A 137482-nucleotide genomic window follows, 5' to 3' on the forward strand; every position below is an offset into this window, starting at 1 on the left:
GAGGGGGGGGGGAGGGCTTAAGGGCGAGAAGAGGATGACGATGGATGCACTTCTCAACCGGATGTCGTCGTGAGATTGCCATTGAAGATTTCTCCCATCCCAGCCATATATCCCAGATGTAGGTAGATGGTGCTTACATGGGGTATGAGCACAGCCTGCACCGCTATTACAGACAAAGGGGTTAATGGTCAACCCGGATTCAAGTTCGACACCTTGAAAACAGTTTTCGAGAAGGCATCACGAAAAATCCGGAAGTTCAAGAAGCCTTATAAACTGCAAGGATGGAACAACGAAAAAGATTACGACCAAGTCCTCGAACGAATCGATGACATTGAGGCTCTGAGAATCTAGATACAACCTCTGACGACGAGGATGTAGAGATTATCACGTCGTCACCCCAACAACATTCCAAGCTGTCACTTCGGGACGCCCTGTCAGTTCCAGAGCTTCTATCTATACTTTATGTGGCTGTTCGACTCTACTCTCTATTCTTTTGAGGTTATATCCTACTGCTTAGTAGTAGAAAGGCGATTGCTATTACTCTTAGCATCTGCTCTGTTGACTGGCCCTGTCGACCTCACAACATGTCTTCTGATCTAGTCCCCACCGGAATGTCAGACATAGATGTCTATCTTATAGGTAGATATACCCATGGGGATGATGCCACGCCTGAGGGTGCGGCTAACATCCGCCGCAAATGCCCTTATCCCCGCACAAAATGGTACTTCCGCGGCTACTCCATTTCCATCATATATTCTATCATGGCTGTCTGAGAAACAATAAGTCTTCTTTTAGACCTTATTGCCTCCGATTGTGAGACGGGGAGCGGATTGGAGTCGAATGTGGCCAAAAACTCACAAGCATCGACTCAAACACAACAAGGCGGCCAGGCTCGCGCTCTACAGCCACACATTAATCACCCGAACGCTCAAGAGCCTTGACTTCTCCGCCGTCCTGGCAACAGTCTGCAACATCTGCTCAACAGCTTCAAAAGACTTGTCGTTCGTGCAGAAGACACAATCCCAGCTACTGCGTTAATGAATTCATTAACAATGCCGGCCCCCTCACCAGATTCACCATGCCACAGTACGGTTGCTGGAAGTACCAGCATTTCAACGGACGCCCGAATGGGTCGAAACAGATTTCCGCCATATCGACAACTCGAAACTCCAAAGATCTGAGTCTGTTGACTATATTCGGAGCGAACTGCTACAGTTCTCAGCGGGCAGAAATATTGGCTGCCGTACCTGGGCCCTGCAAATTCCCTCAAGCCAAGCGTGCTGGCAAGATCGTTGGGAGATGTATTGCCTATGTTTGTCCTTCCCTCGGGTATTCCCCTTTCGAAGTATTCATGGCAACACTGAGAGTCGGCAAGCTCGACTAGGGTCGTGCTCCAACTGCGAGGGAAATGGTATCAGCTTAGGCTGGGTATTCACATCCTATACGACACAAATTCAGCTCACGCCGCTACAAAGTACGCCCTCACGCCTTACAGCACCTACAGCACTACAACTACAGGGTCTCGGTGTCGCATTTTAACCGTACATGTAACAGCTACCAACAGACCAAGTTCAATGGAAAGCTCCTCTCAGAGCTGGCCGCTGAGACATCACGGCGACAAATTGATTTTTATCAGGATCGGGTAGCAATGAAGCAATGTCTTCACGTGTCTTGCGTGCCTGCGCCACCTCCCAGTCAGTCCTCACCTTATTTCCAAGGCGAAATGGGCCAAGTCCATCGAAACATTCCCTTTGATCTACGAGGCTCTGACCTGAACCTACCACCAGTTGAAAACTTCAATGTCGGATGACTCGTCGTATCAGGACTGGCAAAACTTCAAGCCCACTCCCCAAGTGTTCGAGATTTCAGAAATACGCCCTAGTGTCTGCTATCACTCTAGCCCGAACCACAACTCGCAGGGCGCCACTCAAACTTAAGAGGTCCTTACACGCAAGACTTGAGAGAAGAACTTCCTGATGATTTAGGAGAGACTCAAGGAGCTCCTATTCAAGACGGGGGAGATAGGTGGCTAGTCCCCTTAAATCCACATGCAGTCAGCAGCAATTGGTGGGAACTTGAATCACAAGTATCATTCAGCAGTAGCTAACTGGCTCTGCTATTAGATGGATATAATAGTCCAAGTTGCAACTCTTGGGGCGCCACCCAAGCTCAAGGGATACGACATCGTTGACGGCTTCTAGTACACAAGGACTCTGGAACGCGATGGTGGCTCACTGCAAAAGCGACGAGAGATCCCACTATGTTTGTCCAACATGTCGTACATGTCTGCATTGTGAGGACTGCCCAGCCCCCTCCAAGAAGGGCAGTTTGATTCATATGGATATGCTTGAACCCAATCGTACCTTGTACGAAGACGAGCGAAACTGGTCGGAAAGTTGGTCTCGAAAACGAGCGCGATCTCACCAATGACGAGTTCAAGTGACATGAGGATTTGCTGTTGGTTCGAAGCATCTGATTAGTCTGGCGAGAACCGCAATCCTCTGGTCGTCAAGACTCCAGCAATCTGAGCGATTTAATTCCATGTTATCCCATGTACTCACGATCCTTGAGCCGCTGAGTAGGATTTCCCAAATCCAACGGAAACAACCTTCGACTCTCACGAGATGATGAGCAATCTGAAGACTCGCTGCGGCGTGCCAGGGAGCGATGCTGCTTTTCTAGAGCTTCCAGCTCAGGTTCTTCGACAACCTTGTCGATGTGATTCGAGCTTCTCATAGCGCTGGAACTTCCTCAGAGTACGATGTGCGATTCCTGGATTTTGGTTCCTTCACTCCCTCAAGCATCCTTGTGCTTGGGATCCGTGAGGCGTCAGTCAACATCCAGAAATTCGTCAAAGACTTTACAGTCATATTTCTACAGACTCCTTTCGCGGATTCTCTCCCACCTCTTGGCGACTACGCTGAGGTCATGAAGGTCGACCACCTTGGCCCTCATAAACGCCCCTATAGAACCCGCTCATACTGGTCTCCCTGTATGGAGAGATATGGCAGAAACAGTGGAAGGAGTGACGACATTTGGGCGCTGGGCATCTCACTTCTCGGGATGATGGGAGAGGTTGCCTAACGTCGTAATCAAAAGGCAGCAGAAAAGGAGATTAAAGCCATCCCGGCGGCTTTCGTTGAGATCTATGAGATACAAGCCCGCCGAAGTACTTCTGCGTTGGGTTGGTTAGTCCAGACTCGCAGAGTTCTGGCGACGAGGACGCTCTGGAGTCTCAGCCTGTTACACCCACCAGTGTCAAGAACCATATCAATATGGCTGCCCCAGGATATGCCCAATTCATCAAGAAGACGATGGATGCTGATCCGGATATAGTGACCAAGGCTGTAGCGAGACAATTTGCTGAGCTTATTGAAGCTCCACTGGGAGAACTGGCGAAGACACCGCTAGTAATTGTCATCGATGCCTTGGATGAATGTGAAGGTCGCAGATGTTAAGAATGAGACTGGAGACCCCGAAGACGAACAATTCAACCCAGAAAGCATCACACAGCGAAGCTTCACCATCGACAAGACGAGAGACAGACCGCAAGTACGACTTCGAAAGGATCACCTCGAAAGCTATTCCTTCGTCAATCTACCTCAATATGACCCGACTGATGGGCCAGGACTTGCAGCACGCTTGCAATGCAGCGATAAAGGAAGTTGAGGACAAGGTCGAAAGAGACAGCTCGGCTGTATTCTGTTAACGGCACTGAGGAGGCTTGGGCGGAGATCGATAAACCGCTGTGGATCGCAAATTGTATGGAGTTGGAGGGTTTCCGGCGTGCGCTTCGACCACTGCCCGATTTCCCACTTTATGCCATCGCGGAATAGGTTGTTCAAAGACAAGGTAAGTAATGGCATAGGCCTCAAACTCTCACTGTGGCCATGGTGTGGTTTGTCTGTTCATCTCTGGGGGCCCTGACCCATCCCCTCGTCTTGAAAATCCCTGCCTCGAAAGCATAGGGCAACCATCTGGAGTTGACTTCGACAACACAAGTCAAGACCTCTTGAAAAGAAACCAGACATGATCCCATACTCCTCAACCAAGGCCATCTTAAGCATTTCCGCCAGCGTTACCAGCGGAATCGACCTGTGCATTCGAGTATACATCTGAAGTAACGTACTCGACTTCCCTGAGGTACATCAGGTCGCACATCTCATGTGTGACAACACGACTGCTAGTAAATACTACAGTTATAACTGGAAAGGCTAGTTGATGGATGGGACAGCGCCCTCGGTGGGCAAGGAGACCCACGGCACTATCGAGTCTCAACAACCGGTACTTGATGCCGAATGGATCATCACCTGGCTTAAGATACAGTGTCATATGCTCGAGTGGGCACAAGATGCGGAACCTTCACAGCTGATGCGTGGGAAGCAGCTCAGAAAACCTCAACCAATACCATCCAGGTACCAGTGACGTTCTTCGACACGATTGACCGAGTCATCGACGGGAGATTGTCATTCAGAGATCAAATGGTAGAGCATGGTGAGCACCTTCAGAAGGCTTTCGATGTGAAATGGCGGGCCACGAGTCAGAGACAAGGCCAGCACCAGCACCCTACACGGTGATTAATGTTCATAGGTGCAGAGACACGCCTGGCGGTCAAAGTGTCTATACCGAAGCATTTCAGTCCATTACACTTCAACTTCAAAAGAACAGAAAGTTGCAGCACTCGAGGTCCGCGAAGCCGGTCGCCGACCTCAGCGGGAACGGAAGGCTCATACTAGCGGCAAGAATGAATCAAACCAGAGATGAGTGGGATACGAGGGAGTTCGCTGCCATTGTTACAAACTAGGTAACACTGGTCAAGACCACCGCACTATGAGGGGAAACCCCGAAATTTTCGAATGGCCTGGCTCCAGCAAGGCCATCACCAAAGTCCCTAGTATAGCGGAGGCCTCCTGGATGAGTGATTGGCCCTGTTCAACCACAGATGCTCAAGGCACACCTGAACATCTCCACCTCCCTACTCTTTTCTGCTCGTGAGATTGGAAGTATATTTCCACTGCACCTAAAGCTCCTATGCTGTTGGTTGGCGTTGATGCGGACAACACGATCTCCGGAGACCGGGTCAGGGGTTCCGGAACAAGCTTAGCTTTTACGAAACCTGGGCCGCGAGCTCCAGCATTGCTGTATTCATTCACGTCCGTCGTTGCACATAGAAAGCCAACCATCGAAGTATCAATGACGTTCTTCGATATCATCCGAGACCTTTGTTTCACCGGGAGTTGAGAGCACCAGAAAGAATCCACCAACTGGCCACAGCTATCTTCAAAACCATCTTCTCTCATTCTCGTCGTTTGGATATTTGAGTATTCCCTGATTTGGTAGCTCTCCCTGTCATCGGGATAGCTGTCGCGCCATCAGCCTCCTGACATCGTTGTATCCCCAGAACAACAGATCCAAGCCTGAACTCCAGGTATTCATCAACAGGCCCGGGAGAACATATTGAACGAGCATTCAAGATGAACAAACCGCAAATAATCGATGCCTACGAGATACCAAGCAACAGCGACACAGAACACCGGCTCAGACATCATGCATAAATGCCAGGCAACCCAGGAGCGTCTCGATGCCGAGGGCATTACACAGACGTCAAGATTGGATCCCCAGTGGTCTTGTTTTCTTGTGAAGCAGGCGAAAGAACTTCCAGCCAATATGAGATGTCATTCGACCAGCCTTCCTTCCAGAACATGTTGTGCGGAGAGCAGCTATCGACAACTGAAAAGGACGGACCCAAAGTTCCTACAATCTCAGGGCCACAGGCTAGGCGACAGCCCAGTCGGAGCTCAAGCAAGGGCTCTCGATATGTCCCTCTTGGTCGAGCTCACTGAAGGAGAAGTTGCTGAAAGCATTGGCGTGGACCAAGCCACAGAAAAGGACATGGAAGGGGAGGACGATCTCCTCTGCGAGTATTTGGGGTCAAGAGACTCCCAGGGAGGTAAGCTTCGAGCCCAAAGACCCGGTCTCATCCGTCAGGGGGCCATTGTACCTGGCACTTCAACTGCCCTCCTCGTCGAAGCTGCCATACGAAGGAGACTTTCGAAAATCGACAGACTTACGTCTATCGTGAGTTCACATGAGGAAGCAAGAATCAGAGCCTCGCGCCAGGTCGGGCGGAAACCGACAAACTCATCAATGAGGTGAAAAAAAAAAAATCAGAGATTGGATTGTCCAGACAGGTGACATATTCGTTACGAAGGATGATGATATCTCGGTTCCCTGGTGCCTCTGCTCAGCTTCTTGCAGATAGCCATCCCCGAGAATAACAGAGTCCCTTTCTCAGTATCGATCTCAAGTGAATACCTCTTCACTTAGAAAGTTAGCACGCGAAGATGTGTGCTGATAACTCACCAACAAAGATATACGGGGCAGCACATCAATAGCTACATGCAGGGGCAGATACAGCTCACAAGCTGGTTTTCGACAATGTAGGAAAACGAAAGCCAGCCTTCTCTGGGCAGTGACTATGGCCACCAGCCAGATAATCGACAGTGTCGAGAACCTACATCTATTGCTTCTCGCTCCTCAGATATCCATGCTTCTCATTCAACAATTTGAGTATGCTGTCAGCGATTTCCTGGCCTTGGCATCATTGTCAAGATCTTTCTCACCCTAAATCAACAGCCGGCACTGGTACCGTATTGGTCATTCGGACTGCGACTGCTTTAGAGAATGAGAACCCCGGCGTCTACTGAACGTGGGAGGATATTCTGATACAACCGCATGATCGTGGACTTATTCGAAAGCTCAGCTCAGCACAGGACTGAGACTATGCGCGAACAACTTATGATGATCTCAAAGAGTTCATAGAACAGCATCGCGAAGCACATGACAGGGACCTACCTGGCGAGCGGGAAGGAGTTGATCATTCGATAAACATAGCCCAGGTTGTGTAACGATTCATTTCGACGGCACAATCGACAGAACAAGAAGGCTTAAGGACAAGCTGATGGTAACAATGTTTCGTACGTCCCCCGTCCTCCAGTGGTACCGACATCGACTCTGTCGAATTATCTCGTTCCCTCCCAACTACTGAATGCTACGAACCTGAGGGAGACAAGGCGACTGCGGAAGAGAAAGCCGAGACACTTGGTGGAGGCATGTCTACGTTGGTGTTAAATCAGGCATGACCATCCTTCTCGCCCAAGAGATCGTTATCCTTCTCAAGACCACTCTTCTGCTCCATCTTGTCACGCCCCCACGCTGGGAGGGCGCCTTTTCCATACCAATCTGCGAAAACTCATCTCTAGCAATAGCTGGGATAGACCGCGGCCATGCTAGAGCTTCTGATAAAGGTCTCCATGAGGCAGCCCATCTGCAACACTGCTCAACACAATACCTAGGACTGCCCCGAGTTCCCAAAGAACGATATACACGAGATGATCAATATCATGGTCTTCAACAGGGCTAATATGCCACCTTTGGTGGGAAAGTTTTGGTACCCGATACTGTTTGACTACATGAAGGCAGCCCATCATAGCCGCCGATATACGGAACCCAGACCTCATAAGCCAGGCAGTTATACTGTGTCCTATGGCCAAGGCGATGGATAGATTTCGCCAGGGCCCCATTCCTGCATTTCAGTTGGAGTGTTGGGAGTAAGAAGGTCGTATTGAACTACACCAAAAAGACAGGTTCACATCGCACTGATAGACATATCTATTTGTGTTTCGCTATTTCTCAAGCTCGGGGTCGACGAACCCTGCAACATAGTCGCGCGACTAATTGCCTGCGCAGGGCTGACCTCGCCCTAGAATCCCAAAGCCTAGACGAGGCATCTAATTAATACTTGAGAAGGATCAATCCTTTCATCCTACAACAAGATGAACAGCCAGACCCGCCTCAGCACATGGAAAGCCTCAATGCCTTGAAGAAGTCCGGTAACCCCAGCAAGCTCCGATGTGCGCCCCCTTTCTCCGGAGGACAAACCGAATCAGTCGGGCAACTCCAGGTTAGAGACCGATCGGGCGCGTCCAAACCAACGACGTCCGTGTCCACAAAAACACCGTGAAGCTCACGGTCGACCAAGCCTATGGCATAGCCCCGGAACTAATTGCCTGCACAGCATGCCGACATAGTGGCGACCAAGTTGGTAGCCAGCCTCCGAACATACCTCACACTACAGTCACAACAAGACCTGTCTGATGACAGGCACTATGCACTGGTACTCGGGCCACCTACTCGATATCGTCAAGGCTACCTGTGTAATAAATGAGGGCGCCAAGATTACGAACGAAGATATCCCGTTCCCAAACGGCTCCGATGATCTCCTGGTGGCTTCCACACTCGACGACGCGACGCATCGAGGCTTTCATCTGCAGTCGCTACCGTTGGCTTTACCCCAATCAATCGGCGATGCCACTCTCAAATTCATCACTCGTCCACTGGCGTAAAACTACAGCACCATGAATGGTTCTCAGAGCCTCCCTTACTCATAATTGCTATAAAAACTGGAGACACCGGAAGCTATGGCTGTTGGCCATTTCGCGTCCGTCGAAAAGATCGACAACACCACCAGAATCAAATTGTCTCTATGACTTACACCAAACCGCAACAGCCAGTAGCGGAATGGTGATATCCACAGGGCCTCTAACCTCTCACAAGTGCGGGGTTTGTAAGGAATATGGACCGCTCATATTCCTAAAATATGCACTCGGACCTGTCATGAGTGCCCCTGTTCATCGTTGTGAATTGCGCTGATTGGGATGGAGAGGATGCCCACTATTAGCAGCGTCAGAGTTCCCATGATGGTACGAAAGCGAGATAGAATGTGAGGCTAGTCCTCGACACGTCCATCCTTGGCATTTTTGAAGTCATCGATCCAGGGGGCTTTATCAGCATATGAAATCATTGGAGACGCTGCGTATAATTCACAGTCAAGGTAATGCTCGAAAGACCTGAAGACTGCAACAAAGATAAGATCGCGCCGTCTCTTGCTAAGCTGATCAAGGTACGTTCATCCTCTTCACGGTGCGTTATATACCTATAAGCTAATATCAAGTACAGGAGGCCTGGTTTCCGATCGAAAAGTCTGGCCCACAGTGGCTACAAACAATCTCATGTCACTACTCCCTCATGGCGGAGAGGAATAGGGCCTTCCAACCGCTTGATGTTCCTGTGAAATGCTCAGAGTTTGATTGAAGGTCGTCATCACCAACCATCTCTCGTTCTAGCTTACGCGTATCAACGTCAACTGGCCTGGCTTCAACTCTTCATCTGTGCCTTCTCGCGCATACTTGATACAGATCTCAAAAGCGGCCCATACTTACGATGTTCAAGTTTTAGCTCTCTGCGGAGCCAACAACTGGTGCCGCTCAGATTCTTCGACGTGATGAACTTGGCAGTTCTGCTGTGTCAAATACTGAAGTATACCAAATTCTGGCTGCACTGTTCTTCAACCGGTACTTCCTTCAAGAAGAGACTTTGCAGGAAGAACCATGTCTTGTTTTAGTCTAAGACACGCCGGAAGCCACAGTTCTAGTGGACCGACGATCTATCGGCGAGTTCATCAGTGAGTATCTTCAGATGACTCGGAATCTTAGGCGTCTTAGCCGTGTGATGAGACTGGCTTCGAAGTGGACGCCTAACGCCACCAACTTCAAGATCAAGAGGCCATGTCTGAAGCTCAAATAAAAAATACTCGGGAAGCAAAGAAGCCAAAGAATCGAGCACATCTGCTAAGTTTCGCTTCCGCCCCAAAGTCTGCTACCGTCAATCCCCGGAATGCACCATGTGAGATTACCAGGGCGGTATTATCGTCCAGGGTTCGTCGAGCACAGGGCCCGGTGATATTTTGAACATCACAGCCGTCAATGCAACAGGCCCCCAAAGCTAGCCACTAAAATACTACAGCAGACCCAGGCGTCGAGGGACAATCGAAGGCTCTATGCTAATACTTCATGGTATGGTAAAGTCTTAACAACCAAAGACGAAGCCAGAGCGGTCTAAGACATCAAATACGTCAAACATAGACGCGGTGAACTTACCAGAGACGCCAAGGTTGACGGACCGCTTACTATCACCGCCGACCACAATTTCTGACAACAACGAGCCTTATCTACCCGATATCGATTCCTTATCTGAACTGCAGCCGCAGCTGCAATCGCTCGACCACTCCGACCTTGTTGCACGATACAAGATGGAAGCTACCAAGGTGCTACCAAATCACAGCTTCGACGTCATTGACGTGCGAATTCAGCAATGTCCCAAAAAGTGACTCTTTCGAATTAGGAAGTTGATTTCAGCTTGTTGGTATGGGAAGATGGGACTTCCAGCGAGTAATGCTTTGCTCCGACAGAACATTCTCGGGGTAGTCTAAACAGCCCCGCAACCACTCAACCAAGCTCGAACAAGATGGCCGATGTTGCGCTTGCTGTCTCCATGTCACTCTAACCTGAGCTAGAGGAAGACTGTACGACTCAGTCTAGGTTCTCCCAGCTCCAGTGTTGATTTTTAACTTACACGAAATCCTTTCATCAGTCTATCACCATGAGTGACAGCAAGAAGAGCGCATACGGAAACACAGTATACTCCCTGCTTTATACCGAAGTCTATCGACTAAACTACCAAAGCGTGGAACAAATCACCTAAAGCACCCCGATACTATGCTCAACATCCTAGCAGCGTCGCAAGTCTGGCAATTTCATTTGGCACCCGACTATCGCCTCTCCGGCGCTTGGACACAGATTATTACCAGCAACATATCCTTGATCTGCTTGATGTCTGCGTATATCCCCTTATGAGACGATTCTTGCAGTTCAATAGGATCTGGCACGAATCCTTCTTACGCGGCGTGACCCAAACAACTGCATAAGACAAGAAGGCGGGGCCAGCTCGATCTCAGTGTCGCCATGTTTCATGGGCAGATCAATATGTCTCCCCAATCGTGAAAACCCGTCCTTCTCCCATCGTAGATGCCCGTCCCAGATTCCCTGGTGTCAGATCTGAAGTACCTGCGCCTCGTTGTATACCTACTCTACGCTCTATCCTAGTGTAGCTATCGCTAGAATCACTGTGGATGCCACAGCCATGGCCTCGACCGCAAACTCATACTTTCACTTGAGGATCAACAACATATGTCTCACTTGCTAGAAATACCTCACTCAAAGACTATCTTACCACGTGTGCCACTCCAATCAGGGAGGACTGCCAATGCCAACCCATGTGCCAGTATGGCATGGATCCCAAAGACTATCAAAGAGGGCAGCAAAGTGCAGGCTGCAGACGAAGCAAGGCTCTGATAGATGTCCATGATCAGATGGAGATAGAGAGCATGGTTTCATTATAGGGAAAAGACACCACATCGAGCAGATTATACAACCGGCTTCCTCTCTACAGTATCACGAATATCACCCGAAAATACACGAGGACACTCAAAAAGCGCCCCTCAATCAACTCTTACACTGCTAGTGCCTCTGGCAAGTAAGCTCGTCTTCATAGCTTCGGTTCATCACTAACGCTTCACTTGCAGGTCCGACTGAGCTGAAGTCTTTGCCCTCTCCACTCATCGATTCCGGTGCGCTCAATTCTGTGCTTGCAAGAAAAAGGCGACATTATGAGAGACGCAGAGATCGAAGATCTGACTGTGCAGAGCGTGAGGATGGTGAGAAATGGCACGGCAAGTAAGGATACAAAAGCCAAGACAAGCTAACTAGTAATAGTGAGCCATGGCAAGTATCTCTCAGAAGGACTCCCACAAACTCCTTCATGAGCTTGTCATCGACTCAAGTTGATGGATCCAGTTTGGTCGACGAATTGTCGAGAACCTGGAACAAGCATATCCGTAAGAAAGAGTGTATTGGCTGGAGAGGAAAGAGTGTCCGCAAGCGATGTAGGACAGCATATACCTTGCCAAGAAGATGGTGATGATATCGCTGTTGGCCCGAGAAAGGAAGAGACCTATGGACTCTCACAACACAGTTCCCAAAGTGGTCTTCAACCAGGAAACCGCAGAGAATGCTGTGCCGGGCGCCGAGGCTTGAGAGACGTTGAGGCCAAGATGTTTTTGGCATTGGACCAACTCGATGTTGAGATGGCATCACGCGCCTCACGCGACGTTGAGATGGGCAAGTTGGGTCTGGAGCAGCAGGGGTCAAATGGCTCAAGCCAGCTTCGAGCCAAATGACCCGGCCTGATTCGGCAAGGCGCTATCGTACCAGGCATCTCGACTTCAGATGTTGCTTTTTGCATGCAGTCAAGAAATCAATCTCAGAACACATCATTCCACCATGCGTCCCAGAAGACGAGGCCCTGGCAGAAAGCGACAGCGATCGCCAGGTGCCAGGCGTGTCCCGCGAACAACGCAGGCAGCACGCCTCAACAACGAGGACCGAATCGCTGGCCATGTCCCTGAAGACAGAACGAGTAACACTGCCAAGAGATCCAATAGTGGTTCAGACTGAACACATGCTTCTGCATGGAAACTTATCATTTAGGACACGATTCGACAATAGTTCTTCCTTCTTCGAGATATGCATGCCTATCTATCTTGAGTGTGCTAAAACAGGAGCACTCAGTCCTCATCTCTTGTTTTGAGCATACCACTCTCAACCATCGAGACCTTTTCCTATCAAATCCTATCGATAGTCCCAGTCACCAGCCGCTGATCCGGCTCCTACATCCTAGACACCGAGCATCCATCCGCCAATTCCCAACCAAGAGGAACTGAGCGATAGCCAAATCATCAGACTTCCTAACCAGCCTCAATCTCATCATGACTCAAGTCAGGGGCTGACGTTGGCATCATCAAGGTAGTGCAACAACTCCAGCACGTTACACATTCGCTCTCTCAAGTCGCCCCAATTCCAGGCCTTAGCTCATCAGTCATACTTGGCTCTCATTAGGACCTGGTATGATGCCTCGCAAAGGGGGGCCTTTGTCTTGTTTAGCCTGCAGTACAAGAAGGGGGATAATCAAGCTCAACACCCGTAATGGTGCAGCTTACCGAAATACTCAAGCTTCAGTCCAGAACCAGCCTGAAAGCTTGAGCTCCGAACGAACACCGTCATCATCTGCAGCGGGCCCTTCTGGTCAGGGCCAACATCTCAGCGCAAGCCCATGAAAGACTCCCCTGACCCCGGTGACCAACTCAACACAGGACGATAGGCCATGTACGCGAATGCCTACTGGGCCAAAGCAGATTTGATTGTCAGGGTTCCTTCAGAAGATGATCGCCGAGCGGCCTGCATATAACGATCCATCCCCCTACCGTCGACTTGAAATCGAGCAAAGCAAGGCTGCGGCTTGGATTATGGGCTGTCTAGCCGATACCCGAACCTGATCCTCGCAAGATCAGTATCAATATGCTGATCGGTGAAACTGTAGACAATGTTTCCAGCAGCCACGAATACAGTTATCGCGATCCGACTCTGATAGGGCCTCAGGCAACAAGAATCAAGGGGGCAACAAGAATCAAGGGTGCGAAAGCCAAAGGGACATGGCTCGATTGCACGACCCTCGGGTCAACCCGACCCATCTAGCTCAACGACAGAAGAATGAATACGCTGAGAAAGCGAAACAGGCGGCGGAGAACAAGATTCGTGGAGGGCAAATCACGTTGGATTGGATCCAAGAGGAGAGAGAAAAAAGCTGAGTTCGATGCTTCGTCACTTTTGGCGTGACGTTTCATGATGGGCATGAGATCAACTTCCCTCCTCAGAATGGCTGTGCCTACTATCACAGTCTCCTCTCCCAAAACCACCCCCGAATCTCCTATGACCCGGGCTGTCACGTCCCCCATCGAGCACAACACCCAGAAACTCATAGTTTCTGGTTCGCGCCTAAATATCACGACCCGTTCGTCGCCGAAGCGACCTGCTCCTAATCAACACCGGCGATGACTTCGAGGTCTAAAAACCCCGTTCCGACTGTCGTCGGTCAGATTGGCCCTCTCAAACCAATGGAGATGTGTAATGAGAATATTTTTCGTTCACGAAAGTACCAAACCAAAGTTTCCCAGAACGAAAGAGATCCAAGAAGATACGAAGAAGAGTTGGTATGTGTGACGGACGTATTTGAACTGGACCCAGTTGTCACCCGCGCGTAAACTCTTGCGCATGGGGAGACATTGTTCACCCATATGAAATGCTGCGCAACTTACTGGCATAGTATTCACAGCAAAGATGAATCCAGAGATGCATCTTTCGACAGATGGCTCATGCCGGTGTCGTTTAATTCTGCTACACACTAGCTGATGGAGAGGCGCCTGACGGCAAAAAGGATATGCCGACTTTGGAACAGTGGCAGTTGAAGTTGGATAATCAGTCACTTAACATCGGCGGAAACGGATCGAAGAGACCATGGTTTGGCAAGACTTGATCGGCGGTCAGGATCTGATCGAGCATATCTCCTACCGCCATCGAGAATATGCCGATGAATGAATCTCAACCATTCACCCGAGCCAGTCAATAGCATCGACTATTCCCGTGTCTCAAAAGTTCCATACACGCTGGGCCCTCCCCTTTCTCAGGGACAGTATAAGATACACGATCCTCGCTGATCTCGGAACACACGAAATAGTCCGAGAAGAGCTGACAGTACACTATTGTATTAAGCGATCCTACACTGTTTCTCCTCTAATAGAGGGTGAAAGGAATGCTCCTTACGTGGAGATACCATCCCATGATGACTGCAATAAACGACATCTGCGACGCGGAACAGGCATATCATGTGGTACGCAGCAAGACTTTGTCGACATGGCCTAAATAATATTTCGGCGGCGTATCGGCGCGTATACCAAGATGCTCGATGGGGGGTATAAAAGGCAGTACTCTGTCTTCGCCAATATCATCTCAGGTTTTCAACAGCGGATCTTTAAATTCCATTCAGGAAATCCTGATGCCGACCAACGGGAGGATGAACATACCCACAAACGTCTAGATTGTGTTCGCGAATATCAGATTCATGTTCAAAAGGAAGTCCTGATAGTTCCTAAAGAAAATATTCGTGAAAAGGGGGGAAGGGAGAACCAAAACGAAAGAAAATAGGGGGTGATGCTAGGACAAGGACAAAGTTGTCTTTGCTGGGAGCTGCCCACACAAGCCGTTCCTTATCTAGAAACCGGGGGATCTGGCGCTGAACATGGCTGGCTACTTACGTGGGAGCCTTCACCAGGGGCTTTCAGCAGATCGAGCGACACGACCGCCACAAACTCGGATGGCTGTGACTTCCTTTGCCGTATCTACGAAGAGCCCAACTGCATTTATTTTTCAAGGGCGTGGGCCATCCAATGTCATTCCATCCTCGAGCACTGGCCCAGGCTCAAACTCGGACACGGAATTCTCTTCGCCGAATTCACCTACTCCGAAGACGATTCCCGAAGTATTTTGGAGACTCCAGGAGGCTCAGACACGATACGGCTTTAGCGCCATAGCAAGATACGAGCTACACCTAATGTCACCACAGCCAAGACCTCAAACTCTGAACCTCGCTGGGAGGTCAATAAAATCATCAACCAGGTCGTTAACAGACAAAGTCTCACTTGCAATCCTCTGGGAAACTGGAGAATATACCAGTGAGGCCGAAGAGCAGATGCAGCTGAGCAGAGATATCTGGGGGTTCAGCGAGAGACGTTGTTTTGACTATCAAGCTACAGGGGCACCTGGCCGGGCCTGATCCCATAAACAACACCACGAACCGCACACAGAGTCAGGTAATAACTGGATCATTAGTAATCCGAAGCAGGATGCCTCGCTGAAAGCACAGCAGAAATTCTATCGCAGCCTAAACGGGCTAATGCGATCAAAATATAGGCTCGAGATCCACAGACTCGAGAAGGAGCTTGTCGAAATCCAGGCCATTGGAGGGTGCCGGTCGTCTTTCTGAACAACAGTTCCAATGAGGACTTTAATAACTCATGGTAGAAGTCCTTGAAGGGGTACTTCAAAATGCACAGGCTCTGAGCTCATCCCGGCTAACACTCTTCTCAGACTCCCTGAAGAGCTCCAGGCACTCATCGCTAAAGAAATCAGCGAAGATACAGACGTTAACGTCGACGTGCTGTGTAAGCTGATGCTGGCCTGCTCGAAAATGTGCCGGATCGTCCGTCCGATGGGGGCCATTAAAGTCGCCATGTCTGTAGTGAAGGACTTTGACATCACGATGCTGAACAAGCCACATGGGAGCAACTATTCTACCTGGATGCCTCGAACTGGACATCCTGGTGCGCGATATCTATCCTGAGCCGCGGCATTCACTTTGCGCTTCCCCTAGCCGCGGTGCGACAGAAGAGATGGAGTTGATCGAGGGGCTAATTTACGAGATTTAAGAGAATTGCCTTCTCCTGAATGGGAATCGCCATTACCGCAAGATTCTTTTTACAATGGCATTCGCAACTCAGATGCAGCTAGACATCTTTCATTTGCTGCAAGGCGATCTATTTCGAAGCTCCTTACAAGTTCAGAGGAAGTCCTTAGCCATAACATCACGCCTTGTGCTCAACGCAGCCTGAGCGGCCTGGTGGGTCTCCAACTACCTCGCCATCATCATCTGAGCCCAAACGTCCTCATCACCATCAGGACTACGAGATGATTGATGTACTTGAGCATGGTCTTCTCAAGAGTATTAGAACCAAGAGTCCTGGCGCACCTGGAGCAACAACCAAGGATAGATCTACAGCTGCCTTTTGTAGTTCGAACGCAACTCTGCAATCTACGACACGCCTACAACCTTCTCTGTCTTCCGCAGAAGCCGTTTGCAGCAAACAAGTCTGTGCTTCGACCGTGTGAGCTTCTGGTATCACTTCCAGAACGTTGAGGGAGACTGGGTCACAGACATCACCTCTCACGCCGCGAGGTCTTCCATCATTTGACAGGAGCTATCACAACCATGTCCTCTCAAGACAAACTTTCCTCATTTTATAGGCTACGATCGGCCACGGGAACTCAATCCAACATTTCGAACTGGTCCTTGAAAGAGCTCCGCCACCAGGCCAGTCGAGAAGAGTTGCGGATACAGAACCAGCGCAAGAAGTTCTTGTTTACATGGAGATCGACAATAAACGCGTCAAAGTCGTCTGGAAGCAAACAGCAAAGGCCTTGATCTCAGCAGAACTTCTATCAAAAGGGGACTCGCAGTTCTTGATCTTCGATTGGGAGTAGTAATATAGAGATACTCGGGCTTGTTTACGAGAATACTTCGAATACAGTCCACCAGATTCGGGTCTTTTCATAAATGAGCAACAAGCCTACCATCACAAGTCTTGTTATCGAAGACCACCTGACAAACAGCAATATTACGGAGTCACATACATGAAGGGAAGCAGGCAGCTCCCGAATGGTGTTGTCCCTCTTCACACAAACACCACCTGTCCCTACGACAGGCCTTTTGCCTTCCCGCTGGCGCCCACGCCGAGGACAGCTCCTCCCCACAACCTGACGTTACGAACATATAAGTGAGCCAGCATGGGCGGTATGCTACCCCAAACAAATGACAATGCAATGATCTCATTACCTACACACATCGAAAATAAGAAAGATATGGATTTCATCTTTGGTGAATCATGTTTTGATCTTACATCTGACGCAACGTTAGTTCCAAGCGGAGAAGGAAACCCAGCAACAACAGCAAAACTATTCATTTGGTGCTGCAGTTCGTGATACTGTCTACTCACACGAAGGGTTCGAGCAGCACCTCGAGATTTTTAAGCATGCACAGCGAGTCTGGAAGAGCCGCTCGATGCCTGGTCGGCAACTATATCACTATTCTCATGTTGCCCAGGATGCTCTCGAGCTTGTGCTCACAGATAATAGCGTGGACATTCGAGCTTGGAAAAATGAGTCTGTCAGCGGATCAGTGTCTAAGACTGATTTTTGATTCATTCTGGAGCGTTGCATCATCAGAGACTGTATCAGTCAGTCCGGAATGACACCTTCAAACAAGTGCGACTGGTATGGAACTGAACTTAGTAGCCCCATCCTCATTTGTCCTGAAGAGCCCAAGGAAGACATCGAAAGGAGAGGTTCCAAGAAGAATTCTGAGCTAATCCGGCCTTGAAGTGGAGTGTAAAACTTTAAAGGGGAGTCTGGCAGAGACTCGAGGCTACATGCAGAAGCTAGAGGCTCAGATGGCTGAAATGACTGCGGAACATGAAGGGCTTATGAGGATCCTGGGGAAGTCTCTCACGTCCGCGGTTACGATTCGACAGCTTTACTCCAATCAATCAGCGACACTGCGAGCGACAGAGAATGTGAATCTGGCACCTAAAGCAGATCGCGATGGGATGCCACCTTCCATTCCTCAAAGCAGGGAGACCAGAGGCCCGAAGTACCTGCCTGAACTTTTGTTGCTCTGGCACAAATCATGGTACTTGGGAGAAGCCTTGTCGACACGTCCTTTTCATCTACCAGGTTATCTACTTTTAAGAAAGTGATCAACAAGAAGGTGCTCTCGAGACCATGGCTTCCCAACCGAGCCCTTCGGATCGGGTATATGCCAGTCCCCGGGGTGCATACGCACCGAACTACTCTCCGGCACCAAGACAAGGTGCAAGACAGGGAGCTTAGTCGCCTCGGGGAATAGAGCTGACGAATCTGCAGCCACGAAGAGGATGACAATGGCTCGCTGCTTGTTAGCAGCCGCAGATTTAAAACAACAACTCCAGAGGCCTTAATGGTCCAGACACACTACAAGTCATGCTCCAGATTAGGCTGGTCGCCGAGTATCTCCATAGACAAGGGCTTTTTCACACAGACATCAAGCCACGAAATATTATGATTCGATCCTGGTCACCAATCAATGTTGTCCTCGGGAAATGCGCTGAAGACGGAAATGCCATAACAAGACGAAACCTTCTTCCCCGCCATTGGTGACGAACCCTGCGCACAACGCATTTCCATCAACCTCTTCTGCAGCAGTAAGTTACGCACGCTCAGCTACCGGAGCCTTTGTCTTTTTACTAACTGCGTCCCAGAATAATGGAAACGAACTTCCCACCCTCTATCAGCTTCCTGGAGCTACCCGAAAACGATGCCGTCTAAATATATAACGAGCCCAGAAATTGGTTTCATACGTCTTTCCACATTGCGTCCGCTGGTGTCCGACGAAGAGACAACCAATGCGCAACGGTCATATGAGGAAGAACGAATTATCATGACAATAAGATCCCAATTGAGTGAAAGCATCCAACTTCCAGCTCACCCAAAGGCTCGCCTCTGAGGATGAGAGGACACTCGCCAAGCAAGATGTAGTTCGACAGGAGAAAGTCAGAGAACCAGCTGCTCGAACCCTAGTTGTCGACATTTATCTACATGTCAGCGCATGGCACTCAACAATGATTAAAGGTAACAAGTCTGCGACAGTACAAGGCCTGCCTCTGCCGGTCCTGGTATGACTTTACGTACCCTTACGGCCCGGACGCATGATGAAGGGCATCCGAGCTGTCACAATAGACGACTTCTCCTGTTGCTCCGAGGAAACTGGGGGTCGAAACTAAGGATGCGATGCGATTCCTTTTCGACAACGAACGGCTGCAGTACCGGACAGCCGCCACCCTCCACTTCACCTCACCTCACCTCACGGTAAGGGAAAACAGCGCAATGGCTTACACCAAAAACTCGCTAATCTCCCGCCATCATCTGTCTAATGTTTTCCCTTAACCCCTACATAACCAAAAGTTGGTGCTGCATCCTACCTCGCTTATTTTTTCACAACTTCTATATCTCATCTACCCTTTTAACTTTTCATTCTGTTTCTTTCAACTGTTATACTCGCATACCGCTACATAATACTTGGAATCTTAAATAAATAGCGAGCATAGACTTTCTCCACGGCCTTTCAGGCACTTTCCTCTCGATCATTTGCCAAGAGCATAAGCCTCAGCGGTGTTATGATTCTACAATACTATGAACACCGTCGTACGTCTTACATATATCTGTTTTCAAACAACAGCAAGATGCGCTTCGAGGACGCTCAACAGTGGGCCAAGAAGCGAGGCGACAAAACGTCGACTCAAGATCGACCATCATCTCCTACCTACAAGGCTGATCCACCACCCTCGCATTGGGTTCCACTGGGGTCTCTCTCTACCATCAATCTCTGAACGTCTGGACGCGTTACCAGACCCCTAAAGGATTCTTTTACTGCCAACCCCCTTTTATGACTTGCTTTTACTATTACCATGGCTGCTTCATTTCTCCTTGGGCCGAATATAATCCCTTATGTGCCCTGGTCGCCAAAAGCCTCCATCAGAACTCCTTCTTCTGGCCAACGCGAGGCCGAGCTTCCAGGAGGGGGGGGAGTTCGAAGACTCTCCTAACGAGGCCAATACCGAGCATCACGTCTCACACTTACCAAACACTCAAAACAGATCAATATTCGATATCATTCAGTTCTCCCATGATGCCGGCACTAGTGAGAGGCTTACCTATACTGTGCCATCATCTTTTCAGTATCCCAGCCACACAGACATACCACAGTCGAAATTTATGAAGTTTCTTTCTCGTTGGGCCTTGCTCGGATCTCCTGTAACTTCCTATGCTTGTTTCTTCTCACTCCAGGACTCAAATCGATCTTGAAACATCACCTCTACTGCGGGTTCAGATCGATAAGATGGCGCGTTATCTGAACTTGAAGATACTAATACTCCTGGGTATCACATGCCTGGGCGCGACGAGATTAAGCGTGAGATTGTTGTACTTCGAGAGAAAGCACAGCAAAAGTTCTATCAGGGGATAAAGGGGATCATGCGATCAGACTATGGATACAGGGTCAGCAGATTGGAGAAATGGATGCTCAACAGAGGACCTGGGTAGCAGGAAGAAACACAAACAACTCAACCAAGGGAAATGCAAGGGTATTTTGGTGAAGAGACTATTGGAAAACTACGGACAGTTGTTCTTGATTAAGATCAGCTGGATTGATGTTGGTCACGGCACTTGGATACAAAACCTGAGGACGAACTTATCATCCTCCCTTTTGAAGCAAAGGATCTTGCCCCACAGCCTTCAGAAGTTGCGAGACCAAGGCCCAGCGAAAGAGCCGGCCTCTCACACACGATCGAGCTCTTACGCCTCAAGGTGAACGATCTCTTTCACGAGATATATACATCTCCCCAGCATGTCAGTAACGAAGCACTGCCGCCAGGGAGCTGGATGAGAAGGCATCGACGATCATGACGAACTGTTCCCACGACGTTTCAACCTGGTATACAAAGCGACTCGTCAACAGCTTTCGCTCAGGGGTGCGAGCCGACTTCAAGTCCACCTAGCCGGGCCCTCGATCTTTTTTATCGGTCTCAAACGATTTGTACCCATGCCAGGCTCAATGATGACACGAATGTGGCACGTTTCTCGTTTCCAAACAGCAAGCTCGGCTCTACGCCCCAACAGTGTCTCCTGGGGCCTCAACCGCGTTGGATCTTATAACTCCTAATGAGCTGCCAAAGGATTCTCATGGCTTCAAAAGTATTCCCTTACTGGAACGCAAATAACACAGTCAACCATAGGCCCTTCGTTTGCCAGGAAGAAATATGGGTATATTTCTCCTCTGTCTTTGCTTCTGAACGAGGCAGCGCGGTTGTACACAAACGATTCCCATCAACTTCCGAATAACTTACGCTCAGCTGACTTCCATTATCGGCCTGGATGACCTCTACTGTGCTATACGTCCAGGACTGTCATTTATACAGTGATGCTCTCGGATCTGCGCCACCGCCTTTCAGTCGTACCAAGCTTCACGCATGGATCCCGTTGTTGAAGCTTGTCGTGGTTCGAGCCAAGCGACTTACAGCGCCACTTGGCAGACTGGCGTGTTCAGGTTCATCCACATGATAGATCTGTGAAACTGGGCTTGGAAAATGAATCACTCATGTGATTTTAACATCCAGTTTGTCTCGATGAGGGTGTCGCAGAACTGGACATTCTATACAGGCTGTAAGAAATATCGCGCCAGAAAAACTTGGTCTAAAAGCATATTTTGCCTCCTGATAGACCCCAAGTAACACGAAGCTATGATCTCAACGCTAGACTCCAGATTCGGTCAAGTCATAGGATCTCCTGTAGGCGACAAAGCCTTCTCAGGCTTTCCTCCGCATGGTGTTATGCTCTTAACGGCAACATCCCCTCCAACTTTACCCTTCGTCACCTGAACGCCGCCACATGCGGAGGACAAGCGTATAATCCATTTTCGGCTCGCTCTTGTAGGACGAGACTTGGACACAATCTGTGTTCTTGAGGACCTTCCTAACAACGAAGAGTAGTGCAGCATCCCCAACGATGTCCCAAACATCACAGAGGACTCGGAGAATAGCTCAAGCTCGAGTTCAGGACCCTCATCACCATCTACTTCGCCTTAAGTGGGAACTCAAGCCCCTGGAACCCTAATGCCTTCGGCAGCTACTGGCCTAACCTAGAAGGCAGTATCAACAACAAGATCCCTTCCAAGAACCTCTCCATCGAGTGTGTCGTCTGCCGTACCGACGTGACGAGGTTCCCCAAGATCACATCGTCTCATGGCCAGTCTCTTGACCTTATGACTCCTCTGTGTCGACCAGAAGATATAGCGCCGATCGAAGAATCTCTTAAGAAATCAGGCTTCAAGATGACATCATAGTTTGCACATAGTTGAGAGCTTGTGCGAGATGCCCAAATCCATCAAATTGTGAACTTAGAAGTCACGTCAATAATAACGGTCGATTCAACCAGTGCCAGGTCATCACCAACAGTTTACCAAGGTTTCGACCTGTGATTACGAGTCGTCTTTACTATAGGCTTGTATCTATAAACAATTAGATACTTCAAGACAGATATAAACTAGGAAGATTCCAACAGAATACTAAGTAGTTAATAAGCCATAGCCCCAAAGCAATTTAATATTTGTATCTCCTATAGTGATTGTTGTGAATGAAGCATCCGAGACTCGTCTCATTCCAGCGGGCACGGACTACTTGTACTACCCTGCACACTTAGAGTTCATCCCAATCAGCTAAGGCGCAGTGGCAGAGTGGTCTAATGCGATAGACTAGAAATCTATTCTCCTCGGAGGCGTCTGTTCGAATCAGGCCTGCGTCGATTGGTTTTTTTGTCGATTGCATATTGTTTTGTTCATCTTTCTCTTTTACTAGGTCATCTTGATGATGTTGCTTTAAATGGAGGTTCGGATGATCATGGATGGACAACTTTTAATAGCCGGTAATTGTCCCAAGTTTACATACTCAGTATTCTAACTAATCCTCACCTAACGGTAGGTTGCCATTCCCGAATAGCCAAAATTCATATCCTGCCCTCAGGGAGCAAGAAAACACCAAACCTTGATATAAGGTATTAAAATAAACTAAGTAAAGAACCGCCTAAGCTTAGGCTAAATTTACCTAAATATTTTTATTGCTTAGGGTAAAGGTCTTAAGTTTTCTTTCCTCCCCTAGCCTGCGTAGACTTCTGGTAAGACGGAGTGAAACATTCGCCGCGCCTCATAGGACGGAGGCTAACTCCTGTTGAAAGCATCCGAACGTAAGCCCAACTCCAACAATAGGATACCAGGCAAGTTACCGTTTGTAATTTAGCTTAGTTAACAAATCCCATTCTACGGAGCATTTTAAAAACAGTGTCAGCAATTAGCCTCCCGTAGGAGTCGGAGTTCGATTTATAAAGCCTCCGTTTTCCCTACCTGTTACTTCGTGGCTTCATGAATTTGCCTTATAAATTGACATTCTTCCTCTGAAGATGTGACGATACTATCAAGGCAAACAGACTCGCTCTGCAGTGATCATCATGGCTTCTGCAACGAAAGATACTGCTTCACCTTACAAGGTCGAGGCATCTAACCAGACACTCTCATCGCCACCCTCCGTCAACTCGTCAGACCAGACGAAAATAGCCCGAGAAGATGAAGAAGCTCAAACGCCAGTGACTTCAAAGACAAATCCAGCTTTCAATAGAGATTATCGCTTTTGGATGATCATGGTTACTTTAGTCCTGGCAACACTCCTCGCATCTCTCGAAGCAACAGTCGTCATCACTTCTCTCCCAACGATTGTCGAGAGTCTTAATCTTGGAAGTAGTTACATCTGGGTTACCAACGTCTTCTTCCTCACCACGTAAGTTTCCCCTCTGATTTCAGCACATGGCTGACAAGGTTTAGAGCTTGTGTTCAACCCCTGTTCGGCCAACTCTGTAACCTCTGGGGCCGCAAGAAAGTCATGATGTTCATCTTTGCTACATACACGCTTGGAAGTGGCATTGCAGGCGGTGCTAACGGTGGTGCAATGCTAATCGCTGGGCGTGCTATTCAAGGTATCGGTAGTGGCGGAGTCACTATGGTCAACGATGTGATCATTTCTGATCTGGTGCCACTTCGATATAGAGGAAACTACATCGCTATACTTCTGTTAGTAGCGACTATTGGGTTCGCTGTTGGGCCTTTTCTTGGTGGTGTCATTGTTGAGAACACGACTTGGAGATGGGTAAGTATATCCACCGTATGTGCCGACTTACACTGACTTTTGGTTCAGGTATTCTACCTCAATCTGCCCATCGGAGGCGTTGCTATCGTCGTTACGTACTTCTTCCTCAACCTCCAATACGATCGAACTCAATCGACCATGGATAAACTCCGTCGTATTGACTATATCGGCAACGCTATCCTCATCGCATCAAGCGTCTCAATTCTCATCGCCCTCACTTGGGCAGGTCCCGTTCATCCTTGGTCCGATGCTCGGATCCTAGCTCCCCTGATAATCGGTCTCCTCGGCCTTGTCGGTTTCGTTATATACGAAGCCTCAGGAATTCCCTCGGAACCTGTCATGCCTATTCGCCTATTCCCAGGTCGCACATCATACATCGTCTACATCAACACGTTCCTTAACATGCTGCTGATTCAATGGTGTTACTTCTTCCTACCGTTATACTTCCAAGCCGTCAAGTTGTCAACACCTTCACGGTCAGGAGTGCAGATGCTCCCCGTCGCTCTCATCGCCATCCCAGGCGCAGCACTCTCTGCGGTCGTCCTCTCAAAATGGGGCAAGTATAAGATACTTCACGTATCAGGCTTCTTCTTCATGACTCTCGGTGTCGGCCTCCTCGGTCTTCTTCACCAAGATAGTCCTCCTGCAGCTTGGATTCTGCTGCAGTTCATTCCAGCTATCGGCTCCGGCTTTCTTCTGAATACCCTCTTACCTGCTTTCCAGGCAGCGACAGATGAAGAAGATCAAGCTGCTGCAACGGGGAACTGGACTTTCATGCGTTCTTTCGGCGCTGTTTGGGGCGTAGCAATCGCTGGATCTATTTTCAACACGTATACGAAGCAGTATTCGCACATGATCGATAACGAGTTGGCGCGGGAAATGCTCAGCTCAGGAGACTCTTACCAGAGCGCGACACGAGCTTTCGTTCTGCAATTTGACGAGGCTGTTCAGACTCAAATTCGACATGTTTTCATGCTGTCTTTGAGTAAAGTCTATGTTATCTCTGTAGCGTTTGGCGGACTTGCTTGGGTACTCTCTCTGTTTGAGAAAGATGTTCCTCTGCGAAAAGAATTGGATACACAGTACGGTTTGGATGAGAAGGCACCTGTTGAGCAGAAGACAGAGGAGGCCTAGTAATAATATCTAATTTTTGCTCATTGTCAAACATACATATCTAAGTCACTGTTTAGTATATATACTATATATATCTGCGTATCTCTATTGAAAATAGCTATAGTTGAGATAGAAGGTTAGGGTTAGTCTCTAGGGTTAGATTAGGTTTAGAATAGGGTTAGGTAAGCTTAGGATTAAGGATAGGGTTTTAGGTTATGGTCAGAGTTTGGGTTATCTAGGATATATCTTTTGTATTTGGAGGTACCTTTAGCCTTAGTCTGTTACTACAACTAAGGTAGGCAAAGCTGTTACTACAAATAACACTACTTATTCTAATTTGTCATCTCCTCTCAAGATTACAAGAAGTCTTTAACAGCCTCCCAGAAAGCCTGAGGATTCTCAGCCATAGGAAGATGTCCTGCTTGAGGCACAATCTTCAACTCGGCACCCTTATCACCGAGTAGCCCCTTGCATGCATCCATAGCCTTGACAAGAGCACCCTTGGCATCTTCCTCTCCAACGACAAACAGGCCAGATACCTTGCAGCCACCCATCTTAGGCTTCAGGTCGTAATCCCAGAGTGCTGTGTTGCTGTACTTGAAGCCCTCAACATCATTAGCAACGACAATCTCCGTCATCCACCTGACGGTCTCAGCGTTGGTGGAGGGATGGAACCACCGCTGGACAGTCTGTCCAGCGAGCTTCTCGATACCCTTGCCGTTATCCTCCTCAGCTAGAGCGGTGCGATCCTTCCACGCTTGTGTGTTGGCAGCGCTGGATGTAGGGTTGAAGTCACAAGCGATGAACTGCTGAAGACGCTCAGGGTACTTGATGGCAAAGTTCAGGGTAGTAACACCGCCCATTGAAACACCAATAAGAGTGTGCAGCTTGGTGACGCGGAGAGCATCAAGCACTTCTCGAATGTCGTCAGCCAAACGATCCACGGTGGCAGCTACTGGGGGCTGAGGCACGGCATGTCGGCCACGGGTATCATATCGGAGAATTCGGAACTCAGGGCGTTCGCGCTTGAGGATTTCTACGAGAGGATCCCACATGTGCAGCGAAGTCAACAGTGAATTGCTGAAAGCGATTGTAGGAGCCTTGGGGTCTGGGTTACCCTCCAATCGGTAGGGGACGACCAGAGAATCTGAAGTTGTAATGTAAGAGTTGATAGCCGCGTTGGGGCCAGGTGTGGTAGATTGCTTGGAGTCGGGGGAAGTGAAAGCAGCTGTCGACGGCAGCTTTGATAGCGCTTCCAGCTCTCGAGGAGCAGGTCCAAAGACATAGAAGAGAGAATATGTTCTTCGACCCTTTGAAGCAACAAAGTTGTCAAAGACTTTGGTGCGCCATGGAGTGTCCATCGAGGCCTTGTGCTCCGGTCCACCCTGACCATTCTCCTTAGCATAGTCATGCAGCGCAAGGAACGTCGTCTTGCTCTGCCCCTCAAGATACGAAGTCTTGAAGGCGCGCGAGCGCAACCAACCAGGAACCTTGGCCAACATGGGGATATGCTCCTCAACCAGCCACTTCTGATATTCCTCCGCAGCACCCTCAACGTCCTTGAGCTCAATTGTGACCGCGGTAGTCTGCAGACCCTCGGCCTCTTCGTTGGTCAACTTCTCAAGGGGCACGAACTTGTCAGACTCGTTGGAATGAACCAAGTCCCAGAAATATCGCTTCACATCGACTTGGCCAATGGTCTCGGCTTCTCGAGGAGATCGGTTCGCTCGCAGTGTGAGGTATGTCTCTGTTTCAAGGTGTGGCATGGACGTGACGTCGTAAGCAGCGAGATAGGTAGGTTCTTGACCATCCGTCGCTTTATATCGGAGACCGTTGGAGAAGATCTGAGGGAGACGAAGTCGGGTCGGGCCGTGCTCGTTATTATACCACTCGTGGAATTGGTCTAGAGACAGCCCAGGCTTGGGCTGCATCGTGACGTAGAGGTTACCGGGAGGAGACATTGTGATCGTGTTTTAGACTGAGGGCTGTAATTGAGGAGAGAAGCTCAATGAGAGGTTGTCTACTTTGTTATAAAGCGCCCTCAGGCCCTTCCGGAAGAACGATTTACATGACGGGAGGTGGAGCGGGAGTTTACGATTCGGCTCGGCAGATGGAATCGGGAACGTAGCGGGGTGTACCTCACTGTAGGTATAAATGTTTACCCCGCCACTCACCGAAAGGTCACCGTGAATACGGGGTCCACACCGGGAGCACACCGAGAAGTCATCGCGACCTAGCGGCGAGTGCGCAGCTACTTAGTATCGAGTCCATCTATGTGAATGTACTGTGAAGATAAGAGCTGGCAGCGCAATATCGTGCCGTGTCATTTTAGGGCATTTGCGCATAGCCCTCGCCTGCAATTGCGCTGTCATATTGTCCATGCCAGTGCCGAGCAGTGCTTTGGCTCTTTTCACTTTCTTTTATTCATTGCGGAGCCATTGATTGTGCTGTGATATATTCGGATTTCTCTCTTTCTTTCTCTTTCTCCTCCTCACTCTCTCGGTATTTTCTCTCTCATTCTTTTGTCTGGTACTGTACATCATACCAGAATATATCAGCAGTCGGCCTCCCGCATGAAGCATCCCGCTCATCCAATCTATTGTTCCCATCGGTTATCACAATCTGCAACCATCCACATTGAGCGACACTGAGGACTCGATCTCGTACATATCGCCGCCAATCAACTCCGTTGCCCGCCTCTCGAAACATTACAATGTCCATTGGCATGCGCTAAGAAGCTCATGTGAGAGTCAACCGCCACATGCGGACGTGCCAACGAAATTAACGGTTTTCAGACCTCGCATCCTGTGTCAAATACATTCAAGTCACCTTTTCTGTTACTATTCTGTTTAAACTCGTGCGCAAAGTTGTTGAATCACGAAAGGCCGGCGGCCTCGCTCCCTCGCGACAATGGAGGTTTTCTGTCGAAATGTCCCTCAGGACTTGTCAGAAGAGGGCTTCATACAAGAACTCATGCCATTTATGAAGGCTTTGAACATCACAGACTTTTATTGTGAAAAGCCAAAGAGAAGGCCTCAAGCATGGATCAAATTCCTCAATCCCGGCGATGGCTACTCGTTTCTTGAAAGACATGGCAAACAACAGCGTCACGACGTACCACAGAAGGAGAACATAAACCCCCGATATCCTTTCAAGACCAACTTCAGACCAAAGGATACCCCGCGTCTCCATATTCTCAAGACACCTGTGTTTGTTGAGAAGAGTACTCGCGCCCTCGACAAGCATTCCATCGCACATCTCAAGCATGAACGCGAAAAGAAGCAGCAAAAGGCTGCTGCTGCTGCTACCGCTACTGAAGACCGTCAAGCTCCAGATAGAGCCTTCATTATCAACAGCATCAGTTGTGGTGGCAACACTTTTCGCGGTCCCGAACAGGTAATCACCTTCGTTGAGCACAACAGTCTGATCTTGCTCGGAGACGTTATTGGCAAGTTCACGCCGCAATGGTTGACTGTCTACGACGAAGACGGATACCGTATGGATTTTCACAACGACACTATTCAGGATCTTATTGCTAGTCGCAATGATGCATCCATCACTTTGGTCTTGACTGAACCTCCAAAGATGTACACGCCTCACAAATCAGACAATCCAAATCAGGCGTGGAAACGAGTACAGGGTCTGGTCAACTGGGGGCTCATTCGCGAATACTCGTCGTCGTGCCTCGTCTATCGCATCTTCTTCAACTCCTTAAACGACATGAACGAGGTCCTTCGGTCTGTGAAGCATCGAGATATTCTCGCCGTCACTTATCACGATCTCCCATCCGTTCTGTGGTCATACGTGGAACCCGAGAGCAACCATTTCCTCGGCCGCCAGCAATTCACAGAGAAGGCTAAGCGCCTGCTGGCATCAGGAAATGTTCACTTTGCTCTTCTCTTCCAAGTCCAAGCTCTGGTCTGGAACAACTACATCAACCCCGCGAGCGGCATAGAACTGCTGCATATCCTCGATCAAGTCATTACGGATGCTAAAGAGAAGAAAGTCGCGGCCCCCGTCACCACAGATGCCATGAAGACCCTTTTTCAGAAGATACCCTATCCTTGTCCTGGCACGGATCCTGATGAGCTGAATGTTGTCACGTTGATGGCCAGCATCATGGATGAAGAGTATGAGGCCAGGGCGGAGAACCCCAAGCGTGACAGAATCTACGGAGCCAAGATTCCAGATCATCAGATCTATATCTTCAAGGCTATGGTGACGCCCACGCGCGTTCTTCTCTCTGGTCCCGAGCCCGATAGCAAGAACAGAGTGTTGCGAAAGTACCACGAGAACAATGACTACTTCTTACGCGTGCTCTTCTGCGAGGAAGATGGCCAGGACCTCAACTTTCATCCGAAAGTCGATAACGAACCAATCTTTGCCCGGTTCCGACATGTCATGGACGAGGGCATCACAATTGCCGGTCGAAAGTTTGATTTCCTGGGTTTCTCTCATTCATCTCTTCGTTCTCACTCGGCCTGGTTCTCTGCGCCTTTCACCGATTCAAATTTTGAGCGCCAGACTCCTGCAGCTATTCTGCAAGCCCTGGGAGACTTCAGCGAGATTCGAGTTCCGGCAAAGTGTGCAGCACGAATCGGCCAGGCTTTCTCAGAAACACCATATGCAGTCCCGATTTTTGAAACCGGCATAAGCCATCGGTTCATTCCAGATGTCAAATCTGAGGATGGAAAACGTGTATTTAGTGATGGTGTTGGGACGATCTCCAGAGACGCGTTAGAAGAGATATGGCCTTACCTCTCGATGCGAGCTGCAGCACCAACATGTCTACAGATCCGCTGGGGTGGTTGTAAGGGAATGCTTTCTCTTGATACCCGACTCACAGGGAAAGTTTTCTGTATTCGACAGGAGTCAATGATGAAGTTCCCAAGTGACGATATTAGAGAGCTCGGCATTTGCGACGCTTCATCTAAACCTCTTCGACTCGTTCTCAACCGCCAGATGATCAAGATCTTGGAAGATATGGGGACACCCAATGATTGGTTCTTTAGACTGCAGAATAACGCACTTGACATACTGCGCAACGTCACAGCTGACGCGACCAACACGAGCTATTTCCTAGACTATCAGGCTATCGGCGTCAATATGGGACTGCCCAAGTTGGTCAAGCAGTTGTACAAGATGGGCATTGACTACCGCCGGGATAAGTTCCTCAAGTCAGCGGTTGAACACGTCGTTTTGCGAGAACTGAGATTGCTGAAGCACAAGGCCCGCATTCCTGTTGATCAGGGGGTGACTCTTTTTGGCGTCATGGATGAGACGGGATTCCTAAATGCTGGTGAGGTCTTTGTCACCTACGACAAGACACACGGCGTCTACAGAGGTCGTCGCATCAACTCCACACTCAAAGATGGCCGAATCATTGTCACACGGTCACCAGCTCTTCACCCAGGAGACATTCAGACCGTCAACCAAGTGACCCCTCCACAGGGACATCCTCTACGAAGCTTACAGAACTGCATCATCTTCAGCCAGAAGGGCGAACGTGACTTGCCTAGTATGCTGAGTGGAGGCGACTTGGACGGTGACCTCTATAACATTATCTGGGACCCAGAAGCATTGCCCGAAAAGTACTTCTTACCAGCAGACTACCCAAGAGTTACACCAAAGCCACTGGATCGCCCAGTCAAGCCCCAGGACATTGCCGACTTTTTCGTTAACTTTATGCGAACTGATATCTTGGGCATGATCGCTACAAGACATGTCGTCTTGGCAGATTATTATGAAGAGGGAACGACACATCCTTACTGCATTTCCCTCGCGGGCATGCATTCTACAGCGGTCGACTTCTCCAAGACAGGTATTCCTGTCGATGTAAAGGCTTTGCCCAGGAACCCTCCGTTCCGTCCTGATTTGTAAGTCTTACGTCCAATGCTTAACAGAAATATACTGACATATCCTGCAGCCTTGCAACGGCACCGCCTCTGAAGATGTACGAAAAGGGTCAGATCGGTCATCTGCATGACGAAGATGAAGATGACAACGCCGACGATGGCATGGCTCGTTATAAAGCAAAGTACTACGAGTCTGACAAAATCCTCGGCCGTCTATATCGAAATGTCGATGAGAAGAAGATCTGGGATGAAGATATTCATCGCATTATCAACACAGCTGGACCCTCTGTTTGGGATCAATTGTTAACCGTTGTTAAGAGCGAGGTGAACAAGTATAAGCTTGATGTTGATTGGACACGCAGGTCCGACGAGGCGTGGAAGATTCGAGGCCTGTAAGCTACAATATGCCTCTCGTCGACTCAACGTGCTAACAATCTCAGCTACGAGTCGACTATCACCGACAAGATGTGGCACTTTTCAGAAAACCCTCGTGCGCCTCTTACAGAAGTCGAAGTCTTCTGCGGTTTCATCCTCAACAAGCGCGGTGCCCAAACACGCCGCCAAGGAGACTCATCTATCAAACTAAAAGAAGAAATCGACCGCATCATGACATGGATCGTCAAGCAGATCCGCGATCGCGGTGTAGGCGACGGCGCAGAAACTCTCAGCACAGCCACCGACGCAGACGCAGCTCCTTCGCGCTGGAGAGAAGACGTCGTAGAGCTATGCTGGGCGTGTGTAGCAGTTGCATGTATCAAAAAGGAATTTGCGCCAATAGTGTACCATGGAACAGGCGAGCTGGAGAGTTTCAGAATCGTGGCGGCTTGTTGTCTGCTGAAGGAGCTGAATAACCTAGCTAGGAAGATGGAGATCAGCGCTGGGGGAGGCTTTGTTGGTGTTGGACGTGGATCCAGGGGAGGACGTGGGAGAGGCGGTGCGGGAATGATACTTCCCATACGATGATTGAGATTCACGAGATGTACATGCGAGATGTGGTATATATCAAGATTGCAGAGCGGAGATATGAGGGTTTTGTAAGAGTTATGTTAGAGCTGGCTCGAGAATTCGACGATGATGAATAATGAGAATACCTGTTCAATGATAAGTCGTTCTCTACAAAACAATAAACAACACTGGCATAAAACGTCAGGCAGAGTCAATTGATAACACTGCTTGATAGCATCTTTGATCTAAACACTGCTATGAAAACCGAAACCCGCGAATTTCAACCTATGTATACAATTCCAGCTAGATACATCTAGCGTGAGCGCCGTACCATTTCCTCACACAGCCCAGCCCAACTCAGACCTATAACGATACACACTGTCTGTCAAAAAAGAAACCCGTCTAGACCGCACTGTATCCTCCTCGACTTCCTGTTCCCTGCACGGTGTTGAGAACGCGGCGAATCCAATCCTTAAGTAGATAAGGAATATCGCGGATGGTGTCGCTGTGGGGGAGAAGATCCCAGCCGCGAGCGCCGTAGCGAGTGAAGTTGATCCAGGATGAGAAGATGAGGTAGCCGGCGATGCCCAAGAAAGCACTAAATTTGTTAGAGATTCGTCATAGCAGCTGATTGGAGTTACTCACATGATAATGAACCAGGTGAAGAAGCCCCAGTGGGAGCTTGAGGTGTCATCATCGCCACTACCGCCGTTGTCCTCTGGCTTTTCGCAAGCATACTTAGTGTACCACGTCAAGCGCAGAACCTTTGCCTTTTCCTCAAGATCAAAGCTATTCCAGATAAGCGAAGCATTGTCATGCTTCAGCTGGTGCTCGATCATAGACTCGCCCTCATCCTTATCATCATCACCATCCCCTTCCTTCTTATCGTCGTCCGCTCGCTTCTCGTACTGGTCCGAAGTAACCCATTCGCCCTCTGTACCCTCCTTCTTGGGATCGCATAGGAACTCAATAATGGCCTTTTGTTCGACCTGCTTGATATCACCTTTTTTGAGGGGGTCTCGCCCTCCTGTGAGGACTAGTCGCACGCCCTCTTTATCCTTATCGGAAGTTGAGTCGCTTGTCTTTAGTCGCGTGGGTGTAGCATCGAATCGAGAGCCGCCAACGTTTTCGAGATTTCCTGCAATCGCGATGATATTCGTAATCTCATCCTTCTCCTCCTTCTCGCCAGGCTTAAGAAGGTGTGTAATACCGCAAACTGGATATGTTAGTCAGGACTTGGTCAGCCCTTGCAGACGTCGTACACACCTCGAGTGCCGTTTGGACATTCTTCATCCTTCTTGCCGCCCTTCTTCTTCAGAGGCTTGCATATATCTAGCGTATAAGTCGTGTTGTAATGTTCAGGAGGACTGGGCTTGAACCGCGTCGTCAGGACCGAATGCGGTCCACCGAGCTTAGAAAGATCAAAGGTATGGCCATCTGCGCGAATCTTTCCGCAGTCTAGAGTTTCTCCCGCAAACACTGGGGCTGCCAGCAGAGGCAGTAGAAAAGCCAACAGATCAGGCCGATGCATCGAGAAGACGTTGATAGAAGAATGTAGAAGTTTGATAGAAAGAGAGGGTTGCTAATCGATGGTGCCGAGATGAATTACGGATGGAGTGGTGGTATCAGAAAGTGCCGTGTAAGCTTAAAAGAAAGAAGAGACTCGATAGAATAGATTACAAGCGCGTGCCTAGAACAAGCAGTCAAGCTGTGCTGTGCTGTGCTGTGCTGTGTGATGTGATTGATGGATTGGTCACGTTGCCTTGAGCTATCGCGGGTTTGCTAGCGTCATATGAAGCTCCTGTCGTCTTGGCGATTGTGTCATTGCGCCCAAGGTAGGAGCCTAGTTCCACAAGCACGTGACAGTCTCTGGAGCTCATAAGTCGCCCAGCTAAACCACATGGCAATATCATTATAATCCTGGGGTAATACTATTATTTCTTTTCTTTATTTTGTTTTTATTCGTGGTCAATTCTCGGGCTTCGTAAAAGAGATGATGCTATAATAGACCATCTCTCATAATAGTACAATCAATACCTTCTTCCAACCTGAACCGTTAACACCAAGAACAGCAACATTTATCACTGTGCTACCTTGTCCAGAACCAAACAGCCAAACGAATAAGAAAGAAACCCTTGAACCTGGATGAAAAAACTTTCCGTGGGGTATAAATCTGCCCAAACTCATAAACCGTGTAAAAAGAGCATGCTGGTCCAACCTGAACTCCTTTGATGATCGAATCCTCTGCTCCTGTCTGCCGTGACATTAATTCTGCCCACTATTATCTTCTCAGGTCTCGTTCGCGACATCACATTCCCTGGGGACCGCCCATCATTCCATTCATCCCCTGCATTTGCTGCTGCATCTGTTGCATCTGCTGCTGCTGCTGCATTTGCTGTTGTTGCATTTGCTGTTGTTGTTGCTGCTGCTGCTGCTGTTGCTGCTGCTGCAACATCATTTGTTGTCGGCGCTGCGCCATTGACGCTTGTATAAGGTTCTGAGCTTGCGCCATGCTCTGTGTCTTCATCTTCTCGATCACGTCTGGCGGAATATGCTCTTGGCCACCGTACTTCTGGGCTACTGCTGGCATCATCCTATTGAAAAGCGCCCTGGCCTGGTGTTGCATTTGCGCCTGAATTGGATTTTGTCCCATTTGTTGTTGAGCTTGCTGCTGCTGGGCCTGTTGCTGCTGCTGAGGGCTCATCATGTTGCCCTGCTGCTGGGCTTGCTGCTGCTGACGTTGCTGCTGCATCGCCTGGAAAGCTTGCATATTCATACCGTTAGGCATCATCTGTCCGCTAACTTGACGCTGCATAGGACTATTGCCCATCTGGCCATTAACTTGGTTCATGCGCATCATCTGCTGGAACTGTGCCTGCATATGAGGAGTGAACGCCCGTATCTGGCTGCCCGACATGTTCTGCATTTGCTGGGCATATTGGGCCGCCATCTGCTGCTGCTGTTGCTGCTGTTGGGGGCTCATCATGTTACCCTGCTGCTGTGCCTGTTGCGTAGCAATCAACTGCCTTTGCATTGCTGCCATCATCTGCTGCTGTTGCTGAGGGCTCATCTGGCTCATGTTGCCACTGTTAAGACCGTTTTGCATGGCCATCTGCTGCTGTTGCTGCACAGCGCGTTGTTGTGCCAATTGAGCCGCATATTGTGGGTTCATTTGGTTCATGCCCTGGCCGTTCATCATCATGCCTTGACCAGGTTGCGAGTTCTGTGCCATCATAGCTGGTGGAGGACTTGCCTGGCTCATACGGGGAGTTGCCACCATGGCAGGCCTGTTGATCGGAGTACCTTGTGTCATGTTGGGTGTTGAATGGGGCATTCTTGGAGTGCCAGAGGGATGGCTCTGTTGACTACCCCTGGAAGACATGTTATGAGCCATCGGGACAGACATAGCTGCGGCGTTTTGCACGATAGAAGACGGCCGAGGAGGACTGTTGGCCATTCCAGAGTTTGTCTGCTGCATTGGGACGCTGCCAACCATAGGAGACGACATATGCTGAGGTGTACCTTGGCCACCAACTGGAGAAGATGCTGGTGGTTGAGTGATCTGAGCCTGGAAGCGGGGTTGTGCTTGCGGAGGCATATTATTAGCCATTTGAGGCGTTCCCACAGCTGCGTTATTGACTCCGTTGGTGACGACATTGTTTTGAGGATGACCGTGCTGTGGTTGGTTCCCATTAACTCTCTGAGCATTTTGATTGTTCTGGCTGTTCTGATTCGCCGCTTGGGCGCGAGCTTGAGCTTGTCGCTGAGCTTCTGCCTGTCGCATCTGAGCTTCTCTCGCAGCGGCCTCCCGTCGCAGTCTTTCTTGTTCAGCATTTTTCTGAGCCATCGCGACCGCATCTTGCTGCTGCTGCTGTTTCGCTTGTTGTAATTTCCTGTCGTTCTCAAGCTGCTTGAGCTTCTCTTGTTCCTTCTTTTCGGCATGTTCTCGACTAATGTCAGCCAGAACTTTGAATCGTTCGAATCGAGGCTCGAATGCCGATGCGCCGCCTGAGGCATCGCCATCGGCTGCACCACCATTCTGCGCTCCATTCGCATTCGGTGCAAGACGCTCGTCGGCGACCAGCATGAAGCGTTCCGTCTCTGCAGCAGCGGCTTCGTCCGCAGCCATCTCGGCAACAGTTCGCTTGCGTGTTTTGGGCTGAGGTGGAGCTTCTGCATGCTTGGGGTGGCTCATTGCCTCCAGGAGGAGAATTGTTTCTTCAACATTCTTGGTAGGCTCAAGCACCAATGGCGCGTTTGTTGCTAACAGGATCTGCCCCTCTGCAGCATGAATATTGCTGCTGTCAAGCTCTGTCTTTTCACGCTTCTGGCGTTTTGCCGGCGGCGGCATGCTACCGGCTGTAGGTGTCGGGGGAATAAGAGACATCGGGGTGGGGGGTTGGCCAAGGCCATCACCCTGTCCTCGCGGGGTAGAAGCTTTTATTAACAGGTCCATCTGTAAACTTTCGGGCGTCGGGTGGAGCACCATGGTAAAGACTCGTGGCTTTGTCGCTCTGTCTTTTTGCTCTTCTGGCGCTGGCATGACGGGAGCATTTTCCTTTTCTGCCACGTCATTCCCTTTTGAGTTTCCATCGCCATTTGACAAACTTTCTTTAGGGAAAGGAACATTCGGTGATGGTGTGAGACATTGGTTGTAGTTATGAATAGAAGACGGCATCATGGAGCCCTTCCCTTTTGTGGGTTTGGCAACGTTCTTCGCTTGCGCAAGAGACTTGTGGTCATGAACTTGAACAATAAGACATCCATCATAGAATGGCACACCGGCATCAGTGAAGTAGGAAAGAAGATCATGGGGGATCGTCCGGCTTCTGACGTGGTCGAGGAATATCTTCATCGGTGACTTGTACGGAAACACGCCATCCTGGTTATCGAATCGGAAATGCGTTGTGTGTAGATGGCAGACAAGAGAGGGCGGTCGACCGGCGAATTTGTTCAGGATATAAGAGTCTGTGACAACTTCATTACTGTTAGTGTATACGCAACAACACGATAGATCAGAACATCGCATACTGTAGGGTCGAGGCTCCGCGTCGTGACCAGAGTGGTCTGCCGCTAATGACGCTGATCGTAGGCCAGCACTATTCCTAGAGTGCCGGCCCTGTAATTGCGATGCGGTTTCTCGTCGGGCTCTGTTGACAGGTCGGACGGTTGATGCGGTAATGGCCCTGTCGCTCGCCGAATGCGGCGGCTGCTTGGCACTCGGCGGAGGTTTCTTTGCCGACATTGATGGGGATGGTGATGATTTTGAGGATGCTATAGCGCCATTCGTCTGGATGCCAGGAGGCACTGGGCGCTTCACTTTGTTGGCGACATTTTGATGGACTATAGGTCCAACTGGCGCCATCGTGTTGTGGTCGCGCTGCGCCGCGGGGGCTAGCGGTTATGACGATATCTCGGCCGATGTGGTCCGCTCGACTTCGGTGGAATATTTGCTTAGGTCGCAAACATGGATATTTTCAGGGAAATGGCACGATGCGGGATTCGAGGATGTTTTGATGAGAATAGGCTGGTCGCACGTCGACTTGATGGATGATGCGGAGTTGGCCGCGGTAGTCTCACGTTAGGGGCGCGAGTATCTCAAAGAACCGCAAATCGAAAACAAAGAGAATGGTCCATGAGAGGTTTGTCAAGTAGAACAGAGCCGTCGATTTCTTTGTTGGTTTCGTTGCGTGGTCACTGAAGTCGGATATTAATTCGATGATGGTTCACGCCTTGTCGCCGTATCACGGGTGCATTCCCTTGGATGAGGTCGGCTCGATTACGGAAGATCGCATCACGTGATGGGACTTGAACAAGCGCATCGCGGCAACAGTAAAACGCATAAAGGGTAACACTCAAAATTCAATACTTTCTAAATCAGGTAGATGAAATCATTAAATAAATACACGCGTGCTCGTGTCTGTAAATAACCCTAATAGCATATACTAAAGTCCAAAGCTCATGGTATCTCGTGCCAGATTGCGCAAGACGCGTTAGTCTCACTCCTGGCCCTGAACTCGACGCGCCCAATCATCATTCAGCCTCATACTGTCGACAACCACAACTCCACGTCCTCGTCCAACTCTTTCAGGGCGCTGCCACCACTCCTGGCTCTTTCCGGCCCTCTCGGCTTCAGATTCGCTATCTGCCAATCCACCAGAACCACCATCAGCTCCAACAACCAGAATGACGTCATGTCGAAGCCAGGTCTGGAGGGTGGTGATGATGCTGCCATCCTGACCAGAGAGAGCCTTCTGGAGGTAGATGACTTCTGGCTGGAGGTGTCGCAGGATATGAACGTGGCCGTTGGGTGTGGTGAATGGGAGAACCATTGTCTCCTTTTCGACCAAACTTAGAGCCTGTGAGTAGATGGAGTTAAAAGAAGGGCTTGCGGATTCACTACGAGTTGTCAGTAACAGCACGGTTCAATAGCGCAAGTAAAGCATACAGCTGATTCTTCGACTCTTCAGCTGGGGTTTGAACTTGATCGTGTCCAATGTTAGAAAATGAAGAGCTCAGCGAAGTTGGCGGAAGGTTACTAGTAGCAGTATCCATAGTAGGTTCCTTCAAACCAGGAGCGTAAATCAGAACAAATAGCTTAACCTTGGAGTGATCGATGTTTCGAGGGATGTGGGAGAGGATAGACTGGGGCGTGTTAGTGCGCGACTTCAGAGAACAGTCAGTCTGATCAACTTACAGCGTGCTCGTGGAACGAATCCTCCTCTTCAGGCACGGCGCCTGTCTCGGCAGACACCACAATCGCAACCGTCTTGCGTCGCCTATTGCCGCCGACGAGTGGTGACGACGTATCGGCGGGCGCTCGTTCTTTCTTAGCATCTGCTTCCTCTTGCCAGGGGTTGGTATCGTCAAAGGGGCTCTTGTCCTCCTCGCGAATGCTAGCCAAAGCCTTGCCCATAGCTGCACTCGCAGCTGCGACACCAGCCGCCACAGTCTTACCTGTCGAGTCAAAGAACTGCTGCGGGCTCGGTGTTCGCCGTAGAGCACCAGACATGCGCGAGCCCCAGCCTCCGCCGGCCGCATCTTCGTCCGCGGGCGCAATTCCATGGCTCTGGCCATCAGGTCGTGGTGGCTTCTCGGGGCCCTGAATATCGCGCGAATTGATATCTCGAGAATCGTGGGGTTGATTATCACCTGCGCGAGCTTGATTGCCGTAGTCTAAGCCGTAGTGCTCGTCTTCGTCATCTCCGTCTTTTCGCTGGCTCCAAACCCAAGCAGCCACGCCTACAGTAGCAACTGTAAGAGTGACTGCGAGAGGGACCCAGTGGCTCCAAACTCCCCGTCGCGACCGCGACGATCCGTGATCGGGCGACATTTACGCGGCGCACTGTCGCATTGCTAGGTGGAGGTGATGACGCCAATCGCAGCAGGCGCAAAGGGCCTTTTGGTGCAATTCGAGTGTCGTGGTTTGTGACTGTTGAGCAATTGCGTGATATTGGCGCAACCGTTAAAGTAGCGAAGTCTGGGGCCAGATCCGATTCTTGTCGATACGCGGTGGTTGGTGTAATCGGCATCAACAAGCCAGTGGAGCTGAGGCCATCTACCCCCAGCAACAACGGGGTCAGCAGCCCGAGGGCCGACAAAGAGCTCAGCCCAGCACAGCCCAGCACGTTTCAGGGGCTCGATTGCGGGGGACTATCCAATAATCCGTGCCGAGGTCGTGCAATCCGTTCACGTGAATCCGTGTGGGATAAAAATGTGGCTGTGCGCTGTGACAGCCACAGCTGCAGCCACAGGCGGGACAGCACCCCACGAACGTACATTTTTGATGTCTTGGCAATGGATTTGAGTGACTCTTCACTTCATATTTGACTTCATACAGCAACGACGGCTCTCACGTTGGCATTAACGAACCAACCCGTACCCTGAGGCCGCAGCAGACCTACCAAAAGTTGACTCTATCTCAAATACTCAACCTCTACACCCGTAAATCATCAAGGAACCCCGCGGTGTTATGCCCCACGCTGTATCAATGCCGTCAACTGGGCTTCAAGCCCTCATTCTTTGCGGGCCTGGCTCGTCATTCCCGACATTCACCTCTAACCCCGATGAGAGCCCCAAGGCCCTTCTCCCTATTGCAAACCGACCTATGGTCTGGTACGCGCTTGATTTCTGCTATCGAATGGGCATCACAGGTCAGTCAAACTTGGAGCTATAGGGTGACTCATTGAGTATATCCGAAGATGGCTCTTCACTCTCCAGTTATGAAAGCATTATGAAAGCATACATACTGATACCTACTAGACATAAATCTTGTCTGTCCTCCTACGGCATCCGAGGCCATCTCAACGGCTCTTAACACTAATCTTCACCTAACTGCGCTGCCTTTGCCACGGCCCGACATTCTCTCACCAGTAGACCTTGATCAAAACACAGGCACTGCTGAGATCCTGCGGCTGCCAGAGATTAGGAAGATTATCACTGGTGATTTTGTAGTACTCCCTTGTGACTTGGTCTGCGAACTTGGAGGAGACAAGCTTCTACAATCATGGATGGTCAAGTCAGCTAGTCTGACAGACATGCTTGGAACTGCAAGGCTTTCCAACGGTCATCGATCAGTTCACAGCGGTGCACTTGGCGTTTGGTATGACACAAAGGCAGTTGCGCCTGTCAAGAAGGAGGAGACAGACTTTATTGCGACGACACCGTTACCTTCAACTCCTGTTACGCCATCGAAGGGATCTCTTTTCTCAAACTTGTCAAAGCTGGTGTACTCTATGCCAACCGACTCTTTGAGAGATTTGACAGAAGACAAGGGCTCACTTCCCATTCGACACGGATTGTTGCGTGCCCATTCTCGCGTACGAATGTTCACGACACACCGAGATGCTCACATATACATCTTCCCTCGATGGGTTCTCGATTTTGTCAAGGATAACGAGCGAATGGAGAGTATTGGAGAGGATGTTGTCGGATGGTGGGCGAAGGCTGGCTGGCAATCCGGTCTTGCCGACAAGTTGAAGCTCGAGAGTGCTTGTGCCCAAGGTCGGGTTGAGGAGACCAAGGACGATGAACGACCAAGCTCGCCTTCCCGAGTTTCCACCCCAGATCACATCCAAAGTAATTGGATCTCATACGGAGACACGACTGCCGAGACATCAGTGCCGAGTATTGCAGTTGATGACGAGCCATCAGCTGCCGAGAAGTCGAAATCGTTCCAAGTCCCGCCGATCGTTGCCTATGTCCACCCGGGTGGGAGCTCGGCTCCTTTGATTCGCCGCGTTGACACGGCACAGCTGCTGCTCGCTATTTCACTTCAGCTGGCCAAGCTTCCATCACTCGAAGAGACAGGCGGAGAGTCACCATCACCGTATGCACATGCAAAGAAGATCGCTTACCCTGAAGGCGTTAAGGCACGCACGACAATCACACAAAAGGACAGCCTCATTGCGGAAAATGTAACTGTGGAGGAGAAGACCTCTATCAAAGAAACTGTGATCGGCGCCGGCTCGCAGATCAACGAGGGTGCCAAGCTCTCCCAGTGTCTACTTATGGAAGGAGTTGTTGTTGGCAAGGCATGCAAGCTGACACGTTGTATTATTGGAAAGAGAGCAGTTATTGGAGATGGATCTGTCTTGACCGACTGCGAGGTTCAAGAGAATCTGCTCGTTGAGGCTCGAAGTGAGTTCCCGTTTCCCTACCCTAGAGGTGATCGACACGCTAACCAGCCCACCCCTGCACAGCTGAGGACAAGGACAACAAGCTCATGAGCTCTGAGGGTTTGGAGGCCACAGAAGCTGAGATGGAGGAAGTCCTCCAGGACATGGAGGATGACGCCGAACAAGCAGTGATGGATTAACTTAGAATCTCGGATGTAACCGTAAACGGAGAAGCATTCAATAGAGTTATTCGCTTGTTTGTTTCGACCCAACGCTCTGCTATTCCCCTCACTTCTAATATCACCACTATGGTTGCATTTCACGTGTGGTGTTGAATGTTCGAGACTTTTCCTTACAGCGCATGGTAGTATCGAGGGGCCCCGGTACGCCTAAGCCGAATGGATGCCCGTCAAAGTGCCATCGCCACCTGGGGAATACGATAAGTTGGAATGGAATCACAGGCGAATGCTGGATTCAATATCGCTTGACGGGAAACGTCTGACTTGAGACCCACGATGTCACCTCCCAACCGTGCCGAGCTATCCTTCGCGAGCAGCTTACCAAAATGTCTCGCCTCACGTTCATCCGGACAGCAGCAGTTCTGCAAGGAGAGCATTGCCGATCGAGAAATCGTACGACTCTGCACTTTTGGATGTTTCTTACCAAGAACTTTGGGGGATATCTCTTTCTCGATAGCAACAGCACTAACTAGATGTGAAGCGCTGTCGAGGTTGGGGATAAGATCGACGATCGTAAGACGGGACGAAACTAATGCGATGTCACCCTAATCAAGTCACTTCACTTAACTTCATTGAGGGCGTGTTCAGATATCGTCCCTCTGTCTGTCTATCCGCGCTTTGACGATGTAGCTGATCGGAAAAGGTGTCACTGTTGTTGGCTCGCTTCCCTTCAACGCGTAAGCGCGCGTGGGCCTATCTAGGGAATTCGGAACCGAACCACGACGGGTACTCCAGCCTTGCAGTGACATTCTGAACGTAAGACTATCACAATGTCCACTCTGAGGGCGTGGGAAGAGACCGGCTGACCGCGTATCCTCTTTATGGCTGAAGAGTGACAGCTTGTCGTAAAGTCAGGTAGTATGCCACACAGCGGCCGCACCGCCCGCAGATCGAGAGAATATACTGAAATCGAAAGCTGAAGTAGAGGCTGTTGTTCACTAAGAAAGTAAAGAAAAAAGTAGGGTCCAAGTATGCATAGATTGAGTTTCGTGGATCTTTCTACAGGGCTGCGATTGTTTAGATTGCCATGTTGAAACGAAACAAAGTGGCTTCATATAATAACGGCTTTTTTTCTATAGATAGGATCTGCACCTCTTTTGACAGCCACGCTTGATGGTATTCCCATCCAATTTACAAACTTCCCCATGTTTGCTTATTGTCCGAAAGACGTCAGATATGCTTATTTCGCCCTTCAACTGCAGAAATCCTATGGTCGCTCAATGGTCTCGAGTCGAGTCTGGATCTGGCCTCGTCTCGTCTCGTCTTTGTCTTATCTCGAGCCGTGTCAGGTGTCGTGGCGCGTTGACTGACATAGCACATACTGAGTAAGTCAAAAACAATATTATGTCACCAACGAGGTCACTGATGACAAAAGTCTGGTAAACTACTGACACAAGCCCAAACGTATGGAACGATTTAGCCCAGAAGAGATTTAATTGTTTTAACATACGCCCTACGAAGTGTAAGGTAAGGTAAGGTAGTTAGTTACTTGAAACCATCCTAAGCCCTGGGTTACCCTACATGTTTCTATAGCCTCATTGGTAGAATAAATCTCCTACGGATCGATCGATCGTGTCAACTGAAAGAGGCGCATTCTAGAACATGAAATATCGAGAATTAGTGTTTGGAAAGCCATGCTCAAGAGTCATGAGCTGCATAAATCAAAATCGAAAATGAAAGTGAATGTCAACATGGTGAATTCCCTCGAGGGCCCGCGGAAACTGTCAATATGGCCATTTAGCGAGAGGGATTTACACATTTACTAGGCTGACCGGGTAGCTAAACCCCATTTAGGGAATGGAAATCGCTGATAGTGAACTAATACAGCCAAGCGTAACCACGGCTCCGGTTCTGGGCGAAACTTTATTCACTGGCTTCCCGCAAATGCGCGAGATCTGTCCACTGGATAATATCTTTCCCGCCTAAACAGCAGCTTAGCTCAGCCCCAGGGCAACGCAATTGTCGTGCCTTTCACCGTGAGAGAAAAAAAAAAGGTCGATGTTATTTTGAGGCCAGAGCTTCTAGCTGCCGGCCCGACGTATGTTAAGCAATGCCACGCTACCAACGGTCAAAACGGTCGAATTGAGCCTGCATTCCGGTGCTATTGATATCCGAATGTCACCGTAAGCATGGCCGTCTCGTCAAGAGGCGAGAAACGGTAGCGAAAGAGAGTCAATGAAACCTGTAGGCAAAGGGTAGTATTCTGAGGGAGAGAGGCGAAGAATAAAAAAAGAATAACAACAATTGGTCTATGGCGGGGGGCAAACCTCCGTACCTTGCTTGCTTTAACGTTATGCTGTGTAAGAGTCTCGGTCTCGGTCTCAGTCCGAGGGTCAATAAATTAACTATACCCTGACGTATGTATCTCGTGCTGCAGATACAGATGCAGCCGCAGACGCAAGATGCAGCGCAGATACAGCCGCAGATGCAGATGACGCAGGGCCAAGGTTTCGGGAGACCACAAAATCTCCTCCAAAATGGAACAGGAACAGAAAGTCCTACAGGGAGCAGGCCCTGAAAATCTGGCCTTCCAGACCCCTGACTAGGTAGGTATCCCCAGTATGGTGATCTTCTCCCGCCCGCCGTCCGTCAGATCACAAACCTAGTTGGCGGGAGATTCACGGCGGGTGTAACAGCGGCTGCGGTGTAACTTCGATCTGGGGGGGCCAGGCCAGCACCCCAAGCCCAAAGAAACGAAAAAGAAAAAAAACGTGTGTGTAGTAGTGCCATATGGCATTTCGGTCGCTCGCATCGTGGAAAGTAGAGTGCATCGGCGATCTCATGGGGCCTGGGCTTACCTGGTATGATATATAGGCTGGGCAGAGAACCGAGGGATGTGGGACACGATACTCAAGGGACTGAAATCTATCCAGATACAGAGCACTAACAAATACCACCGAGTTTGGATGACATTCTTTACATAGACCAATGTAGGGCAGAATACCAGTACCTAGTTTACAGAGGCTAACGTAACTATGTCAGCGGAGACTGACAGCTTCGGGACCCTTGGCCCAGAAGCCGTAGACCCCGGCCGGCCGAGTCCCTCACTCCAAGTCTCCAACCAACGCTGCTCTGCCCGGTCTCCCCCAAGCATGAGTTGGGTTGGTTTGCCCACGGGCCCGTCACAGTGAGAACCACATGTGGAGGACTCGATCAGTTTGCCGTCGGCAAGAGTACGGGCCCGTCAATCATTTCTCAGGACTGACAAAATATGTTGGCGTTATTAATCTGTTGCAGCCTCCAAAAAGCCACAATAATAGCCACAGCAGGCAATCCTGACATGGCTACAGCAGACACGAAGCGTTATTCTCCTTATGGATCGAGGTACAGTAGTGTGCGTGATATACTGCTACAATCGTCTGATAACTAGCCTGATAGATAGATTGTCAACCAGGGAGAGTAAGAACAATAGCGTATGACTACCGTAAACAGAGGGAGACAAACACCAAATGGGCAGCAGATGTAACATCGTCTGCTCAATACGGAAGTCAAGGGATGCGGCCAACGCGAGTTGACAGGTTGATAAGTTGGTGATAGTGGTAGTCCCCAAGTCAATCCGGCAATTCCTGGGCCCGGTGCCCGCAGAGAGCTCTACACAAGGGAACTCGATGCGCCCAATTGGGCCTCGTAGTGTTCGCATATGGCATTACCAACCAAGCAATCCCACTGTACATCAGCGACACTAGCCCAGAGGGACGACGAGTGCATGGAGAAGGGCTTTACTGCGCAAGAGACCACTTTTTGTCTGATTAGACCATCCCCTATGGAGTGTGCAGAGTGGGCAGCGTTTTATGATAGATCACTTAAGAGCCCCAACACAAGGTCTCGACAGCTGCTGGAACTTGTGGCGCTTGATATGACACTCAAGACTCTGATTGGTAGGACAACCTGCGGAAGCGTGCCCGCAGCTCAGGTGAGACTATGAGTTTATAAATCTATGATGCCATTATGAGAAATGAAGAAGAAGCTTGAACAGCAGATCTGCTCCACGGTCTATTCTGAGGGGAATTCAGCATTCTCATTCTCATCACAGAGACAGTACGAAAATCCTTTACATATCCTGACTAGCACCTTGGCACAGGGCATAGTAATTTTTACTTTGGGAGCTCGTATACTTTACGGGAGCAACGGCGCTGGAAAGCCGGGCCGGAGATGGATCTGCCTTTGGGATAACGGGCTTGGCCCTTTCTCGGCGGGGGGAGGGGCCTCTTCCGTGATCCATAATCCATTGAATACATTCCCATCTGTGTGAGCTGAGGAGGAGCTCTTTTGTTTGTCAGTCATCAGTCAGATCACGGGTCTCGACTCTTCAGCTCTTGAGTCAGCGGAGACGGGAAGCAGGGGAAAACCTGGTACGCATGCCTAAAGTGCGTGCTCCCCTCTTTCAGACTCTCTCGCTCTCTCTGAGTTAGACAGAGGCTAGGCACGGGAAGAAGTGGATAGGAAACATGGGAACACTCGGATTCCCGTCAGGGGCCCGTATGAGATGCTACGCTGGTCGGTATGACCAGCCCGGTTCAGCTCAGGATAGGGCAGGGCCAGGGTCAGGCAAAAGAGACAGGACAAAAAAAGTAACTTACGATGCCGTATGACGAAAGGACTGCAGATGTCGGGTATGCAGTTGAATTGGCCCTTTACATTGGTGTAAAATGAGATTGAGATTGAGATGAGATGAGATGCTACGAGCTGCACACACTATTCGTTCACTCAATACTGCACCGTTTTCTTAATGCGGGATGCAGATGTATAGTAGAAATGATGATGAACACTCTGTTTCTGATCATGGCGGAGACTTTAACTTACATCCGCTTCAGACACTGCAAGGGCAATGATGGTGAAATCTTATGTGCCTCTTGTGCTGTACCTTACTCTGGCATCTTCCGTTCGGTTAGCAGACAAGGGATTCAAGGTATTGCGTATCGCGTTAGTAACTCGGGCTCGCATTATCCATTTCGACTAACCAGGTGCCTAGGCTGAGTGAGTTACTGCACAATTGCCAAAGTGAGAGCAGAACAGAAAGAAACGAGAGAAAAAAACGATATATCACCAAACTGAAAAAAAAAACCCTGCCCAGCCCATCTCAGGTGTCTTACCAGCCTTCAGCAGTGTATGTATGTGAGTGTGAGTGCATTACATTACAAGACGGGGGGCGTGTAATGCTACCGCACCGATAGGTCTAACCTGGACTGATTTACAGTGGGGAACAGACCTAAGAAGAAAAAAGTCAGATCTATGAACGAACCGAACACCAACGCCAACGCCAGCACCAGCGCCAGCGCCAAACAGCCTCTCCCTCCAATGGCTCCCTCCACTGAGAGGCCCCTGTCCCCTCTCTGTTCCTAGATTTGATTTCTTGGGAGGATCGCTGGGTCGCTCCCCGGGAAGATCGCCCGGCACTAGGGACGCTTTGAGAGCTGACACCAACTGGCTTAAGGGCATCCATTGCGCGCTCATATCTGAGGTGCCTATTCTACCTCAGGTACCTATTGTAGGCGAGCGATAAGTGGGCGCGGGCCCCGCAGCTACCGTCCCGAGCCTCGCGTTAGTGCTCGCACCAGACAGTTGCGCGATACACTAACTGAACTGTCTCCCAGGACATTCCCTTTGTTATGACTTCAGTGTCCCAGGTTCCCTTATCACGCCTGGGAACGCGTTCAGGTCGCGTTTTTACTGGGGCTACCTACTAAGGGAGCAAGAGTATAGTGCGCCTCGGTTTGACTTGATGAGCCAAGCAGAGCTAAGATGGGGTAGTTAGCGAGAGGGGTTATGTTATTCGAGTCTACTCAACTCGATTTGACTTGACTTGACCCCTCCATCCATTAGGAGGAATAATTCAATGGCCGGCGGATAATAAACTCGGAGACATTGAGATGAAGAATTCGAGGGCAGTCTCGCACTATTGGCTATATTACCTTCTCCTTGATCCAAGGAGTTGTTTAAGGAGTTTCAACTCTATCAATAGAGTCAATTCAGGTGAGTTCGGTCCTGTTTCTCAATTCAGTTCTCAGGGTCAACCGAGTCCCCCTCTCGGCACAATTACATACAATCACCACTGGCATTGGCAAGCGAGACGGATGCCCTTTGTTCCATTCTCCTGTCAGTGTCTGTCAGTTTGGCAAGTCTCTCTTGTCTCTTTTGTCATATTGAGAACCGTGCGCGGCTACAATAGAATAGGTAGTTTTAGTGCACAAACTTGACAGGCAAGGCACTTCCTTTCCTGTTACGATAGGCGAAGCAGGGGTCCTAACCAGGTTGACTGACTGACCATGACCATAACCACGACCACGCTCACCTGTCAGTAGGAACTTAATTTGTATTCTATGCATATGAACTGTAAGGATAGATACCGTGGTTGCTCCGCTACCATCCGATATCTCCATTTTCTCGAGGTCAGACTTCGAGCCCTTTTTTCCCATGATGCTATGGAGATTTGAGTTTAGCCGCTCTGACGTTACATTCTTCTTTGGGTCTGGTCTGACCTGGCATGGCTGAGTTACCCAGCACCCGGCACCTTTTACACCTTAACAATTGCCGATACCACCCTTGCAAAGCTGCAATGCGACTCTGCAGTCTGCAGCTCTAGATACTGTACAGTGCAGTTGGTGTTGCATCCGCAGCAGACCTTCCGATGGTTGGAGTGGATGGATGGATGGACAGATGTGCAGGGCCAACAGAGCTTCTTCTTCTTCTTCCCGTCCAATGACATCACAAGGAGCCCTCCTCTGACGGAGGTCTCCTCCTAGGTACTGTATGACCAGACAGACCATGTTGTTGGTTTGCAGAGTCAGCAGCATCAGCCGAAAAAAACCAACACTCTGAGACGTTTATCGGATCAGGGTCCACGAAGAAACTCTACTCGACCTACTCCTACAGTCTACTCCTACTCCTACTCCTTACACTCTCACTCATGCACTCTATGCACTCAACTCTATCCGTAATGTGCGGATACGAGCACACAGTTCCCGTGTTCTTGCAGTGAATGCCCCATCCATCGCCAGGAACACCCGCAGGTCCCTTTCGTTTTGGGTGAGACCTGCACCACGCCTTGCCTGTGATTGCCTCTCACGAATAGTGCCAGATTACCTTTCAATCACTCTACTCCTTTGCTAAACCTTCTCTCCTGCTGACCCACATCTTCACTTTACTTTGACTCTTGGAGTGAGAGATATCCATCCCACTAATCGTTCCGCTCTCTTGTCTTGTTTTGTCTTGTCTTGTCTTGAACTTACTTGTCTCGACACTACTGTATGCTCAGTCTCAAGGGAGTCGAGATATGGGGAAACCAAAAAGACCTTTCGGATGGGGCATGTTTCGCCCAAGAGGTAACACATCCAGGCACGCTCAGGAACATGAACCTTCTGATGGTCTTGGCTTGGGTCCCCTCGACGCGACACTGTCTCACTTGACGGCCTTTCTGAGCGACATTTCCACTCTCTCCCATTCCAGGCCCCGATCATTCCTGGTGATGATATCCATAACTGTCGGAGGCAAGAAAGCTAACAGTTTTTTCCTGAGTGAGAAGAGACCGACCGAGACGAGACGATATGGATGGATACGTACTTACATCCGTACATCCTTACACTAGATCTGGGGCACCCACACAATTACCTCAGAGAGGTCTCCCACGCTCTGGGCGTGGCTTACCCATACTCACCTTGACATTGACATTGACAGGTAGGCCCTGTCCTGTGGCACATGTGCGAGATGGATAGATTATGGAGATTGACATGGACATGGACATGGACATGGAGGGTTGGCGTCAGTCAGTCCAGTCAGTGACACCTTTTTCTCACACCGTGGGTTATGTTCATGCACCTCATGCAGGGTCCGATATACTATAGTAGTAGTCACTCACTCACTCAACTTCGCCTCTAGTCTTTCAGGTAATGGGAGACTGAATGTTGGAGTCGATGCATCACACACCCACACCCTTTTTTTTCTTCTTTTCCCTGGGATCCGCAGCATGGTCATGGTTCGGCGGCTGCAGGGGTGTCTTTAAAGCTGGGGCTTCGAGCGAGGAACCGCCCCAGAGTCAGGGACGTGGTCTAATCCCACGCCCACCCATCCTAGTCTATACCGCACCCCCCATATGCCGACCCTTGGTTCAAGCATATTCTCGACTGCCATTATACGTGCCTTTGTTCTGGTTCTTCACTTTTTGTCCCTATTCTCCGAGTCCTGCATTACTCGATGCCGGTGTAGTATTTCTGCTTCTTTCACTTTCATAAACTCAACTTCTCGGATCAAGTTCCAAGTCTGTATTGGTCCCATTCTCTCTTCTCTTGCTGCTGTAATAACTAGTCGGCAACTAGTCGGCAACTAGGCCAGCTGAGGGAGTTGAGGGCCCAGCGAAACATCCCCAGGGACTCTTGATCATAACTGACACAACTTCATCCTAAACATTGCACTCACTCTATGCGAGCAATAAACCCACTCGCTCGCTCAACTGTGGATCTATCACGCCTCTCCCGTCGCCCTACCTGCACCTGTTCCTCTTCAGAGCAGCGATCTCGATCGGAGCTGCTCGAGTTCTCTCGACCCTTGCTCGCATTCTTGCCCTGGGGGTATTGGATCATAGCTCTGTCTCGCGGGTTCCCTACTAGCTGCACCGGCTGTGTTCAAGGATCTACGGGTGGTTGAGTTAACAGCTTGACTGTCTCAGGACCCGCAGCTCGATGCTGCGTACCTCATTCCACCTCATCTCTATATCTTCAAGGGCGTCCGTCCTCGAAAGATGAAAAAACATTCCCGATCAGACTCACTCACCAGACAACTGAACAACTTTACTCAGCTCTTGATTGTTCTTCACAGCCTTTTGAGACCAACCTTGAACACTTTCACCCTTCATTCAAGGTCAACTCAAGACATCTTCACATACATCTCATCCCTTCCCCATCCATTCTCTCTTTAACACTCCTCGCTCTCATATATTCAAGATGCAGTTCGAGTCGGATTACCGGTTCGACATGGACGACTCCTTCAGCCTCTGTAGTCAGCCCATGTCCTGCCCTTCCACTACCACAAGCTTCTCCTCCGCCTCATCAGCCTACGACCCATTCACTCCTACATCTCGACGATCAACACCTCATGAATTCGGCAACATGGACTTTGATGGTCCCTATAACTCTGTCTCCCACCGTGGGGCAGAGATGACCCCTCCCTCATCAGCAATGGGCAAGTTCATGTTTGGCCCTGTCAAGCCTGAGCCTGAGCACATCTCATTCTCGGACTCTCTCCCCAACACTCCCATGAAGCGAGAGCAACTCGGCTTCGAGTATGAGCACATGATGGACATGAACATGGCACATCACGGATCAATGGGCTCATTAACACCATCAAACTCCTTTGGCATGTACTCGTATTCTCCTGACGCTTCAATGGGTCCCGCCTCTTTCATGATGACACCCACCCAAAGCATCTCTGGCTCTGAGGCTGCCGAGACCGGCTCATCATGGTCTTGTGCCAACGATAGCCCCATCTCCTTCTTCCCCAACAGACAACTCTCAGGTGACTTTGACGCTTTTGATATGGACCGCCACTCTCAGTCACCTCTTGGTTACCACATTCATGACCCCAACTCTCCCAACCGCATGCGTGCTCAAAGGAAGTTGATGGTGCATGAGATCCAACAGAAGAGTGCCGAGCTTCAGCGAGCTCAGATTCGATCATCGAGGAAGCGATCAATCAAGCCTGATTCTGCTCAAGTTGACGTTGTTCGACGAGCCATGTGCAAGTGTGATTACCCTGGTTGCCACAAAGCCTTCCGACGAAATGAGCATCTCAAGCGTCACAAGCAAACGTGAGTATTTACTGAGATTCATAATAAACAAGAACATTTTCACTAACAAAAAGCAGTTTCCACGGTGAAGGACCTAACCGTTTCTCATGCGAGTTCTGTGGAAAGGACCAGTTTAACCGCCAAGATAACCTCAACAACCACCGCAAGCTACACGCTCGACCCAACAGCCGCAACCGCGGAGTTGAGTTTATCCCTGCTGCAGTCCCTGTCATTGAGCAAGAGGAGCGAAGCAGGAAGCGAAGAGCTCCCTCAAAGTCCAAAATTGCTGAGAAGCGGGGCTCAGAATACTAAGCTGCTCATTGACTGCTTGGCATTACCTACTTTTGCTTTTACTGATGGACATATCTTGGCTCGGGTACCTTACTTGAGAACTCCGTCAGTCGCCACTGGTGGAATAACGAGAACAGGGAAGAGTCGAGTCCCAAAAGGGCGCCACTTATATGAGACACGCAGAACAAGACCCAAGACCAAGACCCGCGCTCAACTTGATTGGGGGCGATGAACACACATACCCAAAACCTACTTACATACTTTGTCTGTCTCGTCCACACACACATTCGCATCTACACACTATCATCATATACGGAAAAGGCGGAGCTGGAAAAAGAAAGGAATTGCAGCATTTCTGCAGCCAGACCGTCATATGGTCGACGCCGCTGCATTAGAGACTCAGGCAAGAGAGCTCTTTTGGAAAGCAAACGAAATTACAGGAGACACGAGGGTCTAATGGTCTGTACGATTACTATGTCTGAAGAAGAAGACGCGGAAAAGGATTACCTGACTTGACTTGACTTTACTTTTACTGTTACTGGGTGGCATTTGCATGATGGAGTTGTTATCATACAACCAGGTCGGTCCGGTCCACTTCAAAGGTGCAAGGGCGTTTCTACTACTCTTGGGCGGAGGCTTTCTACTTTACTTTGTTCTTTTACTACTACTCGGTGTTGAGGAATTTTGTCGAATTCGTTCTTACTTTACTTTTTGGTTAGCTATTCACTTCTCTTCTATTACCCTTCACATTCTGGACAAAGAATGGCTGGGACAATATGGTGGCGGACATAGGATTGGAGCAGCAAATAATGAAACAAGAAATTTTAACTATCAAATGAACACCTTCGTCATGACTTTCCCCATAATGATCTCCAAGTGACATATCGACTAGCAGATTTTCTTTTTTGAGCTGGCGGCGCTGGGGACATGGCTGGCCTGGCCTGGCCATAGTGGTGCCTGTTCGTGGAGAGACAAGACAGGCAAAGCTGGAGATTGCATTACATAGTGCAAGGCAAGGATGAAAGGCATTCACGTGTTGATTGATTGGCTTGGGGATATGTAGTTTGTGCTTGGAAGCAGGCTTTCAGGTGGCCTATACCCAGAAAAGTAGGATACCAAAAGATGTCAGATATGACAAAGTCAGCATCCGACAGAGAAAACTTCAGCTTCGGCAGGCTTTAGAGTTTCCGGGACGTCTTGGCCCGCGCAGAGTGAGAGCGGAATTGGAGCATTTCACGGAGAGGCAGAGCGAGTGAGCAGTTGAGCGAAAGAGACAGTTGGATGGTAGGATTGGTAGGTTGGGATGGATGCTTTGGCTTCCGATAGACAGCTCCATAATGTCTCAGATCTCGGGGTAGGACAGGCTGCCGATCCGCGAGTCACCCTGGCACCCTAGTCCTAGCATAGACAAGGTACATGCACAGGCTCATTGCTTCTGCTAGATTTGGATGAGATGGCAAGATACGGCGTAGCAGCACCCGCTGCTCTGGGTCTGGCAGATTTGATGTGCTGTACATACATGAAAAAGGCAGAAAAGACGGGTCGACAAGGCATTTGGTGTGGTGTGTTCCTCTGGGGGTCTCGGCGGACACTCCGATGGACGTCGGATGTGATATATGATATTTCTGAGCTAACAGGAGGCTCAAACGGTAGTGGCTGAGAGGGGAGACGGATGATGTGATTGGAGCTTTTAGGTCCGTCCAGAGACATTTTTTGAGAGTCTGGGTCTAATAATATTAAGATTTGGACTGCGGGTGTAACGAAGACACATGTCAAACGGTTTCTGATTTGCAACATTAGCAGAGGGAATGTCAACCGTCTTTGCCTCCCGACTCGAGGAATGCTAAGATCAACGACATGTAAGCGGCAAAGGCCATTGGACACGATCCGCAGCGGAGCAGATACCATCTAACGTTAGTTCAACAAAAAAAAACAGCGGATACAGGTATTTCCTGATTTGGAAAAGAGGTCTCTTGGACTCGACCGGGGGCTATTGTAGACTACGCGGGCCGTGGTGGAGAGGAAGACTCTACTAGAGGAGATAATGCAAACACGAACGGGCAAACCATCGGAAGAGAACAACACCCTCAAGGAGAAAATATTAGAGTTTCCGAGTGTCAAAGGGGTCGTTTAGCATCAGGAGGGTCGCATAAATAGTTCCAATACATAAAATTAGTGAGGGAGGAAAAGTTGTTCTTCAGGGAGAGGTATGCAGCCAGTTTCATCCATCGCGGCTTGGGTCAGGCAGTTTACGGCCAATGGATGCTTTTAGTGAGAATTGCCGTATAGGTGCAACTAGGTTTGTGACGAGATGCGTAGGGATGAGAAAGAATTGGGGAATTATGATGGCATGCACACATTTACATTTCGTGCAGAGACAGGGGACCATGATATGATCTGATATAGCAATGTCGATCATTGTATGAGGCTTAACATGATCGAGTCCTTGCCGACAAGGGGAAGGAGATCTCCAATACTGACTGAGGCGTTTAGGGGTCACTTGCATGTATGGGGTGTCAGGGTTTCTCCGTTATCTCGAGAGTCTAGCTAGTGGTCGTGGTTCATATGATGATTCACTACCTACGATGTCAGTGGATAACAGTCCGTGGCTGAGATAAAGGCTGACACATAACCCTTGGACCCTTCTTTCTCGTGCTGTGTGTGTTTTGCAGCTCGGATAAGGATTCCCACAGGTTCAGTGCGGTTGCACAGACCCTTTCCCGTGGGATTGAGGCGTTGAGGCGACGATTGTGCCTGGAATGAGCTGAGATGAGACGCCGATGTGCAACGCGAGATGGATCATGGGAGGGGACGAGAAACTACTGGAACATGACACGATAGATTCGATTCAGGGAGGCTCAGGAACAGTAGAGACAGGAACAAAACGCCCGCGATCTCCGTAGACTCTAAAGATATGGACCTTTTCTGTTATCTAATAGAGTACGGGCAGCACTCGACTCCATCACAACGCCGTAGTTAGCCCCCAGTCGAAAAAAATGACAAGTTATATGAGCTAATGTCACCATTCATATGCTAGACCCCGTGATGCCCTTGGACAAAGTGGCCGAGAGAGAGCATTACGTCTATCACAGAGGACGTAGACGGGAATAAAGGTAATAGAGCAAAGGCCGGTTTAGCCACAAGGCCGGCGCGGAGACTAGGGTCAGGGCTATTGAGTTACGGAATGGCTTCGCTGATGAGATTGGCGGGGTTCCACAGAGGTTCCCCAACACAGTAATTCATCTACAGTGCAGCTTCTAGTCGCACACAAGGCCCCAAGAACCCCTGAAAGTCTCTTTTTGCGCCCTGGGCCGGCACTTGTCAGAGGAAAACAGAGTTTGAACGGACTGGTGGAGGCTATTTCGTGTTTGGCTGTCTAACTGTTACGATTGGGTGTGAGGGAATATGCTTTGGGAACGAACCTATGATCGTTGCATGGTTCGTTCCCGGCAACCGGTTTACTTATCTAAACGAGGTTGCAGCCGAAATGGAGAATGCAATGTAGATCAGATAATCAGAAAAACAGGCCTTGTCAAGCTGAAGAGCGCGATTTCGGGTGTAAGATGCGAGGCCCGTGATCGACGCCGGGTTCTGTACCCAAGAATCAGCAATACTGTATGTACTGTACTCGGACATGGGCTGCATGAACAAGGCCAGTGGATGAGCAAATGGTTGAGTTGATGGTTCTCTTTGCTTCTGAGACTGTGGTCACAGGAATGCAAACAGAGGTGGTTATGCAATGGTACAGCATAAAATGATGGACTACAGTAGTGGCAATGACGCAAGAGATTAGAAGGCTACTGTACGTAAATACAAAAAGAGAAGCGAAAAAAGAAAGAAACAAACATGATCTTGATTTGGGGGGGACAGGCTATTCCGTGCATTAGATTGCATAGGTCGATTACCTTGGCTTACAGAGCAGTAAGCAATACGCATAGACAAGGCCTACGCACAGTAATCTACAGGCGGAGTCTCCCCCCCGTCGGGTGAACGTATCACAAGCATTTGCGCGCCTGTACTGGATTTGAGAGTTGTGATAGATCGCGGGGAAAGAATGCGTCGAATTGGTTGGTAAGTCTGCTAGGCGAGACAGGGACAGGGACAGGGCCATGACCTGCATGGTATTTTGTGGGGATATTATCAGGTAAGATGGAATGCCTGTCTTCGGATACTGCACTGCACTGCACTGTAATGTAATGCAATGCGAGAGAGAGGCGATAATCTGTTGAGTTGTGAGAAGTTACAGTGACAGCTCTGTTTTTCCGCGGTATCACCTGTTAATCAATCTCGCAGGGTTACATTGGGATCAACTGCAGTCTTGACAGCTGTTCAAGGATAACAGACAGACCCTCTGTAACTCAAAGTCGAAATCTTAATTCAGCTCTGAAGGTCACTGATGACGAATTGACGGACGGGAAGCCCTACAGTTCTAGCGACGGAATTGATACGGTGCGCCACGTACCTGATCGACCCCCTGTAACTTAGCTCCGATCTTGGCATAAGCCGTTAAAACAGGCTGCCTCCACTGCCTGCAGAGGCTAGAGTCTCACAAAGAGGCCTGTGCGCTTGGCATTGGCTGCTGTGCCACAACCAATGACAAATTCGCGGAGTATTGCCGTCTGAATAATGTCATGTCATCAATCTCCACTGCCTGCCCTGCCACTCACTGCCTGCACATGCACATGCACTCACTGCTAGTAACCAGCTGAGGAACGGAGCGTCACCACTTTTTATTCCCGTCCCTCCCTCTCTCTATCTCTCTCTATCTTACTGTATGCACATGATCATACAAGTGTGAAGCCCGGATTATCTCGACCGACGCAACCCCCGGGAATCCCGGAGCCTGCTTGTCTCGATGCTGGCCCTGGCTGACTTAGCAATCTCGCGATGGCTTCGCTTCCATCTTACCAAGATGCCATCTCTCCCGACTGGCTGCCCCTAGTGGCTCCCTACGTCTCTCCCAGTGACTACCCGGCATTGTGCGGCGTGAATCGCCGTTACTGGGACGTTTTTGCCCCACGCATATGGAGTCGTATCCCACGCTCAGACATTGCTACCGGTCTTGATGATACAGAATATGGTGAGCCACAGACTGAACAATGCCCTAGTCTCTTGCCCTCGCAGCAGGAACTGATTAGTTTCGTCAGATTTGGATTGGTTGATGAACTCTGTCCTCAACGGCGTCAGTCGGGTGAGATCCGAGACGTTGAGCCTTGCTCGAGTCTTTGATGCTCGCTCCATCAGGGGCACATATTCTCTTAGCATGGGTCCCAACCTCAATACGAGCTTGAAGAATGTACTCAAGTTCTTGCCAAACCTGATCTGTATTCTCATCGATGGCCATGAAGATCTTGACCCTTCTGAATCCTTCGCAGAGGTCGGACATCAGCTTCAACTCCTCAGCATGGCCGGTTGCCCCGTGTCACTATCAAACAAGTTCATCAACACCCTTTGCGGAATTGTCTATCTAGATTTATCATATACTTCGGTATCACTCCGTCCCTTGTTCCAAGACGATGTGCTCCCTGAATTACGTGTCCTGAAAATCCAAGGCAAGGAGGTCGACGACACCACCGTTGAGAATCTAACCGCTCGATTTGGAACTCGTCTATGGAGCTTGGACTTGAGTAACAACAAGCTAACAGACAAGGCGCTCGATAGTATCGCGGCTCATTGTTTGCGTCCATCCGATCTTCCCCCAGATACCAACTTTGATGTCGAGGGTAAGCTGGAATTCGGATGTACAACCCCTGACTTTGGAATCTGGACTCGCATTGTTGAGTCTGAATGGAGTGCCTCTTTCAGTCACCCAAACAGACATTTTGTTGACGCGCCGTTGTATGATCTTCACGACACATCGCCCCAAGAATGTGCATCTAAACGACTGGACGGGAAGTTCCCCGTCAAATCACATGCGGTGGACTCCGTTTGCCGGGGCCTCCTAGGCGAGGACCCCTATTTCCCACCAGCGAGCTTTCAAGCTTCACAAGGGCTTACGCATCTCAACCTCTCTGGCAATGGGGTCTCAGCCCTCGGCGTCATGAAGCTACTTACGCTGTGCCGTGGACGCCTCGAGCAGTTTAGCTGCGACTCGATGATGCTGGTTCCTCTTCTGAAAGGGACTATGGCCGCAGTGTGGTGGCCTAAGGCGGCTAAACTCTATGGCTTTTATGCTACACATACACTACGGCCCGTGCTGTCGTCCAACTTGCAGGTGGTCAAGCTACACCATTCAGTAGTGACTCAAATTCCCACATTGGAACTTGAGGGATTCTCCAGCATGGCTTGTCTGCACATCGCTGAGAACATACTACTGCCGCGGGCTGACATGGCCTTCCCCGAGCCATTTGTCCCTGATATGAACCCACGCATCACCTCACTAACGCTGACACATATTCCGCGACGCTCGAGTGGCCCGCTGATCAATAGACTGATTTCCTTCCTAAAACTCCTCTCTGCGCAGGAGCGTGCGCTTTTTGACCTGTCATCTCGGCGGGGTCCCAGCGTCTTGGCCGGCCTCCGTCACTTCCGGCTCGAGTTCGAGCAGGATGCTTACGAGGGCGATGCCTATGCTGCCGGAGAAATAGATGCTGAGGAACTGCTAAACTCAGGCGATAAGGGGTTCAGCTTCTTTGATGACGAGGCCCGCGTGCACCCACGGCCCGTTCGAGAGCTAGCTATCTCTCCCCCTCAGAAACGGGATCCGGCGGAATTTTCCGTTTCCCAAAGGGAGCAGGAGCAGGAGACTGACTACCTGGACATAGACGTCTGGGTGGATGGGAAGTCCACTAGGGTCCAGGTATGGGTCGGCTCAGCCTCTAACGAGAGTAGCAACCCCATGCTACGAGACTATCGAGAACTGGCGTTGCATTACAAAGTGCATGATCGTATCGGACCGGCCTCCCCTGCACAAATACGTGCGGGCGTCCCCTCTTCGGCACTCGTCTTTCACACAGCATGGTGTTTGGCGATCATGCCCTGTCGGCATAGGTCTGCCGCCATCAAGGAGCCCACAAGGGTTGAGCTTGACGCGATGAAAGACGTCCTATTTGAGCTAAAACAGTTTCGGCTTGAAGGCAGGGCAAAATACCTCAAGCTGCAAGGCAATTCTGCCGGCGGAATTCCGCCTGGTCCACCCCATGGATTCTGGCTTGGGAAGCTCGAGGTTTCGACTCACCAGAGGGCGCTACGGAGCAAAACCGCAGACTATTGGAGATGAGCCGGGCGTCTAAACTAATTACCGCCCGCAGAAATTGTACGAGGAATACTCCGGACACTTCAAACTTTGTTTTATCAAATAGTCTGTCAAAGGGTCTGTTTGTGTGTCTGGAACTGGTTCTGAAACTTTTGATACCCTCGTTTTGACGTCGGGCTAGAGAGGACCGAACAACGTCAACGGCGCGCTTGGCATTGAGTTTCATAATTATAATCAATATGATGGGGAAATACGCGGCTAGCATAGTCGATATACACAGAATGGGGGCCTTCCAAAAATCGACATTGGTTCGAGGATCGTCAGCTCCAGCTCAAGTGGCAAATGTCATGTCTCTCATTTCTTCGCCGAAACTGGCGGTTCTTGAGGATGCATAATTCGTCTTTCGGATTGATTCCATTATGACGAATTCCTCTGATGTTGCGCTTTGATGCAATACAGATTTATTCCCTCATAGTCTGGACATGACAGTCAGCACAAAACTGACAATCCTCTGACCACATTCCTAACTAAGGGGATGATAGACATTCGCTTGCTAGCCGAGGTATGGATTCCAAGACAGTGACTAGCTAACTAGCAAGCTGACAGCTATAGCGAGTAACATCGCGTCAACGCGTCGTCCAAGATAGGCAGCCTATTCATGACAAATGATGCCAAAGGGGGGTTCCTAGCAAAGTGCCCTGCATTGCGTCAATGCAAACTAGAGTCTAGACCCTCAGCTGACAAGGAAGACTTCGCCTACCCATGGACCCTTTTCCCTGCCTTACAGAGAGGAACGAACCCTCGTGCATGTGCATCATGCACGAGGGGGGGAGGGGAGAGGGGATAGACGGAGATGTTCTGCGTTGTGGGTAAGGATGTCTTTGACGGGTTGATTATAGAGTTTGGTGGCACACGGCACAGAGAGTTGATCTTGAGTCCTTGACCAGTCCTTGGAGGGCGTTGCAAAGAAAAAGGGCCCGAGCTTACCTGGAAACAAGGAATCTGACCTGACCGTTAGTGTTAGAACCAAACTCTCCCCTTTTGGCTAAAAGCAGCGGGCTACAGGCACAATGCACGGTAATTGATAGAGTTTGGCGGCTTTGAAGCTATTCGCAACGGAGCCCCAAGCAGGAGTAGGGGGCCAATACAAGCAGTGCATTCTTGGCGCTAGCGCAGCGACCCGAGCCGTAAACGTTAGCCTCAGTGCCTCACCAGAACGGTTTCCCGAATGGCTGGATGAACTTCTCAATCTGGAATGAAGCCGGGCATTTGGGTTTGATTTCAGTTGAGTTCAGTTAGTTCTGCATGCACGCACGCACGAATGGGGACACTTTTGTTTTGGTCTCGAGAGAAATGAAACCCAAGACAGACTGCAGCAGGCTCGTGCTGCGGTGGTCTAGAACGCCCTGGACCTGGAAACCTGGAAAGCAGGCCCAGCTAATGTGCGTTGCAGAACAGTCTAACCTCCAATGGGGCATAATTGCGATCATTTTAGATAATAATTCTGCAGCATGAAGAATCAGGGGAATTCTGGAGCGTAACATCGTCTTGTTTTGCTGCCAGGACCTGTTCCACGCAGCCGGAACGCATTGCGCGTCGGCATCGCCGCGGCATCTACACATTTAACCTGGTGTCGACGGAGGTGGCTGCCTGACGGCCAGGGCTCTCAGGGATCACACGTATCGGGGACCTATGGCAAAGCTCCGCTGCTCCCGAGGGGTTGGGAACGGACACTCCCGTTCCTTGCATGGCTGTTCTAGTGAGCCGGTCTCTCGGGTCTGTCGGTGCTTTGCTTTCCTTCTTCTGGGCAGAGTATGCGGCTGTCATCGAGATCTTCACCAGCTGTATGGTGCCATGGTGCTATTAATCCCTGACAGAGCATGGCATGACATGGGGGAGTTCGTTCAAGCTATTGATCTCTTGCATACTGCAGCTTCGGCGAACGCACATGGCAGGAATGCACCACTGGGGACGCACCGACGCAGAGAGGATCAATATCGCGTGAGATGAGTAATACCTTGGAAAGTAGGCCGAAATTTCGTCCTTGGCGGATCGGTAAACCGCTTCTGATAACTTGGAACAGGTGGCGAAAAACTCTTCCGCCGGCTTCTACTGGTAGTACACAAAGGCCTGCAAAGCTGTCAATGACCTGTCATTAATTAAGACCTGAACTAGAAAAACACACGGACTGCTAAGAGTGTGTTATCACGCCACAAGCACCTAAGAAACTCGTCATAGTGGTCAGTGCCGTCCGTTCTAGCAACGAAAAGAAAGAAGAAAAAAAGAGCTCAAAAGAGTTCAGGTTTGACCCTCTCTCTGCCTTGGTCTCGTCCGTGTGGGGCCGAGCTGAGGTCCGCCCGGGCCGCGGCTTTTATTCGCACAGGAAACTCGGGGACGCGCCCCGAGAACGGCACAAGGCTGAGAGATTCAACGGCGGCGGTAGTAACTATAGAATAAATGGACTATAGCTAGTTATTGCAGTGGAATTGTATAGGGTAACACCAAGACGTACGTGGGTTGACGATGTGGTGAGGAAGTGAGAGCATTCAGTCTATGATACACAGTGGTTGCAACGGGATATCAACATCAACTTGGCCAATTGCAACCCGGGGGTGACGTTTACTGAGTTCTGTGTCTGAATCCGGTATCGCTTGGGGGCGTATCATTTACTGTACACAGATTCCTACAACCTACATATCAAGACCTCTGATCTGTGGAACTCATAGCCAAGCTGTAAAGAAAACATTAATAAGAGATCGGCCCATCTCAAGACCCCTTACAACAAACTGGGAATCTAAAACAACGGTTATACTGTAATATTTTGTTATCTTTCTAAAAGAAATGGGTTGCAACCTCTACGTAGCAATAGCTCATTTCCAACTCTGTCGATCTATCCTCAGCATATTATACTAAACCTGCTGGCCGGATAAACACACGCGCGACGCAAGGGTTGCACCAAAGTCATAGCGAGCTGAGTCACCGTATGAGTAATCATGTCAATTCGTCATTATGTTTAAACACTGCGTTTAGGGACGGGACAAGAAAGCAGAACCGTCGGATACGGGGCGCGGACACGGGCCCAGGAGCTTTTCCGGTTCACCGGGCTCTCACAGCCTCCGTCAGATGCCCAGGAATCCGAGACAGTACCTTTGACGTTTCCCGTGGACATAGACTTGGTGTTCGTTTATCAGTGGCAAATCAGTCAGCGTCAGTAAATTCTAGCAATAAGGTTAAGCAATATTTTAATCCAATAGACTACATTATTAGAGATGCTTGACAAAAAGGGTGTCCTCTCGCAAACTTAAGGGATAGGCAACGCGGATAGCTGACAGCTAAAAGGGACATGCCTCAAAGACTCGACGGTGATTGTCAGGGACAACTCAATTATAGTATGATGGTATTGGACTAGGAATTCATGATATCAAGTAATGGAATAGCTACGAGGCTAGATTTAAATAGCATATATGACTTACCCAGAAGAAAGGAACTATCTAAGTATTACAAGCTCAATATCAACACCAAACAGCCCCAAATTAGATATATATATATATCAATTGATTAGCAGGTTCATCTGGCGTGTATCGTTTAAGCATTATAAACAATTGTTGTCATTTAAAGTCGTCGCAAGTCATTTCTTGTATAATTTAGGAGTGTCATGTAGCAATGATTCTTCGCAGCTGGTCTAACATGTTTGAACTCATAGCTGCCGTCAAGCTCATGGTTTATTCATACCATCTAATCTCACCAACTCTCTAATTGAATGTCGATAGAGAGATCTTATAATCGTTAAGTATGGAGGTTCGTAGTAGCATCCCCTGCTTAACTTGTCAGATATGAATGTTGACCAAAACAATGTCAGTCCGAATTCAGCTCTATTATCACGGTTCCAACATTCAAGATCTCTAGGCTCCGGTCACTATGGCAGAAACCACTATGATTCCTATCAATGAAGGCCGTGTGTTGGGTTCTAGGTAGTAGCTATTTTAGAAATAGGCTTTTAGCAAGTTCTCATGTTGCAGGTGCATGCATGGCTTTGGTTCGTGATGTGTACTACCTACACCATTGTAACAGCACATCTCCCTCATGTTTCATTAAATACCTAATACTATAGAATTCTTTTTTCATCTTACTGAGTCCGTGCAGTGGCACCTATAGTTGAAGGATGGAACATACCTCGTTGCTAAGGATGGTACCAATATCTCCTCCGGGGAGGGACTTGCTAACTTGAACGAATCTTGTCGCAGCCGGATTGCTGGAGCTGAAATTACCCAACGCTTCGAGCTGAATGAGTGTGTCCGGTAGAGTGATATCTCATAGGTGCCTTATATGCCTATGCAGGTCTTCGTCGTGTTCTTAATTCGAGGTCGCGCGAGTCCATCAATAACCAGAAGACGTGACTCTGGGAATCAAGACTGATCCCCTTATTCTTTTCAACCCACGGTTCTGGTATTATACTTGAACTACACAGCCTATAAACTGCTGAGATCAGAATTGTGGTGCTTGGTACTGAAGGGTATATTCTATTATCCTCGTTGGTTGTGTTGGTTGGAGCTGGTGTAAGTAAGAAGGCAACTACACTAGGTAAGTGTGTATCTCATACTAGGTACACATGATGAACTACGGTACGCAACTCAATTCAAGATGTAATCGGTTTTTATCTGGTCTAACACTTTCCAGTATTGGCGATCTTGTCATCTAATGTTGCTCTGGCTTTGGACACCAGTGAGTCCCTACACTCGAGACTACTTGGGGCTTTGCGACGTTTCTCCGACCAAACTGAATTCTAGAAATATTTCAGTCATTTAAACACTTTAATAGATGCCGCATTACCAAATACGACACGGAAATGTGCAGCGGACAGTTGTTGCTGTCAACTTTCCTTGATACATACATACCCTAGACTGACACATTCTCGCCTGTCGACCTCCGCTGTATGCTTTGTATATGCTGCAAAACTAATCTATTGAATCTGAAGTCATGTTATTGTGAGCTTGCGCATCGTATTTCCATTTTGCTGATCGTAAAGATCTGGTTGTTGATTTCACAGGTGGAAACGAAATAATCTACGGAAGCGTTGCTCCTCGAACTCACGACACACGCCAACTTACCGAGTGACACATAGCAGGTTGGCTATTGAGACCCAGAAGAACATCTTTTGAGGGAAGCATTTGCATTGGAGCGAAAAACGCGGAATATGAACGTTGTCGCGTCTCAATACCTCACGTTTGTGGATAGAGGATATCGTTCAGTGCCTGGCTAAGGCGCACACTGCAGTGCTGGTCATGATCGCCAAGATATATATTCATCCTGTAGCTCATAGAATGATGTTTCAAAGCGAGTAGACAATGCTGGGATGACAATGGCCATGCTGTGCCTCTCCGAAGCAGACCAAGTCTCTTCTAAGCCAACCAGCATCTACCAACTAATCTGGGCCAACACCACGAAGAAGAGTGTTACTCAGCACTAAAATAAGTATCACTCGGCAAAAGCCCAAGTATGTTGGATAAAATAAAGTATTAAGCTCTTTGAACAGTATGAGTGATGGTGTTAACGACAGTAAGCACGTCTGCTGACTGTGTTGGAGAATCCGAGCTCTGCTTATCTGACATTCCTTCATGAGTAATATTCGAGCTTAGTGTCAGAACTACCCATCATCGTCAGCGTATATCCGAAAGATGGGTTGGATCTGACGAGAGTTGATAGAGGACGAGAGTCATACGTGTGTATGTAGATGCTGTAAGGTTCTTCGTAGGAAAGTAGCTCTTGGAACATTCATCATAGGAATTGGCGATGCGGAAACTTGAGTTGAAATGATTTCTGTGAGAGCGTTCGATCACTTGCGACAGCAGTTCTGCGGTGAGGCTGTGCGTGTCGATGATGATAACCCGAAGGCGGCTTCGATAAGTGGTGATGAGGAGGACATTCAGAAGAAGGCGGCGTTGCAACTAATCCACCAAAAATCAAAGGACGACAACAGCTTGATCGCAGTCAATACCGAGAATGAACTTCTTCGACTCCCAGCAGAACTCCAACTTATGATCCTACAGCATCTCACATTCGGCGAGGTCGAGTCTCTACGACGAACATGTCGTCTCCTTCGATACACAATCAATAAGCCTTTCATCCGCGAAGTCTTCCCCAGCATAAAACTCGAACTCCTCTCAACATGCTTTCGCTGTCTTCGCTACGACGCCATGGGAGATCATCTCATCCATGCCGATGAGTCTGACGCGAGATACCCTCTGGCCAACGAATGTCTCGACTGTGTTTCTTCACGAGGCGGTTTTGTCGTGGGACGTATGTATACCCTCGGGACGTTTGCGACGGTTTGTGTATGTCGATACTGTGGATTTCCTGTTACGTCGGATGCGGCGTGGAAAGAGTACGAGTTCCATCGTGTGTGCTATAGGCGATATCGGATGATACTGCTGTACTACTTTTTGGTTGGGTGTGCGCAGTGTACGATTACCATAACAGCAGCGTCGTTGTGTTGGAAGCATTATAAAAAGGAGAAGCTGGTTCTTGGACCTACAGTGGTAAGTGAGTGAGTATGAGGATAGAGTGTTGTGCTGACGAGCATAGGTCAACTTTCTCATGGCATGCTGGGTGTTTTGCTTGAGTATGGTAAGGGGCTCAGAGCTAAGGACTTATCACTGGTCTTTACTCCTGGAAATAGGCATTTTTGGGCTTTGGATACCGCCCCTTACGGGTGTTGTCAGGACCATGGGGAAAGGAACTGAGGGAGTTCGAGCAGCAGACATTGCAACAATCTTTTTCATTGCTTGCAACATGTAAGTCTACAAGCCTACAAAGGAATCACACTAACAGAACAGGTTATTTCGTTTCATCAACGTCCTTGGAAACACTCTCCTTGTCTCCGAATACAAGCTCTGGCGCCGCTACATGCCAAATCAATCAAAGCCAGCTCAGATCCTCAACAAAGTCACTGCGTTTCTCATCTTCTGGACGTACCCACCGAGTATTGAGCAAAAGTTCCCGGGGAAATGGTGGTTCTCTAGACAGAACACTCAGGTTTGACACGTCAGATGGTGGATGGTCTGGGGAAACGGGACTTGCAATCTGGGGTAGATCCGGAGACACGGAGGGCGTGGCGGTGACACTATTCGATTGGTCACTGAAGTTGCAGTCACTCCTTTCTTTTTTCTCTCTTTCTCCATTTTCACATGAGATCGCATCTGATCTAGTAATGTTTCGTTGATCTTCTTGGGACATGGATCTTGCAAGATTATGGGGAATGGCTTGGCTATGCAATGCAGGTCACTTCAGCTCAACAACTCAACCATGCGCTCACGGGAGATTGGATTATGTTGCTAGGCACAATATCATGGCGTTGCTAGGTCTCACTAAACGTGCTTGTTTCACGAGATGATTCTAGATTTGACATCCTTGACTTTCAGGAGATTATGTCGACGAGGCAACTCGGTAAAACTTGCTCATTTTTTAAGAAACTCCTGCTATTACGACTTGGTTTTCTGTCCTCCTAGTTGGCATGCTTCTTGGTCGTCGTCTCGGTGTGATTGCTCGCAACTCGGGGATCACGGAACCCTTGGCTCTGATCACCGCGCTCAGCGACATTACCTCCTCCCTGTCCAAAGGCGCCCTGGAGGGACTGGCTAGCTGATCGGTCATTGCTATTCTTGCTGCTGCCACCCTTGCTATTGCTGTCGTCGCCGCCACCTGATTTGTCCACTCTAGGCTGGTGTTGGTCGTGCTTCGTCGCGTCTCTCTTGGTTGGCATGCCGTCGTAGTTGCTAGCCACTCTCGTATCCTTGGCCTCCTTTCCAGACCCATCACCAGCTTTGGGTCCTCCGGTGCCAAACAAGCCCTGCAGCATTCCACTGCCGTGAGAAGTGCTCGACGTACCGGGCTGGTCCTTGGCAGACATCTCAACTGAAGTTCGAACGTTGGAGCCGCCAGCGCCAACTCCACCGCCGACTCCACCGCTGGGGAGCCTCTCGGGAGGTGCTGTGGTGCCCTCTTTGCGGTTCGAGTTGGCGTGGCTAAGCTCGTGGCCGCCCGTGACGGCATTTCCTCCAATGCCGGCGCCGCTGAGCCCTTCGGCCTTTTTGGCCTCCGCGCGACCCCTGCGATCTTGCTCAGGCGTGGTTTCGGGCTTGGATCTGCCTAGGTAGTAGACACCTGCACCGAGAGCTGCTACGCCTGAGATAATGGGAACTGCAGCGGAACCTTGTTGGCCAGCACCGAAAACTGCCTTCATTTTGATGGTATTTTTAGGGAGTGAGTGATGTTAGAGTGTTTAGAATTGGTGTTTGTAGAGTAATAGTTGGAGGTCAAATGTGATCAATTGGACAATGTTTGGTTAAGAGAATGGATTTCTCTCCTCTGTTTTTTTTCTACTGTCTTGTCTGTGACGTCGTTGATACAGTCATGACATATGGGCTACTCATGATGACAGCATAGACGTGTAAGTCAATACCACAAACAGCAAAGACGTCAGGGACCAGAGCAAGCCATGATGGATCATTTATCGATAATGATGAGCCCTTTTATCAGGACACAAAGCTATTGAGTCTTATAATCACGATGAGGTTATAAAACGGCGATTGAATGTGTAAATCATCATGATCGAGTCGAGTTGATAACATGGAACTCGTGGGCCAAATACCATCAATGACGGCGTGAATTCACTGACCAATGAGATTGTTGAGTCTCGGTCTTTTGTTCTTCCGTTAACCCCGGAAATACTGCACTGCATGTGCCGTATTCTTAGCGAGAGCACTAAAAGGCGGAACCGCGATTTAGCGTGATACTAAACCACGGAGCCGCAGTCAACCATTGTTTCCCCTCATCTCAGGGCGTTGCAGGGGCAGAATCTGGGGCAATGGGGAAAAGGGAAAAGGGAGTTGTTCACACTCTCGACGTTCTTGGCCTTGGACGTGACGATCGATGCACTTTTGTATTGAGAGTGGGATCAGGTGACAGTCAAAGCTGAAGTGTGCTTTGACTGATGAGATGCTCTTCGATTCACTGTGAGCAGAGATATAGTCCATCAGATACTGAATTGGAGACGAGGGTTGCATTTCTCGAGTCAGTCAACGACCGTTCCAACATGTAACCAACTATTATTATTATGCAGCCATACAGAGACTAAACGCTCTCAACAGCTGGTCTTGTCGTCTCTATCCCCTCTGTCAGCCCAACTAAACTGAAACGCATCATAATCGACCCATCAACAAAAAGCTTCTTGTCCCAAGACACTGACTTATACGTACCCTGCCACGTTGCCCCTACACCACTGCCGTAACCTTATAGGCCTCCTCCGTAAATCTCATGTACATCCAATCCATTGTATAGTGATATCCACTCATCTGGCAGCGGATCCGAAGTTCTGCTTCTTAGACCACCAACTCTAAGATGCACGGAGGTAGTACCAGTCCGGGGCCCCGGTGATCTCTGATACGTATCCATGATAAACACATTCGTTGGGTAATTTCGATCCTTTCCCCAGACTACAGTTTTGTAAGTCATCTATTCTGCCTGTTGTGCTGTTTCTCCTATATCCTGTATAAGTCACCAAATCTTCCCCTCACAGCACCTCAGCTGGCCGGAGAATAACCCAAAAGTCAATCTTGCCTCTCGATCTAGACTATCCTCAACTAGCAATTGATACGCGTAGAACATTCACTCTCCCCCAAAAAGAATCCCCCCCCGCACAGAATGCATCAACGGTGAGGCTGCTCCCTCCCTAGTCCCTGTCTCCCTCAGCCGGGCGAAGGGATCGTGTGGAGATGGTGGCATCTGGGGTTAGTAGAGAGAAACTGTGAACTCCAACTCAAGGTCTTAGCGCTGCCAATCTAAATTCCTCCCCCGCAACGAACAAACGCAACCGCGCAACGCCAAGCTGGGGTAGGATGCTACACTCCTTTAGGCTGCGAGAGGTTAGACTGAGACCAAAACTCGTCGAATCGGATAGTTAGGCCTCCTCCTTCTCCAACCCTGCTGTGGCTTTGATGAATCGAAGACATGCCTTGACTCGGATGACACGGCGCCAACGCCAACCAAAACCCAAGACTTGCTCGTGCTTCTAGACGGACAGGCGGGCTGATCTTTCCTGGTGCTTAGATGCCGTTGTTGTTCCTCTCCTCCTAGTGGTGGAGATCTGCAACTGAATGAACAGACCATACAGGACCTGGGGAAGCAAAAACAAAAGCAACATGAACCAAAGATGCAACATGGGGCCGGATCAAAGGGTGGCGCCCCTGTTCCGTGCCAATCTGGGGGAGCCAGGCTTGGCTTTTGAGCTTATGTCTCCGTATTGGCTTGCAATTTATATATATTAGGGGAGCTATGGCCTGATATAAGTCCGTCCCTGTCCCTGCATCTGCATTGACTCTGTTGTCTCTCTCTCCTCTTCACTACCCCATAAACTGATTTCGATTCTATATACCCATTGCGACTCTTCTCCTTTTCACTAAGAAAGATCAGTCCCTCCCCAACAATCTCCCATCCTGGACGAAATCACCATCATGGCCGCTACCACCGAACACAGCGAGCAATTCAACGAGAAGCACGATGGTCTCAATGGCTTCGACCCTGAGGCCCAGCGCCTGGAGAGTCTGAACAGGTTGCGAACTGCTCAGAGTGTTCAGATGAGCCCCGAGTTGTTTGAGAAGCTTTACCTTTCGCCTATGAACAAGGTCAAGGGAGACCTTCGACAGACATTTGGAAACCCTACACCAATGTATGCCGACTTCATCTCCATTGACAGTGATATCGATTGCTGACAACTATTGTAGTGCTCTTGTTGGTTTCCTCCTCGCTTTCACGCCTTTGACTTGCGATCTCATGGGCTGGCGAGGCGCTGGTGGCAGTGGTGCTGCCTCAAAGTATGTCTTCATCCCCTAACACCCTTTTTGAACGCGTCTAACAACAGCACCAGCGCCGTCTACGTCTTCATGGGCGGTCTTCTCATGATCATCGGTGGTATTCTCGAATGGGTCCTCGGCAACAGTTTCCCAGCCTGCGTCTTCTGCTCCTTCGGTGGTTTCTGGTTCTCTTACGGTGGCACTCTCATCCCTTCCTTCGCTGCCTACGCCTCTTATGCTCCCGCCGATGCCACATCCTCTGCTGAGGGTCTTGCTACTCGAGGTTTCAACGCCAGTCTTGGTGAGTCTATACAATATGCAGGATGATGATCTTTTGCTAACGATACACAGCTTTCTGGTTGCTCTTCATGGGCCTCTTGTCCTTCATCTTCCTCATCTGCGCTTTCCGAACCAACGTCGTCTTCGTCATGATCTTCTTCAGCTTGACCTTCTGCTTCTTGATGATCACTGCTGCTTTTTGGGCTCTGGCCGATGACTTCACTGGAAACGCCAAGCTCGCTCAAAAGCTCCTTGTGGTATGTCTCCTCCTACACTATACTTACCTCTTACTAACTTGTCACAGGCTGGTGGTGCCTTTGGATTCGTTACATGCATGTCTGGCTGGTACATCCTCGTCGCTGTCCTCTTCGCCATCGTCGACTTCCCCATCCAAATCCCCGTTGGCGACTTGTCCACTGTCATCAAGGGACACAGCGAGAAGGCTCGTCGTGCTTAAGCTGGATATGATGGGATTAATATGGAAAAGGGGTTGTAAGGATGATACGCACATCGGGGCATCTCCTTACTGGCGTTGGTGATGGCGTTGAATCATCCAACAATTGGAAATGGGCGGCTTCTTGTCCGACGTTCGGACCTTGAGATTCGAACTTTATTCAGTTATTGGTTACAACCAAGGGATCTAGTTGCTTTATTAGCGGAAAAGATAGTGAATACCAGGGACATTTCCCAAACCGCTGCACCACCTTAATCATTCGCTTTGAAAAGCAACCCTGGTTATTAAACTTCCTGCAAAAGTCCACTCGCACTTGGGGAGAGCGAGAGTGTCACTGAGTTGAGTTTGTTGAGTCCGTAGATCTCCTTCATCTTCCACCCCAAGTCGCCGTGTGCTACAATAAGAACTAGAAGCGATACAAGGAGCAGACATACACTAATGTCATATTTAATACTATAATGGCCACTGAGCTTTAGAAAGACATTACGGGAGCCTTGTCGTGTCTTATGTAATTTCTCCAACATGTCTTCTTCGAAAATATGAGTACTCGACAATGTCGTTCTTAGGCTACAGGTAAAAAGGTGGCAGGATGCTAGATTGAGGGCACATTGTTAATCAAGACGAATAGCAAGATAATTTAAAGATCATAATATATTGAGAGATATCACTTAAACTCCTGTAATCCCAAATTCGTGACTCATATTTGGGGACTGCTTCTTGGTTCCAGCCCTTTCACTACAAATCCAACACTTCTTCAGCGACACCTTTCTTTCTGAGAAGCACCTTGACATCATCCCCGTACCTCTCAAACCCAACGTTGAATCCCCCCCGTAGAGTTGGCACTCTAAACTCCTCACCAGGAGCTGCCTCAATGTCAAAAGTTCGAAGCATAGTAGCAACAACAGAAAAGACGATATCAGTGCCAAACACGCGACCAGGACACATATTGCCCGCAACTCCAAAAGCTCTGACCTTGCGAACGGCACTTCCAGAGACTTCGCCCGTTTTATCGATGAAACGAGAAGCTCTGAAAGTCGCGGCATCAGGGCCCCAGTTGTCGACGTCCAAGTTGGATGCACACATTGGAAGCATGAAGATCTCTCCTTGAGGAACGGCAATTGGATCTGAGTCGGGGAGGTTGAGCATGACATCGTGACGAGCGATTCGAGCGACTCCTGTCATGTGAAGGCGGAGAGTCTCGTACCAAGATGCCATGAGCCAGGGGCACTCAGAACGAACATTGACAAAGTCGAGGCGCGGCTTGTCTTCCCCTTCAACGTGTTTGAGCTGTTGCACCTCGTCTAGAATGACCTTCATCAACTCTGGGTCCGTCAGCAAGTGGCGTGTGAGCCAGACTGCAAGAGTGCTAGTGGTTGCGAGGAGGCCTAGAGCTGAGACCATCTCAATGTGGTAGTAGTCTGGGTTATTCTCCCAGTTGGGATCACTGTGGGCCACGACGTTGATGCTGTGGGCGGTGGTTCTCATACGAGCTTCGCGGTGCTCGAGATGGAATTCGCGAAGTCTGGTGAGGAGGTACTTGCGAGAGTTCCAGGCTGAGTTTGCTGTAAGCCAAGCGAAGGGCCGTCCAAGAGTATCGAATGTCTCGCTGAGTTTCCTAAAGTTTGTTAGTATTTCCTGTCATATTCAATTGGGTAGAACTTACATGAACTCGTTAGAAAAGTCTTGATCCATACTCCAGGGGTTGGCAACTCCCCAGACTGCACTCGCTGTAGCAGAGACGGCCAGCTCAAACACCCAACGTCCAACGAGAACTTCATTCGTCTCTGGCATCTTCATCACACGATCTCTGATGTTGTTGCTGGAGCGTTGATTGAGGGATACAATGTTCTCAGCGTGTCCAAACTTTTGCTTGTGCAGAGGCTGAGGGTTGTAGCCGAAGACAGCCTTGATGGTTTCGTCCTTGAGACCAAAGAGGCGGGGACCAACATAGACAAGAACTTGAGCGAGACCAGTGTCATTGACATGACGGGAGAGGACTCGGTCCATTCTGGGATGACAGACAGTGATTCGTGCAAAGGGGATGTTGATAGTGAAGATTGGTGCAGTGGTGGATTTGATCAGGCGGTTGATGTACCGAGTGCTGTCAATGGTCAGGCCAAAGAGATGGCCCAACCAGGGAACAACGCCAGATAGGCGGGGGAGATTGGAGATGGAAGGGGTGTCATTGATGGAGGACTTCTCCTTGAAGGAGCTTGGAGATGAGAGGAATTGTAGAAGACGATGAGTCAGTGCTGGAAGGACGTAGACTGCCAAAGAGAAGAGTATAAAGGTGGGAATGAGGTTGATGGTGAGGGAAGAGAGGGCCTGAGATTGGAGGATGGAAGACATGTTGAGTTGAATCAACACTATTCAATAGTCTAAGAAGAGAGAGATAATTGTGTAAGAGATGATGTGATAGTTGCTCTGATGAACCTCTTCTTTCGTTTGGCCATCACTTCCACTTATACAACTTCAAGATAGACCTTCTCCTCAACTCCAAGCACCTTCATCGTGATCAACTTCAGGTCTCGACAGATCTCTCCACCACCAACCTCAGCTGTGAACAAGCCCAAAGGCCTGGACTAGCAAGCTCGCCATATCACATTCCCAGCTGCATCACTTATCACATGAATAATACCCCCAAGACCACGATCTAGCGAATTTTCGAGCCACACGTATCCAGAAAAAGACTCAAATACCCAATGAACTCGAAGAATCTTCATGTTTGTCGTTACACAGGATTCTAGATAGAGTTCGATATTGTTGGAAAGACATATATGCAGTTGGTTCTCTTTTCCACAGGAGTGGGTGTACACGGCGATGCCCTCACTTGTGAACAACCCAACAGACATTCTAGATCCGGCGATGCCTTGGAAGTTGTCAATAGTTCATCAGCGTCGCCCAGCCTTGTACCGCCTTCTCTGACGCCCTTTTATTACGTCGTCATGTCTCGCATATTATAGGGGGCAAAGGAGTTGGTGGCGTACGCATTTGGGGTTGGACCAACTTGTGCTGATAACATGGCAATACGGTGAGAAAAACGTTTATCTGTGCAATGGTAATAACCGTTACGCTTTATTTGACTTCCAACGTCTAAGCTAAATGTATGTAGTTCTTCAGGAGACGGCAAGTCTAAAGTGTGTAGCTTTGTTAATAGACTTCTGTACCTAAGGCCAAAGACACAAGCTGAAGTATATCACGCCCCAGACTACGAGCCAACAGACCGGTTTCTGGAATCTCCGAGTGACCCCGTTTGTGTGTAACCTTTCTGTTGTTAGACACTTTCGTTCAGGTTTCCAAGTTCCAAGTCTTTGGGTCATAGGCTAATTGCACAACACCCTCTTTGCTCCTCAACCCATGCAGATATATCGCCATCAGAAGTCTAGATCTACAGCAAACAAATCGCTTTTTCGGATCGGTGCGAGTACGGCCGAGTGTGGCTCCAGCCTGATCTTCGGGCGCCGAGGAGAACAACGCCAAGTATAGTCGGTGTGAGTGTTGGACGCCATGATTTGACCAGATGGGGGGATATTGTTCTACGTTATACTCCGGGTATTAGTACACTCCGGGTATTGGATCTTGCGTAGATTAGGTAGGTGACGCTTGTATCACTCAACTCATCGGGATCGTCGACGGAGGATTAATCACACGAATTGGTAAGGCTGCGACCAACGGTGGCGTGAATCTTTACTCCTCCAGCGGCGCACGATCCAGGGATCTACGCTCACATGAAAGAGGACTTGTATATGGCTGCGCAACGGTTCTTGACTTGATTGGATATAGTGACGAGGTTGTATAACGGGCGTTAATTATAGGATATGGGCTGGAATGCCGTTGAGTGTTGGCGTCGGGTTTGGCTGGTCTGTGAGACGGGATACTGCTAAAGAATCAACTGGGCGGAATGGCTATTGCATCATATCCTCTCTATTATGACTTGCATTTGGTGAAAAGATGATTCGTTGTATTGTTTGCGAGCTGTATGTAAGATTCTATGCAGTTGGATGTTCATGTTTCATGCGTTGGAATGTTGTGATCGGAGTCGCCTCAAGACAAAACACGACTCAATTGACAAACTGCATATGTCTGAGACATGCCTCTCAATTGCTTACCTGGGGAAATAATAGAGTAACGCACTTTATTGGTAGAGTCAAGAGTCCAAGATGACATGTCGTGTCTATTGTTCATCTCAACTTATTGCCTACAGGTTTACACGACTACACAAGAATAAACCTACCACAGACCGATTGTCATCAGGGTACAATTTATTGGCAATAGCTTATCACAAAGTGAGCTTCTGCGTCTTATGTAACTATAATGCTTCAGTGTGAAGGTAGCGCAGGCGATTTGAAAGACGTGGGTGTTGGATGAGTGTTGTACTTTACCCAGTGACGCAAACTAGTTCTCTCAGCTATAGAGAACTACCTGGGCATCATACGTTTGCTACAAGACTTACCCAGGTCATTAAGTGTGACTGATCTTCAGAGTTTCATCTGAAGGATAGATGCACATTCACCCTCTTGATGAGTATTCATGCGGTGACTCAGTTTCCAGATTATTGATCTCTGGGTAGCAAGATGACACGACAAGGGGTCGCGTTCGAGGTTCTCAATATAAATTTATCGCAATTAACAAGGATTAAATATGATTCCATTGATTGAGTCAAAACGACTCCGTATTGGATCCTTTTTTTGGCAGGGAAGTGACTCGAATAAAGTTTTTAGTGTCAAAATCGAACTGCGATAGCGGAGGCGATTGATAAGATAAGAATCACAAATATTCTCTCTTTCCCCTCCAAACGCAGTTACACTCACTCAACCTTTGCATTTCCTCTTCTTTTTTTCCCATCCGCTTCTTATTTAATAATACACAATCGCGATGGCTATGCGACTCCCCCTCCGAGCTCGATTGGCGTCCTGCGCTGCCGTCGCCCGTCCTCGGATCGTCCGCCGAGGATTCGCTTCGCTACCGAATGCCGACGTCGCGGCCGATTCCAAGAGCGCTGCCATTGTGAACGAGCATGCGCCTTATATGGTCGCCACATATGCTCGTCCTCCGCCTGTGTTCGTCAAGGGCAAGGGCTCGTGGTTGTGGGATGCTGAGGACCGAAAGTTCTTGGACTTTACGGCTGGTATCGCTGTCAATGGTCTCGGTCATTGCGATCCTGAGTTTACTCGAATCTTGAACGAGCAGGTAAGAAAACTATAGTTTAGAGGGTGTAATTAAGTTTCTAACGGTCAATTTCAGGCTCAAACTCTCGTTCACGCCTCGAACCTCTACTACAACCCATGGACAGGCGCCCTCTCCAAACTCCTCGTCGAAAAAACCCTCGAATCAGGTGCCATGCACAACGCCGCCTCAGTCTTCGTCTGCAACTCCGGTTCCGAAGCCAACGAAGCCGCTATCAAGTTCGCCCGCAAAGCCGGAAAGGTCGTCGATCCCTCGGGCGAGAAAGTTGAGATCGTCTCGTTCAACAATGGTTTCCACGGCCGAACTATGGGCAGCTTGTCCGCGACACCGAACCCCAAGTACCAGAAGCCCTTTTCACCCATGGTCCCTGGCTTCAAGACGGGAAACTACAACGATGTTGCTGGAATCAACGATTTGGTCACTGAGAAGACATGCGGTGTTATTGTTGAGCCTATCCAGGGTGAGGGTGGTGTTACTCCTGCGACTGAGGAGTTCCTTGTTGCGCTTGCGAAGCGATGCCGTGAGGTTGGCGCTGTTCTTATCTACGACGAGATCCAGTCTGGTCTCGGCCGAACAGGAACTCTCTGGGCTCATGGTAACTTGCCCAAGGAGGCTCATCCCGATGTCCTCACAACAGCCAAGGCTCTCGGAAATGGTTTCCCTATTGGTGCTGTGCTTGTTACGCAGGATGTGTCTGATAAGATGAAGGTCGGTGACCATGGCACCACCTTTGGCGGAAATCCTCTTGCCTGCCGTCTGGCGCACTACATTGTCGGCCGTCTCTCCGACAAGCAACTCCAAGCCGACGTTCGCGCCAAGTCCGAGATCTTCAAGAAGCGCTTCGCCAAGCTCCAGAGCCAATATCCCGATCTTGTCACAGAGGTCCGTGGACGAGGTCTGATCCTGGGTCTGCAGTTGTCTGAGGATCCTACAGCCATTATCAAGGCTGCCCGTGAGCGAGGATTGCTCATTATCAGTGCAGGCGTCAACACATTGCGATTTGTGCCGAGCCTGACTGTTACGGATGAGGAGATTAACCAGGGACTGGATATTGTGGAGGCTGCTATTGCCGCTACTCGATAAAGATAGAGCTACGTGTTTATGATTACTGGTTAAAAGTGTTTGATGTTAAGACGAGAGCGAGACTAGACAAAAGGCTAGATACCATATACTAATTTACGTTTTGCGATTGCCATAAATATGATAAGACGAATGTCAATTATGGATAGGAATGAAAGGGCCAATTGAGTCATTGGACTTGGTACTAAATGAGATATAGCCATGTTGCGATTGGAAATTACAGAGTCATGTGGGAAGACATTTCAGAATGTAGATTCAAATCAATTGATGGCCTGTGTCCGTATATAAAACGCACATCATGACACGCTCAACGCCAAACATCCCCAATATCCTATGTCCGTCTATATAAATCTAGCAAATAGCATGTGTCTTGCCAGTCTTGCCCTGAAGAGAATGCGACTCGCCCTGAGAAGCGTTAGTGAATGAACAATTGTTACAGAATGCAAATGACTTACCTTGTAAACAGGGTGGGCATGCTTTCCACGACCCATGGCAGAAATGTGATTCCTGATGTACTCCTCACGCTTCTTGATAGAATCCTGATCCGTCTCCTTGAGGAGACCGTGGCACAGCTTGACATCGCAGATGAGCTGGTCACATCGACTCTTTGTAAAGTCCTCTCGGACAACAACACGCAACATCTTGACACCAGAGTTGGGAGCCATGGTGTAAGCGGGGACGACCCAGCCTCGAGAACGGAGGTGGTGGGCGAGAGCAAACTCGTCGTAGTAGCGATCAGGATCACCGCCCTCTTCAACAGTCTTGAAGCGGAAGGCAACGAGGGGGAGACCAGCTCCAGATCGTTCTGACATGATGACGAAACCCAAGTTCTCAAGGGTTTCTGTCAGGTAGTCGGCAGTACGGGTGAGGTTGCTCATGATAGCACGGTAACCATGCTTTCCGAGGCGGATGAGCTGGTAGTACTGGCCAATAACCTGCGATGCACCCTTGGAGAAGTTGAGAGTGAAAGAGGATTGGTCGGCTCCGAGGTAGTTGATGTTGAAGACGAGCTCTTGAGGGAGGTACTCGGGAGATCGCCAGATAACCCAACCAACACCAGGATACACAAGACCGTACTTGTGACCGGAAACGTTGATGGAGACGACCTTTTCACATCGGAAATCCCATTCTAGGTCTGGGACGACGAAAGGTGCGACGAAACCGCCACTGGCAGCATCGACGTGAATAGGAACGTCGAGATTTCGCTCAACGAGGAGGTCGTTGATGGCCTTGATATCCTCGTACTCGCCAGTGTAAGTAGTTCCGAGAATAGCACACATGCCAATGGTGTTCTCGTCACACAGATCAACAGCCTCATCAGGATCCATGACGAATCGATCAGGAGTGCAGTAGACGAGCTTCTCGTCAATCTCGAAATATCGAGTGGCCTTTTCCCAACAGACCTGCACAGCAGATGACATGACAATGTTGGGGTGCTCGGTGCTCTTTCCCTCAGCTTGTCTGCGGTTCTTCCAGCGCTTCTTCATGGCCAGGACAGCAAGCATAATAGCTTCTGATGAACCAACAGTGGATGTACCGACTGATTCGCCGGGGGGCGCGTGGAAGAGATCGCCGATCATGTTGACACAGCGGTTCTGAATGTCGGCGGATTGAGGGTACTCCTCGTAATCGATGAAGTTCTTGGAGAAGGACTCGGCCATGAGCTTTTCGGCCTCATCTTCCTGTTATGGGTGTTAGTGAAGCTATTCAGAGGTTTGATGGTGGGGTAATTTAGTGCCTGTGCTGGTGTTGCACAGAGCACCCCAGAGCCAAGAAATGGTTCGTCTCCGCTGTGGGCGGGCTTGGCAAACGACGGATATGGATTGATTACGTACCATGTAAGTAGTGACAAAAGATGCCAAGCTAGTGAAGTAGCTGTTAGCAGCTGTTTTCGGATCATCCAAGTGGAGGTAATGGAAACTTACTTGAGCATGGGGTTGTTGTCGAGACTCAGATCATCCTTGATCATGCGATACGCAATGTCGCGGGGCATCTCGTTCTCTGGCATATGATGCCTGGGGAGGTCCATGCCCGCAAAGCGAGAGCCGTAGACGCTCGTGGTGAACTCATCCTGGTAGCTCGCAAGCTGCATCTGAGGCTTTCTCGAGGTGCGAGAGCTCGTGGAGCGGACAGACGCAGCGTCAGAGTCGTCTCTCGCACGGACAACAGAGAGATGAGACATGTTGTCGATGAACGAAGGCGTAACAGTTCCGTTGGCAGAAGAAGGAAGATGTTGGCCGCTGGAGGGGAAGTAACCGTTTGTACTTATTGATTTCACGGGTCTTCCTTGGTCGTCTGTCTCGATGATGGGAACAGGTGAGGCAGCCTCACTTGAAGAATGTTGTACGAGACTCATGATGAAAGAGTTGGGGGAAGAGGGGTAGCTCTTGATATAGGCAGTAGATATCACACACAAAGTCTAATGTAGTGTAATGTAATAGGCCAAAAAGGGAAAAACGGGAGCTGCCGGTTTTTCCTTTTCCTTGCTTGCTTGCTTGCTTTCGTATAGTGTAGCAAGTGTTTGGTATGCGTGGCGCGTCTTTGGTTGTGCTCGTTTTAGTTGGTTAGAGCTACAGTGACGATGACGGCAAGCCGCAGCCGTGAAGGTTCAGTGGAGGGGGTAGAACGGGAAGCTCGGCAATAATTTCTGGTGTTTGAGAGCTGAAGCTGTCCCTTAGCGCGAAGGGGGAAAAGGACGTGTAATGCAAGAGTTGTTATGATAGATGAGGGGGGACAGATATATGGATGGATATATATGAGATGGATGGTTATGTTATGTATGAGTGATGCAATGCAATAGAAAGTATACGAATGGAATCGAGGGAAAATAAAAGAACTCTCGTCGAGGCAGAGCCACCGACTTTTTAAACAATTCTCATGAGGACGTGAATAAAATAAATGCCTCCAAATTTACAAGCATGGAAATCCGGCACCTCAAACGGGAGCCCGCGCACCATAAACCAAGGTCAAAAGGCCCAACGTGCCCGGTACCTGAGGCTTCTGTAACCTTTACAAGCACTGCCCTGTTGATGATCCCGATCCCAGCATCGTATTATTCTCTGTACCAACGCGGCCAGAAACACGCCAGAAAGATACCTGACAACTACATGATCTATACCCAAAAACAACGACCCCGTTTTCATCCGCTTTTTTTTCTTTCTCCTTTGTATTATTGGGGCATGATGATGACGATTGCTCTCGGTCGCTCACCTTTGCGCTTAATCCCCTCCCCTGTTTCTTTTTTTCGGTGATACTCGTCGTTTCTTTGACTTACACCGACACCTACCGTTCTGCCTCTAGCATTGGCTGGCTGTATATATCCCTCATAGACTTTATTAAAATTACCTGTTTACTCTTCAAAGTTCTTTTGTTTGCGGGCGGCCTCACGTAGACCAAAATAAGTAACCCAGCCAGCGACGATTTCTACTATCTCAGTCATAGTCAAGGTCAGCTCACCTTGCAGCAACCCCCCTGTTACCACATTGAGTAACTCGGTCAGTGTCGATTCGGTGACGTGAAGCCGAGAGAAATAACACGCGGTTTTCGGGTTCTGGTCTCCGGGCCAGGGTTGAAGCATCTGATGATGTTCCCTTTTTTGCGAAACACAGACGGTCAGTCTCCGTGAGAAAGGGGTTGCGCTGTTTTTTTCTTTGAAGCAAAGCAGATCGGACAGATATCCTAGTTCTTTGGGGTGCAGGTCCTGGGGGGGGAACTTGATCCTATTTGTTGGGCCTGTTCTGGGACGATGTAGGTGAGTCAACGTAGCATGGTATTTCCCCAGGTAAAGTCGGTGTGCCCTGTTTTACGATATGCTCTAGCTATTGCTATCCTCATCTCGATATGGATGTTGGATAGTATTGCGGGCGTTGAACCCCCAAACTCACTCCATTGTCTCTTGATCTTACTTATGGGCACACATATCTTGGGCCTCATGCTGTTTGACCCCATATTTTGGCCACAAGAATTCTATTCTCGTCATTCAGTGAAGATTGTCGAAATTCATAGAGGACAAGGCTCTGGAATGACTTGCAGCATTACCATGTAAGCCCCTGCTCGGGCATCAATATTGTTCTCAGCGATAGAAAGGCACAATTTCACCAGGTAAATTCGAGAACTCAGGTTATTAGCAATATCTTTTCTATCCTTCTACCTTTCCTTTTCCATCATCGCCGTGTACCCTTATGGTCAAAGTCTTTCTCTTGATATTTACAGGGCTGAATGGACTGGGAAATGTCGCGACGGGAGCCCGGCCAACAAGCGCGGTCCAATCACGGAGGTTACCGGCCGGTGAGACGGGCCTCCAGACCCACATCCACGGCCGAGTTCCGTTATGAAATGCTTCACTCTCTCACTCTCTCTTTTTACCCAGAGGCTGAGACTTGAGGTTGAAACGGGCTCTTATAGGTACTTGATTAGCGAGTACTCTAGGCTATCATGCCGAGAGATCAGCCAAGGAGGCTGGACTCGCTCACCATGTCTTGTCTTTGCTTAAGCATTATCCACCATGTATCGTTTCATATGAGGCCATCGAGACCCTAGAAAACCACACGTCTACTGGTAAGCATTACGAGTTTCTAAACGATCGACAAAACTCTCCTCAAAAACACACGTATCATTTATGCCTCTCTATCCGTGAAGAATACGGTAATCCCCCAAGAAGGGAGCCCCTTGTACGGTTTCTCCGTGAGCTGCTTTCTCACCCCAAGTAACCTGACCTCAGTCATGCAAGTGGCGTGTTCTTTCTTATTCCTCACAGCCCAACGTCCCCGGATTGAAAAGCTGAATGAATCCTTGCTCTTGATCCAATCGGCCCAACTCCCGCCCAATTTCGTGGGGTCTGTCATATGTTGCGTGTTGTGCTCACCGAGACTGAGAGCTCTGACGCAGACACGGTCCGTCCGCCCCCTTTTGAGCCCTGTTTCTTCTAGACGCAGACAATGCTTCGAATGGCTTCACTTTTGTCGAGCAACGCTGTTGCTTGATTCAGTTAGTCTTTTCTTATGTCACTTGGGAGGCAAATTAGGCTGTGTTGGCCACCTTGTCAGCGATTAGAGAACCTTTGTGCAGTTCAGCAGTAGTGAATAAGCGATGACACTGCATACTATTCATTATTAACATCAACCAACATCTATCTTCAAAGCAATGCTTCCAGCCACAGCGCCTCAGGAGTAACTCGCGTTAACCAGGCCCACAGCGCGACGGTCCGCCGGGATTCAATATCCGCGATCCAGGCTTGGCCGATCCGTTTTGTCCCGTTACTATTTCGAGACGATGCTCATTGACTTTGGGCAGTCTTCTAGAAATTCGATGCACTGTAGCTTCCAACGTTGACCAAGCCCTTCTAGTCTTGTTTTGATCCTCATGACACCTCACTCCAGCCTACAAGTTGTACAAAAACATTCTAATAAGGGTGTCCTATGTGTATCTACAAACAAGTCATATCTTCGTAAGAATCAACTACAGAAAACATATATGCCCTCATCGTATACTCCAACTTACAAACCAACGCAAATGCAACCTCGCGATGCAACTCATCTCGCTTTATGCGACAAAAACCCACATCATCATGCAGTATCCATCTCAATGCAAGATCCCGTCCCTTCCGAGCTGCACAGTAGTATGTACACACAGATACTCTCTAGTCGTCATCGCCCATCCCCGTCAACCCGCTCGCAAGTCCCTGCATACGTCTCCCCAGCAGATCATCAGAACTCTTGAGCTTGACAAGGCTCTTGTTTCTATTCTTGCTCTTGCTGAGACCCACACTCTTGCGTCGCTTGGCGTTCTTATCGCCGTTTGATAAAGACGCTCCGTTGGTGTGCGCCCGTGGCGTCGTGTCGCCGCTTTCACTCCCGCCGTTGAGGTCGGGACTCTGCTGCGGTGTTGTCTGGTTGGAGCTGCGTCGCTGGTTCATCTTTGTCATGCTGATCTCGAGGGGTCGGTCTTCTTCGCTGGACTCGGTGCGCATGTGATGGCGACCGTCGCCGTTGATTCCGAAGCCGTTGGTTTGGGACCTCGCGGCTCGGGCTTGTCTGTCTTTGCGAACGCGAATGACTTCTGCGTGGTCGAAGAGTTGGTCGAACCAATCGATGCATCTCTCAAAGTGTCGCCAAGCAGGAGGATACACAGTTGGGAATTGCATGAAGCCATGAGATGTTCCAGGGATCAACATGACCTCGGCTGCGTCTCTATCATTGAACTCAGCGTTCTGATTTCTTTCCGACTGTTCCTGAACAAAGGCAGCCTCTTTAGCACGGCGAAGTCGTCCTGCAAAGATGACCGTATCATCGACCAGAGGATCCCGCTCTCCAGTCATGAAGTATGTCTTGGGAAAGTCGACGAGCAAGGCCTCGGGTGCCAACACAGGGCTAAGAAGATAGTCCTGGCTGAAATCGGGTCGGTTGTGAGCACCGATATACAAAATAATCATGGCTCTCATCATTTCAGGCGTAAGAACTCGATCGTTGAAGTAAGAGATCATGGATGAAGTAGCCAATCGCGTCTTCATCGGTTCAGAATGATGAGATGACTTCTTCTCAATGGTCTCAGAGGCATCCTTTGGGAAACTCAGAGAGCGAGGGCCGACATGAGAGAACTCAGGGTGTGGGCTTCTAGGTCCTTGAGATGCCGCAATTAAGGCCTCCGTCGTCGTCAAAGCGCTCAACTTGGTATGCGGTGGTGGTGATCCATCCTCCTCATCATCAGAGTGATGAGGAGTTCCCACAAGCTCATTATACTGCATGCTCTTGCGTCGCATAATTCTTCTATTCGTTTTCCTTGCCTTCCGGTCTTTGATCAGAGACATCTGCTCATCTGTCATCCAGTTGCCGATGTTCATATCTAAAGCGGGATAGAAGCACACAAGTCCGTCAGGAGCTGGCAGTTCGGTTTGGCCTGGTCTTCGGAACGCCGAATGTCTTGTCTCCATGATCATCAATGTTGAAGCAACCGCCAGGTTTCCTCCAGCGCTGTCGCCAGTGACGATGATTCGAGGGACTTCTGTACCAGGTAGACCTATGCATCGACCCTTGGTGTTTACAATAGTTCTGTAAACATCGAAGCACTCATTCAGTGCATATGGATATGGGAACTCAGGCGCCTTCTTATAATCGAGACTCAGAATTGGCAGAGCTGACTTGGCAGCCCATGAGAACAGCTTGTCATCGTTACAGCGAGGATCCATGGCAACGAACCCACCACCCGGGATATCGAGAATCAGTCTATCGTGACGATGAAGATCTGACAAAGGACCATCATAGTACAGCCACGCAAGCACAGGCTCTTTGTAGTCGCTATCGGCGGGCCGTGGAATTCGTATCTGCCTTGGAGGCCATCGCATGAAACGAGGACGCATGAGTCCTTGAAAGAAACTCAAATACGGCGATGTGCCCTTATTCCAGGACACTCGCAGATGCTCAACGGTAATCATACCCCGGACCTTTCGGACCTTTTCGTCTGCCTTTTCAGCAGCGACGAGGTAGAAGAGCGAGAAGACTATGCTCGCCATGTCGCGCAGCCATTTTGTCTTGATCTTCATGGCCGTCCAGAAGCCAGCGTCCAGCGCAGTCAAGACCCATGTAGCTCGGTAGTATGTTGCATCGTACATGTTGGCCAGGGGCTCTGGGCTCGCGAGTCCGACTAGGGTGCTGAAGTTTCGGGCGGCGTATAGATAGATCATCGTTATCACGACGGTTTGCCATGCTGTCAGACGCTTGGAAAAGAGTCTCGAGAGCAACTGAGCGCCGGGAGGACCATGTTTGTGGCCTCTGTAAGTGCGTTAGTACTCCGAGTGCATATTAGGAGGTGGAATACTTACTTCACTAGATAGGCAGACCAAAAAGTCAAGACAGCGAGGACCTGAAGTCGTCGAGACTTGACCGAAGGCCGTCCTAAGACGTGGTCTATCATGCTGAGTAGGCCAAGTCTGTGTGTATGTTTTATTTGGTAATGCCGACGAAGTATGCAAGGTCAGCAGAGAGACAAAGGAAATCAATTAGAGCGCAGACACATGTTGTCGTGTCGTGTCGTAGGGTCCTTCGGATAAATTGGTGGTCGTTCACATGAAAGAAAAAAAGGTCCTGTAACACGCACGACTCGATATCCTCGGTGGTGGGACTAGGACAGGACAGGACAGGGTTACGGGAGCCTTATCGTGAGTTGGCCGTTATAAGTCGATAAGTATAACGGTCTGTAGTATACCGAGTACGTGTTCGAGGTGTTTCACGTTGACAAGAAGATCATCAATGACAAGAGGAAAGGGGAGAGCGAGAGTCAGAAGCCATTGAACAGATACATAAACAACAGAGGCAAAGGCCAATTCTCGAGCAAACAATGGATCATTCCAAGCTCAATTCGGTCCAAAGGCCGAAGTGAGATGACGACTCGTGACTCGTGACATGTTTTGGTAGCGTAGCACTCACTCGCTCACTGTCTCTGTATTTACATGTGAAAGTGTCATCTCCAAACTCCGGGGATAAACGCGGGGGACACTTCAATCCTTCTGTGGGGGGCGCATTGAATATGACGTCGCTAACATGGGGAATATCACAACATGACATTCTCGAAATCAATACAACATCTACAACTTACGTATTTCAAGACAAAAGAAACAATCATAAAAATGCCACGTCTTTTTTTCTTTGCTCACGAGGTCTCAAGCCTCTCCCGTCGCAAACCCCAATTATGCATGGCGTACCAGCTGAAAGGAAAAGTTAATAATCGCCCGGAAACGAAATGGAATGCGAGCTTTGTTCATGCGGGACACATGATTCATTCATTCATCCAATGGCTTGTGGCGGCACGTGTCTGCTTCTCCAAATGCAGTGCAGCAACCCCTGGCTTGTCAATCACATGCAGCAACAAGGCATGGCATGGCTGACTTGTCATTGACAAAGAATGATTATTGATGCTTTGCGAGTGGCCAGTGGCTATGGTTATAGGCGCTTATGGACGGGGGACGGGTATATGAATGTAGGCACAAGGATTTGTTATTCTCGAACTTTGAGAAGAGAGGAGCCAAGACTTGTTGCACTGTTTCAGAGTAGAATGACCATATTCATGGGTCTTGTTTAACGGTTTGCTCAACGTACATATATCGGCGGTTTCAACGTATAATATCGAGCCTTGCAAACTAGGTACGGCCAACTTCGTGAAACCATTGCGTGGCAACCAGAGAAAGGATTTACTAGCACACACCGTCGCTGATTCTCTTGCAGCTTCCTGGTACCCGTGTGTGTTTTCAGGCAGCTGCTGTGTCCTGAAGCAGTGGTTCCCATCCACGCTCTCCAAATCAGACACTCGCCTCAACCATCACCCCAGTGCCCCAAGACACAGAGGCTTATGGAGGAATGTGTAGCAGTCTTAGTCAACATACTGAAGTGCACATGTGGGGTATCCAAAACTAAAAATAGAGTTGTGAGCACAACTGGACAGAATTTGTCCAAAAATGCCGCAAACTCGACAGACAAAAGCTTGGAGACAGAGGGATTTGAACCCCCGGCCTTTCGCAAGCATTCGAAACAATGCAAAGCGAACGTGATTCCCCTACACCATATCCCCTACGTTGATAGTCCTACTTAATAGTAATCACTATAGAGACTTCGATGTACACTCAGTTAGATAACTTACTGCTTATATAAATCCTTTTCATTTAAGCACGACTTTTTAAAGAAAATTCTCAAATACTCAGACTAACGCGATAGCACTAAGTGTTTTCTTAGAAAAAAAAAAAAAAGAAAGAAAACTATTTCATAGCTGACCTGGGAATTGAACCCAGTCTTGAGTCACACCACCCAGTCATCTGGCTCCCAGCTTACCTGGGGGCAAGATGACCAGACTGGGGGACACTGTCCTAACCGTTAGACCAGTCAACCTTGTGCAATAACAATTGTGGAGAACATTTCGACTCAGCTCCTATACTAGTTAGCCAGTTTGGGCTACGTGCCTTAGCAGAGACTACGGTAATACAGCCCGTAAATGGGTTGAGTTCAGGTAGCCGCCGTTAGATGGCTTAACATGCCTTGCTGGCCTCCACTGTTACGAGGGCTCCAACAACCAATCTTGACAGCTGTGCACAGTTTCATGTCGCAAACTCACTGTTTTATTGGATGCACCTGAGCAGACTGTTTAATACAGAGACAGGTAAAGCTGAACTTATCGATGTTATAGGATAGCCATTCCTTTATGAATTGCGATATGGGTAACCCATTCGTTGCGCAAACCCAACGGAACAAACAGATATAGATTTCAGACAATAAGAGCGGATCGTCAACTTGAACTTCGAACTTTGATACCCTGGGCCAACTCGACCTAGAAGATATATCCAGTCATGCATCGCTGCAACATAGCCCGTAGCCTCGCGCTTCATTCTTGGGCAGTTTCTGGTCAAGCTTGGGACGCCACTCTTTAAAAACATTAGCATCCTTCGCGAGGCCACTCTACAAGTTTTTGGAAAGAGGCCTGATGAACTCCACCATCGCCATCTTGTCGTGCCTCAACACCAGCAATCAAGTTCATTCGAAAGGTTCTCCAAAGCGCCGCCCATGTATTTGCGTCTCTGCGTTGGCTACCCTGAGGGCATTACCAGGCAACACCACGTGGAGGTGCAGAGTCCGACTTCGTCACCCTACCCCGTAGGGCCCCCCAAAATGCCAAAATGGGAGATCTCTTCCCCCTGAAGGGTTCCAAGATGTCACTGTCTATAAAAACAAGTAACCTTACTGACCAAAATATGGACAGGCATCGAACATCTTGAAGATGAACAATCCTACCGAACCCAAAAAGGAACGGGGCGCAGCTTACGAGAGCTTGCGATCTTCCCAGTTCAAAAGAAGAGGGGCTGTGACCGAGTCTTGAAGACATGCGATCTCACCAGTTCAAAAAGAACTAGTGGCGTCCGATGTATAGAAACATGCGTGACGGCTTGACAATACTCATCGAAGACAAGTGACACTACCAAAATTAAGTGATTAAGTAACATAACCACATGGTTCTCAAAAAGTATGGATATTGGGCTTTTGTCAGGATTACTCAACTGGCCCGGCAAGGTTATGCCTCTCCATGGCGTTCAGCAGTCTTGTTGACTGGCCAATGATAACAGCTGGATGATGTTTACCAGCATAAGGGTCGGCTCCATGCTCAGGAAGGAACCGCAGGCCTCGAGGATACTTCTTTGGATGGTAAAAAACCACGAAGCTGCCTAGTTCGGCGCTGAACTTCTTTCCACTGATATCTCGGAATTCTTTTAGCCTGTCGATTCGCTCCAAGGTTCGAGACTGCTCTAGTGTCTTGTCCGGACTTTGTCGATGTGCTTCCGCGTCTTGCACTTGATGACAGTTCAAGAGGGCTTCCTATTTTCGATCTTGACTGGTCTTTCTGGCGGCGGCGGACGCTCCTGCAGCTTCGATCTTCTTGACGTCGGTAGCGACTCGCTTTGCCGGAGGAGCGGCGGCTGGTGATTCGGCTTCACGCTTATTCTTTCTGTCCTGGCGCGTCTGTACAGACTTCTGGTTGAAGTGCTGCTCGACAGCGGACAAAGCGGCATGTCCTTTATCACTAGCCTGCTGTAAAAGGTCACCGAGCTCTGGAAAGCGGCTGAACAGGGCAGGCAGATACTGACGAATCTCTTCAGCGGACAACAGTCGGCCTTCGGTATTCTGTCGTCGCCTTAGGTTCATGAAGACTGTGTAGGACCCAGGCCTTGTTTGAGCCACCTCGGGGTCCTGGGAGGAGCTTCTTAAGAAATGGGTGGCTGCCCAAGTCAGTAGTTCAGGGTTCTTGATTTCGACACCTGCGATCTCACATGCGGTATTCCACATGAGATCCCAGATGGCGCCCCTTTCTTCATGGCTATTGTGATATACATACTGACCATGCCAAATTCGAATGAGCACCTGTTGGACCCTGCCTTGGAAATCTTGGGCGAGATAGATCCTAGGTTTGGCGCTGAACATCTTAATGTCTACCTGTAGCTCAACGTATGTAAGCGTCCAGCGACGGCTCTTGACTAACCACTTTGTCTCTTGCCAGATCTCATCTCCAACAACCACCAGAAGGCGGTCATCTTTGATGATCTCTTTGACATGTTGCAGGCAAGCTTCTCGAAGGGCTGGCCAATTTTCGAACCGCTTTTCCCATTCTGGTCCATTGTCGTGGTTGTAGTCAAGGCGGAATGGGAACATGTCGAGCGTCTTGATGCCATCGTCTAGGCCCATCTTTTTCTAAAGAAGGTATCAGTCATGCCAACTACGTGACCAATACTCGACACTTACTTGCTGTGCCCAAAGACTGGGACTGTCCGGGTCCATTACATGACTGTACACTGAGTTCCCAGACGTGAAGGTCGGGTAGTGCCAGAGCATAGCGACCTTTGAGCGAGCTGGCCCGGATGGTGCTGCCATGTGCTTTAATTCGATTTGGCCCCCCGAAATTGAGTCGACCTTTGCACAAAATAATTGCCAGGACTCCTTGACTGTCACGCAATGAGTATCCCAATCGCCCCTGTTTGGCTTACCAAGGAACGCGTCAACAGGAACAAGAGACTTGTCCGGAAGCGCGTGTGGTGCATCAATGAATGCGACGAGCTTGTTCTTGAGACTTGACGGAGTGATGAGCCCCAAAGCCAAGTCTCTGTATGTCGAGGCCTGTGTTTCAAGACCAAGAACCTTTGCTGTAGCCCGCACTGAGTCTTGAAGACTTCTAACTGGGCCCACGTCAGTGTTAGCTCGGATCTCATACGCTACCTTTATGTCCCCAGGAAGGATGAGGCCTGTTTCCTTGTCGAGAACAGAGCCAGAGTCGTCATTCTCCTTGTCCTGGGCCTTAGCCGGTGAGGGGGCGGCAGGTGATGAGGTGGCAGGCGCTGGGGCAGCAGGTGATGAGGCGACAACCGACTTCTTGAAGAAGTATTTTTCGATGGACATGATTGCTATGATCTCTTAATATTGGCGAGGCGAGTCAAGTCTGGTGCTGAAAGCTTCCGTAAGTATCTGTCCAATATCGTTGGTTGTGCTGTTTCGAAAAGACTCTGTTGTTATGTCAAGGAGTTGGAGAGTCGTTATGTTCCGAATTAGCAGCAATGGGCGGGGTATCTGCTTCTGTGAATCTGCGAACTTGCGCGTGTTTTGCCCTGATGCCCCGGCAACCCGGGTACCTTAGACAGCTCCGGCCTCAAACGTGAAAGGGGGGTCTTGCTTGATGACCTGAAATGACAAGACACGATACACTGGCATTGAACTTTATGGAACTCTTTATAGTTATATTTGAACTATGTCACGTATTCACTTCCTCGAATAGATCTCGGAAACGACTTCTGCCTTTTTCATTTGTCAGAGGAGTGTGGCATGATCGTTTCCCAAAACCATCTGAACTTGGTCCATTCCATAGGAGTATCAATTGAGTATCTTTACCCCGCAAATGCTATTGTCACCTCATTGAATAATCCTATTTGTTCTTCATACTACTAAAATGGCTTCAGACTGGTATCTACATCTTGACAAGGTGGTTAGTGGGCTTGCTCAGGGGGACAGTACCGAAGCCGCATGCTCAGTCTTTCCTAGTGCCATTGTACAGAGACTCATGAGAATCGATCATCTTGATGTATTCAGATGAATCTATTTATTTCAAGAACGAGTTGTTTTTGAGATTTGTCTGTGACATTGTTCCTACCATTCCGAATTTAAGAGAGTTGGCCATGTGATCACTGGAGGAACTCATCCTGGAAACTCGCCATTCGCGAGACAGCTTATCCCCTGGTTGAATTTCATCTTCCAAATATCCTAGAATCCGTGTGGACTGAGTTTGGCACTGGAAATAAGGGTATTACCTGCTGCATTGCGGATCGTTAAGGGGCTCTATTATATCACTCTGAGATAACCACCTTTTTCTACTTTCCGAAGCAAGTCTTTGTACTTGCGTACTCAATATCCCAACGAGAAATATGTAGGTCTTGGTTAGACTAAAGATTTATCGTTCCATCCTGCTTCAAGTGAAAATGATCCACGAGTGGCTATGGTGTGAATCTATGTATCTACCACCTCAAGTTTGATAGCTTCATTGGCGGGCATTTCAATTTTCCATTAAGCGTAGATAGTTTATCCATGGCTGCCAGTGCAGTGCCAGCTTCGCGTGAGGCTGTAGAAGTGTCACGCGCACGGGGTTCACGACGTAGGGGGTTGCTCGCTGGACGCGTGAATATAACTTCTTCTGCCCCCTCCTTTTTTTATTTTTTCTTCTTCTTTCTCTTTATCCAACAACAACAACAACAAAATGTGAGTACTTCTTCCCAAGCCTTTACATTTTCTGCGATTCCTATGCCACTTCCCTTTCTACCAATTGATTGATCAACATGTGTTGGTCAACGAGAAGAGCTTTACTGGTTGTTGCACGTTGTGCTTTCACTCAGCAGCTGCTCTTGTTTACCTTGCCTGATCCCTTCCACATCCTGTCTATCTCTCGGTTTCATGGCTACCTACGCGGTATCGAATGAGTGGCTCTCTCTCCTTCACGTATCCTCAAATACCGACAATATCGGCCTCAGCCTTTTTTATTCTCTGGCCTCGTCTCTTGATTGTCAACATGCGGATCTGTTTCTTGGCTTTACGACGGTTTACGACGCTTTATGTCTTCTACACTCTCTTGGATCTTCATATTCATTGTTTCTTTGCCTATGTACTGTTGATAAGTTACTGACATTTCTGATTTTCTAGGGATAACTTCACGCGCCGTCTGGTAAGTACTTTGGTCAGCCAATCACGTCTCAAGAAGCACTAACACAACCTAGTGGTCGTTTGGGTCCTGGGCGACCGGAAAGTCCTCCGAGGAGGCCACCCCTTCGGGGGTGCAACAACTCCCCTCTTCTGCGGTTGTAGGTGTCTGGCTCTATTCAGGGAGAGCTCTTCAAGTGACGGAAGAATGATGACTGACATCCTCATAGCCGAACGCATCTGGGTCTTCGGAGACCCAAAAGTCCTCTGCGGAGGCCACCCCTTCTGGGGTGCTTCAATCTCTTTCTGTAAGTCCGGTCTATCAAGAGATGATGCTCAAGTTCAAGAACTAACATATTAATAGACAAGCGCACCTGGGTCACCCGTGGCCCCAAAGTCCTCCGCGGAGGCCACTCCTTCGGGAGTGCAAACAACTTTCCCTGCTGCCGCCGCCGCCAAGAAGACCGGTGGTCCCCGGCCGGGTGCCCGTCGTGGGCGCAAACCCCGACGGCACCTGTGCCCCCATTGTCTCAAATGGGGGGGGCACCGACCAGAGGATTGTTTTGCCCGGCCCCGGGCTGCCGCTGCTCCTGCCGCTGGTCAGTCGTATACCTTCCAATATCTTATTAATTATACAAGGCTAATTATGTTATAGCAAGCGTGGTGAATAACTTCACCGTTATGCCTGGTGCTGTTGTCCAGGCTGGGCCTGGGGGCTCGACCAGTGGCCGCCGTCGTGCGGTCAAGGGGAAGAAGAAGGAGGAGAAGAAGAACTAGGGGGCGAGACCAGAGGGACCTTTTTTTTAAAAAAAGTTAAAAAAATGAATGAATGAATTGCCCTCCCCGTCTAACTTCCCATGCAATGTTCCTTGGCTCACCTGTGATGCTCACTAACTATTTTTCATGATACCTTCTTTATGACTGGATAAGTAAACTAACTGTAATTTCAAATTCTATAGATAACTGAACAGATTCAGTAGAGTAACTTATTACTGTGAAATTACTATTCAGTCTTATAATTTACTTAAAACCGAGGTAACATGTTAGATCTTCAACGCTAAGATCAGTTATTACCATAGTTTACTAACGGCTTAGACAATTCAGTTAACATGCTTCTGAGAGTTCAGTGGAATGTTGCAGTCCTTAGTTAGGACTGTTGAAGTTGTCCTGATTGTTTTGGACCACATTGTGGTGTTGAAAGTTCATTCCCATCACTTGTCGGGCTCTCACAATCGACGCCCCACCTTTACTTTTTTGCTCGGGAAAAGCACTTCCTCTGACACTTTGCCTGCAGAATTCCGTCTGTTTTGCTGGAAAGGGCTTCTTTCAGATGGTTTGGGCAGCTGATTTTGATGACATTTCTCTTGGAATTTTCTGCCGGATGGTCTGCACGGAGAGGAACTTATCCTAAGGTTGGACTAAACTTAGGAGTTCTTTAGACCTAAACACTGAATAGATTTGACGATTTTGTGATTATTTTAGGAGATCTTAGGATGTGCTATGCATAAAACTTGTTGATGAATTCAAGAACCCGTTGTAAAAGTCTTCCCTTCCACACGCCGCCAGTCGAGGCCAGTTGCCATCAAGGAAGGAGACGCAAAGGAGAAGGAGAAGTAGGGTTGTGGCTAAGGGAACCTTGGATGAATAGCCCTTCTCCTTTGATTTCCCATGGTCCAGGTGAAGATTTCATCATAAGTTTAGGTTAGTTTAGGTCGATTTAGGCCTAAATACTTAACATACTTGTCAAATTTAGGCCATCCTATGTAAATTCTTTACCTATGTTCTCACATTTTCGTCTGGTCCAACTATTGCTCACGCCGATACTTAATGCTGTCTCGACACAGGAACTTGGTGAGAGGATTCCGGGCTCAACATAGCAGTCGCCTCTTTAGGAAGTCTCTTCAGCCTCACAATACGTTCAAACTAACATATGTTTTTCAGATAGAAATGATTGATTTTACTCATATTCAAGCGACTTTATAAGATACAGGAGAATTTTAAACCTATCCACGCCCGAAGCTCTGCTCCAGCTATATTTCCATTATATCATTCCACTCATCTCTTGATTGGCTCAGCCAGTGCATCACTTATTTGACCTTGCTAACGACAAACTGGGCAGCAGTGTTGGCGTCCTGGCTATAAGTCAAGTGATCAGGGGTAATAGCAGCAGTACCGGCACAGACACCATCGCCAGCGTGGCAGATAATCTTGACGCGGTCAGAGGGAACACCCTGGATAGCCTGTCGCTGGACTATAGAGTTGTCAGTTTCTGAGGGTTTGCTGGGAGCGAAGTGACTTACAAGGATCACCAAAGTTGACAACGGCAGCAATCTTGCTAGTGGTATCAGCAGGGAGAGACTTGGCTGCGTTGTGAACCAGCATAGCACCCTGTGAGTATCCAGACATGACGACCTTGGTCTTGGGGCACTTTTGGTAAGCCTCCTTAACAAGACTCGCCCTGTTTATGTCAGACATAAGCGACTCCAGAACTCGAGATTTGACTTACATCTTCTGGGAACCAGCCTGGTCACCCATTTGCATAATGCCACCAACGCTGGCAGCATACTCAACGCCCTGGACAGCGAGCTTATCGCTTCCGAGCTGCTGAGAAAGAGCCTGGAAGAAAGGAGGTCCAGCAGCAGTGCCGACGTTGCCCATCTCAGTGGTACCGCGGGCAAAGATAACAGTTACGTCCTTGCAGTCGCCGCTGAGACCGTTCTGAGTGGAACCACCGAAGCCTCCGCTGCTGCCACCGGCAGATCCAAGGAAGCTGCCGAAGGGGGAGGTGGATGAACCACCCTCAGCACGGGGAGTCTCGCTAGAGCCTGTGGGCTGAGAAGCGGGAGCGCTGGTTGAAGCACTGCCGGAGGTATCCCCTGTTGTGTCTCCTGTGGTGTCTCCACCAGTAGAGCCTCCTGGGAGGAAGCTTGAGCTACCACCTCCGAGGCTGGGAAGACCACCCGTTGAGCCCCCAGAGCCCAGGCCTGGAATGCTTGGGATACCTCCAGATGAACCACCAGATCCTAGACCAGGAATACTGGGAAGTCCTCCAGTTGAACCTCCAGAGCCTAGACTTGGGATGCTGGGGAGTCCACCAGTTGAGTCGCTGCCAGAGCTGGGAAGTCCAAAGCTGGGAATACCAGAGCCAAGGCCAGAACCGAGGCCAGAACCAAGACCCTGTCGAGGAGCAATGGGACCAGCCACTGCAAAGGGCACGAGGGCGATGAGAACAGACTTGGAGAACATGATGAATAGGGTCAAGTTTTTCTTTAAACGAAAGGAGTTGTTAAGAAGCGAATGAAAAGGAAAAAAGCGAATGAATGCAAAGTTGCTGAGCTGAGTTGAGTTTGATCTGATTTCGACTCTATCGACGACTTCTATCCAGCTTATATGCTCTCAACTCCAACGCTCGAACCTCTTCTTGACCAACCTTGCATCGTGATAGATTCATCCAAAACCTCGTACCTCATCCGCAAGGTCTTCCCGAGTTGGAAAGGTATCCGAGGATTATCAATCTCTCACGACGGTGAGCCTTGCCTCAGATCATTCTTCTGTCAAGCCATTACTCAAAAACCCTGGCCGGGAACCATCTCGTAGATCGGTCTTGTCAATCTCAAGGGTGGCTTGGTAGGGGTGAGCTTGGATGGTGAAACGGGACGAAGGCAGATGAAACAGCGGCTTGGGCCGTGCGGTTGAAACGGCGTCTGAAGTTAGGAACTGGACAAAAAGGATGTGACATTTTAGCACTGCTTTTTGGTGGACGCTTTTTATGCTAGTTCGGGGCTCATTTATACGCTCAGTTTCAGTGAGAAACAATGGGCCGCACGTTTCTTTTGTTTGACGGTAGGCAAATCCGAAGCAGTAGTCAATGTGGAACGCGTGGAGATACCACGGCTGTAGATCATGTAATAAATAAACTCGACCGATTGATTAATTGTCAAAGCCATTTTCGTTTTCCATCAACTGATCATGTGTTCTGACTCGGACTGCGTTGTAGTTAAATTGCGTCTCGGGTATACCTCAGTTCGAGGAATAGTGCTATCCACACTAAAACTTAGCGAGGAGAGGAAAAAAGAAGTTCAAGTTGTTCATTCTTTATGATATATGACAAGTAAAACCGCTATGCTAAAAACATGACTGAGAAGAGTGCTGTTGAATCCTATTTGTTGCTCTGGTCCCAATAAATTCTCCTATTCGTGGAATACACATATAAACCTCCGTCATCAACACAAACAACAACTCGCAACGTTGGACAATCTTGGCAAACAACGGTATATCAAACGGCATATTCCTTTTTCTTCTAGCTCACGAACTAGACAGGGCTGCCGTTCGGAGGCACGAGCTCGGTGGCCTCATCGCCCCTCTGATCAGCGAGACGGACCTTGATGCCCGCGTGCTGAGCGTAGACCTGGAGGCCGATCACGCACACGGCATTCCACGGCTGTTTCTTTTTCTTCTTGAGTCGGTGGAGCAGCGACGTCGGCAGTATATCGTCGTCTGAGCTCGAGGAGCTATCATCTGGTTCTGACGAGGACACGGACGATGAGTCGGAGCTGTCGAGTTCTGACTCGGAGGTTGGTTCTGTGGGAGGCGTGAAGACGGGGTTTGTGTCTATGCTTTGCATGGTTGTTCTTCTACTGTGCTGGGGACTGTGATCTCGCGATAGCATTGGTGAGTTTGCGAGAGATGGAGGGCCTCTGTGGTCGGCAGATGAATATCTGGTGGATGAGTCTGCAGAATCTCTTCTTTTGTCTTCGGTTCCTTGACTCGTATCAACCGAAGACAGGTCCCCTTTTGGCTCAGCCGGTGTTTCACCAAGAGTCAAGGCTTCCAAGTCACTCTTGAAAGAATCTTCTGGCCAAAATCCAGGCGGCGCCTTATCTGATTTGGCTCCAGTATCATCCTCTTTCTTGATGGGCTCCTCCTCATCCTCCTTCTTAGGTTCGGGTTCCTCTTTTTCCTTTTCTTTCTCTTTCTTGGTCTTATCTCTTTCAGTGTCCTTCTCGTTGAGAGATCGATTATACTCATTTCTCATCTGCACCATCGCTGCCTCCATACTAGCCATAGCTTCGGCCATCTGCTTCTTCTTCTTTTCTTGCTTCTTGCCCTTGAGTTTCTTCTTCTTCTCGAGTTCCTTCTTCTTGCGGAGGGCCTCGTCTTCATCAACGATTCCGCCCTTGGCATGAGCGAGATCATACTGCAGACCGATCTGGCGTAACTTCTGAGGATTACTGTCGGCTCCCATCTTGACCATCTTTTGGACGGTCGGAAGCCAGTAATATCTCTCAGCTGTGATTTTGGGGATGACTTCATATGTGCCTGGCTCGAGTTCGACCTCGCAATTGATCGAACGTCGATCCCACTTATGGACCGGACGAACCGAGCAGATGGAAGTCTTGTCGTCAGCCGTCTTGAGCAGAAATTGCAGGACAAATTCGTACTGCCCCTTCAAGTCTTTGAAGTACCGTTCATCGAGCTATGAATGTCAGTATGAGTTGGTAGTACCAATGATCAACATACCTGCGAGAGCACAATAACCACCATGCCCTCTTCTTTGACCTCGATGATAAACTTCTTCTTAAGGTAGCCGGTAAGCCAAGAGATGCTGACACTAGTCCATTGTTGAGCTACCGTCCATCGCTCATCAAAAAGACGAGTTCTGTACATCCACTTGAAGTTATCCAGCATGTCGTTGAAGGACATCCAGAAAATTCCATCGTCGCCAAACTGATGCTGAAGCTTTCGAATCATGTGAGGAGTCCATTGCTTGGAGCCATCCGACCATGGACCATGCCACTCGCCATGGCCATCTTCAGATTTCTGTCCCCAAGGGTTTCTGTATCTGTCAGTTGTCTGAGCCAAGCCAAAACTAAAGTCATATTTACCGAATTTTGACCAAGCGGACTTTGTTGCCATCTTCGTCTTCAACTTCGGCCACCTTGAGAATCGAGTATGCATGTCGCAACACAATTCCGTTGTTATGATCCTCTCCTGGACCACCAGCAGACAGACCAAATACGAATTCTCCATCTTCACCATCGGATCCCAACATCTCCCGCCACAGTCTTTCCTTGCGAAGGACTCTATTACCAGCGACCACAGTATTGACGCCGCCTGTGAGATCTTCGACTGCAGTGCCAGACCATCCACCATCCAAAGCATGATAGTCACCATGAACCTTCGCAAACTGAAATCGTCAATTTTTATTTTGAGCATCTTGAAGAGACAACTTACAGCTTTCTCAAGCAAGGGCAGCCAAGTCTCATTGGGGTCCTCGCACTTGGCAAAGTACAAGGACTCAGAACCGGTTTGCTTCTGCTTCTTGTAAAGTCGAGCTTTCTTGCCCGTCGCATCGTAGACTTCGGAATCTTCTCCAAAGTCCTTGTGCTTCAGGTAAAGGTTATCATCAACCACGGTTGAGATCCACTCTCCGTCGCGGTTGAAGACGAAGCCGTAGACGCCACATTCTTCATCCTTTGCGACACAAATCTTCTTCATTAAATCTTTGCGGTGAGCGATAGTTGCGAGAGCCGCCAACCACCAGCAGTCGCCGCCAGCACCTTGCTTTATGTCTGTGCTGGAAAAGCCGCCGACTGTAAACTGAGGATTTTCAAAGATCCACGGAATGCGATGGACAGAGCCTGGTCTGGAGTATCGAGAACCATAGTCTCTGCCACCAAACATGCGTCTCTGCAGATTATTCTTGTTGACGTCAAGTTTATCGTCTTCCAGCTCGTCGCTCTTCTTCCGAGTGTTGCGATATTTCTTTATTCGCTGAATATTAGGTCCTCTTTCGGATGACAGTGGTTCGTCATCACTGCTATCCTCCTCAAATCGTCTCCCCATTAGACCATTGAGACAATTATCTTGGTAAGACGAAAAGTCGGTCTCAATATCAAAGTCTGGGTCGCTGAATTTGGCATTGGTTCGTTCACATTCCCGAACAATGGCTCTAACTCGAGCACGGCATTCTTTGGCAGCATCTTCATAGCTCTGTGCTGCATTGCGAGACTTGGGATAAGACGAGTCGGCGTCTGTGAGAAGTGACTCATAGAGGCTCTGAGGGAAGATGGAAGTGACCTTGCCTGGTGCCTTGGAGTGATACTTTGACCAGAACTTGGAAACAAGAGCTTGAGGGTTCAGAGGTTTACGCTTTGGCTTAGCAGGAGTCGGCTGCGGGCCAGGAGTAGGAGGAGTTGGCTTCATGGTTAGGTTAGGTTGAGAATTAATTATCAAGAGTTGAAGTGTCTAAAGTGCATTGGAAACATTGGGGTCCTATATAGCCTCTCAAGGCGTCTTCTTTGTAAAGATCGTTTGGACGCCTTTGTCGGAGACGCAGTGACCTGTTTGGCTGATGATCACCAGGTAACAGCAGCATCGCCGTGTTGCACATGGGGATTGCGCAAAGTATACTGAAAGTGCAGTGCATGCATCTTGGCCTGTAAGCCGCCGCTTTACGCTCTCTTCCCGTACCGAGTCGGTTACAATATGCATCGCGAACAAGGCTGTGTCAGAAGTGATGGGTTGAAAGGTGGGTGAAGTGCAGTAGGAAGCGTTACAGTTAATTAGGCAACAAAGGACAATAACTGGAGACGTCGAAAGATGATGGGATTCTCTCGGCTCTGATAGGCGGATGACATGGACAATCACGGGTTGAAAGAGAGGCTCTTTGTAAGTGGCAGTGTTCAAAGAAGCGATGTAGGCTATTATTCGCTGATGATTGCAGATATCGGCCGAAACCGACGGTTCGCCCTGAAGGAAAAGGCTGAAATCGTTCGTCAAGGACCTACCCTAAAAGCAGCGAGGTGGGGGCCATTTCCCAACATACAACAGTCAGAACTAGAGCAACAGGTGCATGCCCAGAAGAGCACGAGGAAGTGAATTACTTGGTTTTATAAGCCTCACGTTGACAGAATTGGCTGATCTAGTCCGTTTTGTTCGGTTTTGAGGCCGTTGGTTCACCTTCTGTAGCGGGATCGTCTGACGTTGTATTGCAGATAACTAAGACAAATCAAAGACGACTTGATCTCTGCCACGTCAGCAGGCAAGATGCCTCACGGGAGCCTGGGCGAGACGAGGGAGACAAGATGAGGCTCAACGGGGAGAAGAGGCAGACAGGGAGGCTGATTCGGAATTGTATGGTACGCCTGGACTGAAGTGTATCCGGAGGTGGGATAGCCCCGGAGTGATTCAATTCAGACTCATACATATGCCGAAGGATCATCATGACCCAATCCATTTCTTGGTCTTTGGACATTCGGGAGTCAAACACCTTCTAAAAAGAGTATCTCGATTTAATACCTCGATTTACTTTGATGTAGGCAATTCAGTCAGTGCGCAACTAGGTTTTGGTGTAAATGCCTGATGCTGCTTTGACAGGTTTGACAGCCTCCACTTGGTTCAGCAACGGCCTTGATTTGAGACCCTTCACGAGTCAGTCTAGGGGAGGAAAGAAAACACAGGACCCTTGATCCTAAATGACAAAAAGACTTAGGTAATATAGTCTAAGATTAGGATAGCCTTTGATGAATTTATTTTGACACTATATATCAATGTTTGCTGTTTTCTTGCTCCCCGAGGGTCAGTCTACAACCGTTTTGCTTCACTTATTGCTGCAAGGTACCCAGTGATCGTCATTTTTTGGTAATCAACCAACCCAACGCTTTCCCCTTTTCTTTTCTCGGTATTGTCCCAGTGCCGATTCCATGTTTTGAACAAACTCTAAAAAACTGCCCAACTCCATCGCGGAGCCGGACATCTCGGGGTTTCTCACGGAACCGCACACAGTTGAAGAGCACAGAGAACTCATCGAGAGTCGTAAGACGTGGGACTGCAACGTTGGGGGCGCAGTAGCTTACGGTACGGCGCTAGATATGGAATGTGAAAAGCCGTTGGAAGACAACTAACCTGTGGATGGTGAGAGTTCCATTCGTTTCTACCCAAGTAAGTAACTAAAAAGAGTCCTGGCCTGAAGCTTGTTCCTTCGTCCATGTGGATTCTGGAATGGGAGAGAGGGCCCTGCCTGAAACTGTCACTGTCAACGGTGCAACCAAGCCCAATGTGGTGAAGAAAGGGTTCGCCGTCGGCAGTTGGCGGGGATATACTCAATACGGGCATGGATGGGGAAAAGAAAAAAGTAAGGCGAAAATGACAGACCGATGATGTAATCGACAAAAAAAACCGAGCCAAGGACCCTGACCCGCGGGAGTAGCTGAAACTGATGATGATTTGGGTGGTGATGTCGAGAAGCAATTATCACGAGAGACAGAGACTCTTTTTATAAACAACAAAAACAGAGAGGGAAAGAGCACAGCATGGTCATCACATAGACTCTAATTACTTCCCCAATGATCTTCTATAGACCCTCAATTGATCACTCTCATCATAGCAAGACCCCTGCTTTTTCTACAGCCAAGCTCCTCTCCTGATCCGCTTCTTTTTTTGTCAACCCCGCCAAAATGCTACCTCCTAAACCCTCCCGCTAAAATTGTTAGCACATACACCTGGTGCTCTTATCACATCATGGCCTTGCCATGGCCTCCTCGGCTCTACCTCCGCCTAATACGGTCCTGATGTGCACATCGAGATCCTCCCTTTCTTCCCTTCTTCATCAAAACATCGACTCCCCCGCCCATGAGCGTCATCACGACGTCGCACAACACGCACACAATCCACGAATACATGTCTCGACCTCAAGTCCTCAATTTCTTTCCCATCTGGTCCTATTCGACTTCTCTTTGATCCGGCCGGCCATATACTCCCGTTTTAACGGATCATGGCCACAACTCCTCCCTCCGCCGCGGCTACATCCCTCCGAGATTCGAACCAGCCGACTCCTACTTCTCCTGTCGCTCCTACGCCGACTGCGGCTGTTCCTGTTCTCTTGACGTCTGCTTCCGAATCTAGCGATGATGGAATTCGTTTGAGTCCGGCCGCTGCTCGCCGCTTCGCTCGCCGCAACCTTCGCCGCACATCTCCAACTCCCGACCTCGTCACTAGTCTCGTTCGGCCGCCCTCGCCAGATACTTTTTATGTTGGAGCGCAGGTCTCGCAGCAAGTCAGACAAGACGTCAGGGCCAGAATTGATCCCTCATACTCGGGTCTTTTGATACCAAATGTTAACTCGGATCGTCGAACCGGACCCCTCCTGGCTCCACATCCATCTTCCCTCGGAATACCCAAACGATATGGCGGCAACTGCATCTTCGATATGTATTCTTTGACGTATGTCGATGAACCGGATGCCAACTTACTCTGTCCTATCTGTCATGATCCGCTGGTGGATCCGGTTACAACTCCCTGCGACCACACATTCTGCTACCGATGCTTGCGACAAAGCATTGATTCTAGTCCTTCCGGAACGGCCTGTCCCATTGACCGAGAGCCTCTCGCCTGGCCCAACTGCTTCAGCGCACCACGGCTCATTCGCACTCAGCTTAATAGTCTCAAAGTCAAGTGTCCTTACCATGCACGAGGCTGCAAATCGGAAGTTCGTCGGGAGGTTGTCGAAACCCATGCTACAACGGAATGCCGGTTCAAGGACTTTACCTGCCCCGGCGCTGATTGTGACAAGAGATTGCGTTCTAAACCCGAAGATGATACTTGCCCCCACAAGGAGGATACTTGTTTACACTGCAAAGTGACAATCGAGGCTACTGATCGGGAACTACATTTGTTATCATGCCCGAACAGCAAAACTCGCTGTGAGACATGCTGGAAGCTCGTATATCGCAGCCAGACCAAGGAGCACGATGAATTAGAATGCGAAGGTGCTGTTATCAACTGTCCCTATAGCGAGTTTGGTTGTCCAGCTCGTGCGATGCGCGGACAAATGGACGCTCATACTCTAGCATGCGCATTCCACCCAGACACACCATCAGGCATGATAATTCGCTCACAGCGAGAAATCATCGACTCCTACACCAACCTCGGCCAACAGGTACAGCAACTCCAGACTCGCCAGGACGAGACAAATCAACGCATCACGGAATTCAACTCATCTCTCAGTCGCCGGGGTGTGGGCGACTCGGTAATGGGAGACAACCGCACAATTCAAGACCTCGACGCTGGTTTCGAAGAAGTTCACCAGAACCTAACACACCTCGAGGCACGGCAGAGTATGTGGACTATCAACCAAATCATGCCTATCCGTGAGGAGGTAACTGAACTACGAAACAATATTAACATGATTCGAATGCATGTTAACTGGCTCCTGAACCGAAGCCGCGAAGAAGGCCGCATAAGAGCGGCCGCGAGCTCTGGATCCACGGCGACTTTGCAGAGGGACAGGTCGGTAGAAGGCCCTCGTCTCGCGGAACGTCGTCGGTCAGCAAGTGTCGAAGGAGCAGATTTGCCCCGTCTGTGATCAGTTTTTGCTTTTCTTCTTCTACTCTTCTTCTTTTTTATCTTTTATTGGCGTAACGGTTTATGGAATACCCTGGCATTTACACGTAGGCTTAGTCGGAAAAGGGTTATGATTCATTGAGCATTCGCGGTAGTCTTTTTTATAGATTTATTTTAATCAGACGACTCAGGTTTGATATTCATGTGTGTTTTCTGTGTATGGATGCTTCTTGTGACACATTTCCTATTTCAGACATGACACTGCGTCACTTAAAGATCTTGAAGGCCTGACGTCAGGGGTCTAGAACTTAATGATTTTTCTCATACTTTAACATCCATGAAAAAAGGGTTAACGTTAAGGTAAGGAAGAGGCAGCCTGAACATTAGATGAAAGTTTGACAAAGCAAAATGCAATTTTCACGCAGACTGCCAAAGTTTCATCTTTCAATAACCAAAGTATAGTACGTCATGATTGGTCTTGAAACTCCTCCTTTAAAGTATCAGATCCAATCTTAGATCTTAATCATGATACAGGGAATGGAGATGCTGCATCCTCCAGTCTGTATCACCTCAGCTTAGACATAAACCATCAGTGCTCGGAAACCGTGAGCCACTTTATATTGCGGAGTTTAGAAGAGTGCTGCGGAGTTTGGGAGATGATTTGGCAGGCCAACATAAATCTTACGGCTTCAATGGTAGATTCTCTATTCAACTGATCCATACCTAACATCTATCATTAACAGTATTACCAATACCTCAGTGACTGTTTCTTCCAGGTCCTTCTACACGAGTAGGCAACCAAAGTTTCAGCGCCACAGCTCAGAAGCAGCCACCAAAGCCTCACCGCCCCACCTCGAACCTCTCAGTCCCTAGGCCCAGCTCTGCCTGGAATTCCCCCACCCTCAGGTCCCCGAGCTCATCATTATCAACTGTACTACGTCTTTGTGAGGCTTGGGTCCACACCTCATAGATCTCGTCCATCTCACTCTCAGCCTCGCCATCCCATCTGAACCTCTTTCTTTCAACATAATTCTCGTCTTATTTCACTTCCTCCCTCTTTCTCATCCGCACTTCCACTCGTTATTGCCATCATGGACCCCAACGAGCAACCCTCATGGGCTGGAGGCGATGCCCCAGACAAGGAGAAGATGGAACAGGCAAGTTGCGCCAACAGAGCTCATGATGGCGACTTTATGCTAAGCTAGGTCCTCCAGATCCGCGCGAGACGTCTCGCCAAGCTAGGGACATCAACTCCTGTGTCTGCCAAGTCAGACGAGAACAAGGCTCCCGATTCCGAATCGTCGAACCCCTCGCGCACGTCAACGCCGAAGCCGCAGCCGCAGCCCGCATCCGCTGAATCACGGCCCAAGATCAACGTCACTCCCGCCGCTCCGCCGGCTTCTTCCAGCCCGAACCCCTTCGACAAGCTAGGGGTCAAGGCGGAGCCGTCGAGTTCAACAGGTACTTCCTCTGTGAATCGTAAAAGACTGGCATCTGAGATTGACGTCGCTCCAGCGGATCGACCCTCCCCCAAGCCATCCACTACTCAACCCGAGTCCGACGAAACCTATGCCGACCGAACGTTGTCACAGATCTTCCGCATCACTGTTGATCCGCATAACATGGTCAACACCAGTGGTCAACGGCTGACGTTCCTCCCGAATCTGAACGAAGAACTGAACGAGTCTGGAGAGCCTCTGAAGCTGTCCGTCAACACGCTAGATCAAGCTCTTATGGAGGCGGCCAGCAGCTATCCCCATGATAAGCCTCTCATGAACTACTTCTTGCCATGCTGGAAGCGTGCTGTGAAAGCGTCGCTGCAGTTCAAGGGAACAGAGGGACCCAAGTTGGAGGTGCATGAAGAGGCAAAGCGTTTGTGTATGAGCGGCTGCTTGTTTGCCCTGACCATGCCGGATCTCTATGGGTAAGCAATTTCACCGCGTCGGAAATATAATCCTGACGCCTCATGTAGCCGATCGCCGAACCCTAAGCATGATACACTCATGCCATACCTGTTGAAGGGCATACAGGACGAGAACGGCCTTTGCTTCAACTTTATACAGGAAGCTATCAAGCGATTCGATGATGACGAGGCTTTCCCTGCTCTGTTCAACGATGCCATGATTCAGATCAGCAACAAGCTGGGTACAATTTCAATGGACCAGGATTACAAGCCGTATATCCAGGCCATGTTGACGTACACCAGATTCCCTCCTCTAATCGTGAACCTCGCCAAGCACCCAACCTTCATCATGGCTCAGTCAGCTGCTGGAATCGAAAAGCACACCCTTCTGGGTCCGTTCTTCCGCATCTCACCACTCCAGAATGAAGTCATCAAGAGCTATTTCCCTGGGGCTCGTGGTCTTGACAAGGGGAGAATCGCAAACTCACAAGACGCTTTGCGAATGGTGCTGAGGACACACCAAGATGATCTTTTCGCCATCACAAACGCCTTTATCCGCGCAGGCCAGGAGACCAGATCTCGAACTCTGGACTGGTTCGCTTACATCATGAACTCAAACCACAAGAGGAGAGCACTACAAGTTGACCCTAGAGAGGTTGCTTCCAACGGCTTTATGATTAACGTGACCACGATTCTAGACCGATTTTGCGAACCCTTCATGGATATGGATTTCAGCAAAGTAAACAAGATTGATGACAACTACTTCAGGAAGCAACCGCGGATAGATATCAGCGATGAGACAAAGCTGAACGCAGACGATGCATATGCGAAATCATTCTATGCGGACAAGATACCAGGCGATACCAACTTCATCTCGGAGGCTTTCTTCTTGACCCTGGCAGCGCATCACTATGGAAGTGAGGCCTGCAACTCCCAATTGAAGAATTTGGATAGGGATATAAAGTATTTGGAGAAGCGAGTCAAGATCATGGAGGCAGATCGTATCAAGTTTGTGAACAATCCTGCCCAACTTCAACAATATGACAAGGCTGTTCAGAGACATGTCGACGCTCTCGAAAAGAGCATTGCTGTCAAGCTTTCCATTGAAGGTGTCCTACTTGATGAACGGATGCAGAGCACTTCATTGCGTTTCATGCGCATTGTGGCTGTGTGGTTGCTTCGCTTGGTGACTCGATCAGAGTACAAGCCTGGCCAAGAGTCGAAGGAGATACAGTATGTGCCCTGGAGCGCAATGTGGATGATGATACTGACAACTGTAGACTCCCTCTTCCTGCGGAGAAGTCAGATGTATTCTCATGTCTTCCAGAGTATACGCTACAGAATATCGTGGACAATTTTAAGTTCATATTTAGGTCCGTCCACCATGATGATATTTGACAGAGGCCTCAGCTAATAAGTTAACAGGTGGCTACCTAAGATTCTCCCCAGCGCTGTTGGCGATGAAATGATTGCGCTTTGCGTAACATTCCTCCGCTCAACTGAGTACATCAAGAACCCGTACCTGAAGTCATCGTTGGTCTCACTACTCTTCTCGGCGACTTGGCCATTGATGCACCTAAAGCGCGGTGTTCTAGGTGACCAGCTTGTTGGCAGCCAGTTTGCCAACGATCACCTTCTTAAGGGATTGATGAAGTTTTACATCGAGTGCGAGTCAACGGGCGCGGATTCTGCTTTCTACGACAAGTTTAACATCAGATATGAGATCTTCCAAGTGATCAAATGTGTTTGGGTCAACGACCACTACAAGCGACAATTGACACGGGAGAGTCGGTTAGTAACCCCAAAGTTATTGTTTGAGATGGCACTAACACCTCCACAGAGTCAACAAGCAGTTCTTTGTTCAGTTTGTCAATATGTTGTTGAACGATGCTACTTATGTCTTGGACGAAGCTTTAACCAAGTTTCCCAAGATCCGTGCTATCGAGAAAGAACTTGAAGATCCGTCAATACCACAAGAGGATCGTCAGAAGAAGGAGGAGGAGATGCAACAGCTGGCTAACCAGGCCACGTCTTTTATGCAGTTGGCCAACGAGACGCTTGAGATGATGAAGCTCTTCACAGAGGCTATGAGTGAGGCCTTCACCATGCCCGAGATTGTGTCTCGTCTGGCAAGCATGCTCAACTACAACCTGGAGACGTTAGCTGGAAAGAAGGCGGCTGCGGAGCTCAGCGTTTCTAACAGAGACAAGTACCACTTCCGCCCTATCCAGATCATCTCAGATATTGTCGACATCTATCTCAATCTCGGCAACTCGCCAGTTTTCATCGACGCCGTTGCTGCAGATGGTCGTTCTTACAAGCCCGAAGTGCTGGAGCGCGTTTCACGCATTCTTATCTCCAAGCACCAGAAGGATCCCGCCGATGTTGCTCGCTGGGACAAGCTCAGGGTGAAGTTTGTCGACGCCAAGACGCTCCTCGACCAAGCGGAACTCGACCTGGGTGACATCCCTACCGAGTTTGAGGACCCCATCATGGGTGATCTCATGAAGGATCCTGTCTTGCTACCCAGCAAGCATATCGTTGACCGATCAACCATTGTCCAGCATCTCCTAAGCGATCCCAAGGATCCTTTCACGAGACAAGCCATGACTATCGATGATGCGATTCCACAAACGGAACTCAAGGAGAGGATCGAGCAGTGGCGAGAGGAGCGGGTGCAAGCTGCCAAGGACAAGTTGAAGAGCGATGCCATGGATACCACAGAGGGTTAAGATCATGCGAGAGAATGGTTTGAAAAGGGAAATTATCTGATTAGACTTGTTCAGTTGTCTGTCGAAGATGGAAGACGGTGCATGTGTACTTCACTTCGCTCATGGTGTGAGCATGAAGAATGGCCTGCTTAAAAGGGACAGTTTACATGAGACGGCAAACAGCGGTTCAGGAACTGCAGCGCATTTTTAGATGATAAATATCTTGTTCGTCAGAAATACAGCGAGTTGCACTTCCACTTAACCGTCCTATCTACATACACATCAGGGTATTTCTGCCATATCCCTTCCCCTATCCCCAACGCCTTTCTTGACTTTTGAATCACAGCTCACGCCTTCAAATCCTTGTACTCCTCAAATACTTGCTCCAGCTCTTTGAGGATCTCCTGCTTGCGCTCATCAGAGCACCAGCTTTCCTCCACAGCACCGCGGACGATCCATGCCCAGTCCTTGACGGAGAGGCTGAAGGTATCCTGGACACGGCAGTAGACTTCCTGGACGTAGGCACCAAAGTAAGCAGGATCATCGCTGTTGACGCTGAAGAGGACACCCGCATCGAGGAACTTGCGCACAGGGGCGTCAGCGAGTTCAGGCAAGTTGCAGAGAGCCACGTTTGACCAAGGGCAGAAAGTCAAGAGGGTGCGGTTGGCAGCCAGTCTCTTGAGGAGTTCGGGGTCCTGAGCAGCTGCGAGGCCGTGGTCGATGCGCGAGACTTTCAGGTGCTCGAGTGAGGCAGTGATAAAAGAAGGGGGTGCTTCCTCACCAGCGTGAGTGGTGAGATGAGTACCAGTCTTTGCAACACGGGCATAGACCTCAGTGAAGAGCTCAGGAGGGAACGCCTTCTCGCTCGAGACCATGCCGAAGCCCGTCAGGGTACCATCGTTGAAGTGGCCGCGGTCAAGAAGAGTATCGACCAGAGCATGAGACTCGGGAACAGGCAGATGGCGAAGAATACAGACAATCAGCTCGACAGTAATGCCCAACTCCTTCTGAGCACGACGCTTGGCGGCTGTAAGTCCTGCGACGACAGTGTCGTAGCTGACACCTCGAGCAATGTGCGCCTGAGGATCGAAGAAGATCTCAGCGTGTCGGACCTTTTCGCTCGCCGCGCGCTGGAAATACTGGTACGCAAGAGTCTCAAAGTCATTTTCGGTGATAAGCACGCTCATCCCGAGGTAGTAGTAGTGCAGGAAATCATCGAGGCATGTGAATCTCCCATATCGCTCTCGCAACTTGTCAGCCGACTCGTAAACAGGATCCTCTGGCAATTTGATCCCGTTCTTCTCGGCGAGGGAGAAGAGAAGCTCAGGCTCAAGAGTTCCCTCAATATGGAGATGCTGCTCAACCTTTGGCAAGGCCTTGAGGAAGCTGTGGAACTGAGATTTGCACATATTGAATTGATTGATCTTGGCCGATCAAGTTTATTTCGTCTCGTTGAGATCTTGCTTGGGATTATCACTGCAGTCTTTTTTTTTACTTCTTTTTTTTCTTCACCTTCAGCAAAGAGACAGGCAATTAGACTGGGGAGAATTCGAATTATTTGCACCGATTGATCAAGTTTTGACAATGGAACTCGATAGGCCCAGGCCCAGATTGATAGCATCTCGTCCAATGAAAGCACGTAGAGTTGCGGGAGCTCCCGGCCCCGTTAAAGCCATTCATTGTTTGTGGTTTCATTCATTGTGATCTCGGAAAGTATATCAAGCATAAGGTAAATAGATAGATATATTAACTGTATGTGCGGATTCTGTGTATGTAGACGGAGTAGGTAGTATCGCTTCGCTGAAATGGTCGTTATAGTATCTTGATTGATCTGGACGTGTTGAGACAGGTATCTTGCTTGGCAAGCTTGGTAAGCGACTTGTCATAGTCGCATAGGTCGCCCTGGGATCCGTGGGCTGAAATGAGTGCCGGAGTCTCTTGCCATTGTCAATTGAAATTCCTTTCAAAGTCCACTGATCATCGCCTCAAGTGCTGACCTCGGGTACTAGTCCCGGCCTAGTGGTCAATTAGCATCCTACTGTATGTCTTGTGCCTACCTAACATTAGTCGTTTGTTGGGTTGGGCCATGGCACATGCACAAAGAACTCCACGGCCAGAGTCTGCACAAGTCTCTCCACCCTTGAGAGGCTTCTTCTCATTTCCTCCTCAGATGCCAGTCTCTTGAGTATCTTGAGTCTTGACCGTCACTTGACATCAACAGCGGCTTATCGTGCCACCCCTGAACCATCCATTTCCAGGAATACGGACGCACTCCCGTTCCGACACCCGCGCCAAAAGCAAATGAACCTTGTCCAGTTCTCCTCAGAGCACAGTACACTACAACCTCAGCAACAGACAGGCTGGGATGGGCCGATGGGATATCGTTGGCTTGAGGGCCCCAAATCCACATCTCAGCACTCTCAAACGCCAAGCAAACTTTGAGAGACAATTCTCTCATATTGATTACCTACTCCAGGTTTTTCCTGCCTCGCTCTGGGTTCCGTGTTAGGTATCGCCAGAATCTGCGCAGGCTTCTGTGCCAGCTTGGTATTAGCGATGATGTGTAGTATTCTTCCGTCTCAATGCCAAGGCGTTTTGTCTTCTCCCGAGCATGGGCTCAAAGGATGTGGGTGTCAGGAGAATCGATTAACAGCAACTTACTGGCTAGAATTGCCGGCTTATCGTTCCCTACTGTAGGAGCCGTATGCGTGCACGCCGAGAAGGGAGGATGGCCCTCTGATCTTGACTCGCCTCAGCTTTCAGCTAGGTTGCTACCCTCGTCAGGACATGTAGCATCTTATCCGCCAAATAGTGTAACGGTGCGAATCGGAACAGTTCCAATGATCACAATCGGATGTGCATGAGGATTCACAACATCTGTAGGGTGTCATGCGCTATCGACAGCTTCTGTCCCTTCCCAGCAGGCAATAGAGCATTGTGGTTAATAGAACACTTCACATTGGATTTTCGGTTTTTCGGAAAGATCGATTCCTAACAACAGAGGTGGAAAAGTCCGGTTCCCCGACATCTCAGGGACACTACTGCCCTGCACATGGCTGAGTTTCAGAATGCGGGGGGTTGGTTGGATCTGTGCCGCCATGATGAGATGTAGGTCCGGAATGTCATCCAACTCGGCCTTTGCTATCGAGAATGGACGGCCCAGTCGTGTTTCTGATCTGAAGAGGTTATAAGTCTCCGAATGATTTCCCTCCAATAGAATCCACACAATCTCGAACGCCTCTTGGATACATTATCTGTCACAGAGTCGTGTATCTGATATTACTAAGAGTTAGAATTGATAACTCTTGCTCGGCGAAAGCAATATGACAAGAAATCGGCCAAAGCTGTCTGATACCATAAACCTGCTTGAGGACTAGTTGCAATGTCGGTGGCGCCATTCCGTTCGGTAGCTTATATAACTGGCAGATGGCATCGGAACGCAGGTGTCCCGTTAACTAGTTATACTAGTGTGCATTATTATCTTGCCTGTCTGACAGACGCTTCGTCGATTGAGAACACAGACCAACACAGTTGAGGGACCAGTCGCAAGTCCCAAGACAACTTCAACTCGGTCCAGGAGACGAAGAAAGGCGTTTCGGGCCGTGTACAACGCTATAGATCTGCTTGTCCGGCACGTTCATTTGTCCTTGGCATAACTCAACCGATGGAGCTCTAATCCATCACGATGGAGCTGGCAGGCTGGTCCTAGAACTAGGCCATGTGGAACAGGGTACGTAAGCTCCAGGAGTCATGAGGGACGAGGATGTTGAATTGAGAATAAGCGTGCTTGGTCTGTTCGGAGCGAGTGGAGAGAAGGGGCAGAATCCCAGTCAACGACGGCTAGAATGTCTCAAGAACCGATTAGCAACCAAACATCGGGCGGAGGAGCCACATGCTAATTGGACCAAGCTTTGCCGGCACTTTGACCAGGCAAATGGATCAGATAGCTAGCTAGTCGAGTGGCTAGAGGAGACATTGCACGGAGATTTGTTCAAAACAAGGTGAAGAATGCGGAATGTCATCTTCTTGAATGATTCATGTCAAATGCTCAAAGCCTTGTGCTAGTCTCAGCTTGTGGCGGCTCTATGATTTAGCGGTGCTTGAAATTGCGACTGTTGTGCCACACAGCTGCCTGCATACTTATCAGTGAGGAAGTATCCAACGGAGCTGAGGGAGAAAAAGGCTTGACCTTGATGCTTATCCAACTGTCATAATCTTTCTCCGCGATCCGCCACGGTAAAAACACGTGGATTGACGTGGTTCTGAAGACCGAATTCGCGTATCCAACCAGGCGATTACCATATGCTTGGTCCGAAAACCAGGTTGCTGGAGAATATGAAGCCCATACAAACCCATGGCGGTATATAGTGAAATGTGGGTCTATATCAGCCCCAACGAAACCACTTGAAAAGTGAGGTGCAACAGATCCGTCTTATATGATTGGTCATTCTGGTCAACCTGACATGCAAACGTTTCTGTGGCTTGAGCCGATCGTCTTGAATAGGAAGGATGAACCGCCAAAGAGTGACAGAATGCACCTCAAGAATACACATCTAATTGCGATATGTTGATCAATTATGCGCACGCCAGCTGCCTTTTGATGTCTTTGAGTTAGTCGAAGTGTTGAGGACTTCGACAGCTGGCAGGAAGAAGAATGATCAACAAGCGGATGTATGCAGCCGGTGGCGGTGATTCGAGCTGCCACATTCCATCGCTCACAAATTTAGCCAATCGCTCACAAACCCCTGGTGTCAATTCGTAGCACGGTTCTTACCGTCATCCCAGAGGATGGAAGAACGCACCGATGGGCTAATCTTCAACCACTGACTGTCAAAATTGAGTAACTCTGAGGCAGTCTTTCGATTGTTGGGTTTCTTGTCGAGTCTGTGTGATGCTCGAGGCGAGTTGAATGTTGCCCTATCTGTGTCAGGGACTGACTTTGATACTCAGAAGCACGACTCATTCCCGGATGACAAGGCCCATAAACAAAGGACGGGCCGATGAAACAAAGGCTTGACTATTAAATCCGTGCCAGCGGGCAGGTTTGATCGCCAGGTCCGTCTCTTCTCAGGTGGTGGTTGAAAACGCAAGGTTCTCGGCCGGGTGAAGGAGCTCAGACCGAAGGGAATAGGCGAGTCGTTTGAAGAAATGGTATTGAAGGCCGACGGAGAATACGAGGAGAGATAGGAAACGGGGAAGTTAGACCTGGTAGTGGGACTGATGAATCAAGATACGGAGCAAGGGAGGTTTTCGTCGTTGACATGGAAATCTGAGCATGGGAATAGGGTAAGTTATACAGACAGTTCAACCATTCCATGAAGTTAAATTAGCAAGTTTGCTCACATGGAGATGTACAACTCTAGAGGCAGGAGTTAATCTTTAACTTTATCTACTATAGGCAGGTACTAAATCCAACCGATCGAAGAATGGAAGGAACCATCTCAGAGACAGTGGGTTGGGCGAGAATCGTTCTTTCGCTCCCTGAATCAACCAAGCAAGCCCAAGGAAAGTCGGTAACTACCACCTACCTGACTTCACATCGGATACTGTATGAACAGAGAAAACACGGCAGCTGCTGCACGGTGAGGCCCCTGTAGCACAGGCAACCTTAACTTTACCTTCCCTGTCTACAGCGTGAACCTGAGGCTCGCCTAAGTTGTATCGCGGCATGCATCCCCCCCCCGCCAACAACGTTATTCTCATCTTCTTCTCAACTCCTATTTGCGAATTCGAAAAAAGATACTTCCGCTTCCGCTTCAGCCTCAGCTGCATCTACAGCCTGCATCGCTCTCTCGCTCTCTCGCGCGCATGCGAGTGCCCGAATATGTACTGTATCAATAACACGGTGCCATAGCTCACACTAAAACCGTCTCCGAGATCGTGGTCCCTGCTGCAAGACGATAGCATGTACATATGGCACCCCTTCTACGGTAGTCAGCATCCGAAACCACAACTCGAATCTCAGCCCACACGGCCCCCGCCCCCTCGATCTTGACAAGGGCACACGCCAAAGCCTAGCAGCGAATGAGGGCGTCGTCTTCATCACTCCAATTCGCGATCCGATGCTTTGCCAAGTATTCGTAGCGCAGCCATTGCTATTATGCCAAACTGCGTACGGATACACAGAGAGCTTGGGGGCCATGACCAAACACGACTCGATACATAGAAGGCACCGAGCAGAGAATAACGGTTCGGCCCCGCTGCCTCCGCTGGCGGACCATCTGTTTCCACTTCAATCGGCTGTTGGTAGACGCCGCAACGAATTGCTTTAGTCTGAGGCGCGTGACAACTCCCCAAAGCGAAGCGCCCCTGCCGCCACTAAAATATGAATCAGTTGTCTATGGTCCATGTCCATGTCGCCGGTTTTCTGAATTGTAGGGATTGACTTGCATACGGATCAGACTTGGCTGGACAACTAACTCATCTCGTCCCAACTCTATCCTGGCATCGAAGCACTGCCTCTGCCCTTCTGGAATTTTAGAATGCGTATGGATGTAACCAGCATACGAGGCGGGCCCGCATCTCTCCCACTTCACTTGGTCATGGACGTGGGCTTGATAGGATGTCTAAAGAAAGCAAGCCACTCGAATCTCCAACGCCGGTTGCTCGCCGACTTGTGCTTTCTTACAGTATGCCCCTGCCTTCTGTTACATACAAGGCGGGTCATGGCCCGGGCAGCACTGTATGTATTGATGATTGTACAGTCCCGCGCGGAGTGCGAAATCTTTGAACCCTTCAGGGCCCTGGACGTTAACATATATGCATCCCCTATCGAGTGCCTTGGTGTCATAGCTGGTTGATATGCTTGTATAGTACAGTTTATTTTAACCTTCATTCCTCGCGCTGACCAGATATCGAGATCCTGCTCTCTCATATAGGGCCCGGGCGAGCCACCCGTCCAACCCTTCCCTTCCCGGCGGTTCACTCGGCTCTAGCCCGAATCCCCACTGCGACCCTGACTGGGGATTCGTCATCCGCCTCCCACCCACGGCGGCGGATATAACCGTCCCATTGGCGAACACCTGGACAAGGTGGCACCTTCGGAAACCATCATGACCGAACCCATGCCCGCCCGGCAGGCCGTGTGCCCAACGGCAGCTTGCAGGCCTCTACATAAGTCGACCAGCAAACGATTCCAGTCCACCAGCTCGGCGCAAGGCCTCGAATGGGCCAAGGGCCATTGTAATCGACATGCTCGGACTGCACACAAACGCGAGAGCGACTAATTATTCTAGTTCCCGTCTACATCACCATTCTATCCCTGGCCTCAAACTGCCTATCGGCTGCTGACGCCACATATCTGGCATGACAACCATGAATCAGGAGTTAGTGAGCCTTGTGCAGTTGAGCTCCATAGCTCCATAGCTCCACGCTCCACTAGTCAAGCAGTCAGATAGTAGCCAGATACCGCTGAACCATGCCAGACCGCACAGACGATGTGTTTCAGTTCTGAGACTACACCCTGATGTGTGCAATCGGCTGCAAACATGTCACTATCACGTAAGTAACTCGGTTTGATCGATACATACGAACTTCGGTTCTGCTGCATACTATTGCAAGGTGTTATGTCCGGGGAATCTAGGATAGATCTGTTTCATTATAGTGGTATTTTGTATATTTAAATCAAGTCAACGTGTTTGAGACTGGAGGTTGAGATTCGGCGAATTTTCTGGGCCTCATCTACGAATACCTGACCGACCTTACTACAACAAGGCACGCCGATCTAGGCGCGGGGGTAGCACATGGCATCGCGGATAACACAAGGCAAAGATGACCAAATATCGACCGGCTTGTTTGTGCATAACAACTTCCGGAAGTACCAAGCTTTTCTCAGCACACCAGCGCCGAGAAAAGCTTGGTCCAGACGGGCATATCGGTCAGCACAGCGCAGGAAATGGCTCACTCAGTCGTTGGTTACTGAACTTATAGTGCGCTTACTGAACCAACCAAGCTTTAAGAGCATATTCTGCAAAGTCGTCCTCAAGTCATGCATAGCTGAGAGCAATTGGCGCACAGGGTCTTCTTGTTGATGATCAAGTCCAAGATCTCACTACGGACCCGAGTTCTGACATCCGAGGGTGGTATTGGGTTGGTACAAGCACTTGTCTTGTTGGATCGATGGATATACTGCTAGGATCTGGGATTATGACTAGCAACATATTCAAGGATGCCCGTCTCCGCTCGAAACACATTAGCGGCCATGGCTGATCTCTCAACAGCCCTGCTCAGCCAACTCGTCAAGGGTCCGGCCACCCCTCCCCCCAATTTACCATCGCCTGGCCCAGATAATATTTCCGAATCTGCGTTAACGCGCGGAGAGCCCCGGATCACGGACCAGCGCCACTAACATGGTGCTGCTCCTGCTGCTCCTGTTGCTGTTGTGCCCGCCCAGGTAGCTAGTGACGAGCAGCGATATACCTGCCTGCAGGCGCCTCTTCTTCCATACGGTACATTTCCTCTTTCTCTCAGCCTAGTCGCCGTGAGCCAAACCTAACGACGTCAGCTCCGGCCTCGTGGCCTCGCCTTTTCTTTTCTTCTTCGCAGGCCCTTCCAGAACAACAGATTGTCCCGGGTCTCTAAGGCTGCGACTTCACAACACAGCCGACGCTCTTCTTGAAGTCACTCGTTCTAACTCGGCCAGTACTCCGAGCCGCAGATACTCTCGCCTACCACTAGAACTTTGGACCCCAAATAGACATTCTAAGTCTAGAAGGAGTGCTATCAGGTACAACGGTAACGGCCTAAAGCTTTGCTTAGCCGTTCCTGGTCCAAGCATTGTAGTTTGGGAAACCCGCAATCTATCCCTAGTGTTAAACAAGGTGATGAGCCGAATAACTACTTCGGAGCAAAAAGGTCTCGGGTTACACAGCTTCGCGACACTCAAGATATCCATTTCGCAGAGACGAATTCACACTGTTGATTGCGGACTAGGACACTGGCGGCAAAGATTGAAGGTTCCGTTGCAGGGTTGATTGACAAACAAACGGCATATCCTAGCTTCTTCTTTCCGGGCAAAGCGAGAAACGGGAGTTTGCCCACTTTGTACTTGACGATCTGCAGCTTTTGTTCAACAGAGTTACCTTTATGCTCGTTGACCGACGCCCCCCTAACGTTCATCCCGTTGGGGGACCTTTTGAGGCTTCCTCGACAAATCCTAGTAGAGGCTGGGCACCGAGAGGGCACCCAGCTATGTCAACGCCGCAGAACGTTTATGCTCGCTCGCCCAATCTCTCAAACAGATCCTACGACTCGTCTTCAGTCTCATCTGCAACTTCCCCCAAATCTTTGTCCCAGTTTGCGCCAGGGGCCATGAGTACCAACCCACGCCTGAATGTTCCGGCAACGCCCCAACCTATTGGCATCCCTCCTTTACCTCCAGTCACTCAGGGCTTTCAACCGTACGGCCCAATGACCACATCATCTTCTCTTGGACACGATTCACTCGCTTCGAATGAGTCTGTAGCCAGCACTCCGGGACCATCATCCGCCCACTTATCAGGACCAGGTGGTCAGGGGCAGAAGAGAGCATACCGACAACGAAGGAAGGACCCCAGTTGTGATGCTTGTCGAGAAAGAAAGGTGAAATGTGACGCAACCGAGACGACAAGTTGCTCGGAGTGCTCGAGCCGAAATGTCAAATGTCAATTCACCAAGGAGACGAACCGGCGTATGTCGTCCATCAAACAGGTGCAGGACTTGGAGAAGCAAATGGAACGAGTGAAAAGGGAGAACAGTGGATTGCGCCGTATGCTTCAGGATCGAGAAGGGCCCATGGACCTCGATGCTGAAGGAGGTGACGAGAACAGCTTTAGCTTACCAGCCATTGGATCCGAACCGAATCGACGAAAGAGACCAGCACCAGTACCAGAGCTAGCGAGAGCGAGGGCCAATGTACGCGATTTCTCGAGAGGTATCTGGAAACTCCCGGCCCAGTATCGTGAACGAACCCCTATATTCTTCGACCCCCCGAGACCAGAGTTACCTCCCAAGCACGTTGTAGACCAACTGCTGCACGCCTATTGCAACTCGTCCCACTCCATGTTTCCGATCATACACATGCCATCGTTCCGATCTACTATCAACGGCCTCTACAACAGCAATGCGTCCAACAGAATGTCCCCAGCCTGGCTTTCTATGTTCTTCGCAGTCCTGGCAACTGGCAGTCTCTTCAGCCCAGCATCAGGCTCCCAGCCAAACTCCTTTTACGAACCTGCCGAATTTCTTGAGATGGCCAACAAGATGATTGACCCGTGGTCTAATGACTTTACTCTGGAACATGCCCGGGCACTAACATTAGTAACTCTCTGCCTGAACGAGATGAACTTGAAGTCAGCAGCTTGGGGATGGTTGGGTAGGGCTGTTCGTGTTTCTCAAGATCTCGGCATGCACGCTGAATCAGGGCCGTGGCCGGTGATCGAAGGAGAGATGCGACGCAGGACCTGGTGGATGATATACATACTTGACCGGACCTTGGCTACTGAGCTGAGCCGACCTGTTTTGATCGACGACGACGACTGCGACGTGTCATTGCCAGCCGGGGTTGACGATCAGTTTATCCACGAAGGAGGCATGTTGGTACCTACGGGAGCGGAACCTTTGACTCACTCTCTGCTCGCCGTCATCCATGTTGTACGGTCGTATTCATCGCTTCTTACAGCACTGACAACCCAGTCGATGTCATCAGCCCATCTTTCAACCCTTGATACCCATCTGAAGAAATGCCTGAACACCTTTCCGCCAGCATGTGACCCTGCGAGCAGTGTACCCCTTGCACCTGGCTTTCTTGCTCCGTTGGCATACCTATTCCACGCTCGTCTTCTCCTACATCGGCACCATCTCGATCCTGTGTACCCCCTCGAGGCTCGGATGGCTTCTCTTGAAAGCTGCACTCACATTGCTCTCGAAACAGTATCTCTGCTTCATCGATTAAACGGAAGCCTCTTGGCCGACAGCGCAACTGCATTGTTGACCACGCACATATTTCGCTGTGCCCTATTTCTTCTCCTTACAGGCTACATAGACCCTGCAGTGACGGCCGTGAGAGCACTGGCTTCCATCGACCGACAAAGGGATATCACAATCGCATGCGGTCGTTACCTGTCGTTCTTCGTATCCGCCTTGGCAGCCAAGAGAGTTGAGTGTACAAACTACCTAGCAAGGAGTGCACCGCCGCACTTTGGTTCTTCACGGCCATCGATAGATCAAGCAGCTCTTCTACAGATGCTTTCACGCGACGAGGATTTGATTGTATACGTTTCCGCCGATCTTCAGGCATCTCATGATGCCTCGTGGCTTTGGGCAGGCCTAGAGCGAGAAGTCCATCTACACCAGTCCCCATCGCCGTTTCAGCATCCCCCATCGGCCACCAGAAACGAGTTGTTCAGCCCTGAGGCTCGTACGGGATTGGATGAAGTCGACAACAAAGATTGGGGTGGATGGGCAAGACTCGAGACGGCCATTCGTGGACTGGATGGCGTGCCAGCCACGACTCCGACCCCCTCGAGTGCAACTTGGACGCTGCCTCCGCCCATCAAGAGCGAGACGCCTGGCCCAGCGGTGGAACTCCCAAGGCTAGGGGATGTATCGCGTTTCGGGTCCGAGATACCCAAGTTGGGCGAGGGAAGCACAGCGGTGAGCCCTGTGGCAGGGGGCAGCAGGACACCGAGTGGAAGCGCAACCGCTCCAGCTACCAGCAAAGAGCGGTTGAGTATCGCCAATATTATATAAAGAGTTTGGCGGGGAATTACGAAAGCGATTTTTAATGTTTATTTTATGAGCCTTGTCTTCCTTGTCTAGTGCTGGAAGCTGGCTCACCTGCAAAAGTTGAAGGAACAAGGCGCATATAAACAGCCTGGTTTTGGTGCATTCTGTTTTTTTGACATGGCGTCCTGATATTTTGTTGCGTATAGCTGCTTCCAGGTAGTATAGTATAGTACTGCTTGGGGAGAATCTGTACGAAGATACCACGCGCTGCATGAGATGAGTATAGGATATTTGCATAGCACAGAGGCGCACCCGGCGTTGTTGGGACATGACCCATAGAGCTGTATACTTTCTGCAACGGTTATAATGGATACACGAATTTACCGTTTGTGTGGTAGCACAAGATGTGCAAGACAAGTTTCAGCTTGGATATTCCATCAAGACCGTTTCATTTATATTCCGGTACCAATTTTGAAGACAAAAAGTGCGTGAACATTGGTGTGAATCAAGTATATGTCGCAACTCAGCTGGGTGCCCCTTTGCTCAAGCCCAGCTTGACAACTCTCTCACGCAGCATATCTCGCATATCGCCATTGTCATCCATATACTCGGTCAGGTCAAGGGCCTTCATAGCCCATTGCTGACATAGATCCTCGTCACCTCTTGCCAAGATATCAATCGCATGATTAAATGTTGTTGCGATGATCCAGTCCAAGTCCTCTGCAGGAAAAGGCTTCTGCATCTGTTAAAACGTTAGCACTCCCTAGAACTGAACCCGACCAAGAATCTATAGTAACAGGAACCACTTACTTGGCTTCCTTCGCGTGCTATTTGGACTGCTTGTCCCACAACCTGGAAAGCAAGGTTGTCGTCCAGGGGTAGGATAGCTTGGAACATGCATCGCATGTACTTTGCGAGTTGCTGATTGTCAAATTGCTCCAGTAAGAATATCTCATTGATAATAAGCCGCATGGTTCCATATACGACTACTGGAATTAGTTTTCCGTGTGCACTGCTAGAAACCAGTCAATACATACCGTTTCCTGAAGCTTCACTCCTTAACAAGCAGTCTCCCATCGCCTTGTACATCATCTCATCTTTGCAAATTCGAGCCCTTCTAATAATCTGACTAAGATCGTCCCAACTCTTCAAGCACACAGCACTCTCAAAGTCAAAGACAAAAAGCGTTGACAGCTTGGCCAGGAGGTCGGGATATATCTGAGACTTGGGATCGTTTCGGAAATGAGCGTCAAAAAGGGTGTCGAATTCTGAAATGTGCCGTCTCGTTTCAAGGTACTGCTGCAGCTGTTCATCTACCTTGTCCCCGGTACGAGCCTGGGAGATAAGTGCCGCAGCGACGACAAAGTGACAACGGACGGACATAAGTCGTAGATCAGTATCATCCTCCGAAGGAAGATTGGATGGGTAACAATCCACAAATGCGAGACACGCACGGAAAATGCGGATTAGATGCCACAGCCCCTAGACATGACACTTTGTCACACCGATGTTGTATGCGTTCTTTCGAAACCAGTGCAGCTCCGATACTGTGAAGACTTTGCAACCTTGCTCATCCTTTGGTTCCAATTTGGCGTGCTCACCAGCTGTGCGTGTTAGAACACAGTCAACATCTTGAGAGAGAGCTTACCCCTTTCGAAAATTCGGCAAGTTTCTTCTGCAAGTTCAGGACTTGGGTCTCCTTCGCTACCCTCTTGCGACTCAAGCGAGTGTATAAGCCTGATTGTACACCTCAGAATCGATGGCAGATTGATTGTCAAAGAGCCTTCATCATCAAAGGTTTCGGCAACCGCCTTCAAAGCTTCCAGGGTCATCAGCTTATCGCCGACGAGCTGTGCATCTCTTATACATGCGTATAGTATATCTCGGCACTGAGATTTCTCGGCAAATTTGCCCAGGAATTCGACACATTGGCGACCCAAGTTATGGTCCCAGTTCAGAAGAGAAACCCGGAACATGAGATATCTGGTGAGCGGCTCATCTTGTATGCTTCTAGGCATTAAGTGAAATGCAGAAAGTGCAGCCTCTGCATCATTACAAGAGGTAGCGCACAGCACCAGCCGCCTGCTGAACTTGCCCTGACACTCCTCGCCACTATTCGCAAAGATGGAGTGGAGCGCAGCCTGGCACCAAAGCTGGGATTCTTTGTACTGCTTTTTGGAATAACTAGTATCAAGCTTCTTCCAAATGAGCTTCTCTTGTCAGTTAAGTGCACGAAAGAGTGTTGAAGTACTTAGACTGACAGAAAGTGCAGCAGTTGAGGCCTCAACATCACACTGACCAGCTTCCTGAACGAGCTGATCCAGTGTTTGCGTTAGATCTGCAACACTCACAGACGCATCTGCTTCCATCGTGCCCATCCAAACTCGCCGGACAATTGCTTTGCCTATCCAATCCATGTTACGGGAAGGCATAAGTTTCCTGAGTAATAACTCGTCCATGAGACCTATCGCTAAACGTGGACCTCTCATTCGCAGTTCGCTGATACCGTGTAGAAGAAAGCCGAGCCCAGCGTCCGACAGATCGAGCGAACGTATCATGCGGCGTAGTATACTTGCGCATGCATCGGCGTTGAAGACTTCGCTGGGAGACCGTTGAAGAATCTCGAGTCTCCAATGTAGTACCACTGGCTTGTCCCCGATCTCTGACTCCACATGCGACACAAGATTCTCAGCTTCTTCCAGTCCATCTTGCGATCCGGTGGCGATAAATGCCTGTATGAGTTCGTGGTGGATGGATATTCGAAGTTCCAGCCCTTCAATTGAAAGCCTTTCTAGCGCTTGGTCATTTATGAGGTCAAGTGCACGCCGGAGCCACTTCAAGGCCATTTCATTATCGCCTCTCGACAAGAGGTCGCCCCCAATACCGTGAAACGTGTCAGCCAAATGTTCAGCAGAAGTTGGACCGAGATTGTGTAAGAGGTCATCTGCTTTGGCGTACATGTGCTCCGCAACGTCGAGACGGCCCTGTTTCCATGACTTGACCAGTCAGCAAGTCGTCAGAGATGCTGTTTTTCAACTCACCAAAGCACATCGCATGGTCAAATATTCAGCTTCAATCTTTTGCACCTGCGTGGTATCTTCAGCGGTCAAGTTGTCGATCTTCTTTAGTCGGCCGATGTAGTCCGCAGCTTTGGCCATACTCAGAAGCGCGCCATCCAGGTCCGATGATTCGACACAAACTCGCGCCAACGTGAGTGACAAGCCCATCATGTATATTATTTCTTCCAGATTATCCCTCCTCTTACCACGTCGATGCTCCCGTGCCAGAGCATGGGCGAGGAAGGCCAGGACCCGAGTGCGAACCAGCAGTAGAGTTCTAGAAGCGGACTGCAGGAGGTTGTCCCTCCTTCTCCTTTCCTTGATACATTCGTTCCATAGCTTCCTTCCAATATCCTTCAGATCCCTGGAGACTTCTAACGGAGGAGCAATGCGGTTCTCCGCAAGATTATTGGCCGTGTTGATGTGATGGTTCAGGTCGGAAAGGAGAACATCGGTTGAGCTCGAGTCACATGAGGTGGGCAACTTGGAGAAGAGATCCGTGGCGAATTCTGTCCCGATACTGCGAGTCAGTAATATCTGCCACGTCTATTCGCTGTTTAATCCTTGCCTATGATTTCTTCGAGCTTCTTGGTGTGGTTTATAGCAGATACTTCAGCCGACGCCATGACAGATTTGAAAAAGGAGAAAGCAGCCGCCTTGTATCAGAAGCCGTGTATTTGGAGAATAACGTGATTATCAGGTATATGAACGGAAAGAATAGGTGAGGTACGTTAAGGTAAGGAATACCTCAACCCCATAAGATCCTCCTGCATTTAGAATTCAGTCATGTGAGTCTGCTGCGGAACGGTTGAGAGCAGGAGCGATGAGAATGCTCCTTCCAACTGCCCAACCAACTGCCCAAAGCCGAAAACCGGGCTCAAAAGGTCGAGAGCCCAAGAACCCAGAAGAATATCATCACCAAGGAACTTTTCGAAAGCAAGATAATATTCAAACTGTTGTCTCCTGTCTAACGTAATGCAAATGAATACATACGCTCCGAATCCTTGTATCTTAGCGCCTTTCCCAATTCCACCTATTTTCTTTTTCTGACTCAGGTAATGTTTGAGGCCTTATAGCACTCTTTTGCAAGTGTGGCAACTCATGCTGTGCTTCTTCTCACGAAGCATCATATATTTACGGCATATACATGTATCAAACCCATGGTTATTGTGCTGGTGGGTCATGCGGCAAGAAATTGCCAACAATCAGAGCTGGCCTATTCGAATTAGTCAATATTGCGAAGGAGGCAGATGGAGCCAGAGTGACGAATACGTACAGTTTGTGCTCATCTCTTCTGATCATGAACGAGAAACAGCATTTCACAACTGGATGCGTTGACCCAGGGGTTGGATTCTTCAGAGAGCAGGCTGTCAAGAGGGTCTCATGCGCTGGATCGAAGGCAATCGTGCCAAACTCTTCCCAGTATCGCACCATTGATTCTTCTGTGAGGATTTCGTGCAACGCGATTTTGCCCTAGGGTAAGCGAACGTTAGCAATCCATTCATTTGCCAAAACCCCCTGTGCTTTGGCTTGCACCAAACTACTGTCACGAGGAGGTGTAGGCCAAGCAAAGCAAAGACTTACATCTCTCAGTTGAGCTACTGACACGCCAATCAACTCTGCCATCTCCTTGTTGCCCCTGAAGATTTCACCGGTTCTTCGCCAGCAGCACGCGGGCACTGCCATGCTTGCAAACACCCGGTCGTAGTCCATGAGCTGTTTCTCAAACCACATCTCAACGTACACAAGTTCCATATCCGTCAGAGCATGTGCCTTTTCTCGAAAAGCGGGCCTGAACCGGGCGATGGTCCTTAGAATCTTTTCCCGTGACGCTGTTGTGATGTGTGAATTGAGATATGCACCCAAGCGAGAATAACCGTTGATGTAATTGAACGGCTTTAGCAGTCCAGCGTCGTACTTGGCCCTGAGCACACGTCCCATTCGCTCCTCTGGCGTGTCGTTGCCTGATGGGTCGGCGGCCTGTAGATAGTATTCGCGAGCCTTGTCAGCGGGCACAACGCTTCCCGGTCGTGGAATGTTCTTGCCCTCAACATTCGGAGGGGGTGGCAGCATTGATCCCTCTGTCATGTTTGACATGGTGTTTGAACCACCGGCTCCCATAGAGGTGTTGGTGTTATTTCCAAACCTGGGTAGCATCTCCGACTGGCTCTGGCTCGACCGCTTGAATGCCGGGCTCTGTTGTTCCTCTGGCGGCACACTACCGTCATCGAGTAGACTCGTATGGAGGAAATCGTTGAGAAGATTGAACTCGTGAGTGACTTCTGAGGCAATCATGTAGTTGGGGTGATAGCTGTGCATATCATGAAAATGGTTCTGAGCTGTCATCCACGCATCTTGGAAGCCAGCAACTAGTGGCGTGTCAGCGATCTCAGATCAGGAACAGATTTCTGGGCAGCCCCAGCCTCAGCCCACCCAGCTCCGCTCCGCTCGTGATTAAAAATCGAAACAAGGGACAGGCCCCTCTCAGTGGAGGGCAGGACAGAGGGACACTAAACGTACATTGATTCGCGTTACTGTTGCCGTTGTTCAACGCATTGCCCTGCAGGCCCGAGACCTGGCCGGGTTGCACAATGGACAGTGGGCTTCCTTGACCCAGCACTCCCCCAAAAGATTTGGAACCTCGCTGCTGCCTCGTCGTGTCGAACGTTGGGGGAGGTGGGCCCATGGTACTAGAAATCGAGCTACGAGCCATATCGGACTGTGCGTCCGATTCATCAACTACAGAGGGCGCCTGTATGCTCTGGGTGCTCTGAACACTCTTTGCCTTCTTGGAATCGGCATCGCGAGGCTCATCGTGACAGAGGTGTCCAATGTTCCGCTTAATACATCTGGTGCATGGTCTCTCCTATTCATGGCGTCAGTGACTTGGTTCTGATGGTGTAGAAAGCCAGCCCCTCCCCTGAATAGCTGAACACAACAGCTGCAGCTCAGGTGTCCCAGCATGTTATCAAGGTGAGAAGCAGGGGTCGCCTAGGATCGTACTTACAAGATCGCAAGTCATATGCTGGACGCAGGTAGAAAACAGATTGTCAGCTACAGTTCTCTCAAAGTTCACATATGCAAAGTAATGGGTAAACTAGACGAGATTTGTCTCATAGGCGCCATGTCCGTCGCACAATACTTCAGCTCAACAAATGAACTGGCTGCTTAGAACGCCTAAAGCTGCTCGAGGTCCAGACAGAACCAATGCGAACGCGCGTCGTTGAAACTTGGGGTTGACTTACAGATCGTCGGCAATATACACAAGCTATAATGGAGCGCCGCAGCGATGTCAGCCCAATGTTCTTCTTGTTACGGTAGATAGATGGATGCATGCGCCATGTTGAACCTTGCCCTTGGAATTGGAGTTGACGGGTCGATGGCTTGGCTAGTTGATTGGTCATGATGCAGGATTCCTTTGATCGCAACTATCCAGCATCATGACCTTTACTCACAACCCCAGCGCGAACCCCCATGAGCACAGGCGCAACACCACATCTAGAACCTGTACAAGGGAGGATAGCGTCGTTACTTAGGAAAACGTACCGTGGTTGACTTTGCGTCTCTTTTTCGTAGGGGCCTTGTTATTCCCAGAAGCAGTGGCATTCGAGCTCTTGTCGCGATTCACAGCCTTGCCATCGTCGCCTTTGGCGGGCTCCTGCTTAGCGCTCTTGCCCATGGTAGAGGCATTCCGGTCGGTCATTGTGTCTTATGCTCCCATTGGATCTCTTGGTTACGCAAGGCGGCGTCAGGTTCGCAGATCATTTGCGGCTCGCTGCAGCAAACTTGTATGGGTCTACAGCTCAGCCGAAGCGACACGATCCATTCGCACGTTGTCGGCGGCTAGTCTAGTTGTTGCGATTGCGATTGCTATTTCTGCAGGTCCTGTGCGCGGGTGTAGGTTTGTTGACTGTAAGGTAGCTTTTTCTCTGGGAGGAGTCGCGAGCGCGTGAATTGGTCCCGTGGAGGGGGAGGGGAGGACGGGAGGGAAAGTGGCTGCGCAGGTGGTGTGAGCCGAAACGGTCGAAAGGATGAGGTTTTGAAGGGCACGAGTGAGTGCAACGAGATGCAAGAGATGAATTGATAGCTCAGCAGCCGAGGCTGGCCCAGGAGAGGTGAAGCAATGGACACCAGAAGCTTGTCTTGTAGCCGCCCAAGTCGAAAGAGAAGGCAAAAAGACTTACGAGGACCTGGACGGTGAAGTTTGAGCCAGCTGGAGGCGTTGGCCTAGGCTTAGGCTTAGGCTTAGACCTGGGGCCGAAATAGGCTGGTCTTGCTTGGTTGACCACCCAGCCCAGTGACTTTGACTGAGGATTGTGGGGGCGCTTAGAAGCAGAAGCAGCGCACAGCTCACGAGCGAAGTGGGCCTTGGATCAGCCAGTTTACGTTGAATATCGTCGTCAAGAGCGTGAAAAATATTAAAAGTGACTCGTATTTGACATGGGTTTGGTTAATGTTAGTCAAAAATTATAAATGAGAGAATGAGATCTCTCCCCATTTCAGAGAATGAAGTAACAGGCCAGAGCTAAACGTCAACTGCACCTCCTCACTCAGACAGAGGGCTACCAGCGGGAACTTGCTCTCTGGGGGCTGGACGTACTGGAATAGCGGGGTTTAGGGATGGTGTCAGTGGTCATTGTCCCCCGGTCTCGGTGAACGAGCGGCCGGGGCGGGTCCGGGTGAGTCTCCGTACCGCCGGAGCACAGTCCAGAACAACTATTCCCAAAAGCCTCAAACCTGCAGACATACACAAGTTAGTACATTAATCATACTCATCGATTCATGAGCTTCTAATGTCGAACTAGTTGGCAACTTGGCTTCCAGTTTAATTGCTTACAAACTGCCGGCAGCCGAGGCAAGAGCAGTCAGCCGAAGCATCTATACAGAGTTCATTACCTAGGTCATAGCCATAATGTAATTACACTATACAGTGTTGCGAGACAAGACGAAAACTGTACTTTATGCATTTACCTCACTTTCTGGGGTACAACCTAGGTAGACCATTATGAAGGGCATATAACTGCCAGAATGGGAGATATACGTCCATATCTGAATAAGACAGACAGGCCTCCAATTGAACTCCAACATCTCACATCCGCTGACCCCAGCCTCTAATTTCATACTTAGGTACAATCCCATTCTCTTGAACAATCAGGCCATCTCACTCCTCTCAAATGATAAAAACAGACCGTGCACACAGCAGGGACCATGAGTCTTTTCTTGACCATTTCTGACATGATCTTCTAGAAAAGGATCTGGTACGATAGATACCTTACTCCATGGCATCCGCTGCTGACCTTGACCTTCGGTGAAAGAGAACGGCGCTAAATAAACTCACAGCAGGCTGAAACACTTGTCCAAATCGAGTAATAGCTCGTCTGGGGCATCTCTGCGCGTTATTATTCCTTCACTGTAACTCTATCATGTTAATATCACTTCTCATTTTTGCACTATATTAATTGCCGCATAGCATCCTTTCCTCGTTAATCTATATCGCTGATGTCATATTGTCAACTTGCCGTTGAAAGTATTCTTGTAGTTCGTTGCTCTCGTTCCGAATGTCGCCGATTCACGGGTAGCTTCAGTTCGGTGGTTGACGACTTTGGAAGGTTAAAGAGGATTTTGACCAATAGGATTTGATCCATATTCTGTTGGTAACTTCGTTTTTACTTGGGCCAAGACGCACGTACATCACCAAGGTCAGAGATTCTGCCATACAAACATGATATCCATTTCATATTACTCGTAAAGTGTGCCTGGCCATGTCAACCTTAACTCCAATAGTAACAAGTTTCCCAAACACCAAAATCCTTGCTAGACCTCGTAGTTCCTCCTAGAAAGTTCATGTATCAGACTAGATCGCAACAAAGAAGCTCCTCTCTCCCTCCTTGGGCAAGACTCTCGCCTTGCGCATAATCTCATCTTCACACGCCAATCGGATCCTTTCAGGCGTCGCTGGACTCTCGAGCCGCAGAAGCCCCTCACAAGAGTCATCGCCGATCGTAGCCTTTACTCCGAACTGTGCGCGCGCTGCCTTGAGTGCATCTCGAATAGCGAAGAAGACCGAGCTCCCCATGAAGAAGGGCGGTTCACCCACACCACGGCTGCGTTGAATGGTACGTAGCTCTTTCCATTCCACGTCCTTGAGGAGTGACACGTTGAAAGTTTGAGGGATATCTCGGAACCCAGGAATCTTGTATGCGCCAGGACCCCGTGTGAAGAGATGTCCGGCCATAGGACCGTTGCGTAGCCACAACGATTCTTCCATTGTAAAGAGACCAAGACCCTGGATGAAGGCACCCTGAATTTGACCATAGTCAATCGCTGGGTTGATAGACTGGCCAACATCCATCTTGATATCTGCGCGTATGCAGGTCCATGTTCCAGTCAGTAGATCCAGTTCCACTTCAGCTGCGGCAACTCCCTGAGTGAAGTAGAAGAACATCTTGCCCTTATTAGTGTTCCAATCATACCCAATCTCAGGTGTCTTGTAGAAGCCTTGGGCAGAAAGATTGACACGATCGAAGTAAGCAGCATGGGCAAGATCCTTCATGCTCGCCTCAGGGCCCAGCTTCTTGCGGTATGGTGCCAGTCGCTCGTTCAACTGCTCACACGCGTTGAAGATGGCGTATCCGTTCAGATCTGACGAGGCTGAAGCAGCTGTTGCAGAGGCGTTGGCCACCGTATTGGTAGAAGTCTCGGAGATGAAGACGTTGTCCAATGGAACACCCAGTGCTTGTGCTGCAATCTGGGTGAGCTTGGTATACAAGCCTTGTCCCATCTCAGTACCACCATGGGCCACCAAGACAGAGCCATCGTGATAGATGTGCACCAAAGCGCCAGCCTGATTCAGAAATAGAGCGGTGAACGAAATACCAAACTTGGTCGGAATCAGAGCCAGACCTCTCTTCCGCCACTTGTTCGTCTGGTTGAAATCGGTAATGGCGTGCCGGCGTGCTTCGTACATCGCCTCTTCCTGCACCTGCTTGTACATCAGGGGAACATGCCAATCTCCAAGGCCTTGACCAAAATGAGTCTGGCCGTCCTTCTCGTACAAGTTGATCTGGCGCAGCGTTTCGACGGGCATTCCCAATCGGTCAGCCACCTCCTCCATGTACGACTCTGCGATGAACATCCCCTGAGGTCCACCAAATCCTCGGAACGCAGTGTTGGACATCGTGTTCGTCTTGCACAGGCGTCCTCGGATGTACACATTAGGAATATCGTAGCAACCATCGATATGGGTCATTGCTCGTTCGCACACGGCTGCACTGAGGTCGAATGTCCAACCTGCATTGTTGAAGACATCGCAATCCAAAGCTTGGATCTTACCGTCCTTGTTCACTCCAACCTTGTATTTTCCAAGGAAAGGATGGCGTTGTCCACTTGTAACCATATCTTCCTCTCGCGACAGCATGTATCGGACTGGTCTCTTGGTCTTCTTTGCCGCAAGCGCCAAGATAGAACTGAGAATCACTGATCGTGACTCCTTTCCTCCGAAACCGCCACCCAGTCGCTTGACACGAACAACAACCTTGTTTGACTGTACATCGCAGACTCGCGAAGCGAATACTTGTCTGAAAAAAGTGTTAGTATCTTATTTCGCCAAGCAGAAACAACAAGAGCAAGACTTACGTTTCGTTCGCGTTCTGAGTACTGGCAAAAATTTCCATCTCTCCATCTTCAGGCTTAGGGACGACCAAGCAAGCATTGGTCTCGAGGTAGAAATGCTCTTGACCGCCCATTCTTACTGTTCCAGTGAACACATGGTCACACTCCTTGAAAGCCTTCTCCGTGTCTCCCTTCTTGATTTCTCTGTAGAAGTTGTGGTAGCTATCGGCTGCAATAGCATCCTCAATCGAGAGCACAGATGGCAAATCTTCATATTCGATCTTGACTGCCCGAGCAGCCTCCTGAGCTCGCAGAGGAGAAGTTGCCAGAACTAAGGCAATCGGCTGACCCACTGTCAGAACCTTGCCCTCAGCGAAGAAAACCTCGTCAAAGTGAGGAGCACCGAATTTATTGGCATCAGGGTTTGGCATGTCATCCTTATCAACAACATCCACTACTCCCGGAATATCCAAAGCGGCAGAGTAGTCGATAGAGATGATCTTGGCGTGTGCTCGTTTTGAAAGAACATAACAGGCGTGAAGCTCGTTCTTCATGGCAGGGATATCGTCGGTGTATTGAGCCTCGCCTGTTGTTTGCTTGAGGGCAGCCAGATGAGGGTTAGATTTACCGGTCACTTCCTTCTTATAAGCCACAGCAGCGTCTTCATCAACTGCTCCACTGGACAAATCTCGCTCAATCTCGTCAATAGCCTCCTTGTCGACCTGCTCCGAGCTTCCATCGAGAATTGTCAGAATGTCATGGTAAAATCGGTAGAAGAATCCAAAGGCCAAAGACTTTCGGTAAGACGCCATGCCACCCGGAACACTGAATTGCAAGTCAAAGTCGCGACCAAGAGCGTTCATAGTTCCCTCCAAAGTCTCCAAGTCGGCGAATCGTCGTCCGACAAGGTATTCCATTGCTGTTTTGGCAGCAGCCGTCATAGCAGCCATGCCACCATAAATGAGGGCTGCTTCTCGAACGATGCCTTCATCATCCAAGCGAACCCGCAGAGCTCCAGTGACAATGGCGATATCGTCATCCTTTCTCTTGGCCTGCTTGTACGCCCTGAAGAATTCGCCCTTGCTTTGAGTGACTGGAATTCGGATTGACGCAATGATCGCATCCAGTGCGAGTGCTGTCTTTCGATAACCTGTAAAGAACTGGGAAACAGGGATCTCTGTCTCCTTGGTGGATGACTTGGCCACTAACACAGCATTCGCAGCCCAGAATACGGGGTTGAGATCTGAGATTGGCGATGCTGTGACCAAGTTACCGGCAGGAGTACCAACGTTTCGAATCTGTCGGCCAGCAAAGAACTTGAGCTGCTTGAGCATCGCCTCAAATACCTGTGCGCGTTCCCGTCCATAATGAGGGATAGCATGCTCACAAATACTCTCAAGGTCAGTCAGGATAACATTGCCACCGATCTCAAGATGATCCTCCTTGAAAGTGTACTGCCGCAACTCGGCAATATCGCCAACATAAACTGACACAGGGTACTCCAAAGCCTTGAACTTTGTTTCGATCTGAGTTTCTGTGCTTCCACCGATAATCTTGGCTTGAGGATGAGCACTCTTGATCTGCAGGAGTTGTTCGACGGTGACAGGGCGATACCATCTCCGTCTCTTGTTTCCGAATGCTAGAGGCCGTAACTCGTGTCTCTTGAGAGCGGGTGGGAAGATAAGCTCCGTGTCTGGGTTGTACTCGATGAAACCTGGAGGGGTGAACCTTTTGATTGGTGCATCATCAAGGTTTGCCTTGTCCATACAGCAACCTCCGCTGGGTGGACCGTTACCGTTTTCCATGCAACATCCAGTGCCCCCTGCTTTATTAAACTTCATACCCGGCTTATCAACACTGAACGTTTGAGCCGCATCTAGAATGGAACGGTAGCCAGTACATCGACACAGGTTGCCATCAAAGGCCTCCTCAACGTCATCTTTGGAGGGCGAGTCGTTGTTTCGTAGTAAAGCATACAAACTCATCACGATACCAGGAGTGCAGAAACCACATTGGCTGCCATTAGACTTGGCAATGCGCTCCTGAGTTGGGTGGGGCTTCTGGGAGCTACCAATACCTTCAACAGTAACGACATGTTTACCGTCTAAACTGACGAGAGGAGCTAGACATGCATTGACACTGGCATGGTAGATCTTGTTGGTTGTTGGGTTATACTGGCTGACCACGATTGTGCAAGCTCCGCAACCGCCTTCGCCACAGCCACTACCATGGTCAGAACCACGATAGAAGGGTTTGGGGGCGATAAGTGCTTACAGTTTTGTCCCTGTGAGACCGATTCCTCGAAGATATTCCAAGACTGTGACCTCTGGATCTATGTCGTCCAGAACGACTTTGGTTCCGTTAAGATAGAATCGAAGGGTATCATCGAATTTAGAGGTTAGGGTGGCCAAGGGCTCAGGATTGGACTCCCTGGTGGGAGATACAGCGCTAGGCGCCATGATAGCGATGAATAAAGGGAATGGGTATCTCGAATGGTTGTTTGGAAGAGAAGAAGAGTCCAAGAGTCAAAAGGGAAAGGATAGAAAAGACAACGGGGCCTCTGTGGCTCTTATCAACAAACGAACCCAGGCGTTGTACAGGACAGTTGCTGTAGAAGGGATAGTACTAAAGGGTTCAGGTTCACGAGGCGAGGCGAGGCGTGGCCGGCAACGGTTAGATAGCGGGTTCAAGTTGAGACTCTTCCCTGCGTCATATTGACAAAAAACAATTGGACCTTGTGCTACGGCACCTTCCTCTTCCTAACGAGATACCTGTGATAGCCAAACAGAGAATGGAACGAATGGGACGTGTCAAGTTCAACGTAACTCATCGCCACTGATAAGCCCAAGATTTGCACCCCCGCTCGCAGCTACAGCAGCCACTCAGTGCCTGTTCTGCTCTGTTGCTTGTGCGGGGAAGAGAGCCTCTACCCCACGATGCAGCTCGCTAACGGCCGGCTCCGCGGCCACGATAGGCCAGTTCCACGATCGGGATCCTCCACTTTGACTTCGGAGTTCAGAGACAAGACTGTAGATATTGTGCATATAGCGGTGAACTATGTATACAGCAGCTGTAAGATAATCAAGAGAAATACTCTCGTTCTTGTACTATTTTCTCAGGCTCGAACACAGTAACCAGATATCCAGATAATATGGAAGGCAACTGGAGTACCTCACACCCTGGTTATCGTTTATCTCATAACCTCATGCACTACCAGGAGGCACTGAGATACGAACCAACTGCACCATAAGGCTAGAGTATAAACACAAGATCTACAAAGCCCGTCTAATCTAACCACGCTCCGACTCTCTAACTTTCTTCCCTTCTAACCCGCTCTACTCTTGAATGTACTTCTTCAGCCCCCTTAGTCTCTCCTTAGCCTGCTCCAAGATATCATCATTCTTACACACAGCAAATCGGATATAATCCTCCGCCAAGTGCGCATTGTTCGGAGTATAAAACTCTGTAGGAGGAATAGCCGCAACGCCAATCTCCTGGATGAGGAACCACGCCAGCTTGAAATCGCGAGGCCGGCTTGCGACGTGAGGGGGGAAGGGGTAATCCTCTGGTAGCTTGACCTTGGCCATGTTGACGAGCAGGAAGTAGCCGCCTTCGGGGTATGTCACGGGTAGGTTGAGTTCCTCGAATACCTCGTTGAGGCGGTCGACCTTGGCCTTCATCTCCTTGATGGTCTCATCCCAGAAACCGTTCTTGTCGGCTTGCTCGAAACCAATGGCGGCGGCTTCTTGGAAGGGGGCGGGTGTCGAGAAGCAGATACGGGTGTGAGCGGCAGTGACGTGCTGGATCAGCTCTGGGGGGCCAATCAACCAGCCTAAAGAATATTAGCAAAACGCAATGGTCTGTCGCAAACTCTGGACATACCAACACGCCAGCCAGTGGCATAAAAGTTCTTTCCAGCAGACCCAACAGTGAGAGTGAGCTTCTCCACCTCAGGAGAAAGGTTGGCAATTCGCGTAAACGGCACGTAGAAAAGACGGTCATAAACCTCATCTGAGAGAATGATAGTCTGGTGCTTGACAGCAAGATCGGCAATTTTTTGTAACTCGTCCTTGTGGAACACCTTGCCAACAGGGTTGTCTACAGGAGGTCAGCGCTGATATAAGCGGGAAGCTCGTGATACTCACGGGGAGTGTTGATGACAATCATCTTGGTGCGGGGTGTGAAGGCCTTCTCTAGCTCGACAAAGTCAATTGTCCAGTCTGCGGCTGAAGAGTTCTTTGTGGCTCCTGTCTCGGGAGGATGAAGGGGAACATAGACGACCTTGCCGCCGGGCATCTGAATGTTGCTAATGTATCTATACCAATGTTAGCTCAGTCGTTAATGTACAAAGTAAGGGCACTCACTGATCGAAGAATGGCTCAAACACAATAACCTCATCGCCAGGCTCAATGAAACCCATGAATGCACTCAGCATACCCTCATTAGCACCAGTTGTGATGATAATATCAGTCTCAGGGTCCAACTTGCGACTCCACAATGGTGAGTACGCATCCGCAAGAGCCTTCCTCAACCGCGGTCGTCCCTTAGCAGGCGCATACTGATTGCACTCAACACGATCCAAAGCCTCCTTGGCAGCATTGAGAATAAAGTCAGGAGGGTTGTAACCAAAGAAACCCTGACCCAAGTTCACAATAGGCTGGATAGGTGAAGACGCAGCAGCCTCATTGATCATGGACCTATTTCGGCCGAGTTAGTTATCGTTCTTTCTAGCAGAAGATGTAGAAAACCTACCAAACATCCTTCTTCTGGCCTTGGACTCGAGCCGCGGGCTTGAGCTTCTGAGTCTGGTTACTCATGACGCTGACACTGCTTGAGAATGATCTTGATGAGTGAAGAGGGATAATGCTTCCGAGTGTAGTCCGGAGCACGGAGTGGGAGGGGCAGCTCGGGGTTAATATGGAGCGCAACATCAACAGCGACGAAAGGGCCCTTTTCTTGTATTAGTCAGATCCTTCGATAACTGCAGCAGAAATCCTCACGTATAATTCTCCCACTGATAGGAATCACGCCTTGACAATTGGATCAATAGCAGTATTTCTCTCCACAGGTAGCTTGTAATTCAACGGTTGCGACATCGCCGTAACCGGGAGCGATAAGTGATGACTAATAACTTTTGCGGGGGTTTAATTCTCCTACGAATCGCGTCATTAGCTCCAATGATGAGCACTGGAATTGGTTTATTGGGATTGGCTTGATAACTCTATACAAGGTTGGGCCCGGCACTTGATGCTGTAGACGGCCTCGGCTGTCCCGACGATAAGCTATTCTATCCCTCCTCTTTTCCAGATAGCGACACCGGAGCGTTCTGCTATCAGTCGGAAAAGTACGACATGGGACTCCATCAAGATATCCCCGACAAGGGTCGACTTACATACGGCTCATAGTTCTACCGATAATGCTTCTTGAGGAACGGGAACGTATTCAGCCGACAACTCGTCGCTGTCACAATCACTACACACAAATCAGACACTTTAGTACCAACAACTTTATTGAGTTGAGATCACCAAGTGTGAGAACACACTGCTATACAGGTCTCATCCTGTACCAAGGTACTCCGTAGTCACGTTCGCCGTTCTCTGTCCATATTCAATCTCACCCATGTCGCTCCAAGATTTCCCATCAATAAACTCTTGATTCAACTCAGCAACAGATAACCCCGCAAAAGACGAAAAATGTTTCTCTACCAAAACACCAAAGGTTGGAAACCCTCAGGAGACTTCAGCTCCTCGACAAAATTGGGGCCAGCCTCCAGACGCTCAGCCGTCAGCTTCACCAGCTGGGGGGCGGTGATCCGCATGTTATGATCCCAAACCAATAGGCGCAGTAAAATCTGGGTTCGATCGTCACCAGGATTGAGCTTGTGCAGCTCGTGTGCATGGTTGTAGCACTTCTTCGGGTATAGTTTCTCTTGTTTAATGAGGCAGCGAGGCCACTGGGCCATCATCCCGAGAAGTGAGATGCCTAGAGCCCAAATATCGTCGCTTTTCCCGCTGTTCCTACTATGCTTCTCCATATATGGAGACCAGTATGAACGGGTTCCATATGGTCGTTTGCGAAGGTCAATGTGTTGGACCTTCATTACCTCGGCGCAGTCGCCAAGGACAACATTGACCGGTGCCCAGGATCGGATTATGATGTTCCGTGGCTTAACATCTGTATGGAACAGTCCTTGCCCATGGAGATACGCTACGGCTTGCCCAATCTGTAGCAAGACTAGCAGGGTGTCGTGACCGTTGAGGCCTTTAGAGTTGTCATGAATTCTGTCTTGAAGACTGCCCCCGGCGCAGAGCTCCATGACAAGAACGTTGGCGGCTGGGTTGTGCTTGTCCTCACAGTATTCGATGAATTTGACAATATGGGGCTACAAAGATATGGTCAGTCATGATATTCCAACACTGTAGTGTATCAAGACTCACATGGTTCAGTCTGGTCAAGTTTCTAGCTTCCTCTCGTAGGTGATCGGCAGCTTGAGGAGAGGACTTGCCGGCGAATAGGCCTCCGGTCTTGACGTTCAGCACCTTATAGACGGTGGCACATGCACCTCGACCTAGTCGAGTTCCTCGAAGATATGAGCAAGTAGGGAACTCGTTCTCGGGGACGGAGGATGCTCGAACATCCTCGTCGGTCCAAGCGGTGATGCTCATGGTGGATGATGTTGTTGTATTACGCACGAGCCTTGATAGTTGAGAAGGTTGGAAAGGTTGAAGGGTAGAAGGTAAAAAGGTTAGAAGGTTGAGAAGGTCCAAAGGCTTGAAGGTGATGGTGAAGAGAGGTAAACATGTTGGCAAAGCCATATCGAAGAAAGTAATGCATAAATTCGGATCACAATGCAGTGTAACCGCTGCCAGTGGTTGTGCGTCACAGAGACGGGATGAGAGGACAGTGTCAACTGTTCATTGCCTGCCACTGCAAGAACAACCATAGGTAGATCTCGCACTGGAACATGAAGTCAACAACTTCACTTGGCCTTTGAATTGTACGATTGAGTCTTGGCACATGTTCAGATGATACAGTACCATTGTTCCCTTGTCCTAGAAATCTGAGATAAGACTTGCAGCAGAGCAATATCTTATATAACTAGCCTCTAGGAGTAAGAAAATATAAAACCTAAGTTTAAGGTAATAAAATAAACTCTATAAAAGG

The 137482-nt window shown here is 49.4% G+C and overlaps 30 protein-coding genes across 30 annotated transcripts; 14 read left to right on the top strand and 16 right to left on the bottom strand.

Moving 5' to 3' along the window:
- Positions 1–1078: 1078 nt before the first annotated feature.
- On the top strand, positions 1079–3709 carry FTJAE_8190 (kinase; the record flags this gene model as incomplete). The annotated part of the gene is made up of 6 exons (XM_037354980.1): positions 1079–1301; positions 1459–1474; positions 1519–1801; positions 2692–2992; positions 3199–3410; positions 3482–3709. 6 exons carry the CDS (start codon positions 1079–1081, stop codon positions 3707–3709), a joined length of 1263 nt encoding a protein of 420 aa, XP_037204706.1.
- A 1787-nt stretch (positions 3710–5496) lies between these two features.
- On the top strand, positions 5497–6156 carry FTJAE_8191 (uncharacterized protein; the record flags this gene model as incomplete). The annotated part of the gene is made up of 1 exon (XM_037354981.1): positions 5497–6156. The coding sequence occupies one exon, from the start codon at positions 5497–5499 to the stop codon at positions 6154–6156; it is 660 nt and encodes a 219-aa protein (XP_037204707.1).
- Positions 6157–23714: 17558 nt separating this feature from the next.
- FTJAE_8192 (multidrug transporter (major facilitator family)) lies at positions 23715–25540 on the top strand (the record flags this gene model as incomplete). The annotated part of the gene is made up of 3 exons (XM_037354982.1): positions 23715–24040; positions 24085–24406; positions 24455–25540. 3 exons carry the CDS (start codon positions 23715–23717, stop codon positions 25538–25540), a joined length of 1734 nt encoding a protein of 577 aa, XP_037204708.1.
- Positions 25541–25875: 335 nt separating this feature from the next.
- Positions 25876–27480, bottom strand: FTJAE_8193 (3-oxoadipate enol-lactonase I; the record flags this gene model as incomplete). The annotated part of the gene is made up of 1 exon (XM_037354983.1): positions 25876–27480. One exon carries the CDS (start codon positions 27478–27480, stop codon positions 25876–25878), a length of 1605 nt encoding a protein of 534 aa, XP_037204709.1.
- A 949-nt stretch (positions 27481–28429) lies between these two features.
- On the top strand, positions 28430–32225 carry FTJAE_8194 (RNA-directed RNA polymerase; the record flags this gene model as incomplete). Its single annotated transcript, XM_037354984.1, has 4 exons — positions 28430–31395; positions 31446–31766; positions 31815–32108; positions 32168–32225. 4 exons carry the CDS (start codon positions 28430–28432, stop codon positions 32223–32225), a joined length of 3639 nt encoding a protein of 1212 aa, XP_037204710.1.
- Positions 32226–32721: 496 nt separating this feature from the next.
- Positions 32722–33850, bottom strand: FTJAE_8195 (autophagy Atg27; the record flags this gene model as incomplete). The annotated part of the gene is made up of 3 exons (XM_037354985.1): positions 32722–32917; positions 32965–33535; positions 33586–33850. The coding sequence occupies 3 exons, from the start codon at positions 33848–33850 to the stop codon at positions 32722–32724; spliced, it is 1032 nt and encodes a 343-aa protein (XP_037204711.1).
- A 777-nt stretch (positions 33851–34627) lies between these two features.
- FTJAE_8196 (positive cofactor 2) lies at positions 34628–37684 on the bottom strand (the record flags this gene model as incomplete). Its single annotated transcript, XM_037354986.1, has 2 exons — positions 34628–37296; positions 37351–37684. 2 exons carry the CDS (start codon positions 37682–37684, stop codon positions 34628–34630), a joined length of 3003 nt encoding a protein of 1000 aa, XP_037204712.1.
- Positions 37685–38318: 634 nt separating this feature from the next.
- Positions 38319–39652, bottom strand: FTJAE_8197 (uncharacterized protein; the record flags this gene model as incomplete). The annotated part of the gene is made up of 3 exons (XM_037354987.1): positions 38319–38718; positions 38768–38964; positions 39017–39652. The coding sequence occupies 3 exons, from the start codon at positions 39650–39652 to the stop codon at positions 38319–38321; spliced, it is 1233 nt and encodes a 410-aa protein (XP_037204713.1).
- Positions 39653–40309: 657 nt separating this feature from the next.
- On the top strand, positions 40310–42136 carry FTJAE_8198 (translation initiation factor eIF-2B subunit gamma; the record flags this gene model as incomplete). Its single annotated transcript, XM_037354988.1, has 3 exons — positions 40310–40472; positions 40582–41958; positions 42006–42136. The coding sequence occupies 3 exons, from the start codon at positions 40310–40312 to the stop codon at positions 42134–42136; spliced, it is 1671 nt and encodes a 556-aa protein (XP_037204714.1).
- Positions 42137–51111: 8975 nt separating this feature from the next.
- On the top strand, positions 51112–52265 carry FTJAE_8199 (uncharacterized protein; the record flags this gene model as incomplete). Its single annotated transcript, XM_037354989.1, has 2 exons — positions 51112–51974; positions 52031–52265. 2 exons carry the CDS (start codon positions 51112–51114, stop codon positions 52263–52265), a joined length of 1098 nt encoding a protein of 365 aa, XP_037204715.1.
- A 4866-nt stretch (positions 52266–57131) lies between these two features.
- FTJAE_8200 (uncharacterized protein) lies at positions 57132–59463 on the top strand (the record flags this gene model as incomplete). The annotated part of the gene is made up of 2 exons (XM_037354992.1): positions 57132–57324; positions 57392–59463. The coding sequence occupies 2 exons, from the start codon at positions 57132–57134 to the stop codon at positions 59461–59463; spliced, it is 2265 nt and encodes a 754-aa protein (XP_037204716.1).
- Positions 59464–65249: 5786 nt separating this feature from the next.
- Positions 65250–66477, top strand: FTJAE_8201 (uncharacterized protein; the record flags this gene model as incomplete). The annotated part of the gene is made up of 4 exons (XM_037354993.1): positions 65250–65736; positions 66022–66063; positions 66116–66230; positions 66273–66477. 4 exons carry the CDS (start codon positions 65250–65252, stop codon positions 66475–66477), a joined length of 849 nt encoding a protein of 282 aa, XP_037204717.1.
- A 463-nt stretch (positions 66478–66940) lies between these two features.
- FTJAE_8202 (uncharacterized protein) lies at positions 66941–67678 on the bottom strand (the record flags this gene model as incomplete). Its single annotated transcript, XM_037354994.1, has 1 exon — positions 66941–67678. One exon carries the CDS (start codon positions 67676–67678, stop codon positions 66941–66943), a length of 738 nt encoding a protein of 245 aa, XP_037204718.1.
- Positions 67679–69947: 2269 nt separating this feature from the next.
- FTJAE_8203 (GPR1) lies at positions 69948–71022 on the top strand (the record flags this gene model as incomplete). The annotated part of the gene is made up of 5 exons (XM_037354995.1): positions 69948–70162; positions 70218–70307; positions 70361–70587; positions 70638–70822; positions 70870–71022. The coding sequence occupies 5 exons, from the start codon at positions 69948–69950 to the stop codon at positions 71020–71022; spliced, it is 870 nt and encodes a 289-aa protein (XP_037204719.1).
- Positions 71023–71754: 732 nt separating this feature from the next.
- Positions 71755–73368, bottom strand: FTJAE_8204 (cholesterol 7-alpha-monooxygenase; the record flags this gene model as incomplete). Its single annotated transcript, XM_037354996.1, has 2 exons — positions 71755–72634; positions 72683–73368. The coding sequence occupies 2 exons, from the start codon at positions 73366–73368 to the stop codon at positions 71755–71757; spliced, it is 1566 nt and encodes a 521-aa protein (XP_037204720.1).
- A 2526-nt stretch (positions 73369–75894) lies between these two features.
- On the top strand, positions 75895–77289 carry FTJAE_8205 (acetylornithine aminotransferase mitochondrial; the record flags this gene model as incomplete). Its single annotated transcript, XM_037354997.1, has 2 exons — positions 75895–76209; positions 76264–77289. The coding sequence occupies 2 exons, from the start codon at positions 75895–75897 to the stop codon at positions 77287–77289; spliced, it is 1341 nt and encodes a 446-aa protein (XP_037204721.1).
- Positions 77290–77637: 348 nt separating this feature from the next.
- Positions 77638–79642, bottom strand: FTJAE_8206 (glutamate decarboxylase; the record flags this gene model as incomplete). Its single annotated transcript, XM_037354998.1, has 4 exons — positions 77638–77691; positions 77742–78968; positions 79122–79161; positions 79212–79642. The coding sequence occupies 4 exons, from the start codon at positions 79640–79642 to the stop codon at positions 77638–77640; spliced, it is 1752 nt and encodes a 583-aa protein (XP_037204722.1).
- Positions 79643–82924: 3282 nt separating this feature from the next.
- FTJAE_8207 (hormone-sensitive lipase) lies at positions 82925–85194 on the bottom strand (the record flags this gene model as incomplete). Its single annotated transcript, XM_037354999.1, has 2 exons — positions 82925–85052; positions 85103–85194. 2 exons carry the CDS (start codon positions 85192–85194, stop codon positions 82925–82927), a joined length of 2220 nt encoding a protein of 739 aa, XP_037204723.1.
- Positions 85195–88310: 3116 nt separating this feature from the next.
- FTJAE_8208 (uncharacterized protein) lies at positions 88311–90206 on the bottom strand (the record flags this gene model as incomplete). The annotated part of the gene is made up of 3 exons (XM_037355000.1): positions 88311–88609; positions 88652–89504; positions 89556–90206. 3 exons carry the CDS (start codon positions 90204–90206, stop codon positions 88311–88313), a joined length of 1803 nt encoding a protein of 600 aa, XP_037204724.1.
- Positions 90207–91860: 1654 nt separating this feature from the next.
- FTJAE_8209 (uncharacterized protein) lies at positions 91861–92765 on the top strand (the record flags this gene model as incomplete). Its single annotated transcript, XM_037355001.1, has 5 exons — positions 91861–91953; positions 92066–92149; positions 92219–92296; positions 92353–92587; positions 92644–92765. 5 exons carry the CDS (start codon positions 91861–91863, stop codon positions 92763–92765), a joined length of 612 nt encoding a protein of 203 aa, XP_037204725.1.
- Positions 92766–94075: 1310 nt separating this feature from the next.
- On the bottom strand, positions 94076–95234 carry FTJAE_8210 (cutinase precursor; the record flags this gene model as incomplete). The annotated part of the gene is made up of 3 exons (XM_037355003.1): positions 94076–94239; positions 94289–94446; positions 94495–95234. 3 exons carry the CDS (start codon positions 95232–95234, stop codon positions 94076–94078), a joined length of 1062 nt encoding a protein of 353 aa, XP_037204726.1.
- Positions 95235–96300: 1066 nt separating this feature from the next.
- On the bottom strand, positions 96301–99194 carry FTJAE_8211 (calpain; the record flags this gene model as incomplete). Its single annotated transcript, XM_037355004.1, has 4 exons — positions 96301–97464; positions 97509–97824; positions 97874–98175; positions 98223–99194. 4 exons carry the CDS (start codon positions 99192–99194, stop codon positions 96301–96303), a joined length of 2754 nt encoding a protein of 917 aa, XP_037204727.1.
- Positions 99195–101763: 2569 nt separating this feature from the next.
- FTJAE_8212 (uncharacterized protein) lies at positions 101764–103353 on the top strand (the record flags this gene model as incomplete). The annotated part of the gene is made up of 1 exon (XM_037355005.1): positions 101764–103353. The coding sequence occupies one exon, from the start codon at positions 101764–101766 to the stop codon at positions 103351–103353; it is 1590 nt and encodes a 529-aa protein (XP_037204728.1).
- Positions 103354–104422: 1069 nt separating this feature from the next.
- On the top strand, positions 104423–107966 carry FTJAE_8213 (ubiquitin conjugation factor E4 B; the record flags this gene model as incomplete). Its single annotated transcript, XM_037355006.1, has 6 exons — positions 104423–104492; positions 104574–105255; positions 105304–106467; positions 106515–106607; positions 106660–107025; positions 107075–107966. The coding sequence occupies 6 exons, from the start codon at positions 104423–104425 to the stop codon at positions 107964–107966; spliced, it is 3267 nt and encodes a 1088-aa protein (XP_037204729.1).
- A 326-nt stretch (positions 107967–108292) lies between these two features.
- On the bottom strand, positions 108293–109354 carry FTJAE_8214 (adenosine deaminase; the record flags this gene model as incomplete). The annotated part of the gene is made up of 1 exon (XM_037355007.1): positions 108293–109354. One exon carries the CDS (start codon positions 109352–109354, stop codon positions 108293–108295), a length of 1062 nt encoding a protein of 353 aa, XP_037204730.1.
- A 7780-nt stretch (positions 109355–117134) lies between these two features.
- FTJAE_8215 (ZFR1 regulator of fumonisin biosynthesis) lies at positions 117135–119672 on the top strand (the record flags this gene model as incomplete). The annotated part of the gene is made up of 1 exon (XM_037355008.1): positions 117135–119672. The coding sequence occupies one exon, from the start codon at positions 117135–117137 to the stop codon at positions 119670–119672; it is 2538 nt and encodes an 845-aa protein (XP_037204731.1).
- A 499-nt stretch (positions 119673–120171) lies between these two features.
- Positions 120172–126410, bottom strand: FTJAE_8216 (transcription factor; the record flags this gene model as incomplete). The annotated part of the gene is made up of 13 exons (XM_037355009.1): positions 120172–120390; positions 120459–120634; positions 120686–120916; positions 121154–121252; positions 121297–121861; positions 121910–122644; positions 122690–123227; positions 123984–124180; positions 124292–125076; positions 125228–125546; positions 125715–125804; positions 126163–126212; positions 126254–126410. 13 exons carry the CDS (start codon positions 126408–126410, stop codon positions 120172–120174), a joined length of 4161 nt encoding a protein of 1386 aa, XP_037204732.1.
- A 2151-nt stretch (positions 126411–128561) lies between these two features.
- Positions 128562–132777, bottom strand: FTJAE_8217 (xanthine dehydrogenase; the record flags this gene model as incomplete). Its single annotated transcript, XM_037355010.1, has 3 exons — positions 128562–130284; positions 130343–132541; positions 132593–132777. The coding sequence occupies 3 exons, from the start codon at positions 132775–132777 to the stop codon at positions 128562–128564; spliced, it is 4107 nt and encodes a 1368-aa protein (XP_037204733.1).
- An 876-nt stretch (positions 132778–133653) lies between these two features.
- Positions 133654–135135, bottom strand: FTJAE_8218 (aminotransferase; the record flags this gene model as incomplete). The annotated part of the gene is made up of 5 exons (XM_037355011.1): positions 133654–134150; positions 134201–134416; positions 134464–134633; positions 134683–135015; positions 135071–135135. The coding sequence occupies 5 exons, from the start codon at positions 135133–135135 to the stop codon at positions 133654–133656; spliced, it is 1281 nt and encodes a 426-aa protein (XP_037204734.1).
- An 884-nt stretch (positions 135136–136019) lies between these two features.
- On the bottom strand, positions 136020–136983 carry FTJAE_8219 (serine threonine kinase; the record flags this gene model as incomplete). Its single annotated transcript, XM_037355012.1, has 2 exons — positions 136020–136700; positions 136756–136983. The coding sequence occupies 2 exons, from the start codon at positions 136981–136983 to the stop codon at positions 136020–136022; spliced, it is 909 nt and encodes a 302-aa protein (XP_037204735.1).
- Positions 136984–137482: the final 499 nt, after the last annotated feature.

The sequence above is a fragment of the Fusarium tjaetaba genome (genome assembly GCF_013396195.1).
Source record: "Fusarium tjaetaba strain NRRL 66243 chromosome Unknown NRRL66243_c0000174, whole genome shotgun sequence".
NCBI classification, from domain to species: Eukaryota; Fungi; Ascomycota; class Sordariomycetes; order Hypocreales; family Nectriaceae; genus Fusarium; species Fusarium tjaetaba.